Source organism: Pseudophryne corroboree, chromosome 11 (assembly GCF_028390025.1).
Source record: "Pseudophryne corroboree isolate aPseCor3 chromosome 11, aPseCor3.hap2, whole genome shotgun sequence".
Taxonomy (NCBI): Eukaryota; Metazoa; Chordata; class Amphibia; order Anura; family Myobatrachidae; genus Pseudophryne; species Pseudophryne corroboree.
In genome coordinates, this window is record NC_086454.1 from 350,003,042 (window position 1) to 350,147,220 (window position 144,179).

Here is a 144,179-nt window from a genome sequence, read left to right on the forward strand (position 1 = left end):
CCACAGGTAAAACAGCAATAGGCAGAATGGGAGGGAGGGGGGGGAAGCAGGGAAAAAATGCAGCCACAGCAGCCCGATCTGTCCTGCACGATACTGTGTGCAGTGACAGGCTGAAAGTAAGTTATATTTGTGCTGCAGTGCCCCCGAGTGCCCCCCTTCCCCACTGTAACAGCTCACTGTGCTCCGTGGCCTCCGGAAATGGTCCCGGGCGCGCAGAGCGGGACTAAGCCCCGCCCCCCTGCTCAAAGGCGCTAAATTCAAAGCTGCTATGCGCCCTTATGCCGGATCCCCGTAGCGGCTCTGTGAGCCACGCTGGCGGGGATCCGAGCAGGGAGGAGGGCAGGCGGGAGCGCTGCGCTTCCTCTCTTCTTCTTTTTTTTAAAAGAAATAAGTGATAAATTAACAATCCGCCAGGGGAGGGGGGGGGGGGGGGGTTGGGGGGGCGGGGCGGCGGGAATGATAAATGTCAATTGTTAAAATTGCTGAAGGCTGCTGGGTAGCGACCCTAACCACCATAGCCATTTAAGTTAAAAAAATTAAATCTATTCAAACCCCCCTGCCACCCCGTCATCCCAACACTCTGGGGGGAAGAGGGGGGAATGCACACACTCACCTTTCAGTGGTGGAGGGTGGCCCCGACACACGCCGCACGCAGCAGTGTCCGGCCGCTGATACTCACCGCTGCCGTGCTGCCGGAATCTTCTGCTGGTGGAGCGGCCCCGACACGCGCCGCACGCAGCGGTGTCCGCCAGCTCAGGAGAGCTTAGTGTCTCCCTCAGCCGGGGCCCATCCCGAGCCGCACGCAGCTGCGATGGGACCCCGCCGGCAGCTCCCGCGGTGCAGACTGGCAGTGGCAGAGCTGCCAGTCTGTGTGTGTGTGAAAGAAAAATAAAATAATAAAGAAAAAAGAAAAAAATTCTTCAGCTAAACCCAAGTGAACCAGCTCCCTTGGGCACTAAACTAAGACTGGCTTGGAGGGGAGATAGTAGGGGAGGAGCTAGCCACAGTGTTAGAGTTTTAAAGTGCCAGCTCCCAATTACTGCCTACTATTTCCCCATTGTAACTACGCTCCAGTGGTCCCTAGTGGATGAAGGAGAAATATGGGGGACAAAAAAAGTAGGGGTCCCCCGTATTTTTTAAACCAGCACCAGGCTCCACTAGCCAGGGAGGTGATGCCGCAGCCGGGGGACACTTTTATATAGGTCCCTGTGGCCAAAGCATAAGAAACCCCCCAACTAGTCACCCCTGGCCGGGGTTCCCTGGGGGAGTGGGGACCCGTAAAATAAAGGGCCAGGGATGAAGCCTGGGGCTGTCCCCTGCACCCCTGGGCAGTGGGTGCCAGGCTGGTAGCCGTGAAAGTGTTAAAAAATACTATTGTCTTTTGCTGTGGAACTACAAGTCCCAAAAAGCCTCCCCCGCATGCTGTTACTTGGACAACCACAAGTACCCGCATGTGGGGAATTAACGGGCCTGCTGGTACCTATAGTTCTACAACAAAAGACATATTAAAATAAACACACAGATACCGTGACAGAATTTTTTTTTTACAACATAATTGCACACTCACTCACACTCCCTTACATACACACACTTACACATACTTACCTACATCCAACGTAGCCATTCACTTCCACTTGTCCCGTAACATCCACAATCGCTGGAAATAAAATACTCACCGCTACATCCAACATAGCCATTGGGTGGGTGCCTGGAGGGGGGGATCCCTTTATTTTACGGGTCCCCACTACTCCAGGAAACCCCAGCCAGGGGTGACTAGTTGGGGATTTTGTGATGCTTTGGCCGCAAGGACCCATATAAAAGTGTCCCCCGGCTGCGGCATCACCTCCCTGGCTAGTGGAGCGTGGTGCTGGTTTCAAAATTACGGGGAACCCCTATTTCTTTTGTCCCCCATATTTTTGGAACCAGGACCAGTCCAAGAGCATGATGCTAGTTGCTTAAATACGGGGAACCACAGTCAATTTTTGTCCCAGTATTTTGGCAACCAGGACCGGCTCAAAGAGCCCGGCACTGGTTATGCTTTTGGGCGGGACCTGCACATCTTTTTTTAAATATTTTTTCACACTTTCTTTACTGTTCCATACAGAAGCATGCATGGATCTCACTGATCTGGGTATGCTTCTGACTAAGTAATAAAACATGACCAAAAACCGCATGTTTTTATTGCTAAAACTCGCATGTTTCTTTTACTAAAAATCACAAAAAATTGCACGCGAATTCCATTTTAACCTTAAAATTTGCACCCTATTACATTTGCGATTTTTTATATAAAATCGCAAGTTACAAACGTGCGATTTTTTAGACACCTAAAAAAAATCCCACCATATTACATCTAGCCTTTGGTGTTACGTCTATAGCACAGATGTCCTTTAGCGGAGGAGTGGAGTTGGTGAGGAAGCCGATGTTTTCCTAATTATATTCCTTTACGGGATTGTGTGTGGGGGGAGAGGTTACCAATGGCATGTAACATAAGGGGGGTGCACAGTGCACACATCTCCCCCCCCCATTCAGCGCACAGCGTGATGTGTGCCATGCGAGGGGGGGGGGGGCACTCACTTCACCCAGCGGTAAAGTAAGTGATCTTACTAGATTTGCCATGCATGCATACCAACTCTAGAGCCGGCGATAACGACACGCGGGATTGCGCATCGCTGTCGCCGGCAGCCTACACACGGAGCGATGTGTGCTTCATTTCTAAGCAATCTAGTCGGATTGCTTAGAAATTTAGTTAAAATCGCTATGTGTGCACCCCCCTTCAGGGGCAGATGTATTACCTGGAGAAGTGACAAATTAGTGATAAGTGCAAGGTGATAAAGCACCAGCCAATCAGCTCCAATATGTAAATTGCCAGTTAGGCGCTGATTGGCTGGTGCGTTATCACCTTGCACTTATCACTGCTTTATACCCTTGGAGGTATCATCTGAGGTTTAGAAAACAAATTCATGTGTATGAATCGTGCCCAATTTGCATGACCATACATACTGTCTGCACAATAAGGGGGATATTCAACTTCAGTGGGTAATTAGCAATTTGTCATACGGATGATTTCTGTCTGTCTGCACATGTGCCATGATCGCATATACATAGATTATAGCAGCAGCGTGTCACACTATATATACATAGTGTTCACTCTAGGAGTGAAAAGGGGCAGGGCGCCGGACTCCGGGGGCACACGAGCGCGCGCCCGAAATGGGGGCGCGACCACGCAAATTAGGGGGCGTGGCCACGCCTCCGTCATTTTAAGGGGCGGGGCGGCCCACAGACGCTACTATAGAGAGCGTCTGTGGCCGGCGACGTCACTGTTGGGGGCGTGCCCAGCACCTCCGTCGGTGCTGGGCTTCCCCCAGCCCTCTCCCAATGTGTGAATGGATGCCGCGCGCATGCGCACGGCATCTATACACGCCGGGAGAGCAGGGAGCCGGCAGCTGTTCTAGCAGGGCGCCGCAAAGGGGCAGGGCGGGTTTTGCCTGGTAAAAAACGGGCAGGGCGCGGCGCCCTGCTAAAACAGCCTAGAGTGAACACTATATACATCATAGCAGAAGCATGTCACACACTTTAGGCCAAAGGCTGCAGTGAACTAAGCGACAGAGCAGCGGCAGTTTATAGCACATCTAAGAAACATTGGGGGTCATTCCGACCTGATCGCTCGCTGCAGTTTATAGCAGCGCAGCGATCGGGTTGCATCTGCGCATGCACCGGTGCCGCAGTGCGCCGGCGCATGCTGGGCGGCCGAAGGCCGTTGTAGTGTAGCGATCGCCTCTGCCTGATTGACAGGCAGAGGCGGTCGCTGGGCAGAAGGGGGCTGGACGGCGGCGTTAAGCCGACATTTATGGGGCGCGGTCCGGCCAACACATGCGTGGCCGGACCATTTGGGGCTGGGCCGCGGTGGCTGTGTGACGTCACACACAGCCGCTGTGACCCGGGCAGCGAGGATGTTCTCCCAGCCAGCCCCAGGAGCTGCGCTGGCCGGGAGTTACTCCTGAAATGCAAAAGTATCGCCATTGTACGATGCTTTTGCATTTCTGCGGGGCGGGGGGGGGGCACTGACATGCGGGGCGGACTAGCCCTGTGCCGGGCGTCCCCCCACATGTCTGAGTGCCTGATCGTAGCTGTGCTAAATTTAGCACAGCTACGATCAACCCGTAATGGCCCCCATTGTCACACAGCACTGACAAAAATGAAAAGTGGAGCAAGATAGAACTGTCCTTGGGCCTTTTCTCTCTATGTTGGATATTAAAAAAAGACATGCACAGTTTAACAAACCAAGCCTTTTACATGGATAACATTTTATGTTGGATAGCTTTGGTCTCAGGCGGCTATGGTAATTATGGCACAGAGACTCTTGGTACCATTGATGGATTAACCTCGATGGTGTAAAACCATATGTAAGGGGACCATGTATGGTTTTACCTACCAATGGTCGCCTCTGCAATAGTGTTAAATTAGCTGCGGGCAAATGGGAGCCCAAAGGTGGGGCTTCATGGGTGTCTGGGGCAGAGCTAAGCTCTGTGTCCTGACACTTGGGAGTGGGGACAAAAACAATCGGTAGCTCTGTACCATCAGTGGTAAAAGTATTCACCATTCGTCATACACCATCGATGATTTCAAATCATTGATAGTCAATGGCCATCCCTAAGCTGAGCCTCCCTGCCGGTTATAGTGTCTTTGCCCTGCATAGAAGCTGACCCACCCATGTTCCTGCCCTCACTGCTGTGTCTCTAAGATTCCAGCTTGTGTTGTTACTTGTCAGTAGTTTCCTAATACTCCTCAGTACCCGCCAGCACCTATCTTATATATTACTGCTGCTATCTGCATTCCTTTGTCTACCACCAGGTATCCTGGTTCCTGTAGACATTCCCTGGTAGATGGCCACCGATGACCTGTGCTAGGTCCTGACTCCTACTACCATGAGTTGTCCTGGAGGTTACCTGAGTACCTGTTAGAATTTCTACTAAAGGTGGAGACTTCTGTAGCCGGGATCTAGGAGGTCATGCGGTTACCTGGGTGTGGTGTAACGGGTAATAGTGAATTGGTGATGAGCTGGGAATCTATTCTCTCTCAGCGTTATGGAGATTGGTCAGGTATACTGCACCAGATACTCTGTTCATGGAGCTGCTGTCCCTAGAAGGCATCCGGCCCTCTAATATAATTATCTATGGGTGGGTGAGGGACGCGCTATCACTGTGTGGTGGTGGGGATGGGGGAAGGGAAATTGTTGTGTTATACAAAATGGACCTGTAATTATACTGTGAGTACAATAAATGCAATTGAGGCAGAATGGGGCAAATGCTGTTTTTTTATTATTTATGATGCATTAGCTTATCTATAACACTGCTGATATCTAAACAATTTCAGGTGGAGTCCTTATGGAGCGGTATAATGGTAGGACACGATGCTTAGATCCGCCGACCCTTACTAAGCGGTAGTCTGACAAGGCTAAACACTTAGTACTGGACACCGGATCTAAGCATCGCTCTGCACATGCAGATAGATAGTGATTCCCACCATTATACTAATTTACAGGGTGCTCCATAAGGGTTCCACCTGGACTGGTCTAGATATCAGAGGTCAGCACTTCCTTCAGCGGGGGCGGCAACAGGATCTTCTCTTCTTTCTTTTAGGAACAGGCTTTAGTCTCTTGTTGGTATCAACCTCATAGATGCGAACCTGCTCTAGATTTTCCGCAAACCTTACTGTTTTCTTTCTTTTTCCTTCTTTCTTGTCTTGCCCTGCGTGATGTAAAGTAGAAATAGTTAGGAAGGGGTAATAAGCCACCCTCAGTGGTCCCCATGGGGGTAATTATAGCGAGTGCAATGGTGCCATTGCTATGGGGCCCAGGGGCTTAGGGGGCCCTGAACCCAGCTCATAAAGTTGTCTACCAAGTTCCTGAAATTGTCGGGTAAGAAATTGGGTTTGGCCAATTGCCTGGACATGAAAAGGAGGACTCATCAGTGGCTCTTCTATGGGGCATAACATGAACTAGATCACTACTAAGGGGCATACAATACAATAGGGCACTATTACTGTATATTGCATACATTGAACTAAGGCAATATTATGGGGCATAAAATGAACAACCACTGCGGAGAGAGGTGTCTCTCTAGAGGCCAAGGGGAGGGGCCCCTTCATAATGTAGCTGTGGGGCCCACAAAGTTCTGGTTACGCCCCTGGTGGTCACCGGTGATCGTGCAGATCTTATATCTTGTTACTCTTACCCGATGTTTCGGCCCCCGCGTTCTCTCTTGTGCGTTTCTTGTAACTGCAAAAAAAAGAAAAAAGGTCAGTTACAGATGATAAGTAGCAAGTAACGGGGACTGAAACTGCGGCACATCATCAGGGTGTGTGATGTCACAGAGCAGTATTCCATGGTACAGTACAGGGCAGGATATGGTAGTACAGTACAGAAGCAGAGGTAGCTCAGTATATTGCAGTGTAACACAGATGTACCTTAGTGTGTCTGTATGTGCACTTGTGTGTTAGGAAACTTAGAGTGTGAGCTCCAGTGGGACAGGGACAGACATTCTCTGTACAGCACCGTGTAAACCTGTGGTTCTATATACATAAACAGTAGTAATTACATATAGTGTATTATACAGAGGTGGTGGTAACACTGTCTGCCCTCCGCTGGGAATAGAGCCGGGAGAGATCCTATGGACACAGTCCTACTACACCTAATGATAAATCTGCTCCTGGTAAAGGCTGGGACACATACACCGAGCCTCCGACTAGATACTTCTGTCACCACTGGATAATAGTAATAATAATATTGTAATACAGTCTAGTAACCTGTAACACCATCTGTAGATAATCTTAGTAACTTACTAGGTAGATGCCCCGAGTTTCCCGTTGTTTCCTGTGTAAGAAAGAAACACATCTGGTTAGTACATCCTTATATTACATCCATGTTACACGTATCAAAAATGACAGAAAGCTATTTTTCCAGTAAAATAAGTGTTCTCATTAAATTTGGGGCACATAAAAATGGGTATAAGTATATATTTGGGTCATTTTAGCGGACTTTAAAAAAAAAAAAAGTGGAAACGGACCGATTACTCCCACCTGTGAGTCTAAAATCACTTGTCTCACTCATAAAACACCCCGATATCCCTGTCCCATACCTTGTACCCCAATTATCATCACTTCGCATTTTTTGACCCCAAAAATGAAATGTCATTATTGGCTAATTAAAAATAATTAAAACTTTAAGTGCTAATTAGTTATTACTTATACCCTGCTCAGAGATGGTGAAGAGAAATCCGTGATAAACCCTATGGAGACTTATCAGCGATAACTTATCACCGGTAATAGGATACCGAATTATCACATTTGGGATAATTTACCACGAAACTGCGATATTGCGGATAATAGGATCCCCCCTTTGTGATAACAGCGCAGAAGATAACGTAATGTGTCCTGTAAATACTACAGATCACCGGCTTAATAACAGTAACTGAAGTCTCCGTTTACCTTTCTCCATGGTGGTGATAAAGCTAAATATTTATCTTATATAAAACCCTTTATGAGGTCTAAGAACACTGTACGCTATTTACGTATGGAGTACCGTAAGGGTACGCTCGTTGCGTAACAATCGCTTAGCCGTGGTCGAGACGCTCAAGCGTCACGTTCGCTCACGGCCAAGAGATCACAGGCAGGCACGCTATTGGCTGCCGACTAACGTAATGATTCGCTATAGCGTAGCGGACGCTCGGGACCACGAGGAGATCACCAGCGGCGCTGACGCTCACAATGTTAAACCTTTATATCTAAACCATAAACAATGTAATATGCTGTAAAACCTTAGTGTAGAGATAGGGTGTAGATGCAACACAGTGTAACCTTATTAACTTAAAAGCTGTTTGAGCGTCACCGACGCTCTGAGAATACTTAACACTATAAGAAATACACAGATACCGTGCTTAGGGTCCAACGCCTAATATATATATTATGAATGTTATACTTGCAAAAGAATTAATACAATACAAGTCATACACTACAATATAACATAGACTACCTAACCAGATAACTACACAGGAAATACAATACAATACTATTACGTTTAAGAGAATACGAGAGAAAGAGGAGAAGAGAGAGAGAGAGATATGGCCCATAACAACAAGAAAGACAATATGATTGCGGAGAAAACTTACGCACAAAGGAAACGATCGCATGCGCCTCTGGACATCCAGCTCCCGATTTTCAGCAATGATAACCGTTGAAGAGTGAGCTGGATGTGATCGGCTTGTCTATTTATGCCCCACACACAATACAATTCAATGGTCCCTACAATCTCATTGTTCATTGGACACAGGAATTCCTCCTCGCATCATAACAAAAGGTCATAGGTTGATTCATACAGGTGGGCTGTGACGATTTCCAACTGCTCAGGTGGGTGGGAAACTGGGTTTCCCGCCGCATGAATAAGTAAGTGCAAATAATAGTAAATGGACATAAACTTCTTATGTCCATAACTATTCGCACGAGCGATTAATCCGCTTCAAACCAACACCGGAATATTGCTAATTAAATACTCTTCCGATGGATACTAAACACCACTGTATTACTCCTGTCTGACCCTTCGTATCAAACAAAGAGGGATTTCTCTGTCCATGAACATGCTACATTAACTAAACTTTCAGAATCTATCAAAGGGACCATGATCTACAAAATACATTATATAGTGGAAATATGTAACGAAAGAGTCGCCCGCTAGACGCATACAATCTCTACCGTAAATGCGCATACCGTGCGCCTGCGGGTGCCCGCAACAGCGAGTAAGCGCACGCACGGGAGAGCGCACGCATGCGCAGCAGGGACACATATGAGGTGCAAATATGGCAGTGTGCATAGAGATATTTTTCTGACTTTGACAGTGGTCTATCCGCTGTGTCACACAGATGTTATCACGTCAAGATGTTACCACTGGAATGGCAGTAACTGCTAAAGCCCCCGCTATTACCCCCAGCCAAAGCTCTATTATGATGCGTCTGTGATGTCATAATGCAGCTAGGACTGGGCTGTGACTATTGGGATCAGTAAACTATAATATAATGTATCAATGTAATTATAATGAAGAATTGCCATTGGAGAAATGTAATTAGTAACGGGTCACCCTTTCATTATATATTACCTAGATCAAGAGCTCTTACCCTGTGACCCAGGACCCACATCATGGAGGGGTCATGTCATCTAGGGGGGGTAATAAAAATGAGAGATGTGTGCCGACCCCAGTGTTTTGGTTTTGCATCTGTATTAATTTCATGATTTGGTTTTTCGAAAAACAGCCCTCGTGGGTTTTTGGTTTTGTATCTGTATTTAAAAAAAAAAATAATAATAATAATAATAATTATAAAACTGCTACAATCACATAATTTGGGCCTTTTTTTGTTCCCACCACATTATTAACCCCAATAACATTTATTTCCAGTCACTTTTGACCACCTCACAGCTCACAATATCCTTCACCAACATAGGCCAGAGGCCGGCTGTCTACAGTAAGCAGCAGAGCAGCGGCACAAACTCACGGCAGTTATTTCTGTGTAACAATGTATTGCAGATTAGTAATGTATTAGCAATAACCAATCAGACCAGCTCACAAGCGCTTCCAAAGTTCCACTAGAAAACAATAGAAATAGTATAGAGACCCCTTTTTTATGGCTTCTTATAAGTGTGGTTGAATGACGGTGAATGTGTCGTCTTCTAGGACAATCACTTCTGTACCGCTCCTCTGGAGAACAACATCCCGGTCATTCTGGCCATGCTGGGAGTCTGGTAGATCAACTTCTACGGGTGCGAGACTCACGCCATGCTGCCATATGACCAGTACATGCACCGATTTGCCGCTTACTTCCAGCAGGTCGGTAGCACAGCTGACCAATCACTTGCAGAGCCCAGTCTCCATCCGTGGTACATCATACAGTAACAATACTTCTCTCCCTGGCAGGGAGACATGGAGTCTAATGGGATATACATCACATACTTACCTACATTTTATTTCTCCTCTCCGGGAGAAGCCCGGAGAGGAGACGCTGCAGGACTTTTCGGGGGGCGGGGCCGGACTGTGACATCACTAAGCCCCGCCCCCACATCGGGAAATGCCGCGATTCGCGAGAAGGGGGCGGGGCTAAAATGAAGCGATTTGCGTCATTTTAACCCCTTCTCCACCCGACGGACCTGCGAATGCGGGAGGTTATCTCTCCATCCTGCTCGCATCACTAGGGTGCGAGCAGGATGCGGGAGACCTGCCCACTCTTCCGGGGGTGCGGGGGGCTACCCCAAAAAAACGGGAGCCTCCCGCAGCTTCCGGGAGAGTAGGTAAGTATGATACATCACAAAGTCTGGTGCGCGTGTGAATTACAGCACTGGGCCTATTGTGTGGGGAGAGCCTGGAACTAATGGCCAGCACGCGTTCTATCAGCTCATACACCAAGGTAAACCCCTCTCCCCCTAACGCTTTACTTATTGGGGCAAGACCTCAATACGCCTATCACACAATTGTGCAGCTTGTGCCTGTTCCTGCTGGGCCTGTGCAGACCAATGTGCTAGAACTAGGAAAGCAACAGTGCCACCTAGTGACAGAGCGCAATATTGCACTAAATGTAAATGCTGCACTTTATAATTAGGAGGTATACTACCCACCCACACAGTAGGTAAGTGGTTTCTTTAGCGTCGCTGCATTTACTCTTCTGAAGGATTACAAATTCCTGTAGCGTTTTCAATTAACCTGCCATCAGTCTGGCTATCTCGGTGTAGTCAGTAGCGGATCTTGCCATGGGCAAGCAGGACTTTTGCCCGGGGCGCCGCCTTCCGGAGGGCGCCAGCGCCATCTGGAAGGCGCCACACCATGGCAAGATCCGCTACTGCTGTGCCCCCTGCTGCCCGCTGTGTCCCCCGGCTGTGTCCCCCTGTGAAGGGAACTAGACGCTACGCGCCTAGTTTCCCTTCGTGGAGGGCTCAGCATTTCAGCGGCGCTACTCTACTGTACAGGGGGCGTAACTGACCACGCCCACTGTATGAAGCCACGCCCCTATTTTCCACCCGGGGCGCAAGATGGGCTAGAACCGGCCCTGGGTGTAGTATGGGTTTGGTAATTACTGCACTCACTTGGGGCTATAGGTATAGCTATGCTGTATCTAGAAGGTTCCTGACCGCCTTAATTATAGGGGGGCTGGGGGAAGGGTATCCGGACTCCAGGTCAACACCACTTAGGTCAACACCAAAAATAGGTTGACACAGACAAAATCTCGACATGAACTAGGTCGACATGGAAAAAAGGTCGACGTGAGTTTCTCACAGTTTAGTTTTCCATTTTTGTAACTTTTTCATACTTTACGATCCACGTGAACTACGTTTGGAATGGTAACCTTGCCCGAAGCATGGCGAGTGGACACGGTGCACTATTTGGAGTTACCCCACCCAAATCTAACTCTCTCTGCACATGTTACATCTGCCCCACCTGCAGTGCACATGGTTTTGCCCATTAGCGAACAAATTTGATACTTGCGATCAGATTTGAATTAGGGCCACAGTGCGTACGGTCCTCTGTCAGCAGAAGCTTCACTTTTATTTACCTACGCATTGACCAGACTTTATTCAGAGGTAGCCTGTGGCTTTCCTGCTGTTGAACTACATCTCTCAGAATGCCTTGCCCGCTGGGATATGTTGTGACTTGTAGGAAGACGGGTGAGGATACTGGTAATCTGATACATTATCTCCACCATAGGGACCCGCATAATCCCTTGTGATTTCCTCATCCCAATACAGACTCAGAATCTCATCCGGAACGGGCTGCATCACAAGGTGAGACGCAATGGTCTGCAAGTAAACGTTGCTTACACAGAGCAGGAGCACAATGTGCTGCGGGCTGAGCGACTATCCGGGTGCATGCCGCCTAGTCACTAGGAACCAGTCACATCGCAGAGACCTCAGTGGTCTGATATTTGAGGTGTTTCTCAGGGGATGGATTGGGTGTCAGTGAGGACTCGTTGCAGGGGACTGGTCCACTTTATATTTGTGGCTGGAAACGGCCTTTTGTAAACCAGCGCTGTATTCCACACCCTCTGATCATGTCTGTTCCTCCCACATCACAGAAGCAGCCGTGCTTTGTTCAGCTTCTCACAGTAACATAATTGGGTGTGGTAGGAGAACATGGACTCGGTGGTTTATGTATCTGACAATGTGGCTGCTATATAGCTGAATGTGAAACACTTCATCCAGCGCCAACTATTTTGTCATCCGTTCTATTATACAAACTTTGGAGTCTATGTACTAAGCCTTGGAGAGATAAAGTACCAACCAATCAGCTCCTGTTTTTTTTCAAACACAGCCTGTAACATGGCAGCAAGGAGCTGATTGGCTGGTACTTTATCTATCTACAAGGCTTAGTACATAGACCTCTTGGTGCCATCTGAGAGAGACCCTCCAGCAGTGCAGGAGATACTCTGCCCCAGAGGTGGATTTAGACCTCATGGGGCCCTAAGCGAAATACCGATTTGGGGCCCCCCTACCTCAAACAATCCATAGCACTATATTTTTGTTCTGACTTATGCCCCCTTACATTACAGATGGAGTTCCATCTGTGCCTGGGCCTAGCACCGCGTCTGGGGCGCGCACGTATCCATGACACACACGCGCCCCATTCACTGGAATGAGAGCGTCTGTGTGCACTCCCGGCGGGGCTAAGCGGCGACCAATCAGACAGAGAGTGCCACATAGAGGTACTGTGTGCGTGCGCACCAAAAAAATGGGATGTGATACACAGACATATGCCCCCAATAGTGCAGTGCCAGATCCACAACTTACCCCACAGTGCCAGGTATACAAATGCCCCCACAGTGCCCGATCCACAACTTACCCCACAGTGCCAGGTATACAAATGCCCCCACAGTGCCCGATCCACAAATGCCCCCACAGTGCCAGATACACAATTGCCCCCACAGTGCCAGGCATACAAATGCCCCCACAGTGCCAGATCCACAAATGCCCCCACAGTGCCAGGTATACAAATGTCCCCACAGTGCCAGATACACAAATGTCCCCACAGTACCAGATCCACAAATGCCCCCACAGTGCCAGGTATACAAATGCCCCCACACTGCCAGATCCACAAATGCCCCCACAGTGCCAGATCCACAAATGCCCCCACAGTGCCAGATCCACAAATGCCCCCACAGTGCCAGATACACAATTGCCCCCACAGTGCCAGGTATACAAATGCCCCCACAGTGCCAGATACACAAATGCACCCACAGTGCCAGGTATACAAATGCCCCCACACTGCCAGATCCACAAATGCCCCCACAGTGCCAGATACACAATTGCCCCCACAGTGCCAGGCATACAAATGCCCCCACAGTGCCAGATCCACAAATGCACCCACAGTGCCAGGTATACAAATGCCCCCACAGTGCCAGATACACAAATGCACCCACAGTGCCAGGTATACAAATGCCCCCACACTGCCAGATCCACAAATGCCCCCACAGTGCCAGATACACAATTGCCCCCACAGTGCCAGGCATACAAATGCCCCCACAGTGCCAGATCCACAAATGCACCCACAGTGCCAGGTATACAAATGCCCCCACACTGCCAGATCCACAAATGCCCCCACAGTGCCAGATCCACAAATGCCCCCACAGTGCCAGGTACACAAATGCCCCCACAGTGCCAGATCCACAAATGCCCCCACAGTGCCAGGTATACAAATGCCCCCACAGTGCCAGATCCACAAATGCCCCCACAGTGCCAGGTATACAAATGCCCCCACAGTGCCAAATCCACAAATGCCCCCACAGTGCCAGGTATACAAATGCCCCAACAGTGCCAGATCCACAATTGCCCCCACAGTGTCAGATCCACAACTGCCCCTCAGTGTCAGGTAATACCTGACACTGTGGGGGCAATTGTGGATTTGACACTGTGGGGGCAATTGTATACCTGACAGGTATACAAATGCCCACACAGTGCCAGGTATGCAAATGCCCCCACAGTGCCAGGTAAACAATTGCCCCCACAGTGCCTGGTATATAAATGCCCTACAGTGCCAGCCAATTGCCCCCACAGTGCCAGGTATACAATTGCCCCCACAGCAGCCAGTGCTGCAGCTGCTTACCGCTGCTGCTCCTCCGGGCTCCGGCTGTGAGGGATGGGTGAGGTGACGGTGTCAGGAGAGGAGAGCGTGCCAGCCGCAGCGCGGCTATGTCTGGACTCTGTCGGCGTGTAGCGGACTTCAAACCAGCCGCCGGTTCGTGAGCCAATCAGAGCTTGCGGACCAGCAGCTGCGGCTCCTTCGGGCCCCTTGGCACCCGTGGGGCCCTAGGCAACCGCTTAGGTTTCCTAGCGGCAAATCCGCCTCTGCAGTCTGCCCCCCTCATTCTATACCGGAAGGAGAATGTCCTGACAGTTGTTCCTTTTGTGTCAGATCCTCTTGGCCAACTTCCTGGCACAGACGGAGGCTCTCATGAAGGGCAAATCCACAGAAGAAGCCAAGGCAGAACTGCAGGCCTCTGATCTGAGTGGAGAGGCGCTGGATAAGTTGCTGCCACACAAGGTAAGTGCCGTATGTAGCGCAGGACAACCCACTTGCTGGGATGGGAAAATATCTCCATGTTTACTAACCTAGGATAAAATGTCACTCAGTGTAGAGGCCACATGGTGACAGCGCTTCACGTCGGCTTAATATGTAATGTGTAATAAGTTGCTTGGCTAGAGGTGGCTGCGTGGCCTGATTGCTGGAGCCACCTATCCTCCACGTACAAGGTTACTCTAGGCTGCAGCCTCCAGAGATTATTACTGTAAGGCACAACTGCTTGCTGCAGACTGGGGGTACATGCACGCCACGGGATAGGCCCAATGCACCTCTTACCATGGTGGGGGTCTTACACAGGTGACATGTGCCCTACATGTAAAAGCAGAGCCACCTCTATTCATCTAGCAGAACTTGGTGACTTACAGGAATTTCCTTCCCGATAAACTCCGGTCATTCTGGGTGATAAGTAATTCTCCATGACACTCTTTTATTCCTGGATCATTCACCATCACAAATACTGGGGTTCGGCAGAAGAGGGGGCGGAGGATGCTACATGTAAGAGCATCCGTGGTGGAACCCCAACCCAAGTTGAAATGTCAATGGGTGACGGGGAGAGGCAGTGTTACCAAGTAATGGAGAGGGAGGCAGTGGGTGACGGAGAGAGGCAGTGTTACCAAGTAATGGGTGGAGGAGGCAGGGGGTGACGGGGAGAGGCAATATTACTGCATAATAGAGGGGGCGGCCAAGGCTAACAGGCAGTGGGTGATAGGGCGAGGCAGAGTGGGGCCCATCATGCTTTCTGCACTGGGCCATTCATCTAACATTGCTCAAAATGGTCAGCGGGCGGGAAGCTAGGGGATAACTCATTGCTGGCCTGGGCAGCAGTGGGCCCATTATCCTCAGGGTGCCCGATGCAATGAACCTGCTGCACCACTGGTAGTTCCGCCTCTGTGCCGGGCACACCCATGAGAAACTTCTTGTGTGTGTTCGCAATTGTTGCCCATTTGCCACCTAGAAACACATGGGGAGAGAGGACTGAGATGCTTACGTCTCTGAATCAACCGTAAATTTACAATGATGCATACATTGTTATAGCATATCAGGCCCTGTAGTCATTGGGGGTGATTCAGACCTAGTATATATGACCCAGTGCCAGTCAGTAATTTAAATACCGGCCGCCTTTTGGTGGGTATACTCACCCCACCTGGACTAAAGTATATGCAAGAAAGAATTCCACTTTGTGGAAAAAAAGCGCTGTTATTTGAGCAATTTAATAATCAACATAATTAATTTAAATGTCCTAAATAAACAAGCGATTGCTATATATGAGCCGCTGATAGCTTATTACTTGTAGAAAGCAAACGCTGCTTTTCTATTAGCCAATAGGATATGCAGTAGATCACCTTGTGAGATTTAAAAAGGTGAAGTCCTCCCGACCGCTGGTGCTAAATCCTTTAAACGTGGTCTTGTCCAGAGGGAATAGAAATGAAGACAACCATGGTATAAAGTTCCATCTCCTTGGTCAGTAGGACGCATTTGTGTAAGACGTGTCAGGAATGCAGTGACACACTTACCGCTCCCTGCAGCGCACTACTGATGGGGACATGTACTAAGCAGTGATAAAAGTGGAGAAGTGAGCCAGTGGAGAAGTGGCCATTGGCAACCAATCAGCATTGGCGTAACATTTAGAATTTGCATACTATAAATGTACTGTATACAGAAGAGCAGCCGATTGGTTGCCATGGGCAACTTCTCCACTGGCTCACTTCTCCACTTTTATCACTGCTGTGCTTAGTACCATGTCCCCCTTAATTTACTATCGACACTGTGGACGGGTAAAGTGCCCCTGTACCTTTATAAATCTCACAAGGTGACCTATATCCTGTTGGCTAATAGAAGAGCAGCGTTTGCTTTCTACAACTAATAAGCTATCAGCGGCTCATATATAGATAGACCTGATCGCTGCTGTGCGTTTTCACACAGTGGGCGATTAGGTCCTAATTGTGCATGCATCACCAGTCAGCGTTGGGGTGGTGCGAAAAATCAGATCGCACGGGAGTTCGCAAGGTGATTGACAGGAGGAGGCTGTTTGTGGGTGGCAACTGACCCTTTACATGGAGTGTCCGGAAAAACGCTGGCGTGTCCAAGCGTTTTCAGGGAGGATGTGTGACGTCTGCTCCGGCCCCGATCCGCCTCTTCTCATCGCACTGGAGGAGTAAGTCCTGGACTGCGTAGAGACTGCACAAAGTGCATACACATGGGATCGCACACTTGCACGGCGAATTTAACCCCGCCCTGGAGGTGGCGACTATCTGAACGCAGAACAGAAAACTTTGCAGCCCAGCGATTTTGTCTGAATCAGCCCCATTGTACCTTATCATGTTGAAGCTATTGTTCTCTGGAATCAAGATTGATCAGCATTAGATGCTAAATCTATTAACTTTGTCTATTGTGGACAGGGCCGGTTCTAATGCTTCCAGCGCCCAGGGCGGGCAAAAGGGGCATGGCTTCATACAGGGGGCGTGGTCAGTTAAGCCCCCTGTACAGTAGTGAAAGGATGTGCGGTGCGCAATGACGTCATCGCGCACCGCACATCAAAGGTCCTCTCCACGAAGGGAAACCAGACGCTACGCGTCTAGTTCCCTTCACAGAGGGGAGCATTGGGACAGAGCGGGCAGCTGGGGGGCACAGCAGTAGCGGATCTTGCCATGGTGCGGCGCCCTCCGGATGGCGCCGGCGCCCTCTGGAAGGCAGCGCCCCGGGCAAAAGTCCTGCTTGCCCGTGGCAAGATCCGCTACTGTTTGTGGATTACACATACATGCATGCAGGGCTGTAGAGATCTGGGTGGGGCACAGGAAAACTTTGGGGTGGGTCTTAACCATGTGAGGCAGGGTAAAAAAAGGAATAGGGGGGCGGGGCATTCAGTGTGATTGTTGCCCTTCCCACTTCTGACACACATAAAGACACAGCAGCGGGTGTGGGGCCGAGGTGAGAGACTGCTGCTGCTCACAGGTAAGGGGGTGGGTCGGCGTAGTGTGTACACCGGAAATGGTATGTTCTCAGGATGGTTTCATCCATCAGAAAAAATAAAATAAAATTGGGGATTCTTTCTCTACGCTCTCAGGTGTGTCCCTAGCTGTACTCATTGCATCTGTGTACAGTTTGGCACCACATACTGTATAGGAATCTAAACAGGACAGATCTGATCATTTCTCCGTCATGCTGAAAATTTGGCCGCATCGGCACACCCACATCGGCACACCTGTTCCAGACGGTCCCAGCCCCCTACTTGTACCCAGTGCTGACTATGGTGGTCATTCCGAGTTGATCGCTCGCTAGCAGCTTTTAGCAGCCGTGCAAACGCTATGCCGCCTCCCACTGGGAGTGTATTTTAGCTTAGCAGAAGTGCGAACGAAAGGATCGCAGAGCGGCGGCAAAATTTTTTTTGTGCAGTTTTAGAGTAGCTCAAAACCTACTCAGCACTTGCGATGACTTCAAACTGTTCAGTTCCTGTTTAGACGTCACAAACACGCCCTGCATTCGCCCAGCCATGTCTGCGCTTTTTCTGGCACGCGTGCGTTTTTTCGAACACTCCCAGAAACCCCCACTTCATGTCAATCACTCTGCGGTCTGCAGTGCGACTGAAAAGCTTCGCTAGACCCTGTGTAAAACTACATCGGCCATTGTAATAGTACATTGCGCGTGTGCATTGTGCCGCATACGCATGCGCAGAAGTGACTTTTTTTGCCTCATCGCTGCACAGTGAACGAATGCAGCTAGCGATCAACTCGGAATGACCACCAATGTGAATACTATGAGGGTATGAGAACCTGCCTCTGAATCTTTGTTAAAATTGGGGACAAAGAGCAAAATTTTGTGCTCATTTTTAACAGGTGTTTTTTTTTTCCTCCCCCCACCCCTCCACGTTTGTGTGTGTGTGTGTACGAGCCTCTAATAATTTACAATAAGCGGTATCTTAAAAAAAATAGATTTTATTTGAAGGAAGTTTGAGCTGAGATATATTTTATTAAAACACTTTGAAAAGTTTGTTTGTGATTCAAGGCTTGGGTCATTAAATTGTGCTCTGGGGTAGAGGCAAAGAACCTTTCTTCATGGCTTGTCAGCCCAGAGCAATCCTAGATCCAGGACTGACAAGATGAGTAGCGCTGTTCTGATCTTTCAAGTGGAGCAATGTTCTAGGTAACTGTTATCCATGCACTAAAATCAAACTGCTCTTTTTATACAAGTACAAGTTTGGCAAAATCCCATTAATTGTATGTATTCTCTACCCCAGAGGCACACAGACCCGTAGCTCTCCAGCCTTTGGGGAACTACAAGCCCTAGCATGCCCTGACAACCTCAACATTGTCTAAATTTGTTGGCATTCTCAAAAATTTGCCAGCTATGGGGATTTAATCTAATTCCGCATGTGGCCCGTGCATCATTTGCACTTACCATAGGACAGGTGCCAAACACGATGATGATTTGTAGTGCCACACATATAGGGGCTAATTCAGACCTGAACACGCACAGCAGCGATCAGGTCTGAACTGCGCATGCGTCGGCGCCGCAGTGCGCCGGCGCGTGGCAGATAGCCGACGGCTGTCTTAGCCCTGTGATCGCCTCTGCTTGGTTGACAGATTGACAGGCAGAGGCGGTCGCTGGGCAGGAGGGGGCGGGCCGGCGGCGTTTGGCCGCCGTTTACGGGGCACGGTCCGGCCAACGCAGGCGTGCCCGGATCGTGCGGGGGGAGGGGGGGTGGGGCGGGCCACGGCGGCTGTGTCACACGCAGACGCTGCGACCTGGGCAGTGATGAGTAACTCCCTGCCAGCGCGCAGGAACTGCACTGGCTGGGAGCTACTCCTGAAGTACAAAAGCATCGCTGCTGTGTGATGCTGTTGTACTTGTGCAGTGGTGGGGGGTCAGGCCAGACATGTGGGGCGGCCTAGCCCTGTGCTGGGCGTCCACCCACATGTCTGTGTGACTGATCGTAGATATGCTAAATTTACCACATCTACAATTAGGCCCATAATGCGTATACCCCTGCATAGCATATGGGTGGAAATACGCTAGTTTTTCATGCACTTTTATTTTGAGCAGTGTGCGCCAATAGCTCGTCCCTGTGATGTGTAAAAGCAAACTGATTGGTTTAGATTTGGGGTCCGGCTGTGCTACAGCGCAAGTGCGGTCTGATGTCAGAAGAGAGTGCCCATAGGCTACAATGCCGAACGCCATCTAATGATGGCGTTACATTATGGGGCCACAGTTGTAAATTCAACAATTAAGCAGATCCCTTAGAAAGCGATAGTGTTCGCTTTTGCGATCAAAAACAGGGGATCACAGCAGATATCGCCAATATTTGCTGGCGTACCCCCTAAGTACATCCGGGCGGTGCTTAATATTTGCGGGTACCCCCAAGTGTTTTCGTGGGATATCTTAAAAATATTCTATGATGGAAAAAAAGGCATTTTGTTTCCCCCAGCACCCTGAGTGATAACAGTAGCCAGATGTAAATCCCACACAAGATTAGAATTCAGATATCTCGGTTACATATATTTGCGCAAATGTATGAATAAGCCACAAAGCCGCATCAAGGCGTCTCTGTATATTTGGGGTCCCTAGCGCTATATCTAGGTGCAGGCTGTGGCACCCCAAAACACCAGCATAAGCCAGAAAGCCCAGGGCAGCATTCCGGTGAAACAACTATAGTGTTAATAAATTAGTGTTAGGAAGCCGAAGCTATAAGGAAGGTGATACAAAAATGAGATGTAATTAAAATGGAGAAATAGTGTTAAAGAAATTAGTAAGTGATAAGTGTTAATAGAATGTAACGGTATGCCACACTAAAGCCATCCAGCTCAGCCAGTCCAGAGGCACCACACCTCACACCTCCATTACCCCAATCTGGGTCTATGATTAACCAGCAAGGAGCCACATGATAATGGCTCCTTACTTAAATATATCTAAGCTAAGAGCTACCTAACTTGGAGCAACCCCATAATGCTCCATGTGGCATGTCAGGGCCTGCACCTCGTCCTAATGCAGGAACCTCTCTGCCTCTCACAACAGACATATATAGTGGCAGGTGCTCAATTAGCTTAGTGATATCATTCAGGTGCTCGAAAGGGAGGGGTATTTCTAAGCAAGAAAAAAAGGCATTTTGTAAATCCCACACAATATTAGAATTCAGAGATCTCTGTTACATATATTTGCGCAATTGTATTAATAAGCCCCAAAGCCGCATCAAGGCGTCTCTGTATATTTTTCACTGGTATGCTACGCTGGGCTTTCTGGCTTATGCTTGTATTTTAGGGTGCCACACCCTGCACCTAGATATAGCGCTAGGGACCCCAAATATACAAAGACGCCTTGATGCGGCTTTGTGGCTTATTCATACATTTGCGCAAATATATGTAACCGAGATCTCTGAATTGTAATATTGTGTGGGATTTACATCTGGTTACTGTTATCATTCAGGGTGCTGGGGGAAACAAAATGCCTTTTTATCTTGCTTAGAAATACCCCTCCCTTTCAAGCACCTGAATGATATCACTAAGCTAATTGAGCATCTGCCACACTATAAATATTCTATGATAAATGGACCCCAAAAGCGTTCAGATTGATCCTCAGCTTTCATACCTGGGAGGGAGATCTGTTAACGACGACACTGACACATATTGTGGTTATAAAAAATCACTTGTCATTGCAATGTACTGGTAGCAAGTGTACTGGCTAGCATTACTGCGTCCCAGCACAGCGCTCTTAGGTTCAATTCCTACCGTGCTCCTAACAGTGTGGCGCTTGGGGTCCGGTATGTGTGATTGGTGGACGGGACTGATTCAGTGATGTTAAGTGTCGATTTTGTACGCAGATAGAGCACTTTTTTTTTGCCACTACGTCTGTATCTAAGCTGTGCTAAGCCACACGCATCAACTGAAATTCGATTTTGCACACACAGAGTATTTCTTTGCAAAGTGACTAACAGGTGGTCAGCGTGTGGGGGAGGTAACAGCGGGTGGCTAGAAGATCGCAGGCACGTTGGGACTGTTTTCTGAGCATTCCCTTGTCAGCATCTATGAATCCACTTGCAGCTTTAGAGCCCTCAGCATCTTATCAGAGACGCTCTGTCTGACACTGCACAGACTCACTCAGAAGTTCGATGGTCGACCGATGTGCATCCGATGTTTCTGGTTTTGCACATAAGTGGCGGATGTGAGACGCAGTCAGGGTCTCAAATCACAGCATGGCGTCTGAGCCATTAGCATGTTTTCGCAGTTGCGCAGGGAGTGAAGTCGCAACTGCAAATGCGCACATCTTAAAATCAGGGTCTATGTCCCCGTTTCACTGCTAAAAATAAAATATATTAATTAATGAATTTCGATGGTCGACCGATTTGCATCCGATGTGTCTGGTTTTGCACTTAAGTGGCGGATTTGAGACGCAGTCGGGGTCTCAAAGCACAAGCATGGCGTCTGAGCCATTAGCATGTTTTAGCAGTTGCGCAGGGAGCAAAGTCACAACTGCAAATGCACACATCTTAAAATCAGGGTCTATGTCCCCGTTTCACTGCTAAAAATAAAATACATTAATTAATGAAGTTCGATGGTTGACTGATGTGCATCCGATGTGTCTGGTTTTGCACTTAAGTGGCGGATGTGAGACGCAGTCGGGGTCTCAAAGCATAAGCATGGCATCTGAGCCATTAGCATGATTTTGCAGTTGCGCAGGGAGCGAAGTCGCAACTGCAAAGGCGCACATCTTAAAATCAGGGTCTATGTCCCCATTTCACTACTAAAAATAAAATACATTAATGAATTAATGAATTAATTAATTAATCAAAATAAAATCCTGTCCACATTGATTTTTTTATTTTTTTTTACAAATACTAAGGCCTTTTTTCAGTGGTTTACATCTGTTATTTGCATCCCGTGGCGGCGCGCTAATCTGGATACGTTCTCTGGAGCACAGCGGACCGCCCGTACTAGAGGTCACTAGTAACTTGATTAACTGTGTTAAACAGCAAGAAACAAATTGCACTTTGCAAAGAAAAAAACTCAGTATAATGTAGCAATGATTATGCAAATAATTAATCAGAAAACATTGACAAATCTGTTGTTTTAGATAAAAAAAAGCATTAATGAGATTTTCCTAATTACAAAAGCCCTGCGGCTGTATGGGCCTCTTTCACCGAAATGTGCGATTATGTCTGCGAGGCAGGCTCTAAATCTGTCTCCGCTGGTTTTATTGCCTCTTGTCAGAGCAGGACCACAGATTGTGAGGTGTCCTTACCTAGACCTGCGTCTGACTGGCGGGGATTGCGCACTTACAGCCATCGCACTTCTGCAGTCGATTTTATGCTTGATAAATTTTATTATGCTGGATTAAATCACATTTATGATGTGACATGAGTACCGTGGACTTAACGTTTTGTTTATCGAGTTCCCTGAACGACTTGGTGCCACTTCATGTTTCTAGAGCAAATTGCCTTCACAGTACACTAAACAGTGCTGTCCAACTGGCACTCCGCCCCCCTATTTTTTTTGTTATTATGCCCACCCCACTCTTGTAAGCCCTGATAAAATCCACAGACTGTTTCCTTTCCACCTGATCCAAACAATTCATCACACTTGTAATTCATCATGTAGCCATCAGTAGGGTGCCGGGCGGTGGCCATTTTCTTGTAGCACACACCCTACTTATGTCTCTCCCCAGTGTCTCCTCCATGGTAGACAGAGAGTGATGACGTCATTACTGTGTTGCGTTTGTTGGCAGAGTTTTGCAGTGTCGGATAGGGATGTTAGTCCACACAACGGCACTTAACCAGAATGATTGGTTTATTCAGATAACAGAGATAACAGAGATAACAGCTTGTAGTATATAGAAGATGTTCCGCAGCAGCAGGAACTCACAGTATACATGTGAAGCAGTACAGCAGTAACGCAGCGTCTTAGAACACACAGGACCCGGCTGTATATACACACAGGGTGCGGCTGCGGGGTAGACAAGGTCACACACTGAGGAGAGCAGAAGCTGCACGTCAGTGCAGTTTGTCTCTCCCAGGAAAAACTCTCTCAGATTGTGCACTAAGCTCCTCCTCCTGCACTGAGCTGACACTAGGAGGGAAAACACTAGCGCAGGGAAGCTGCCTTTAGTGCTGGGAACGGAGACAGACCGCGGAGTGATCCACTGTCTAACAGCGTTGACCTGTCCAGGCCTCAGGGAGAGTACTAGATTCTTCAAGGAATCAAGGAGATCACCGCTATTTCAGAGTCCCCCCGACATTGAGGAAGAGCTGGACAGTGTATTCTATACACAATACCACATACAAAGCATATTTTGCCCCTTGCAACAGTGTCAGACTGGGGCATGTTGGGCCCACTGGGAGAGTGTTGTGGTAACGGCCCATGTTTAAGGGTGTGGCCAGCCTCCAGAGGGGCGTGGCCAGCCACCGCAGAGGCTTGGCTAACCATTAGAGAGCGCATGGTCTGGGCCCCTTGATAAATATATATATATAGTAAATACTGCTAGTCCATGATAATGTACCAGATTAAATACAGGAATGCACTGTAGAGAATACACCATAGTCCTGTGCAGTGTAAGGTAACATACAGTATGTATTATTCAAATGCACAGTCTGGAACCTGATCCCTAGTGGAGGGGACTGGCCCTCAGGCAGTGGGGCCCCCCTGTACCGCTGTGGGCCGGTCCAACCCTGCCTTGTGATAATGACAAGGTAAAAAAAAAAATTGCCCTTATAACAGGGAGTATATAAAAGTAATAAAACAAACTACATTAAAAAAAACACAGAAGCATAAAAAGACGCATGCATTTTATTATATTAGGAGAGGGCTGCCTGGGCAAGATATCTATATAAGGGGCTTGAATTTTTTTGGTTGGTTGAATTAGTTGTCTGTTGCTAGGCAAGGTTTGTAGTGAGTTGTAATTGGTTAGGGCCAGCCTATCAAGAATATAGGGGCGGTGATGTTAGTGTATGTAGGAAGAAGCTTACCAGGATCATCCCTCTTGTCGGTTTGGAAGCCCCACCCACCCACCCTATTGGTTCTTTATTTTGTCTTTCTTTAATTTTAGCTTACTAACATTGTTTGTTTAAGAATTAGTGGGCGGGAAGGCGCTACTGGCCAGCGGTCACGTCTAGCATAAGTGGTGTTGTGAGGCACTTACCCCTTTTCAAAGGACGGTGGGTGTGTCCTGCTCTTGTGGTGGGACAGTGGGGGTCATTCTGACCCGATCGCTCGCTGCTTTTTGTCGCAGCCGAGCAAACGGGTCCCTACTGCGCATGCGCCATAGTGCTTGACAGGCAGAGGCGATCGCTGGGCGGAACGGCGGCGTTTGGCCGCCGTTTCGTGGGATCGGTCCGGCCAACGCAGGTGTGGCCGGACCAAACGGGGGGCGGGCCACTGCACTGCGGGCCGGGGAGCGATGAGTAGTTCCGGCCAGCACGCTAAAGCTGCGCTGGCCGGGAGCTACTCTTGAAGTGCAAAGGCATCGCCGCTGTGCGATGCCTTTGCACTTCTGCGGGGAAGGGCCGGCACTGACATGCGGGGCGGACTAGCCCTGTGCTGGGCGTCCCCCCGCATGTCAGTGTGAATGATCGTAGCTGTGCTAAATTTAGCACAGCTACGATCAACTCGGAATGACCCCCAATGGGCGCTTCCTTGGGGAGCGTCCTCACTGTGCTTTAGTAAGGGGTGGTGAGACCTTCACAACACAGGTTATGCTGATATATATATAGATGGAGCGTTTGTCGTCGCCATTTTAGTTGGGGCGTTTAGCCGCCGCCATTTTGTAAGATCTGTGACTAGAGCTGGTTAGTAGTAGCGTCTTCCTGGCCACCTGCTACGAATAAGGTCATTCCAATTAATAAATTCAATAACCATTTAATCCAACGCAGTTGTGTCCGTGTCTTTATTTTAGTTGATAAGCTAGCTTAAAGTGTATAGTTAATGTCAAGCACAATAAATTAATAGACGGCTTATAGTTCATACACTGACACAAAAACACTAACAAACATATTTCATATGCATACAAGTGTAAGGAGTCATATATTGCATAAAGGAGGGCATTTCTAGGATAACACTGATTCATACTTGCCTACCCTCCCGGAATGGCCGGGAGGCTCCCGAAAAACGGGTGACCCTCCCGGCCACCCGGAAGAGCAGGCAAGTCTCACGATTTCCGGGGGTCACCCCCTGCTCGCCACTTTACTCACTAAGTGGGCGGTCCGGGCAGGCGATGATGCGATTCTTGTTGAATCGCGTCATCATAACCACGCCCCCTGCTGTATAATGCCGGTAATAGCGGCAATACACAGCGGGGGGTGTGGCTAAAATGACGCGATCCAGAAGCCATGCCCCCGTTCCACCTCTGGCCCGCCCCCGTTCCGCCTCTGGTCCGCGCCCCCTGTCACGTCACCTCACTGCCCGCCCCCCCTGCTGAGCTGACCGGCTGCTCTCTCCCGGAGAGAGCAGCCCAGAAGTCGGCAACTATGCACTGATTGCATGAAGGGTGCAGTGGTATATTTATAAATTGTACACCCTCATTGGATTAGCAGACATGTTTGCCTGTTACGCTGTATGTGGATGAGAATTTAGCTGTATGCAGCTTTGGAAGCGGAGGGAGCTGGGATTCAGGAAAAAGGGTAAAAGAATAGTTACTATCGCAGCCATTCCCAGGAGGCGAGGAAACCCAGTACGCAGGCTCCGCCAATGTCAGCAGCAGCGACCTCAGCCACCCTGATGGGGCCGGTCGAGTTAACAGAGAGGGTTTGCCAGCAGTAACTGAGGGCACAGGTGAAGGAGGGGAATCCCGGACCAGTTTAATTCAAAATTCCCAGAAGCTGTCAGGGCTGGAGTGTCAGGGGCTCAGGGTGGGTGAGGAAGTGGCAATAAGTCAGCACAAAGCGGGAGGTCGGCATCTGATGAGGCTTCGGGATCTCAGACGTTGCAGAGGGACTCGTTATACCAGCTTGCGTGCTAGGTACTCCTGGAAGTTGCGATCAGAACAAGTAAAGCGGTGCAACTGAGAATTGTGAAATAAGTGATTTTACGGAGACACAACGGCAGAACCGTAACTAGACATATTGGTGCCCTGTGCCAAAAAGAGTGCTCATTCCTCCCTACCCCCCTATATTCTGATTAGGGACAGTACGCGCCTGTCCATAAGAGTGGGTATGGTCTTACAGGAAAGGGGCGTGGTCACACCACACATTTGTGCTACTTATTCATGTTATGCCACAGTAGTACCCCTTATACACAGTAGGCCACACAATAGTACACCTTATACACGTTATGCCACAATAGTACCCTTATACACAGGGCTGCAGCTGGTGGTGGTTGTGGTGCCCCACAAACATGAAGGTTGGGTCACTTCACTCTTAATAGCCCACCACCCTTCCGTTTTGTTTTGTTTTTGTTATTTTTTTTTTAGGTTACCTCAGGCAGCCCCAGGGAAATACATAGATGACCCCAGGTTCCAGGGTGTTTGTGAGCCTGTGCAGCCCTGGGTTAAATTCTCCCTGCTGACTAGCAAAAGCACAAGCCCAATAAAGGTGACTCCTACCTGATTGGTGGCTGGGGTCACAAGGCAAGCCTAAGCCTAACCTCTCCCATCCCTGCAGTATAACCTTAACCCTTCCCCACCCCCGCAGCCTAATCCTAACCTCTCCCATCCCTGCAGCATAACCCTAACCCCCCCCCCCCCCCCCCCCGCACCTACCAGCAGGATCCATGGGATTCTGACCGTAGGGATCCCACTTTTGGTATTCTGACTGTCGGAATCCCGACTGTTGTGATCCTGACAGTAGAACTACAAATGCCATCATGCCCCTGCTGACAGAGAATAATTGCAGGTCCTTTGCCTGTCATACAAATCAGAGTGACTACGCCTTGGTAGTTTTGTTATTTTTGAGCACTAGTCCTCAGGCATCTGCAGCAGATCCCCCTGCGAGCCTGCATCTGCCATATGGGCAAGAATCATTAGCGTGTCTATAACGGGTGCAGTGTGTGGGGTGCACACACCGTACACACTGCGCCCATACATTATACTTACCCCTCCAGAATCCCACGATGGTGGCACTGCTGTGCGGGCACGAGTCACTCTGAAAATGCCCACCGCGGCCACATCCGAGTGATTTGCGCATGCGCACTGAATGTTTCCCCGGGAACAAGGTGCAGCCGCCATGTTCCCGGAGACCTGCGCATGCGCAGTAGACATTGCAGCTCGCACCCCCCAGGGGAGACAAGCGGAAATGCGCGAAAAGTGACACGTTTGAGCGCACAAACTTTTGCGGTGAGCCCATTAGTTTGGTCGGGTTTAGCCGCTTTACGCAGCTACTGTAAACCCAACCTCTATGGGTGCGATCAGCCACTCTCTCCCTCAGAATGCACAGGGCAGAAATATATGCTACACAGGGTTCACTACGGCTGGCCGGCGGTCGGGCTCCAGGCGACCAGCATCCCGGCGCCGGGAGCCCGACCGCCGGCTTACCGACAGCTTGGCGAGCGCAAATGAGCCCCTTGCGGGCTCGCTGCGCTCGCCACGCTACGGGCACGGTGGCGCGCTACGCGCGCCACACTATTTTATTCTCCCTCTATGGGGGTCGTGGACCCCCACGAGGGAAAATAAGTGTCGGTATGCCGGCTGTCGGGCTCCCGGCGCCGGTATACTGAGCGCCGGGAGCCCGACCGCCGGCAAACAGAAGACCACCCGCTACACATACTGGTACAATTTAGCATGATATACAGTATATATACTGTTACTATATATATATATATATATATATATGCAGTGGTGCATGTAGAATTTTTTTTTACGGGTACTGTGTGCGCGCGCCTTCGGCGTGTGCGTCAAAAATGGGTGTGGCCAAATGTCACATGGGGCGTGGTCAATGAAAATGGGGGCGTGATACACATATGGGGGGAGGGGCAGATACACATATGACCCCAATAGTGCCAGATACACGTTGCCCCACAGTGCCAGATATACATTGCCCCACAGTGCCAGATACACATTGCCCCACAGTGCCAGATACACAAATGCCCCCACTGTGTCAGATATACATTGCCCCCCAGTGCCAGATACACAAATGCCCCCACTGTGTCAGATATACATTGCCCCCCAGTGCCAGATACACACATGCCCCCAGTGCCAGATACACATGTCCCCCCAGTGCCAGATACACATGTTCCCCCCAGTGCCAGATATGCCCCCAGTGCCAGATACACATGTCCCCCCCAGTGCCAGATACACATGTCCCCCCATTGCCAGATATGCCACCAGTGCCAGATATTCCCCAGTGCCAGATACACATATTCCCGCAGTGCCACATATGCCCCCAGTGCCAGATACACATGTCCCCGCAGTGCCACATATGGCCCCAGTGCCAGATACACATGTCCCCCCTTTGCCAGATATGCCCCCATTGCCAGATATGCCCCCAGTGCCAGGTATACATGCCCCCAGTGCCAGGTACACCCCATGAAGCTCCCCGCCCCTGCTACTCACCGCTGCTGCTGCCGTTGCTGTCTCCCGTGTGTGAGGGGAGGAGAGCGCAGCCTGCGCCTCTCCTTCCCCTCAGTGTCCGGCGGGTGCAGGTGGCTCAGTTCAATTCAGTGCCGATCCGTGAGCCAATCAAAGCTCGCGGTTCGGCAGCCTTGGCTGCCGGTCCGTGAGCTCTGATTGGCTCATGGGCGGCGCTGAATTAAACGAAGACACTGAGGGGCAGGAGAAGCGCAGGCTGCGCTCTCCTCCCCTCACATCAGCGGCGGTGAGCGTCGGCAAGCGGTGGGGAGGTGCAGAGGGAGGGAGGGACGGGGAGCGGCAAGGTGCGGTGGCCCGTCAGTGTGGGTACGGTGTACCCATGGCTAAATTCTTAAGGGTACCCCGTACCCACCCGTACCCGCACACTTGCACCACTGTATATATGTGACATCCCTAGTGGTGAGTGTTGTGTGTAGTGTGGGTCATACGTACCTGGTCTTGAAAGACTCTCCTTGGTCACCCTGTCACGGCACGGCAGAGGAACAGAGAACCCCCAAATACGGGGCGAAAACCAGTAAATAAAGTGATGTTTAGCTTTATTAGAATGCAACGTTTTGTCACTATAAACTGTTAAAGCGTTAACAACAGGCGTAATAATGTACAATCTTTCAATTGCGAAAAATAGTAAAGGCCAGGATTACCGTAATGCTGTAATACTTTAGTTCTCGGCTGTTGCTACGGGCAACCCTATTGGGCCTTGTTTAAATAAACTGCAATGTCAATAATGTAATATTCAAAATTGATACTTTGTAGGGGTAACTTTGATACTGTACGCCCAAAATACTTGTCATGTGACTGTAAAGCCCTACAGCAAAGCCGTAATACACTTATGTTATAAAGAGCATTCACTTTAAATGGGTAATAGAAGGCAAACAATTACTCACTCACTCTTTCAGTGCAATCAGTTCCATAAGGATACCTAATTCTAGCACAATGTGCCCTGGCGAGGAATGGGTTAATCTGTCAATCTTCACTGGCCGTCTCTTTCGTCGGTGTACACATAAACGTGGAAAATGGAAGCAACTGGATTTTTAAAGGGGGATCATTCAGACCTGATCATTCAGACCTGATCGCTCGCTAGCGGTTTTTGCAGCGCTGCGATCAGGCCAGAACTGCACATGCGTATGCACCACAATGCGCAGGTGCGTCGCACGGGTACAAAGCGGATTGTTGCTCTGCGATGGGTTTGTGCAAAGAATCCATTCGCACGGCCGATCGCAAGGAGATTGACAGGAAGGAACCTTTTGCACCGCAATGCGCAGGCGCGACGCACGGGAACAAAGTAGATGGCCGCTCAGCGAGGGGATTGTGCGAAGAATCCATTTGCACAGCCGATCGCAAGGAGATTGACAGGAAGAGGGCGTTTGTGGGTGGCATCTGACCGTTTTCAGGGAGTGTTTGGAAAAACGCACTCGTGCCTAAGTGTTTGCAGGGCGGGTGTCTGACGTCAATTCCGGTCCCGGACAGGCTGAAGTGATCGCAGCGGCTGAGTAAGTCCTGGGCTGCGCAGAGACTGCACAAGATCTGTTTGTACAGCTCGGCTACACATGCGATCGCACACTTGCAAAGAGAAAATACACTCCTCCTGTAGGCGGCGACTATCTGATCGCAGCAGTGCAAAAATCGCCTGCTAGCGATCAGGTCTGAATTCGTCCCATAGTCCTTCTTTATAGCCTGTACTCATGTATACAGGACCGTAACTAGGTGTGTGCGAAGGGGGCACCACACATAGCGCTGCAAGGTAGGGGGCGCTGTTGACAGCACGTGTCAATAATCTATTTTAATTACTTTCACTTCCACCCTTTTTGACACCCATCCTCTTCTGACCGCCCCTGTCTCCTACCCTGACCCCTTCTGTCGCTAATATAGCTATACAGCATTCATGAACTCATCTTGACATTCTTTGGTATTCAATCACACTGTCCTTTATCACATTTCAAGATGCTGACATACCCAGGATTCAAACCCATCACCTGTGGCATTGCAGTCAGACACTCTATTCATTGAGCTATCTTCCCTTGCAGTTCTCTCTCTGGCACAGGACACCAAAAAGTCTAGTTATGGCTCTGCATGTATACATTGATCCTTGTGCAAGCTACTACGCGGTATTGTACTACACAGTTACATATGGAAAAGAGGAATAATATGAAAAGATTGCGTCTCTGTGTAAAGCGTAAAGCCTTTAGTAAATGTGCAGCAGCAGCCGGCCTTCCTGACTGATTTAGAGACCGTTACATGCAGTTCCTGGACAGAGTGGCCTTTGATGCAAATTGCTAGAGACAGCATGTAATAACATGGCTTGGTGTTTTGCAGGCATAATAGGGGAGGCACCAACAATACAGAGAGAGAGAGACCTGGGGGCTTCCTCTGCAAATCACAGAATCAGTACAATGACCCCATAGGCGCTTCTACCAGGTAAATAACACAAAAACCCTGGATATTTATTTTTGAAGCAAGAGGACACCAGGGGGCACTGTTCTACCAACAGTGACAAGCTAGGGCTGAGTATTACACACTGTGGTGTCCTCACCTTGCATCTGAAGGCAGGTACTCAGGTACAGTGGGTGTCATCATCTAACATAAGCCTTCTTTTCCGTCGTGGGTTTTATATGTCACCAACGATCTCTTGTCTGCACTTGACGCTCGTAACTATATAGAAATATGCTCAGGAACTGAAGACAATAAGACTATGCCATGTTGTTAACATGCAACGTTATATTACATATATATAATGATTGTTTTGAGGGTTTGGGTTTTATTTGTGCATAAAACTTGTTAAACCTTTCCGTGGTGTGACTGTGTGAACAACTGTATGTGTTGGCGGAAAGATTCAGTGATGGATAACCAGGCTTGGACTGGCCCACAGGGGTACAGGGAAACCACCGGTGGGCCCTACTACCTGGGGGCCCTCCTCCTGCTCTAAGGATCAGGTTCCAGACTGTGCACTTGAATTATACATTATACATATGTTACCTTATACCATACTTACCTACTCTCCCGGAAGCTGCGGGAGGCTCTTGTTTTTTGGGGTAGCCCCCCGCACCCCCGGGAATGTGGGCAGGTCTCCCGCATCCTGCTCGCACCCTAGTGATGCGAGCAGGATGGAGAGAAAATCGCCACACCCCTAACATAGGCCCCTACCACTGCATTTCTCCCGGTGGGCCCTACACGCCCCAGTCCGACACTGTGGGTAACAGCAGTGACCCTAGGGCAGCATGTGATTGTCCCATCGCCCTACTGCCTGTGTGGCCCCTGAAGTGTATCAGGTTGATTATCAGTAGACTCCTTTTAAATATACTCTCCAGACTCAGGGGACAGATGTACCTTGGAGAGAGATAAAGTACCAGCCAATCAGCTCCTGTCATTTTTCAAACCAAGCCTGTGACATGGCAGTTAGGCAGAGGTGTAACTAGGGGATTAAGCGCCTAGGGCAAGATTACGTCGTCGTCCCCCTTCCCGCCACTGCTCCTCCTCCCTGGCTGGGGCGGCCTCTTTGTCCTCGCCTGCATTCCTCAAACAGGGCCCATACTACACCGCTCTACCGAGCATATATTGTCCCAGGACGGGACAGATGAGCAGTACCGTATGCGCGACTCCCGCCTCCGGTTCCCGGCTCCTTTCCCGGCTGGCTCTCCACCTTCCCCCAAGTGTGCGTGCGGTCAGCAACAGGCTCTCTCCGCACCACCGCACCCTCCAACTGTACCGGATTAGCCGTACAGTACCGTATTTTTATGGTCTGTTCTGGTAAAACGGGCTGTGCCGTTTGTACTGGGAGCAGGGTCCGGGCGTCAAGATTGCTATAGCAGCACTGTGAGGGGGTTGGTCTTCAGTATGCTGACTGTCGGGATCTCGGCGCACAGTATACCGGCGCCGGAATCCTGTCAGCCGACATACCGACACTTTATCTCCCTTGTGGGAGTCCACGACCCCCCTGTAGGGAGAATAAAATAGCGTAGCGCGCCAACGTGCCTGCAGCGTGGCGAGCACAGCGAGCCCGCAAGGGGCTTATTTGTGCTTGCCACGCTGTCGGTATGCCGGCGGTCGGTATGCCGGCGGTCGGTATGCCGGCGGTCGGTATGCTGGCGGTCGGGCTCCCGGCGCCGGTATGCTGGTCGCTGGGAGCCCGGCCGCCGGCATACCATACTACACCCCTGCGGGGATGCGGACCCCTGTGCTGCTCAGTGACAGGCGGCTCCCTCTGTCCTTCTGTGGTTCTCCTGCCAGCGCCGGCTGACCCTCCGCCTCCAGGAACAGCCGCCAGCGTCATAGAGAGAGCATCCCTGACCTGTCGCACGCCCCCTTTACCCATGGCCTTGCCCTTTACTCATGGTCACGCCCCCTCTACCTGTCGCCATACCCCGTCTACCAGTTTTTAACTGGGAAACGTTGGAGGTTATGCAACACCGTTCCCAGGCGCCAAATTGCTGATAAACACCTCTGCTCAATTGCCTGTGAAATTAAATACATCAGCCCCACATCTGCTCCGGCAAGCACCCCCTGGCACCAGCCCAAACGTCGGCTTGTTGTGATTTAGTGTGCAGTTGTACTGGCCCGGCATCTTAGTTCCGATGGTCCTTCAATGTTGCAACCAATACTGCGTCTCTTATACGTAAGCATTGGATTAGTGAAGCTGCCAGTGGGTGTCTCTGTACAAATTCCAGCGGCTGCAGCATTTGCGTATTTCTGCAGATCTGCTACGTACGGGTTCACAGTAGCGGCGGCATTTGTGCCCCTCTCTGAAGCAGGTCCACCAGCTGGATGTGTCACGTCACGTATTCAGGGCAGTTGAGAGCCGGGCTGGGCCCAGGTACTTTTCAAGGGGTGTGGCCTAATCACAGGAGGTGTGGTCATGTACCCTTAGAAGAAAATACTGAAAAAAATTGTATTTTAAGCACCTCCATGGCCAAACTGCAGCCCAATACACAGCGGCGTGTGCCAGGCTGAGGAGAAGAGCTGCAGCTGCTGCTGCCAGGTAAGGGGGAGGGCACCTACTGGACCCTCACTGGGCCCCTCCATCAGACCTGGGCCCGGGTAATTTGTACCCCCCCCCCCCCCCCCCCCTCTCGGCACCATTGCACGTATTATAGGAGTAATACATTTCATACCGAGTTTATGATTGGGAGTGTTACATAAACTACATTTTCATTGAATATTAAAAGCTTCAACCACGATGTGCCTAGGGTTTTTAAATGTACACATGTTTATTCATGATTACGTTTTTAGTTTATTAAAATATTATAATGGTGGCGTGTCTCAGGAAAAGGAATTAGGTATGAGTCGGGTCACAATAGCAAAAAGTTCGGAGCCAACGCTGTAAGTGGAATGGAATCACAGGCTGATTCTTTACATTTTTATCCTGTTGGTTCAAGAAATGACCGTTGTCAAGGGATAATCCTGCCGGAGGTTGAGGTCCAAATGAAAGTTTCCATAAACATGGGATTAAAGGGCAAATAAATCCAGTGTTCGATAGTACTGCATGTCAAAGGCTGTGCATTGTGGAGCTGAGTAATATACATATACTAAATGGAATGTTTTTATTTAAATAAGCCCAGCATGCTCCCTTAGGAGGCTGTAGCAGGCTGCCGTATTAGGAGGGACTTGCTGCTAGAACATCGCAGGCAGATAGTGACTGACAGTTTTGCCGACTTGCTTTGCTGTACTGCAATTTATAGCGGGAGATTCCATTTGGCGCAGGGTTTACCCCACAGCTTAACTGAGCCCGCTGCCCGATTTAATTAGCAGCGGGAACCCTGCGAACTAAGGTGGTCATTTCGAGTTGATCGCAGCCAGCAACTTTTTGCTGCTGCGATCAACTAGTCCCCGCCTATGGGGGAGTGTATTTTAGCTTAGCAGGGCTGCGATCGCTTGTGCAGCCCTGCTAAGCTAAAAAAAATGTAATTTAAAAGAAGACCAGCCCTGGACATACTTACCCTGTGTGACGATCTCTGCGATGCTGGGGCCGACTTTGACGTCAGACATCCGCCCTCCGTTCTGCTGTTCACGCCTGCGTTTTCTTCTCCACTCCCCCAAAACGGTCTTCAACGGTCCGGTGACGCCCAGGTACGCCTTCTTTCTGTCAATCTTCTTGCGGTCGGCTCTGCGACCGCTTTCTTCGTACTCTCCACCGTGCATGCGCATTCCGGACCTGTTCGCACCTCAGCGACAAACTGCTGCGTGCGAACGGGTCGGAATGACCCTACAAGCCCCAGAGGTAGAGGGTATATTTGTAGACAGCAGCTGCTGCGTCCAACGACACAGTGGCAGCGCCATATTCCCTGTTGGCAAGTTTTTGCCCCAATTTTTTCCCCATGGAATTCTGCTTCTCATTTCCTAATTAGTGTCCCAAATGTGGTGAAATTCTGAATGATCAAACTACAGACTCCTCTGAATAGTGGAAGTTTAATTATGGCCCTCTATGGGGGCGATTCAATTGCTTCTGATTTACCGTGAACGTGACGGGAGATCAGGAGTTGCAATTCAAACATTTTTTTATTGCGCTAATCGCACTCATATATATGCGTTTAAGCCGTGAATATTGGCCCATCTAAAGTACTGGATAGTTGCCAAAACCATGGACTTTGCACACAGTGGGAGTCATTCAATTGTGCCTCATGACCCCTGCTGGCCGTCTATAGTAATGGACAACTATCAGAGCTATTCAATTGTTGGTCTGATCAGGCACCCATTAGCCGCATCAGTCAGAATGTTTCTTGCAGCCTCCAGAGGTGCAAGAAAAAATGTGTGAAAAGCCCGTAGTTTTGGTGCCCAAACCTGGACTTTAGATGCCCAATGGAGATTTTGAGATGGGTTTAGATGCTTTGCGCGGCTAAACCCAGTGCTTTCAGCCGCGTTTATGTGGTAACTCACGCCTTGCAAACGCTTAGACACGCCTGCGTTTTTCCAGACACTCCCTGAAAACGGTCAGTTGCCACCCACAAACGTCTTCCTCCTGTCAATCACCTTGCGATCGCCTGTGCGATTGTTTTTTTCCCACCATCATGTTGCAGGGCGCCGATCCCCATAGCAGCGGCTCGTCGCGCCTGCGCAGTGTGGTGCATACACATGCGCAGTTCAGATCTGATCGCAGGCTGTGAGAAAATGCAGCCTAGCGATCAGGTCTGAATTACCCCCTAAATGCTAATGGATGCCTGATCAGAGCAACAATTGAATTGCTCTGATAGACATCCATTACTATAGACGGCCAGCAGGGGACGTGCGGCGCATTTTGATTCCCCCCATTGATTCTTGCACCACAGGAACCTGCATAAAGAAATATCACCCTCCGCTGCTAACAGGCATCTAAACAGCGCAACAATTGAATTGCTCCGTTTTGCACTCCCTAATGGTAGCAGCAGGGCAAAACAATTGAATTGCCCACTGTGTGTCTTTTACATAGAAGCATAGAATTTGATGGCAGATAAGAACCACTTGGCCCGTTTAGTGTGCCCTTTTTATTATAAACCTATAGGTTACCTTAATCCTATTTGATGTACGTCCCTGTATGCTCTTTGCATAAACAAACTGTGCTACTAAATGTATGTAATAATAACCAAGCATCGTCTTACTAAACATCTAATGGGCTCCGAGCTTCCGCCGCAACTTGGATTTTTATTATCATTATTATTATTATTATTATTATTATTATTATTTTGGGGTTTTTGTTTTTTTAATAATGCAGAAAGTTGCAGTTTTCATAAAGCACGGCGGTGTAGCTGGCGGGAAGCAGCAGGATGTGTGGGAGAGAACATCTCTCCGGTACCTGATCCCTGATAGGAGCCGTCCTGGCGTAACCAGGGGGGCTTGTTACATTCCTGCAGAGATAACTGCTTCAGAGGATCAGCCCATTATCACAGGCGTGTGATTCTTTCTTTCCCTGACTCGTTCATACACCCTTGAATCTTTGGTTTAAAATTCTGTAACATCTGCCTCAGTACATTGAGCCGGTATCATCTCCCACAAGGGTTCTGGATGTTGGGGGGGCGGGCGGGGGGGCAGTAATCCATTCTTGTGTTGTGGTTTTTTATTTTTGCTTTTTTGTTTTTAATTTCGAACCTCAACTTCTTTAAAGGTACATTTTCCCTTCTCTGAGATCTGTACATCGCTGCTGAGTATACACTTGTTTCTCTTTGTTGCAGTTTTGTTACAGTTTTGCTAGATGGATGAGAACCACCGTGAATTTGATCAGATAGTCCTGATTTAATAAAGTGAGTTTTTTTTAGGGTCTGTGCATCTTATCTGGGATGTCCCTGCTTCTGACGTGAGCGAGGAGAGAACATTTGGTAGCCAACTGAATCATCGCAATTTGCATGCTGGTGCAGAGTATTTCAGGGGACGCGTGTGCTAATGTCTTGGGTATTGGTAGTGACCAGCGCACTTTGGGGGTAATTCAGAGTTGATTGCAGCAGCCGCAAATTTGTTAGCAGTTGGGCAAAACCATGTGCACTGCAGGTGTGGCAGATGTAACATGTGCAGAGAGAGTTAGATTTGGGTGGGTTATATTGTTTCTGTGCAGGGTAAATACTAGCTGCTTTATTTTTACACTGCAATTTAAATTTCAGTTTGAACACATCACACCCAAATCTAACTCTCTCTGCACATGTTACATCTGCCCCACCTGCAGTGCACATGGTTTTACCCAACTGCTAACAAATTTGCTGCTGCGATCAAGTCTGAATTAAGCCCTTTGTGTGTCTGCTATGTAGGGAGGGGGCAGAATGTGACAGGGAGAAAGGTATAGGGAGTAAAGTGCGGAGTACAAGGTGTTGTAGCTCAGAAAATGAATTAAAGTTATCCATTGCTCAGTACAGATGGTTAAATCAAATTGATTGAGGTACTAATTAAGTCACATGTAGCCAAGCATGGATATCCTTAAAACCTGGACTGTAAAGCTGGGTACACACGGGACAATCTAGCCAACTATGGGCCTAATTCAGAGTTGATCGCAGCAGCAAATTTGTTAGCAGTTGGGCAAAACCATGTGCACTGCAGGGGGGAGGGCAGGTGTAACATGTGCAGAGAGAGTTAGATTTGGGTGGGGTGTGTTCAAACTGAAATCTAAATCGCAGTGTAAAAATAAAGCAGCCAGTATTTATCCTGCACAGAAACAAAATAACCCACCCAAATCTAACTCTCTCTGCACATGTTACATCTGCCCCCACCTGCAGTGCACATGGGCCCTCATTCCGAGTTGTTCGCTCGCTAGCTGCTTTTAGCAGCATTGCACACGCTAGGCCGCCGCCCTCTGGGAGTGTATCTTACCTTAGCAGAATAGCGAACGAAAAATTAGCGAAACTGCTACTAAATAATTCCTTGCAGTTTCTGAGTAGCTCCAGACCTACTCACAGATTGCGATCAGCTCAGCCGTTTAGTTCCTGGTTTGACGTCACAAACACGCCCTGCGTTCGGCCAGCCACTCCCCTGTTTCTTCAGACACTCCCACATTTTTCCCCTGACACGTCTGCGTTATTTTGCAAACGCCGGGAAAATGCTGAGTTGCCGCCCAGAAACGCCCCTTTCCTGTCAATCATTTACCAAACAGCAGTGCGACTGAAAAGCGCCACAGAAGCCACAGCAAAACTGCTAAGTTTTGTGTTAAATAACTAACCGCATGCGCCCTGCGTGCCTTGCGCATGCGCAATTTGCAACAAATCGCAGTATAGCGAAAATCAGCAATAAGCGAACAACTCGGAATGACCCCCATGGTTTTGGCCAACTGCTAACAAATTTACTGCTGTGATCAACTCTGAATTACCCCCTATTTTGACTAGATAAGTCGTTGAATGATAATATTGTTCCGTGTGTACAGGCTAGATCGTTCATGTGATGTTAGTGTATTAGAATGCTTAATATTTGTAGACACTCCCTTACTAATCTGTGTAAGTCTGAATATTCAGTGATGGTCCCTAGGACCAGGGGAATGCTGGGAAGTGGGTGGTCCAGTGTGCAGTGTGTCTGGAGCTGGTGAGGGAATAAACAGCACAGCAGTGAACTCACATGTCTCTGTGTCCTGATGACTGGATTTACAAACATATGAACAAAACATGGTGTCAGAAGAAGTTTAACTTGAACTGCTAGTGCTCTCAGAGTGTGAAAGAATCTTGCAGAAGTCTGTAAGGCTGTGATAGTGTCTGCAAAGCCTGCCGTGTGCTCCTATCTTCAAACAGTGAGTAACCATGGATAAACTAGCTCCTCCAACCGGCATGCTGATGTCTGGTAACTTGTCTGAAAACTGGAAAAGATTTAAGCAAAGGTTTAATATATATCTTGCTGCATGTGGAGCTGATACAGAGGCTGACAAAACGAAGGCATCCATTTTCCTCCATGTGATAGGAGAGGATGTGCTGGACATTTATAATAGTTTTCAGTTTGATGAGGGGCAGAATATGGTGCTATCTTCTATAATGCAAAAGTTTGAAGATTACTTTGTGCCAAGGAAAAATGTGACATATGAAAGATATAAGTTTTTCACATGTGATCAGAAGTCTGGAGATGGATTTGATCAGTATGTTACAGAGCTGCAATCACTCAGTAAAACCTTCTGATGAAACCGTGGTTTGATTTGAAACATGTTAAGGACATCTCACGCTGCTGTTTTTACCTGAGATCTACACAAGCACAGCACCACAGTCCGGACTCCAGCACACGGCAAACTGCCTGAATTCTGCAGCTACGAACGGCGCCCTCCCTCCCCGGTGAACTGAATAGAACACCGCCGCTCCCACCAACCACAATGGATTCCGCATGCTGACAGCCAGCCTCACATGAGACTCTAAGGAATAAGTGGTGAGCACAAAATTGTTTGGCAGTCGGGGGAGGTAGTAGCATAGCACCCATCGTTTATACAGCTGAACATTCACCATCTAGTGAACACCATTCACATTCCCTAAAACAAATTGGGACTTTATAATTTGCTTTGGAGCGAACCAGCCACACTGGTCTTTTGGATGTGGACATCTGTGCAATATACAATTGGGATACAGTATATGGCAGCGTGTAAATAATATCAGCAATGAGAATAATTCTTTTATGAAAATATGCATTGCATTTTTTATGCTTTTATTTTATGTGATTGAATAAAATGTTTATATAGTAATGATTGGTATCTAGCGCTCTCTTGTGATATTGCATGTTTCACAATTACTTTAAATTAAAAGTAAAACAACCAAAGTGCATGCTGTTAAACAAACAGATGAATTCTTTGTGGATTGCATTGAACTTTGCAGTGCAGATAAGAAAGAATGGATTGTCCCTTTAACTGTGAACGAGATTGTCATTCCCTTTAAGCTTGATACTGGTGCGCAGGTGAATTTAATATAACTTCAAGACTATAAGACTTTAAGAGTAAAACCTAAAATTCATCCAGCCAAAGTGAAAGTTACAGGGTACACTGGGGAGGAAATTCCTGTGAAAGGTACATGCTTAGTGACACTGAAATATAAGGGACAACAGTTTAAAACATCTCTACTGATTGTGGATAAAAATGTGCAACCGATTCTAGGATTAAGTTCCTGTGAGAAACTAAGCTTGCTAAAGAAAGTTTTTATGGTGACATCACAAGTAGAAGATGACTGCAAATCGATGTTTACAGAATACAGAGACTTGTTTGAAGGTCTAGGTTGTTTGCCTGGAGAGCATAAAATAAATATAGACACGCAAGTTTCTTCAGTGATACACCCCTGTAGAAAAGTGCCATTTGCGCTGAGAGAAAAACTGAAACAAGAGTTAAATCGCATGGAAGCCTTGGCTGTGATACAGAAAGTTGATGAGCCTACTGAATGGGTAAGCTCCTTAGTAATTGTTGAAAAGAAAAATGGACAACTCAGAATATGTCTAGACCCCAGAGATTTAAACAAAGCTATTAAATGAGAACATTTCAAACTACCAACCAGAGATGAAATCATGTCACAATTTGCGGGAGCAAAATTGTTCAGTAAATTGGACGCATCTTCAGGATTCTGGCAAATGAAGCTAGATGAGGCCAGCTCAAAGCTTTGTACATTTAATACACCAGAAGGTCGATACAGATTTCTTTGACTACCATATGGAATATTGTCTGCTCCAGAAGTATATCACAAAAAGATACACATTATTTTTGAACATATTCCAGGTGTCGAAACAATGATGGATGACATTATTGTCTGGGGATCTACAAAGGAAGAACATCATTCTAGATTGAGACAAGTAATGGAACTTGTCAAGAAAGTGAATCTAAAGCTAAACAAGGACAAATGTGAATTTGGCGTGAATACACTTACCTTTATGGGCGACGTGGTCTCGGATCAAGGTGTAAAACCAGACCCAAGGAAAATATCAGCCATAGTGAACATGGAACGTCCTAACAACAAAGACGACGTCAGAAGATTCCTAGGAATGATTACTTACTTAGGAAAGTTTTTTTCTCAACTCTCTGAACGAACAGCCTCTCTTAGATGGTTGTTGGACAAAGATAACGAGTGGATGTGGTCACATGAACAAGAAGAAAGTTGGCAAAACTTGAAACAGATCATTACAGAGCAACCAGTGCTAAAATTCTCTGATCCTGCGAAAAGAATAAGAATTTCAGCAGATGCTTCGCAATTTGGCCTAGGCTCAGTGCTGTTACAAGAACATGAGGATACATGACAACCAGTAATCTATGCATCAAGAGCACTGACAAGTGCTGAAACAAGGTATGCTCAGATAGAAAAAGAACTTCTAGCGATCACATATGCATGTGAACGATTTCATCAGTTTGTGTATGGTCAAACATTTACAGTGGAAACTGACCACAAGCCATTGATAGCTATCATGACTAAATCATTACATGACTGCCCCATGAGAATTCAACGAATGCTTATCAGACTAAAGAAATATGATGTACACTTGCTGTACTGTCCCGGCAAACATGTACATTGCTGATACACTTTCTCGTGCTGTGGACAAAAGTGAAGGTTCCAAAAGTCTGACGGATGAAGAGATAGAAGCCTATGTTAATTTGATCGTAGCTTCTCTACCAGTGTCTCTTGCAAGACAAGAACAGATTAGGAAAGAAACTGAGACAGATGACACAATGAAAGTGTTGAAATATATCATTCTGAAAGGTTGGCCAGCAGAAAAACATGCGTGCCCGCTGACTATCCATGATTATTGGATGTACCGCAGTGACCTTACAGTTGTCGATGGTATTATTTACAAAGGCAATAGGTTTGTCATACCTGCACGACTAAGAAAAACTATGCTGTGCAAGATACATGAAGGCCACTTAGGAGAAGAAAAATGTAAGCGGAGAGCGCGTGAAGTTATGTATTGGCCAAGAATGAACCAAGACATAGCACAGACTACAGCTACATGTAAATTATGTCTTACGTATAGACCGAAACAACAAGTCGAGCCACTGAGTCCTCACGCAGTGCCAGAGAGACCGTACGAGAAAGTTGGCGCAGATTTGTTTGATTGTAATGGGAAAACGTACATTGTCGTGACTGATTATTACTCTAACTACCCCGAGGTGAAGACACTACATACAACTACTAGTAAAGCCGTAATCAATTGCATGAAGTCAATCTTTGCAAGGCATGGTGTGCCTATGGAAGTGTTCACTGACAATGGTCCTCAGTTTTCCAGTGCTGAATTTAGACAATTTGCTTATGAGTGGGAATTTGTCCATACTACGTCAAGTCCCCACTATCCACGCTCAAATGGGTTGGTGGAAAGTTCAGTAAAAACTGTAAAGAGTCTCATGAAAAAAGCTCAAGAAGGTAAGAAGATTTCTACAAAAGTCTTTTAATCTACAGCAGTACACCTTTGCAGAATGGACTTTCTCCTGCACAAATGCTGATGGGAAGGAGGATTAGAGCAAATCTCCCGATACATGATGAACTGCTTAATACACATAACTCAGCCTTGGTCAGACTGAGTAAGGAACGTCAACAGGCGAAACAGAAACTGTTCCATGACAGGCGAGCAAAAAGCTTATCTGATCTAAAATCGGGTGACCAATTCCGTCTCAGAGATCACGAGAAAGGTATTTGGGTGCAGAAAGGTATTGTGCAAGCACAAGTAGCACCAAGATCTTATACTATACGTACAGAGCGTGGAACGGAAGTAAGAAGAAATCGGGTGGATTTAAGATCTCAACCTAACCATAATGAAGACAACATGACTGAAGAATACCCTTCATCTGACATGTATGATGATCCTGACAATGGTGAACAAACCACGATTCTAGAAAGGTCCAACATGGTCGATGAAACACAGACTGTGTATGAAAGACCCAAAAGGGAAATACGCAGACCTGAGAGACTCATTGAAACGTGTTAGATGATGTTCTTAATATGACGTTGTTAATTGTTGCATTGAAGCGTACAGGGCTTATCTTTAAAGAAAAGAGGATGTGATGTTTGTGTATTAGAATGCTTAATATTTGTAGACACTCCCTTACTAATCTGTGTAAGCCTGAAACTCAGTGATGGTCCCTGGGACCAGGGGGATGCTGGGAGGTGGGTGGTCCAGTGTGCAGTGTGCCTGGAGTTGGTGATGGAATAAAGCAGCACAGCAGTGAACTCACATGTCTCTGTGTCCTGATGACTGGATTTACAAACATAATTATGAACAAAACAGTTCACTAGGCGCGCTCCCGAGGGTAAACGACAAAATCGTTGATAGACTGTGAAGCAAGGTCAGTTTTGGCTATGAACGATGAACAATTTTGGCTAGATGATGTTATCTAGCCACTAAGAAAATATTTAAATTTGGAGCCAAAAACCATCTAGGCAAGATCTTTCCATGTGTACACTCTAGATCACTGTGTCAGGAGCAGGGAGCTGAAAGTGAAAGATTATTATCTTACGGTCTTTCAATCTTTCCGTGTGTACCCAGCTTTAGGGCCGAAACACACGAGGCGGCTGGCGCTGCCCGGCAAACACCCGGCAGGCTTTAAACCGCTGCCGTGATGTAAAGACACATGCAGCGCAATGTGTCCTTACACACGGCACGGTCCCGGCCCGGCTGCCGGGTTGCAGCCGGGTCTCACCACTGGAAGGTCCGGCTGCCGTGCCGTCTTTGCAGCCAGTAAACCGTGTGTGTGAAGGGGAGCTTTCACACACAATGGTTTTTTCTCAAGCCGTTTCTGATGCTGCGCATGCGCACAGCATCACACACGGCTCAAAGCCGTCCTGTGTGACAGACTCTGCCGGTTTCTCCCGGATGGCAAAAAGCCGGACAAAGTTTGTCCGGCTTTTTGCCATCCGGGGAAAACTGGAGTGTGTGTTACAGCCCTTAGGGTGCCCCGTGGACCGTGTTTCGGAACCTCAGAAATAATGACGAGTAAAATACCTCTGCTAAAATATTCTATTTTCTAAAAAGGGCACAACTCCATGATAAACCGTTCTCAGTATTAGACAAAGACAATCGTGTATCATAAGTACAGCAGCCTCCTTATTCCTCATCTGTAGAGACTTGTAGATAGGAGGAGCAGGTAACAGCTGAACAGAGGTGGAGATTGGTCATAGTGTCAGGAAGATGTGGATGATTGTGTCAGTAATACCCCTTTCACATCACCAAAATAACCCGGGTTCTTGCTGGGTCGACTTGGCTCAGGTGCAGTGTGAAAGCGCCAAAGTGAAAGGGTCGGACCCGTGTTTGCGATGTGAAAGCGGTATAATATAGAAACTACAGGAAGCTTTACAAATCAACTTTTATTAAATCGCCTTTAAATATCACTGCGCTACAATAAATACTAATAGGTAACAGTGAATGTATAAATTATATAACTATGACCGCTTCTTATAGAGCTATGGCACGAGGCTCAGGTTTAAAAATGAAAAGTATATTTATCAATAAAAACAAATCGGCATACGACAATACAATATATATATGTGCGTGTGTGTGTATGTATATATATATATATATATATATATATATAAAATCATTAAATCCCTTCCTAAGTGTTCTATTTAGCATAGATCGGTGATATTAAAGTCTTTCTATCGCTGCAGCAATAGCTAATCCTGTATTGCTGCAATGGGATACGGTCATTAGGTCGACAGCAGCGCTGCAAGTGTGTGGGTACGGGTGGGTACGGCGTACCCTTAAGAATTTAGCGGTGGGTACGCCGTACCCACGCCGCCGGGCCGTCCCTCCCTCCCCTGCTGCTGCTCACCTCGCCGCTGCTACCTTCAATTCGGCGCCGGCCCGTGATCATGGAACGGTGCCTAATTGAAGGTTGACACTGAGGGGCAGGAGAGGCGCAGGCTGCGCTCTCCTCCCATCACACACAGGAAGCAGCAGTGAGGTAAGCAGCAGGGAATGGGGGGGAGGGGGGGCATGTGTACCTGGCACTGGGGGCATCTTTGTATCTGGCACTGGGGGCATATCTGGCACTGGGGGCATCTCTGTATCTGGCACTGGGGGCATATTTGGCACTGGAGGCATATCTGGCACTGGGGGCATCTCTGTATCTGGCACTGGGGGGCATATTTGGCACTGGAGGCATATCTGGCACTGGGGGCATCTCTGTATCTGGCACTGGGGGCATATCTGGCACTGGGGGCATCTCTGTATCTGGCACTGCGGGCATATTTGGCACTGGAGGCATATCTGGCACTGGGGGCATCTCTGTATCTGGCACTGGGGGCATATATGGCACTGGGGGCATATCTGTATCTGGCACTGGGGGCATATCTGGCACTGGGGGCATTTCTGTATCTGGCACTGGGGGCATATCTGGCACTGTGGGGGCATTTCTGTATCTAGCACTGGGGGCCAATGTATATCTGGCACTGCCTGGCAATGTATATCTGACACAGTGGGGCAATGTGTATCTGGCGCTGTGGGACAATGTGTATCTGGCACTGTGGGGCAATGTGTACCTGGCACTGTGGGGCAATGTATATCTGACACAGTGGGGCAATGTGTATCTGGCACTGTGGGGCAATGTGTATCTGGCACTGTGAGGCAATGTGTATCTGGTACTGTGGGGCAATGTGTATCTGGTACTGTGGGGCAATGTGTATCTGGCACTGTGGGGCAATGTGTATCTGGCACTGTGAGGCAATGTGTATCTGGTACTGTGGGGCAATGTATATCTGGCACTGTGGGGCAATATGTATCTGGTACTGTGGGGCAATGTGTATCTGGCACTGTGAGGCAATGTATATCTGGCACTGAAGGGCAATGTATATCTGGCACTATTGGGTCATATGTGTATCTAGCACTGGGGGCAATGTATATCTGGCACTGTGGGGCAATGTATATCTGACACAGTGGGGCAATGTGTATCTGGCACTGTGGGGCAATGTGTATCTGGCACTGTGAGGCAATGTGTATCTGGTACTGTGGGGGCAATGTATATCTGGCACTGTGGGGCAATGTGTATCTGGTACTGTGGGGCAATGTGTATCTGGCACTGTGAGGCAATGTATATCTGGCACTGAAGGGCAATGTATATCTGGCACTATTGGGTCATATGTGTATCTAGCACTGGGGGCAATGTATATCTGGCACTGTGGGGCAATGTATATCTGACACAGTGGGGCAATGTGTATCTGGCACTGTGGGGCAACGTATATCTAGCACTGTGAGGCAATGTGTATCTGTCACTGTGGGTCAACGTATATCTGGCACTGTGGGGCAATGTGTACTTGGCACTGTGGGGCAATGTGTATCTGTCACTGTGGGGCAACGTATATCTGGCACTGTGGGGCAATGTATATCTGGCACTGTGGGGCAATGTGTATCTGGCACTGTGGGGCAATATGTACTTGGCACTGTGGGGCACTGTATATCTGTCACTGTGGGGCAACGTATATCTGGCACTGTGGGGCAATGTATATCTGGCACTGTGGGGCAATGTGTATCTGGCACTGTGGGGCAATGTGTACTTGGCACTGTGGGGCAACGTATATCTGGCACTGTGGGCCAATGTTTATCTGGCACTGTGGGGCAATGTGTACTTGGCACAGTGAGGCAATGTGTATCTGGCACTGTGAGGCAATGTGTATCTGGCACTGTGGGGCAATGTCTATCTGGCACTGTGAGGCAATGTGTACTTGGCACTGTGGGGCAATGTATATCTGGCACTGTGGGGCAATGTATATCTGACACAGTGAGGCAATGTGTATCTGGCGCTGTGGGACAATGTGTATCTGGCACTGTGGGGCAATGTGTATCTGGCACTGTGGGGCAATGTGTATCTGGCACTGTGAGGCTATGTGTATCTGGCACTGTGAGGCAATGTGTATCTGGCACTGTGGGGCAATGTGTATCTGGCACTGTGGAGCAATGTGTATCTGGCACTGTGAGGCAATGTGTATCTGGTACTGTGGGGCAATGTATATCTTGCACTGTGGAGCAATGTGTATCTGGTACTGTGGGGCAATGTGTATCTGGCACTGTGAGGCAATGTATATCTGGCACTGCAGGGCAATGTATATCTGGCATTATTGGGTCATATGTGTATCTAGCACTGGGGGGCAATGTATATCTGGCACTGTGGGGCAATGTATATCTGACACAGTGGGGCAATGTGTATCTGGCACTGTGGGGCAACCTATATCTAGCACTGTGAGGCAATGTGTATCTGTCACTGTGGGTCAAAGTATATCTGGCACTGTGGGGCAATGTGTACTTGGCACTGTGGGGCAATGTGTATCTGTCACTGTGGGGCAATGTATATCTGTCACTGTGGGGCAACGTATATCTGGCACTGTGGGGCAACGTATATCTGGCACTGTGGGGCAATGTGTATCTGGCACTGTGGGGCAATGTGTACTTGGCACTGTGGGGCACTGTATATCTGTCACTGTGGGGCAACATATATCTGGCACTGTGGGGCAATGTATATCTGGCACTGTGGGGCAATGTGTATCTGGCACTGTGGGGCAATGTGTACTTGGCACTGTGGGGCAACGTATATCTGGCACTGTGGGCCAATGTGTATCTGGCACTGTGGGGCAATGTGTACTTGGCACAGTGAGGCAATGTGTATCTGGCACTGTGAGGCAATGTGTATCTGGCACTGTGGGGCAATGTGTATCTGGCACAGTGAGGCAATGTGTACTTGGCACTGTGGGGCAATGTATATCTGGCACTGTGGGGCAATGTATATCTGACACAGTGAGGCAATGTGTATCTGTCACTGTGGGTCAACGTATATCTGGCACTGTGGGGCAATGTGTACTTGGCACTGTGGGGCAATGTGTATCTGTCACTGTGGGGCAATGTATATCTGTCACTGTGGGGCAACGTATATCTGGCACTGTGGGGCAACGTATATCTGGCACTGTGGGGCAATGTGTATCTGGCACTGTGGGGCAATATGTACTTGGCACTGTGGGGCACTGTATATCTGTCACTGTGGGGCAACGTATATCTGGCACTGTGGGGCAATGTATATCTGGCACTGTGGGGCAATGTGTATCTGGCACTGTGGGGCAATGTGTACTTGGCACTGTGGGGCAACGTATATCTGGCACTGTGGGCCAATGTTTATCTGGCACTGTGGGGCAATGTGTACTTGGCACTGTGGGGCAATGTGTATCTGGCACTGTGGGGCAATGTGTATCTGGCACTGTGAGGCAATGTGTATCTGGCACTGTGAGGCAATGTGTATCTGGCACTGTGGGGCAATGTGTATCTGGCACTGTGGAGCAATGTGTATCTGGCACTGTGAGGCAATGTGTATCTGGTACTGTGGGGCAATGTATATCTTGCACTGTGGAGCAATGTGTATCTAGTACTGTGGGGCAATGTGTATCTGGCACTGTGAGGCAATGTATATCTGGCACTGAAGGGCAATGTATATCTGGCATTATTGGGTCATATGTGTATCTAGCACTGGGGGGCAATGTATATCTGGCACTGTGGGGCAATGTATATCTGACACAGTGGGGCAATGTGTATCTGGCACTATGGGGCAACGTATATCTGGCACTGTGGGGCAATGTGTATCTGTCACTGTGGGGCAACGTATATCTGGCACTGTGGGGTAATGTGTACTTGGCACTGTGGGGCAATGTGTATCTGTCACTGTGGGGCAATGTATATCTGTCACTGTGGGGCAACGTATATCTGGCACTGTGGGGCAACGTATATCTGGCACTGTGGGGCAATGTGTATCTGGCACTGTGGGGCAATGTGTACTTGGCACTGTGGGGCACTGTATATCTGTCACTGTGGGGCAATGTATATCTGGCACTGTGGGGCAATGTATATCTGGCACTGTGGGGCAATGTGTATCTGGCACTGTGGGGCAATGTGTACTTGGCACTGTGGGGCAACGTATATCTGGCACTGTGGGCCAATGTGTATCTGGCACTGTGGGACAATGTGTACTTGGCACAGTGAGGCAATGTGTATCTGGCACTGTGAGGCAATGTGTATCTGGCACTGTGGGGCAATGTGTATCTGGCACAGTGAGGCAATGTGTACTTGGCACTGTGGGGCAATGTATATCTGGCACAATGAGGCAACGTATATCTGGCACTGTGGGACAACGTGTATCTGGCACTGTGGTGCAATGTGTATCTGGCACTGTGGTGCAATGTGTATCTGGCACTGTGAGGCAATGTGTATCTGGCACTGTGGGGCAACGTGTATCTGGCACTGTGGAGCAATGTATATCTGGCACTATTGGGGTCATATGTGTATCTGCCCCCCATATGTGTATCACGCCCCCATTTTCATTGGCCACGCCCCATGTGGCCTTTTGCCACACCCATTTTTTGGGCGTGCGCACACAGTACCTGTGAGACATTTTTCTACTTGCACTATTGGTCAACATGCATTAGGTCGACATGGTAACTAGGTCAACATTTACTAGGTTGACATGGAAAAAGGTCGACATGCATTTTTCACTTCTTTTTTTATTTATTTAACTTTTTCATAATTTACGATACACGTGGACTACGATTGGGACTAGTAACCTTGCCCGAAGCATGGCGAGCCAAGCGAGCGGTACACTAATTGGGGTTCTCCGGCACTTTACGATGAAAACGACACCCAAAAAAGTAAAAAAATAAGATTTTACTTACCGATAAATCTATTTCTCGTAGTCCGTAGTGGATGCTGGGACTCCGTAAGTACCATGGGGAATAGCGGCTCCGCAGGAGACAGGGCACAAGAATAAAAGCTTTAGGATCAGGTGGTGTGCACTGGCTCCTCCCCCTATGACCCTCCTCCAAGCCTCAGTTAGGATACTGTGCCCGGATGAGCGTACATAATAAGGAAGGATATTGAATCCCGGGTAAGACTCATACCAGCCACACCAATCACACCGTACAACTTGTGATCTGAACCCAGTTAACAGTATGATAAAACGAAAAGGAGCCTCTGAAAAGATGGCTCACAACAATAATAACCCGAATTTTTGTAACAATAACTATATACAAGTATTGCAGACAATCCGCACTTGGGATGGGCGCCCAGCATCCACTACGGACTACGAGAAATAGATTTATCGGTAAGTAAAATCTTATTTTCTCTGACGTCCTAGTGGATGCTGGGACTCCGTAAGGACCATGGGGATTATACCAAAGCTCCCAAACGGGCAGGAGAGTGCGGATGACTCTGCAGCACCGAATGAGAGAACTCCAGGTCCTCCTCAGCCAGGGTATCAAATTTGTAGAATTTCGCAAACGTGTTTGCCCCTGACCAAGTAGCTGCTCGGCAAAGTTGTAAAGCCGAGACCCCTCGGGCAGCCGCCCAAGATGAGCCCACTTTCCTTGTGGAATGGGCTTTTACTGATTTTGGCTGTGGCAGGCCTGCCACAGAATGTGCAAGCTGAATTGTACTACAAATCCAACGAGCAATCGTCTGCTTAGAAGCAGGAGCACCCAGCTTGTTGGGTGCATACAGGATAAACAGCGAGTCAGATTTTCTGACTCCAGCCGTCCTGGAAACATATATTTTCAGGGCCCTGACAACGTCAAGCAACTTGGAGTCCTCCAAGTCCCTAGTAGCCGCAGGTACCACAATAGGTTGGTTCATGTGAAATGCAGAAACCACCTTAGGTAGAAATTGAGGACGAGTCCTCAATTCTGCCCTGTCAGAATGAAAAATTAAGTAAGGACTTTTATATGATAAAGCCGCCAATTCTGACACACGCCTGGCAGAAGCCAGGGCTAACAGCATCGTCACCTTCCATGTGAGATATTTGAAGTCCACAGTGGTGAGTGGTTCAAACCAATGTGACTTTAGAAAACTCAACACAACATTGAGATCCCAAGGTGCCACTGGAGGCACAAAAGGAGGCTGTATATGCAGTACCCCTTTTACAAATGTCTGAACTTCAGGCATTGAAGCCAGTTCTTTCTGGAAGAAAATCGACAGGGCCGAAATTTGAACCTTAATGGACCCTAATTTTAGGCCCATAGATAGTCCTGTTTGCAGGAAATGGAAGAAACGACCCAGTTGAAATTCCTCTGTAGGGGCCTTCTTGGCCTCACACCACGCAACATATTTTCGCCAAATGCGGTGATAATGTTTTGCGGTTACGTCCTTCCTGGCCTTGACCAGGGTAGGGATGACTTCATCTGGAATGCCTTTTTCCCTCAGGATCCGGCGTTCAACCGCCATGCCGTCAAACGCAGCCGCGGTAAGTCTTGGAACAGACAAGGCCCCTGCTGGAGCAGGTCCTTTCTCAGAGGTAGAGGCCACGGTTCGTCCGTGAGCATCTCTTGAAGTTCCGGGTACCAAGTCCTTCTTGGCCAATCCTGAACCACGAGTATAGTTCTTACTCCTCTCCTTTTTATGATTCTCAGTACCTTTGGTATGAGAGGCAGAGGAGGGAACACATACACTGACTGGTACACCCACGGCGTTACCAGGGCGTCCACTGCTATTGCCTGAGGGTCCCTTGACCTGGCGCAATATCTGTCTAGTTTTTTGTTTAGACGGGACGCCATCATGTCCACCTTTGGTTCTTCCCAACGGTTTACTATCAGGTGGAAGACTTCTGGGTGAAGTCCCCACTCTCCCGGGTGGAGGTCGTGTCTGCTGAGGAAGTCTGCTTCCCAGTTGTCCACTCCCGGAATGAACACTGCTGACAGTGCTATCACATGATTTTCCGCCCAGCGAAGAATCCTTGCAGCTTCTGCCATTGCCCTCCTGCTTCTCGTGCCGCCCTGTCTGTTTACGTGGGCGACTGACGTGATGTTGTCCGATTGGATCAATACCGCCTGACCCTGAAGCAGGGGTTTCGCTTGACTTAGGGCATTGTAAATGGCCCTTAGTTCCAGAATGTTTATATGAAGAGATGCTTCCATGCTTGACCACAAGCCCTGGAAATTTCTTCCCTGTGTGACTGCTCCCCAGCCTCTCAGGCTTGCACCCGTGGTCACCAGGATCCAATCCTGAATGCCAAAACTGCGGCCCTCTAGTAGATGAGCACTCTGCAGCCACCACAGAAGAGACACCCTTGTCCTTGGCGACAGGGTTATCCGCTGATGCATCTGAAGATGCGATCCGGACCATTTGTCCAGTAGATCCCACTGAAAAGTTCTTGCATGGAATCTTCCGAATGGAATCGCTTCGTAAGAAGCCACCATTTTTCCCAGGACCCTCGTGCACTGATGCACTGACACCTGGCCTGGTTTTAGGAGGTTCCTGACTAGCTCGGATAACTCCCTGGCCTTCTCCTCCGGGAGAAACACCTTTTTCTGGACTGTGTCCAGAATCATTCCTAGGAACAGTAGACGTGTCGTTGGAATCAGCTGCGATTTTGGAATATTTAGGATCCACCCGTGCTGACGTAACACTACCTGAGATAGTGCTACTCCGACTTCTAACTGTTCCCTGGACCTTGCCCTTATCAGGAGATCGTCCAAGTAAGGGATAATTAAGATGCCTTTTCTTCGAAGAAGAATCATCATTTCGGCCATTACCTTGGTAAAGACCCGAGGTGCCGTGGACAACCCAAATGGCAGCGCCTGAAACTGATAATGACAGTCTTGTACTACAAACCTGAGGTACCCTTGGTGAGACGGGTAGATTGGGACGTGGAGATAAGCATCCTTGATGTCCAGAGACACCATATAGTCCCCTTCTTCCAGGTTTGCTATCACCGCTCTGAGTGATTCCATCTTGAATTTGAACCTCTTTATGTAAGTGTTCAAGGATTTCAGATTTAAAATTGGTCTCACCGAGCCGTCCGGCTTCGGTACCACAAACAGCGTGGAATAATACCCCTTTCCCTGTTGTAGGAGGGGTACCTTGATTATCACCTGCTGGGAATACAGCTTGTGAATGGCTTCCAAAACTGCCTCCCTGTCGGAGGGAGACTTTGGTAGAGCAGACTTCAGGAACCGGCGAGGGGGAAACGCCTCGAATTCCAGTTTGTACCCCTGCGATACTACCTGTAGAATCCAGGGGTCCACTTGCGAGTGAGCCCACTGCGCGTTGAAATTCTTGAGACGGGCCCCCACCATGTCTGAGTCTGCTTGTAAAGCCCCAGCGTCATGCTGAAGACTTGGCAGAAGCAGGGGAGGGCTTCTGCTCCTGGAAAGCGGCTGCATGGTGCAGTCTTTTTCCCCTTCCTCTGCCCCGGGGCAGGAAGGAATGGCCTTTAGCTCGCTTGTACTTATGGGAACGAAAGGACTGAGTTTGAAAAGACGGTGTCTTTTTCTGCTGATGTGAAGTGACCTGGGGTAAAAAGGTGGATTTTCCAGCCGTTGCCGTGGCCACCAGGTCCGATAGACCAGCCCCAAATAACTCCTCCCCTTTATACGGCAATACTTCCATATGTCGTTTGGAATCCGCATCGCCTGACCACTGTCGCGTCCATAACGCTCTTCTGGCAGAAATGGACATAGCACTTACTCTTGATGCCAGGGTGCAAATATCCCTCTGTGCATCACGCATATATAGTAATGCATCCTTCAAATGCTCTATAGTTAACAGAATATTGTCCCTATCCAGGGTATCAATATTTTCAGTCAGGGAATCCGACCACGCGACTCCAGCACTGCACATCCAGGCTGAGGCGATTGCTGGTCGCAGTATAACACCAGTATGTGTGTATATACTTTTAAGAATATTTTCCAGCCTTCTATCTGCTGGTTCTTTGAGGGTGGCCGTATCAGGAGACGGTAACGCTACTTGTTTAGATAAACGTGTGAGCGCCTTATCTACCCTAGGGGGTGTTTCCCAACGCGTCCTAACCTCTGACGGGAAAGGATATAGTGCCAATAATTTTTTAGAAATTAGCAGTTTTTTGTCGGGGGAAACCCACGCTTTTTCACACACCTCATTTAACTCATCTGACTCAGGGAAAACTATTGGTAGTTTTTTCACACCCCACATAATACCCTTCTTTGTGGTACTTGTAGTGTCAGAAATGTTCAATGCCTCCTTCATTGCCGTGATCATGTAACGTGTGGCCCTACTGGACATTACGTTTGTCTCCTCACCGTCGACACTAGACTCAGTATCTGTGTCTGGGTCTGTGTCGACCCACTGAGGTAACGGGCGTTTTAGGGCCCCTGACGGTGTCTGAGACGCCTGGACAGGCACTAATTGATTTGCCGGCTGTCTCATGTCATCAACCGTTCTTTGCAAAGTGCTGACATTATCACTTAATTCTTTAAATACGATCATCCAGTCAGGTGTCGACTCCCTAGGGGGTGACATCACTAACCCAGGCAATTGCTCCGCCTCCACATCATTTTCCTCCTCATACATGTCGACACACACGTACCGACACACAGCACACACACCGGGAATGCTCTGATAGAGGACAGGACCCCACAAGCCCTTTGGAGAGACAGAGGGAGAGTCTGCCAGCACACACCAAGCGCTAGTATATATAATATATATATACAGGAATAACCTTATATAAGTGTTATTCCCTTATAGCTGCTGTTTATATAATTTTGTAGCTGCCAATAGTGCCCCCCCTTCTCTTTTTTACCCTGATTCTGTAGCAAGTCTGCAGGGGAGAGTCAGGGAGCCGTCCTTCCAGCGGAGCTGTGAGGGAAAATGGCGCTTGTGTGCTGAGGAGATAGGCTCCGCCCCTTCACGACGTCCTTATCTCCCGCTCTTTGCTGTAAAAATGGCAGGGGTTAAAATACATCCATATAGCCCAAGAGCTATATGTGATGTATTCTTTTGCCAACCTAAGGTATCATCTGTTATATTGCGTCTCAGGGCGCTCCCCCCCAGCGCCCTGCACCCTCAGTGACCGGAGTGTGAAGTGTGCTGAAAGCAATGGCGCACAGCTGCGGTGCTGTGCGCTACCTTAGTCTGAAGACAGGATCGTCTTCTGCCGCCGATTTCACCGGACCTCTTCGCTCTTCTGGCTCTGTAAGGGGGCCGGCGGCGCGGCTCCGGGACCCATCCAGGCTGAACCTGTGATCGTCCCTCTGGAGCTAATGTCCAGTAGCCTGAGAAACCCAATCCACTCTGCACGCAGGTGAGTCCGTTTCTTCTCCCCTTAGTCCCACGATGCAGTGAGCCTGTTGCCAGCAGGACTCACTGAAAATAAAAAACCTAAAATACACTTTTATTCTAAGCAGCTCAGGAGAGCCACCTAGCCTGCACCCTTCTCGTTCGGGCACAAAAATCTAACTGAGGCTTGGAGGAGGGTCATAGGGGGAGGAGCCAGTGCACACCACCTGATCCTAAAGCTTTTATTCTTGTGCCCAGTCTCCTGCGGAGCCGCTATTCCCCATGGTCCTTACGGAGTCCCAGCATCCACTAGGACGTCAGAGAAAACATGTTGACCCTTTTCCATGTCGACCTAATGACTGCGTCGACCTATTCCAGGCGTCGACCTAGTCACTGTCGACCAATAGTGGTCGACCTAATGCATGTCGACCCTATGAGCCATACCCGCCACAATTTACCATTGCACCTGAGTGTTGCCAGCCTGGCAGAATTAAGGCTGAGCTTCCCACTTTGCCAGGCAGAGCGGCGGCGCATACGCAGTGGGCTGGCAGTCCGGCCTTTGGTCTCCGGTTCCTCTGTGGTTTCTGCGGGCAGCACTTGCTGGAGATCGCAATGGCGGTGTGTCCGGTGGAAAATGCATCTTTTCATCACATTCATAGACTTCCTATGACAGATAGATCCCTACTCCGTTACTCCGTAACGTTACCTGTACTGCTGCTTCAAATGCCATGTAAAAATGACTATATATCTTTTATTTATCTCAGATGTAATATGTGCGGCTGCCAGAACTGTGACTATCTGATCTGTCAAAGCGTCACGCTCAGGCGCTGCTATGACAATAGAGGGAAGGCATTGTTTGCGATGGGTCATCTTCGCCCCGAGGGACGCGTATTTGATGGAAACCAAACTCCTGCTCTGCCCCTGGGCACCGAGAATCAATGCAAACAAATGTACCCATAAGCTCTATCCTCTTTTTATACATTTCCACAGTCCCCTTTGTTGTAAAGTCTCTGTGAGCGGATTCTGCCAGAAGCCAATCGCTGTGTAATGTGCGCGTCTGTAGCGCAGGAGTGTTATCCTATCATTCCTGGGACAGTCTCCACACAGGGGATGGCTACGTGAGACAGGAATCATCCAGGAACCATTTCCATATTGCCGAAATATCATATATTATTATTTTTATTTTTTTTAAGAAACCAAAGTCAGATGGAATTTTATATTTTTTTATGGAATCCACAGGAAAACTACTAATACCCCCTATCAGATCTCCAATGCCAGATCCCACCCGGGAATTGGAGAAGGGTCCTTCCTGGGTGGGATCCGGCATTGGAGCCTCTGCGCTGGTAATTCAGACCTGATCACAGCAGCAAATTTGTTATCAGTTGGGCAAAACCATGTGCACTGCAGGGGGGGGGCAGATGTATCATGTACAGAGAAAATAAAGGGCCCCATACACTAGAACGATAATGCCCGATTTCATTCGATTTCGGGCATTCGGGACAATATATCGGGCGAAATCGGGCATTTTGAATGTGTTTCCGATCCGATCCGATGCGCGTTCCCGTGAGGGTTGGATCGGCTCCCCTCGATCGTTAGTGCTGCACTCGTGATATGTTGGTTCCCGCAGGCATGGCTGGGATCGCATACGATATAGCGCATGCAAAATGTACCAAATCGGATGGAATCGTATGGAGCCAGTCCCGGGAAGCTCCCGGGGGAGTTCAAGGGAAATTGCATTCAATTTCAGCCTCAGACATATCGTTGTAGTGTATGGGGTCCTTTAGATTTGGGTGGGTTATTTTGTTTCTGTGCAGGGTAAATACTGGCTGCTTTATTTTTACACTGCAATTTAGATTTCAGTTTGAACACCCCCCACCCAAATCTAAAGGGCCCCATACACTACAACGATATGTCTGAGGCTGAAATTGGAGGCAATTTCCCTTGCTCTCCCCCGGGAGCTTCCGCTGAGTGATTCCACATGATTTTGTACTTTTGTGCTATTTTTGCAGGAGATATATCTCATGAGATTTATTAAGCTGCAATAAATAGCATGAGATATATCCTATGGCATACAAATGTTCCATAAAGATATATCTGATGGGCTGGATCAGAGGGCTAGGGGGGCTGGCCCAAATAGGTCACACTGCTGCTTTGTGATTAGTGAGGCTGGTTTATTATACTAGGGATGGACATCGGAATCCCACCATCAAATGATGGCTGGACTTTCGCCATTCAATCTTTCGATGCGATGGTAGCTGACCATCGCATCAAAAGTATTCAATTTAAAAAAAAAATCATATGATTTGCGCATGCTTAAAAAAAAGCCCTGTTTGCGGCTTTGCGCATGAATTGGGGCCAGCCAGGGATGGCACTGGTGGCGGGACCATCGCAACACCATCACATGTTTACCATTCAATGGTGACAAACATCGGAACTATACCATCGAATGGTAAAAACACTACCTGAAGTTCGGGACCCTCATCTCCCCGCAGGCTTTGGGTCGGATCCAGGGACGTGCAGTCAGGGGAGGCAGGGGAGGCCAGCGGCAGCAGTGCTCACCTCCCTCTCGTCATTGTCCTTGTGAGCCTGACCCCAGCAGCAGCAGCGCGGCAACCTCCTTCGTGACCCCGGCAGGATATGAGGCAGCCGATCCCTGATCATCCCCACCTGCCGCATGTTTGGTGCCGTGTGTCACTGTGTCCCTGCGCCGCCCTATGATTACAAAAGCCGCTGGCATGCTCCCTCCGCCGAAGCAGCTGCAGGCCGGAAGCAGCACCTTCATCCGAGGTGTCCAGTGGTCAGTGGTGTCTCTCCCCCCTCTCTCTCTTCCCCTCTCTCTCCCTCCCCCTCTCTCCCCCTCTCTCTTTCTCCCCCCCCTCCCTCCCTCTCCCTTCATCTCTCTCCCTCCCTCTCCCTCTCTCTCTCCCCCCCCTCCCCCCCCTCTCTCCCTCCCTCTCCCTCCCTCTCCCTTCATCTCTCTCCCTCCCTCTCCCTCCCTCTCTCTCCCCCTCTCTCTCCCTCTCTCTCTCCCCCTCTCTCTCTCTCCCCCCTCCCCCCCTCTCCCTCCCTCTCCCTTCCTCTCCCTTCATCTCTCTCCCTCCCTCTCCCTCTCTCTCCCCCTCTCTCTCTCCCTCCCTCTCCCTTCCTCTCTCCCTCTCCCTTCCTCTCTCTCCCTCCTTCTTCCTTCCTCTCTCTCCCTCTCTCTCTCTCCCTCCCCCTCTCTCTCCCCCCTCTCACTCCCTCCCTCTACCTCTCTCTCCCTTCCTCTCTCTCCCTCCCTCTCCCTTCCTCTCTCTCCCTCTCTCTCTCCCTCCCCCTCACTCCCCCCTCTCTCCCTCCCTCTCCCTTCCTCTTTCTCCCTCTCTCTCCCTTCCTCTCTCCCCCCTCTCTCTCCCCCCTCTCTCTCCCTCCCTCTACCTCTTTCTCCCTTCCTCTCTCTCCCTCCCTCTCCCTTCCTCTCTCTCCCTCTCTCTCTCCCTCCCCCTCACTCCCCCCTCTCTCTCTCCCTCCCTCTCCCTTCCTCTTTCTCCCTCTCTCTCCCTTCCTCTCTCTCCCTCTCTCTCTCCCCCTCTCTCTCCCTCCCTCTCCCTTCCTCTCTCTCCCTCTCTCTCTCCCTCCCTCCCCCTCACTCCCCCCTCTCTCCCTCCCTCTCCCTTCCTCTTTCTCCCTCTCTCTCCCTTCCTCTCTCTCCCTCTCTCTCTCCCCCTCTCCCTCCCTCCCTCTACCTCCCTTCCTCTTTCTCCCTCTCTCTCTCCCTCTCTCTCTCCCTCTCTCTCTCTCCCCCCTCTCTCCCTCCCTCTCCCTCCCTCTCCCTTCCTCTCTCTCCCTTCCTCTCTCTCCCTCCCCCTTCCTCTCCCTTCCTCTCTCTCTCTCTCCCTCTCCCCCCCCCCCTCTCTCTCCCTCCCTCTCTCTCTCTCTCCTTTTCCCCTCCTGTGGATTACTGCAGGAATGAAGTTTGTAAGTATAAGTTTCATTTTTACAGGTACCCCTGTTGGATTCTACTGGACAAGTGGACGTTGGTATCTTAACCGAACCCTGTGAAAACCTTCTGATTCAGAATCAGACCCTAGAAGGAGGGACCCCGCCCCCTTTTACAGACCCCACCCCCTCAACAGACCCCACCCCCATTCAGGCTGCCTCTATCAATTTCCCGGGCTGGTTTTCCATCCCAATCCGCCCCTGGATACCGGGTTATTTTTGCGGTGTGAAAGGGATATAAAAGGAGTGTAAGGTGACAGCCTAAACACAAGGTATAAGTGGAGCCAAGTGGCTGATTCTAGTTGGCAAACTAAAGGGTCTATTTACTAAGCCTTGGATAGAGATAAAGTGCCAGCCAATCAGCTCCTAACTGCCATGTCACAGGCAAGGTTGGAAAAATGACAGTTAGGAGCTGATTGGCTGGTACTTTATTTCCATCCAAGGCTTAGTAAATAGACCCCTAAAGGACTTTGGGGTGTATGTGGGATCTATGCACTAAGCCTTGAGGAGAGATAACGTGGAACGGACCACGCCCCAACAACGCCGCCGAGACGCCCCACCAACGCCGCTGACACGCCCTCGACTGCCTCTGCCTGTAAATCAGGCAGAGGCGATCGCACCAGTGAGAAGCTGTCACATCTCACTGTGTGCGCACGTGCACACCACATAGGGCTTCAGCCTGTGATCGTTGCCGTTGCAGTGACCAGGGCTGAATCTGGTGACCAGAAATGTTAAATCTGGCAGGCGTGCCCAACCTATGTCTCTTCAGCTGTTGTAAGACCACAAGTCCCGGCATAACCTTTCGCCAATCAGGTGGTAAAGCATGCTGGAACTCGTAGATTCACCACAGCTGTAGAACCATAGGTTCGTCTGGCCTGGGCTACAAGAATTTATATAATATATATTATATTTATTAATATATAGACATTGATCTAAAGGCAAAAGGTGATCTGAAAGGGTTACAGCATTGGCCCACTGCTCCTTTGAAGTAATATACTGAGATAAGAAAGCAAGTGGAGATATGAAGGCTGCCAATCTTACCAACAGATGAGATGTAACTTAGCTGTGTAGTGTCCGACTACTGACGCAATGATTTTGACACCTTCCTGGATGTTAAAGCACTGTGAAAAATCTTAACATTACCTTATGTAAACTAGAATTTCACAGTTCCAAGTGGACCCCTCATTATATGTTAAATAAAGCTGTCTGTTATAGGCAAAAACTCTATAATGACTTTCATCAGTGTCTATCCATCAATGTTATCATTATGCTTCTGTGGGATATATGAGTAAGCGATTATGTAATATATAATACAGTCGGCAAGAATGGGAGTGCTCACAGGTTTTGTTTTTGGAATCCCAAAATTCGACTTGAACTCCTGTATATGCTTTTGGTTAAGAGAAGAGACGCCATCTCTGCTGACTTGGAGGCTATGGCTGTAGAGTGAGTATCCAGGTTTGGTTGTCATTCATGATCTTTTATTTCTCTGTCTGTTGTCCATCTGCTGGCTTTCCAAGATCTGGGTTCACATAAACACGGTTTAACCTTCTTTCACCTTTTTGGTGGTGAACCAAGACTGGACTCCATAATATGCTCAGAAGATGTATTTGTAGTCTGTTTAGTGTTGGGTTTCTCCTCTGTACCAAAGTCTAGTGAGGCCTTGCCTTAGTTCTTTAACGAGTCACCCTTGTTGATGATGGTCACCTTGTTTGTTCTGGTGTCCAAGATTCTGTACCCTTTGGAACGCTCATTGTATTCAATAAGAATCCCTTCCACTGCTAGTTTTTGGACACAAAAATGCCAGTGCTTTCTACGCTAGCTTTCTCACCATTGGTCTGGAGAATACTTCGTTTCACAAGGAACCAGCTGTCATTCTACCTCACCCCAGTATTTTTCAGATAACCCAGCGTCTCTTCGCGTGGGTCCAATCATTTCAGTGAGGGTTCTGTTCTACCTTTCAATTAACCCGTCGCGTACATAACATCCACCAATGAATCAAACTCACTGAGACTATACTGTACGTCACACAGGTGTACTGATTTTGTTTTCCCAACAGCTCTCGCACGCATAAAAGATCGTTTCCACGTTCACCGATGACCTTCCACGTTCACTGATGACCTTTCTATGTTCAACCATAGGTGTGCGCAGGGGGGGTGCCTGGTGCGCACAGGCACCCCCTAATGTCTGGCACCCCGATCTCACATGCCTGATGCAGCGATCGCCGAGCAGGCTGATTACTGTCCCCTCTGCGCTGCACCCTGTCAGGACCTCATTACCGACCGGACGCCTGGGTTAATCAAGGGTGCCACTGACACCGGCTTTCAAATTCCCAGCTCCACCTCCATGTACAAAGACAGTGTGATGTGACGTTATTACGTCATGCTGCTCGCACGCCCACCCGTCACACCCGCCATATACACACATCTCTCCTTCTATGCTATGCCAACGCCAGCCACTGATGAGGATCAGCATGCAGCCAGCGTTCCTCTTAGGAAGACAAATTCAATACTGGCAGGCAGTCGGCAGCAACATTGACACGTCACTCGTTTTTCCAGCAGCGGCAATACTAGTCTGTGACTGTCAGTGTCAGTGAGTGACTGACTTGTAAGTAAGCTATTGCAGCTTGCAGGGGAAAGAGAGGGGGAGCCAGACCAGGCTGAGGAGGAGCAGTGTAATTGCAGTGAGTGCCATCAGGGGTGTTTGTTTGGTGCACACCGCAACATCTGACAATGTATCTGCTTTATTAGGATTGGTACAAAGGTGGATATTTTATATGCGTTGACCATCAATAGATGGTGCTAGACACGCCCAAAAGGCGGTGCTAGACACACCCCTCCGACGGTGCACCCCCTGATAAAATGTGCTGCGCACGCCAGTGCGTTCAACCTTTACATGTGCTATGGTGACCTCTAATGATTTTTAAGGGTAGGAGAATATTATTCAGATGAATGCACCGACCATTCTAGACCGATCATACATTTCACATACTGGACTATAATCTGCCACTTTCATCTTCACACGTGTGCCGTTTTAGAGACAGAATCGTTCCTGCAAACATACTTCCGAGATGCAAAAAACGCAGCCGCTACATGTCTGAATAAGCCACAAACACATCTTCTGTCTGCACAGGCCCTAGCAGCATCCGTAGGATTACACAAACCCACTACAAAACAAAAAATAGAATTTGGCTTCGGCCGAGATCAAAAAGTTTTCTCTGGGTGTTGGGGGGGGGGACCTTTTTACAAATGAGCCCGTTGTTTGCATTTTTCTTCTTCAACCCCTAACCTCTCCTAAGGACAGATAGCTGTCTGAGTAGGGAGCCCTGGGGCAGGGAGCTGGGGATCTGTATTAATCCTCTCAATGCAGCCTTGCAGTTCCCAGCGTGTGTGAAGAATGTGTGAATAGCCCAAGGGAGAACTGGCATCTAAAGTCTGAGCAATAATATATTTTTTTATTTGTTCAGAATAACCCTTTATATATGGGTTTTGGTCTCTGAATCTGGCGTTTTGTTCTTGGTTTCTCAATAAATGTGGTTGCAGGTCACGTTGGGTGTTTTTGTTTTATTTCATTTTTTGGAAACGGAGGCATTCTAGCAGAGCCCTTAATCAGCGGTATAGCCGTACAGTTTTATATACAGTATATGAGGAAAATACTATACACTTAGATTTATGCTACGGTACTTCCCTGTGCTTTATTCTCTGCTCTACAGTATTCAACCTTCCGAAAACAACAGCTCGCAGCTTGCCTCCTGGCCTCTTCAAGGTTCAGTCAGGTGTTGACCTAAATTTTTTTCTTACATCATGTGATCGTTTTAGCAGCAAAGATTTTTATATATATATTTATTTATTTTTTTCTTGTTATTTATTGCTAAATGCAGCAGTGATAATGAAATAATTGTTGGCTAGGGCGCAGTTAGCAAGGAGATTTGTTCCAAGCCAAAAACTCCCAAATGAGCGGAGAGAATGCACATTCGGATGTCTACGGAGTTGGGAAACATTTTTACATGTAAATGGCTAAAACATTATGGAGGTCATTCCGAGTTGATCGCACGTAGCAACTTTTTGCTGCTCGTGCGATCTAGACGTCGCCTATGGGGGAGTGTATTTTAGCATAGCAGGGCTGCGTCGCTTGTGCAGCCCTGCTATGCTAAAAAAGTTTCCTGCAAAACAAGACCAGGGTCAGACTTACTTACCCTGTGCGACGGATCCAGCGGCGAAGGTCCCGGGATTGACGTCAGACATCCGCCCTCCAAACACCTGGACACGCCTGGGTTCGGATCTCCACGCCCGGAAAACGGTGAGTAGACGCCCCGGAACGCCTCCCCGCTGTCAATCTTTTTGCGATCGCGCTAGCGATCACTTTCTTCTCTCTTCTGGTCGTTGCCCGACGACGGCAGTCGCTGGGCAATGACACGTGTGCGCATTGCGGACGCCGCACATGCGCAGTTCCATCCCGTTCGCACCGCAGCGAAGAACCGCTGCGTGCGCACGGGTCGGAATGACCCCCTATATTAGATTTCGCTGTATATTCAGCACTCATTCTTGTATCTAGTCTTTTGGCTTCTTTGAGATGCACATAATTTGCTGCAGAGGCCTCCGGATGGCATCTCAGCGTCATGTAATGTATCTCTGTGACGATAATGTACCGCCTTCCCAGTGTCGGAACTAGCGAGTGGTGGGCCCAGGTGCGACAAAATGCTTTGGGCCCCCCCCCCCATCCCATCCAAGTCCACCCCCTCACCCCTGGAGAGGATCTGGTGAGGGGGACCTGCTCAGGGCCAGAGAAATGGATACCTGGCAACAGTGCCGTAACTAGACATTTTAGCACTATGTGCAAGAAACGTCATCGGAGCCCCACCCCTGCATGCAAAACAGGGGCAGTGCGCGCCGTAGGCGCGCACAAAAATGCATAGTGGCGTGGCTTCGTGGGGAAGGGGTGTGGCCACAAAATAATACCAATTCATAAAACGGTGCATATTAGTCTCCATTATTCAAATTACGCCGCACAGTAGCACCACTACACCAGGTAGAGACCCTTTTACACCTTACGGCGGACAGATTCCTCTTTTTACACATTACGGCAGACAGCGTCCCCTTTTTACACATTACGGCAGACAGCATCCCCCTTTTTACACATTACAGCAGACAGCGTGCACTTTTTAGACATAACGCCAGACAGCGTCCCCTTTTTACACATAACGGCAGACAGCGTGCCCTTGTTACACATAGTGTATCCCGACTATGAGTTCCTCTATTTTATTGGGTCTAGGTTGAACTCGATGGACATTCGTCATTTTTTCAACCTCAACAACTATGTAACTATGGGCCGAATTCAGACCTGATCGCTAGCAAAGATTTTTGCACTGCTGCGATCAGAATCAGATAGTCGCCGCCTACAGGGGGAGTGTATTTTAGCTGTGCAAGTGTGCGATCGCATGTGCTGCCGAGCGGTACAAACAGAATTTGTGCAGTCTCTGCGCAGCCCAGGACTTACTCAGCAGCTGCGGGACTGGAACTGACGTCAGGAACCCTCCCTGCAAACGCGTGGACACGCCGGCGTTTATCCAGACACTCCCAGAAAACAGTCAGTTGACACCCACAAACGCCTTCTTCCTGTCAATCTCCTTGCGATCGCCCGTGCAAACGGATTCGTCGCACAAACCAATCGCTGAGCGGCGATCCACTTTGTACCCGTGCGATGCGCTTGCGCAGTTTGGACCTGATCACCCACTGTGTGAAAACGCACAGCAGCGACAAGTTCTGAATTACCCCCAAAGTAACTATGTAAATCATGAATAACTGTTTTTAGCTTATTGATAAACTAAGCATATATTGTAATTATCTATTTATTAAGCTATTTTATTCCGAAAACCATGTTGAAATTGCTTTTATGCATGATTGTCTGAACTTTTAGGATCGAGGGCAGTCATTGGATCTTTTGCGCATCAGATACTGGCCGTACCTCCTGCGTTCAGGACAAAATCGGTTGCAGCTGTCGTCCCCGTAGAGTGATATGTTGTAATTTATAAGCTGAGCAAAGCTTTGCTTTCAGGATCTTGTTTCCTTTAGCGAACACCATCTGTAGATTACATTAGTGGAAGAGGTCACTGGGGCAAAGGTGCAAAGTGTAAATTCATACACCGAAATTTGAATATTGCCAGTATTTATAATATGAGATATTCCTTTTTTAAAAGAGCGAGTTATCCCACTATATAACACATGGGCGGCTTAAGAGAGGAGTGAGCCCTTTCTGCTGTCTCCATGCTGGCCCCCTCTCACTCATCGGTGCAGTTGCCCTGACATAACAGGAGCCAGGTCTACAGGAAAATGGTGGCCACGCCATGTTCCTAGTGATATTTCTACTATGCATGGACATATCTTCAGGAAAATGGTGGCCACACAATTTTTATTGTGATTTCTGCAGGATCGATGCCTGAGAGGTAAGTATAATGTATGTGAGGTAAGTATAATGCCCCCTTCCCCCGGACCCCTAGTGTCCTGTGTGCACCGCAGATTCTGCATCCACTGCAGATACACCTATGATAATTACTGGGCTATGTCTGGCTCAGATTATCACAGTGAGATCCTACACCCAGAGCCGGTGTTATTCGCTCTGCGAGGTCAGCCATGCAGGGAGGCGTTGGACTTCAGAGATGCTCTCCCCACTCTGCTGCTACAGTATACACTGCTGCTGTGCCTGTTAAACTGACAGGCAGCAACGTCAAGGCGCCTCAGCAACCCCCCCCCCACCCCACAGTGCTGCTGCTGAAGATAGGAAGTTTTTCCTGCTACCACAGCCCGTTAATAGCCAAGGCTCCACCCCCTCTGCAGCCCGTGGCTTCACCTGGATAGGGTTAGTTATGAAAAGTTTTCCATTCCTTATTAAATGCTTCTTCTCTTATCTCCTCTTCTCTGATCTCTGCACCTTTCTGTCCTTCCAGCACTTTCCTTAATCCCTGCATCTCCTGTTCCACCTCACTGTCTCCCTCCTGCACCGTTTCTTCTACTCTTTCCACCACTGTCTGCTACACGCTGCACCTTTCTGTGCCTGTCTACTTGATTCTCCTATTGTGGACATTATGTGGGTAAGAGGCACTACTATTGTCAGCGGGCATTATGTGTAAGGGGCACCACTACTGTGGACATTGTGTGTGTAAGCTGCAATACTACTGTGGGAATTGTGTGTATAAGTGGCACTACTAGTGCGGGCATTGTTTGTGTACTGCTAGTATGGGCGAAAAGGGGATACTCTGTAACAGTGGGCTTTATGTGTATAAGGGGCACTACTACTGTGGGCGTTTTGTGTATAAAGGACACTACTACTATGGGCATTATGTGTAAGGGCACTACTACTAAGGGCATTATGTGTATAAAGGGCACTACTACTGTGGGCATTATGTGTATAAGGGGCACTACTACTGAAGGCATGATGTGTATAAGGGGCACTAGTAGTGTGGGCATTATGTGTATAAGGGGCACTACTACTGTGGGCATTTTGTGTATAAAGGACACTACTACTGTGGGCATTATGTGTAAGGGGCACTACTACTGAGGGCATTATGTGTATAAAGGGCACTACTACTGTGGGCATTATGTGTATAAGGGGCACTAATACTGAGGGCATGATGTGTATAAGGGGCACTAGTAGTGTGGGCGTTATGTGTATAAGGGGCACTACTACTGTGGGCATTTTGTGTATAAAGGACACTACTACTGTGGGCATTATGTGTAAGGGGCACTTCTACTGAGGACATTATGTGTATAAAGGGCACTACTACTGTGGGCATTATGTGTATAAGGGCACTAATACTGAGGGCATGATGTGTATAAGGGGCACTAGTAGTGTGGGCATTATGTGTATAAGGGGCACTACTACTGTGGGCATTTTGTGTATAAAGGACACTACTACTGTGGGCATTATGTGTAAGGGGCACTACTACTGAGGGCATTATGTGTATAAAGGGCACTACTACTGTGGGCATTATGTGTATAAGGGGCACTAATATTGAGGGCATGATGTGTATAAGGGGCACTAGTAGTGTGGGCATTATGTGTATAAGGGGCACTACTACTGAGGGCATGATGTGTATAAGGGGCACTAGTAGTGTGGGCATTATGTGTATAAGGGGCACTACTACCATGGGCAATGTATGTAAGCAGCACTGCTACTGAGGGTATTATGTGTTTAATGGGCACTACTACTGTGGGCATTCTGTATGTAAGTGGTACTACTGCTGCAGCATTGTGTGTGTAAGTGGCACTACTACTGTGGGCATTATGTGTATAATCAGCACTACTACTGTGGACATTATGTGTATAAAGGCAATACTACTGTGGGCATTATGTGTGTAAGTTCCACTACTATGGTGGGCATTATGTGTATAAGCGGCACTACTACTGTGGGCATTGTGTGTGTAAGGGCACTACTATTGTGGGCATTATGTGTGTAAGCGGCACAACTACTGTGGAATTTAGTGTATAATGGGCACGACTACTGTGGGCATTGTGAGCCTAATTCAGATCTGATCTCTGCTGTGTGGTTTCGCACAGTGGCGATCAGATCCGAACTGCGCATGCACTGCAATGCATAGACGCATCGGACGGCTACAACGGGCAGCATCGGTCAGCGCCAGGATGGTGTGAAGGATCCATTTGCACGGGCGTTCGCAAGGTGATTGACAGGAAGAGGCCGTTTGTGGGTGGCAACTGACCATTTTCAGGGAGTGTCTGGAAAAACACAGGCGGGCTCAAGCGTTTTCAGGGAGGGTGTGTGACGTCAGCTCCGGCCCCCGATCAGCAGGAATCAATCGCACTGGAAGAGTAAGTCCTAGGCTGGGCAAATCTGCACAAACTGATTTTTGTGCAGCTCTGACACACATAGGAATGCACACTTGCACAGCGATTTTACCCTCCCCCTGTAGGCGGCGACTATCTGATTGCAGGACAGCAAAAAATGCAGCCTAGCGATCAGATCTGAATTAAGCCCTCTGTGTGTGAGCAGCACTACTACTGTGGGCATTATGTGTGTAAGCACCGACCCTGCCTACACATTATTTTTGCAGCTTCTGCAAGAGCAGACCCACACTGTTGCAAAACCCTATTGCCAAACTGTGTCCTCCCCCTGGTGCATAAAACTATCCTCCCTCTACTGACTAACCCTCCCCCTATTGCCTAACCATAACCCTCTGCTTAATGCCTAATCCTGACCCTCCCCCTAGTGTCTAACCCTCCCCCTAGTGCCAAACTCTCCCCCTAGTGCCTAACCCTATCCTTCCCCCTAGTGCTTAACTCTAACCTTCCGCCTAGTGCCAAACCCTCGCCTAGTGCCTAACCATAACCCTCCCCTTGTGCCTAACCATAACCCTCCCCCTAGGGAGCACAGATGAAGCTCTATTGCAGAGAGATTTCCCAACAATGTGACTAGTTGATCTGACAATGCATTGGTGAACTAGAAGGGATTAAATAGGCTGTCTTGGGAGCGGATAGGCTGCAGTGATCATGTGGAATAATACTGGATCCGAGAGTCAGGATGGCTGCGCCTATACCGGATTGGGCCTAGTCTCACTGTCAAACTGGAAACAGTGGCAATGCAGGGAATGCCAGAGGAGCGGAACATGACAGTCACCAAGCAGTAGGTGAAGGCCCAACCGCAATGCTGATTTGACCCCCTGATGCAAGGACCTGGTTCTCTGTTTGTGGCCATTTGTACTGCTCTTAAAGAGTAGAGTGGAAGGTTATCTGGCTGACGCACGAGCAGTGACTGCACATGATGGACCATACATGCTCATTTGAGCCCAGAAATGCCACTGTAGGGTCACAAGAATCAATCAAGATGCTGTTATGGGTCCTGGGATGCACTGTTGTGCCCCGGTCACTAAGGCATATTTCTAATCTCGGTGACCTCACTGATGCCTTGTGTAGTAAGACATTAATTTGGGCTGATCCACTAGGGTGGATTTCGCCCAGTCAGCTTTGTTATTGTCACTGAGAAATTTTTTGGGCGATGTTATAGGTGTGCGATAATGCATGCTTTTTACAGATGCGTTTATGTAGCCATGTATATTCTAATGAGTCATTTTTAAATGAGTCCTTCTAGTCGTCCAATCTGAGACTGTATCTGAGGCCAGGCAGGAGATGTAGGTGAGAATGGAGTGATGATGTGTGGGTCATCTGTCTTGCAGCAGAGAAGTCCCCAGGCAAAATCTCACGATCAATCCATTCATTGGACCTGACAATGTTTTCTGTGCGATCGCGATGCCGCGTCTATTGACAGCAGATGTTTCCGCACAAAGATCTTTCTCTTTACACAAACTTTGTGTCTCTGCCAGGCTGGCGTTCAGGGCGGAGAAGGAAGAGTTAATGAACTCTAGATCAGTTTCTTAGATCACATAAATCTTTGTCTGAACTGTTTAGTATTTATACATAAGATGATTCCTGTTACGTTTAACCCGTTCCAGCCGACAGAGTCACCATGTTTTGGAAACAGGTATTTGGTAAAAGTTGACCGTTCATTTACTCAACTGAGTTTGACATCGCTTTGTTTGAGGTCTTACTTTTGGTAGCATCCGTTAATAAATGGCTTTTACGTTTTTATTTTTATTACCCCCCAAACAACAAGGAGGTATGGTCATATGTAAGGGAAAACACATCTCACCAAACTTGTCTGCTTTTTGTACCTTTCTTCTGATAGGTGAAGGGGGGGGGGGAGAAAGAAAAGGAGGGCAACACTTGGCACTATTTGGGCAATGAAGTCGATGGGACAAGGTGTATGACCGCAATTCCCAAGCAGTCCAGGTTTGAGTGATATCTATGGCTCAGCACAGATGGTTAAATCAAATAACTGAGGGACTAATTAAGTCACCTGTGCTAGACTTAAAACCTGGACTGCTGATGTGTCACTGTTTGGGATCCGCTGGTGTAACAGAAGGCTAATTTTGCCATCCCTGCAATGCATCTCTCTCCATCTTGAGACAGGTAGATCCCCTGATTATTATCAGTCTAGAGCAGTGGTTCTCAAACTCGGTCCTCAGGACCCCACACAGTGCATGTTTTGCAGGTCACCCAGCAGGTGCACAGGTGTATTGATTACTCACTGACACATTTTAAAAGGTCCACAGGTGGAGCTAATTATGTCACTTGCGATTCTGTGAGGAGAACTGCAAAACATGCCCTGTGTGGGGCCCTGAGGACCGAGTTTGAGAACCTGTGGTCTAGAGCACAGGTTCTCAAACTCGGTCCTCAGGACCCCACACAGGGCATGTTTTGAAGATAACCCAGCAGGTGCACAGGTGTATTAATTACTCACAAACACATTTTAAAAGGTCCACAGGTGGAGCTAATTATTTCAATTGTGATTCTGTGAGGAGACCTGCAAAACATGCACTGTGTGGGGTCCGGAGGACCGAGTTTGAGAACCTATGCTCTAGAGGTGGAACAAAAAGGGCATTTGGAACTTTTCTTTTTTTTTTTATTCCAATTTCCTCCTTTTACCAATCCATATTTCAGGGTTTTCTAGGGCTCAGAAACTAACATTTAGCCTTTTAGCACTTCCCTGCATTTGTTTTTTTTTCACATTATGGGGTCTAGTCATGAAGCAGTGAAAAGAGTGGAGAAGTGAGCCAGTGGAAAAGTTGCCCATGGCAACCAATCAGCATTGACGTAGCATTTATCATTTACATACTATATAATTATACAGAGCAGCTGACTGGTTGCCACGGGCAATTTCTCCACTGGCTCTCTTCTCCTCTCTTATCACTGCTTCATGAATAGACTCCTAAGGAGCAGATCTAACATCAAGTGATATTTTTGACACTCCTTACTAACCTTAAATGGTGCCCCAGCTAATCAGCTCCTAACTGTCACGTGTTTGAAAAATGACAGGAGTTGATTCGTTCTAGCAGCATTTAAGATTAATTTAAAGTGACAACAAGAATGACAGTCGTTAGTAAATATGCCCCTAAATAACCAGTAAAACAGAGAGCAGAGAACAATTCCAAGGTCTGTCTCTATGCTAATTATCCAGGCACAGACGTCACTTACTGTAGTGCGGCGCCGCGAGATAGGGGCGAAGCTTCATAAGAAAGGGATGGGGCTTTGCGAGAAGGGATGGGGCTTCGTGTCCTGACCCCGTTTTTTGTCACTCCGGGGGTTTGGAAGATGCGAGCTACCCCTGAGGAGTGCAGTGCCCGCTCCTACGCAGTGACAGGAGCCGAGTGCTGCGCATAATGTTACGATGCAGCACCCGGCTCCTGTCACTGAGCAGGAGTCGGCATTTTGGTGTCGCCCCTAGGCGAGTGACACCCGGGTGCGGGCCGCACCCCCCTTGTGATGCCTCTGTATCCAGGATGTTCTGGAAATTTTCAGTGATGATTTTATACAGTCTTGTCTTATATAAGCAGGAATTGGGGCTTGGGGCTACTAACTCGTGAGCAAGCCACGTAAAGCTGCCCGTGGGAGAAGCAGCTGGTCCTGAGATCCACGACTGCAGCCCTGAGCGTTTGCCACTGCGACTTGTTGATCGTCATAGTGAAACGGGCACTTACAGGAAACTGCAAACGCTTGCATTGAAAAGGAAAATTGTTGGGGATAAGGGGTTTATGTGGTATTAACACAGCCTCACCGGCGCCACATCCCGTTGGGATAAATTAGGTTCCTCTGTGGAGCAGTTACTTTAAATCGGCTCCCGTTGCATAACTCCGTTGGACGGAGACGAGTTCCGCAGAAGCATGATCGGAACAGCAACTTTCAGTGCGCCGAGTGTCAAGCGTCTTTTTTTCCTTTATTGCTCCTCTCCCCGATGTCACATCGAGATCATACATACCTCAGTCTGACCCCTTACTATAATGGGCAGCTAGTCTGCATGCAAAGCCTCACTTAAAAGTCTCAGGGGCCCATTTATCATTTCATATTTGCGACTTAGTTGTTTTCGTGGTTTGTGGTCAGCATGGCCGCACATGCACAAGAGCCCCTGTCCCTGCCGATGCTCTATCATACATCCTGGCGTAAGAATAGCTTATTGCAATGAGATTCTGTATGATAATATTGCGCAGATCGCATTGTATATGCAATTCTTGATGAATGGGCCCTTCAGTCCTGTATCTGACAGGTAAGGCACCTCCATGCCTCTTGCAGGCTTAGACACGGCCTCCTCGCCTTCTCCGAGTCAAGACCCACTGACCTGGCTTCTTCTCTGTAGCATATATGGAGGGGCACTAGGTCTGCACACCCTAATTCAGATTGCAGATGCACACTCTATGAAATCAAGCACTGCTAATCAGAATAATTATAATAAATTCTGCAATCTAACACAAAGCAAAACTGAGGTGCTTGGCATAATTTTTGGCCAAAAAATATAAGCCCACCAACAAAGGTGCCTTGGGGCAGCTGGCCTGTGCTGACTTGGTGGGGTCCCATGCCCTGGACTTAAAACTTAGTGTCAGGGACCCACAAGATGAGGTCACCTGGACATTGGTTGTTGGGCCCGTATTTTGTGGCCAAAAATTATGCCAAGCACCTCAATTTTATTCTGTTAGATTGCAGAGTTTATTTTAATTATTCTGATTAGTGGTGCTTGGTTCTATGGAGTGTGCATGTGCATTTTCTTTCTTTCTGCACAATAACATAAGCTCAATCACAGAGATTTGTAGTCTTCCCTACCTATTGCAGATTTAGACACTGGCCTCCTGACCGCCACTGGCTTCCTGGTACACTGAGCTCTTGGACTGCCATCGCAGCCTGACTGGCTTTTACAACCACACCTGGGCTGGACACACAGGCAGGGGCCTCGTCTGGCTGCAACAGTCTCAACCAGACTGTCTGCCCTCTGCAGCCATTAGGTGTGGTCACACCGGCCTTTTATCCCCTGTGTGGGTGGATCACTCCTGCCCCACACGGCATCCATGGATCACTACTGCCGTCTTTGCTAATAGGGCCCAAGTCAGGTTGGGACGTAAAAGTGCAACATTTCTTGCATGCGCAAGGACTTAGATTGCAATCGCACACGATTCCAAACTAAGGGGGTCATTCCGACCTGATCGCATGCTGCCATTTTTTGCAACGCAGCGATCAGGTCACTACTGCGCATGCACCGCAATGCGCAGGCGCGTCGTACTGGTACAAAGCGGATCGTTGCTGGGCGATGGATTTAACGAAGAATCCATTCGCACAGCCGATCGCAAGAAGACTGACAGGAAGAGGGAATTTATGGGTGTCAACTGATCGTTTTCAGGGACTGGTTGGAAAAATGCAGGCGTGTCCAAGCGTTTGCAGGGCGGGTGTCTGACGTCAATTCTGGGACCGGACAGGCTGAAGTGATCGCAGCGGCTGAGTAAGTTCTGACCTACTCGGAAACTGCACAAAACTTTTTTGTACCGCTCGGCTGCACAGGCATTCGCACACTTGCAAAACAAAAATACACTCCTCCGTGGGCGGCGACTATCTGATCGCAGCGCTGCAAAAAATAGCTAGCGAGCGATCAACTCGGAATGACCCCCTAAGTCCGGGTGGAGGGGTGGCGATAAGGTGTTTTGGGGGCAGCATTGCGTGGGTTTCCTCCGGGTACTCCTGTTTCCTCCCACAATCCCCCAAAAAATATACTGGCAGGATAATTGGCTCCCAAAACAAATTAACCCTAGCGTGAATTTGTCTGTGTGTACATGTGATAGGGAATATAGATTGTAAGCTCCACTGGGGCAGGGACTGATGTGAATGGGCAAATATTCTCTGTAAAAGCGCTGCGGAATATGTGTGCGCTATATAAATAACTGGTAATTAATAAATAAATAATTGCACCATTGGGGGGGGGGCATGGTCTGGTCAACAGGGACATGTCTGGACCGATTACGGGGTGGGCCGTGCCAGCTGTGTGACATCACACGCAGCCACTGCGACCAAAACATGGCTGCCCGGCGACTGCCTTCTCAGCTGGGGGGGGGGGCTACCCTTAAGATTCGCTGTTTAGCAATGTGCTCGTATTGCAGTGGGAGGGGAGGACGCGGCATGCAGGAAAGCCTTGCCCTGTGCTGGGCGGCCTCCCGCCTACTAAAAAAATGAGTTGTAGTTATGCTGGATTATGCCCATAATTCCACACATCCAGCCCCCCAGCTTTTAGACAAGGCGTTCTCGTGGCGAAGTCCCTCTTCATTTTTCGCATGAGGGCCCACCATCGCATCCAAGATCATCCGGACATTGCTACAGTGCGAAGGAGATGACCCAAGTCCAGTGCGCGGTGAGAAAGGGCTCTGAGCAGCTGTGACGCAGCTTGAAAACATCTTCACTTAACTCTAATCATCCCCAGGATTTAGCTTTGAAAGGGGTATGAGTGAAACAGCCAAGATAAAATAATTTTATATCATGATCCGGTGGCCACGGAAGAACATGTGAACATGAGATGTGTAGAACATTCTGATTTTCGTGTATTTATTTTTTGCACTGTCCACGTTAAAGGTGACTGAGCCCTAAAACAGAAGCGGGGATATATGCGTAGCTGGATGTGCGATTATCGGCTATGAGCTGCGTGTAAGGATCTGCTTGCTCTACAATGAAAGCTAAATGCTCCTCTGAGATAAACAGCTGCATAAAATCTAGAAGCGTGAAATAGTCTGTCTGCTCGGTAATGTCTGTCTGCGCTGTGCATGGAGGAACGAGGGGAGCTCTCCTATTAGGGGTAACTACTAGGAGACATGTGTTTCCTCTGGCACAGTGCCGTGGGGTGTCTGGGGCTGTGTTCTACGTACCCACACTTACCCCACACAAATGGGACCGCACTCAGGAGGTCATTCCGAGTTGTTCGCTAGCTGTTTTCAGTCGCTGCGCAGCGATCAGGCAAAAAAATGGCACTTCTGCGCATGCGTACGGGGCGCAATGCGCATGTGCGACGTACTTTCACAACAGCCGAAGTAGTTTCACACAAGGTCCAGCTACGTTTTTCAGTCGCACTGCTCGCCGCAGAGTGATTGACATGAAGTGGGCGTTTCTGGGAGGTAACTGCCCGTTTTCGAGGAGTGTGTGGGAAAACGCAGGCGTGTCAGATACAAACGCAGGCGTGCCGGGGGAAACGTAGGCATGGCTGGCTGAACGCAGGGCGTGTTCGTGACGTCAAAACAGGAACTAAATAGTCTGAAGTGATCGCAAGATAGGAGTAGGTCTGGAGCTGCTCAGAAACGACACAATCTTTTTTTTGTAGCCGCGCTGTGATCCTTTCGGTCGCACTTCTGCTAAGCTAAGATACACTCCCAGAGGGCGGCGGCTTAGCGTTTGCACGGCTGCTAAAAGCAGCTAGCGAGCGAACAACTCGGAATGAGGACATCAGGGTCTTGTAGAAACAAGCTGATAAAAATGTTAAAAATACATGCCTACGTTTCGGTGTCCATCCATACCGCCTTCAGGACCACAATAAAAATACACATAACCTACAGCAAGAAAAAGAGAGCTACAGTACTTATCTCATTAAACGCCGCAGTGATCCTGCTGCAGCCAATCCCCAGCCACAACCGTAACAGCTAGTACAAGTTCTGGGTGTTATAAGTACAAATAAGACCTCGCTGTACACCTGCTCCCTGCCAAACTGGTTTTCTATTTGCAGTAAACACTTTTTTTTCCAATTGCGTATTTTATATTTTCAGTAGCGTTTAAAATTAGTGGCCCTGGTTGGCGCTCTGGCACGGCCACTCACTCTAAAGAGTAAGTAACTTTGTAACTGCCAGGTTAAACCATGCTGATACTGCAGGTGGGGCAGATGTAATATGTGCAGGTTTGGGAGGGGGTGTCTAAACTCATATCTCAATTCAGTGGCTTAAGTTCGCCCCAGTCGCCCGGAGGGATGATAAATGTTGGTGCCCCCCCTACACACACACACACACACACACACACACACACACACACACACACACACACACACACACACACACACACACACACACACACACACACACACACACACACACACTCTTCATATGTAGCTATCCGGCACTCATGGTGAACAGTAGCAGTGTGCTCAGGTGCCTTTCCCAATAGTAATATAGATACACAAGCAAAGTGGACGGCACTCCAAGTCAGTCATCACAATAAAATAGACACCAGCATACCTTTATAGAACACCTACAGTACTCCCTCACCTACCAGCGTGTCACAATGTAGATGCTTTGGCGCAGTGGTGTGCCGATATATATATCTATATATAAAAAACGCAGAAACGCCTTTTTCACTTAAAAACACACACACTCACAAATGCCTCTTTCACTTAAACACACACAAATACCTATTTTACTTAAAAACACACAAGAGCCTTTTTCACTTAAACACACACACAAATGCCTCTTTCACTTAAACACACACACACATGCCTCTTACTTACACTCACGCCTCTTATACATGACTCCTTAGCTTAAACACACACACACACACATGCCTCCTTTGCTTTAACACACATGCCTCCTTCGCTTAAACACACATGCCTCCTTTTGCTTAAACACATACACTCCTAACTTACACACACGCCTCTCACTTACACACACGCCTCTCACTTACACATGCCTCCTTCACTTAAACTCACACACACACGCCTCCTTTACTTAAACTCACACACACACCTCCTTCACTTAAACACACACATGCCTCTTTCACTTAAATATACACATGCCTCTCACTTTTACACACACACACACACACACACACACACACAAATGCCTCTTTCACTTAAACACACATATGCCTCTCACACACACACGTCCCCCTTACACGCACACACGCCTCTTTCACTTAAAAACACACACACACACACAAACAAAAACAAACAAACACATGCCTCCTTCACTCTCTCACACACACACACACACACACACACACACACACACACACACACACACACACACACACCTCACTTAAACATGCACACATAAAACACAGTGCTGCCAACATTTATTAAAGACCCCCCCAGCACCCCTCCCCCCTCCAACTACACCCCCCCCCACACACACAATGCAGCTTGAGGCAAGTGCTGCCAGTGCCTACCTGCTGCTATCAGCCTAATGGAGTAACAGAGAGCTTCACTCGGCCAGCTCAACTGGAAGGGCCCGGCAGGAGCTGCACTCTGGAGCTCCCCCTAGCTGCAGCCACAGCCAGCTCCCTGTATATATGAGGAGGCAGCTTCTATGTCGCTGACTCGAAAGCTCCTTGCAGCAAACGATCGCCAGGGTCAGTCAGCTGGAGACAATGGAGGAGATGTGCCCTCTTGAGGTCAAGAGCCCGGCGGCAGCCGACTCCACTGCCTCCCAGAGTTCTGCCCCTGTCTCAGTTGCAGAGTAAAAAGAAAGCTGTCCAGCATTTGTGGGCTGCATTTACCCCATAATTGCTGACTTTTTTTGTTTCTCCTCCCAGAGAAAGTCTTGGAGAAGAGACGCAGGTGATTACTCCTCGGAGGCGGGTCCGGGCTCTGCACTTCATTAGGCCCCACCCTTATCATGGCATATTGATGAAAATTGCAGGTCTGGGGGGGGGGGAAAGCTAAAATTATGCGATTATCCAAGAATCTTGCCATTTGGCCTCCCCCCCTTCACAAGGACCCGCAATTCCAGATATTCTTCTTCTCATCCTGCCCACTTTATTAGGAAGTGGGAGCAATATGGGAGATCTACCAACCCTTCTGGGAGGGTGTCCGGGGGACTATCTGAAAGTTTGTGTGTCTCCCCAGCATTCCAGGAGAGTAGGTAAGTATGATTTACCCTGCATACAAAAACATTCTAAATGTATTTGCACCCTTGTACTGCACTATGGTTTGTCCTGTTGCAAAACTTACTTGATGTTTTTTGCTCTGCCCCACCTCAGAATCAGGTCTATGTTTATATTGTCCTGCGCTGTGCAGGAGACCTCTATAAATGTCCTGGCATAGGTGACCAATAAAGGTTAGAAAACGGGTTATGTTATGATAATTGCCCCCAGAAAGGCAGGAGCTTCCTCTGCCACCGTATACTTGTTCGTGTGGTTTTTTTGCCGTGGGCACAAGAAGTTTTTGAAAATATTTTTTTTTTACCATTTTGGCTATCGTGGGCCATCACAGCCTGCTGTGTAAAGCCACATATAGTATCCACTGGTGGGAAAATCACACGGGTTTTTTATTTTTAAACTGCAGGGAATGCTTAATGTTCCATTTAAGAGTATTTAGTTTTAATACAATACATAACGTCTATCCGTCTCAGTGGAGAACATATTGTGACGTATGCACTTGTGGATAACAAGCGTTTATGTGTGCATTTAGCACATGCATGGTGCTCGACCATGAGAACCTCTTATTGTCAGACAAGGAAGCCCAGGGAGATAGAGAGAGCATGGACCTCAAGAGTTGTATCTGTGCCATAGTACAACCAAGCCCAAATGACCCGTCTTACCCACTTCAGGATCCCATTGTCAGTGATAAGAGCTCGGAAGCAGTTTGCCAAATTGAGTCCCAATTCAGCACCACAGTATAATTGGAAAGGTTATTTTTTTTCCTCGAAAGCAGTTTTGCTAATACACGTTCTTTTGCCATTTTTTCATACATTATTCATTTTTACTTTTGTAATATTCGCACACACATATGTTGCATGTTTTTCCCTGAGACTTTCAATCCCAAGAGCAGCAGGTTTGTATGGGGGAAGCTTAATTGTGAGTATTGCGAAGCAGCGTGGCCACGATAGCTAACGCCATCTTGTTTTTTTTATTTGTGTCTCTGTAGGCTCCACGGATTCATGCACTGCCTGTCAGCTGCACATGTACATTGGGCTGGCCGAGTGCAAACCCAGAAGCTAATTGATGGTGTAAGCTTATGCTACCACTCAGCTGGTTTGGATCTAGCAGTGCTATTGCGCATTATCTGACCTGTCTGTATTTTCTTATTCCATTACTGGTTATTAATCTCTAACCTGCCTGTAGTAATAACCTCCTACAAGTCACCTCTGCAAAGCAGCATCTCAGTGTTAGATTTCCACAGCTGACAATTGTCATTGTTCTCTTTTAACCACTGTAGTTTAAACTCTTAAATTGCCAACCACTTTCTTTACTCCCTTTGAAATACAGTGTCACTTACATACACTATGCAGATTTCACTGACAGATGCCTTGGATTCTTAACCGTACATATCCTTTAACTGTTGCTATAATCCAACAAATAGACATCTTCACTTTGTGGGCAAAATGATAAGAGTAACAGTTCCTCTTTGACTTTCTGGACGCCTGTAATAGAGTGAAACATAGATTACACATTAAGATTTTCTAAAGGTACAATAAGAAATGATTTTGCAGCTAACCGATACAAAAAGCTTAGACTGGGGTTCTCTGTAATTACCAAAGTAGGTGATAAATAAACCTTTGCAGCAGCAGCCACTTTCCAGGTAAACAAGGAAAAATAGTCTTTTATTCAGACATTTAGCTACTCACGAGGACCTTTGAATAAGGACATAACATATAATATAAGTTAATGTTGGGGGGTCGATCAACAATGTTTTGCTTAGAAGCCTGACACCTAAATCTGCACTTGAAGCTAATCATTGTGCCACTGGGCTACCTAATCATCTATTTATTTTTATTTTTTGGGGATTAAAATAACCAAGATGCTCTATTCTTATGCTATTGTCCAATTATTGTGTTCAGAGAAACAAATCGCCCTATTTATGAAAAAACAGTGCTTTCTTATAGAACTCTTTCAATACTAAATTAAATGATGTATTAAAATAAATACATTTTTCAGTTTTTTTGTCTGTTGCAGTCATTCAGAGATGGCGATAAGCAGTGGCGTAACTACTGCCCCCGCAGTCCCCGCGGTGGCTTGGAGGCGCAGGGTTGCGGGGGGCGCCGCCACTGATTTATCTGCGGTCTCCCTCCTTCCCTCCGCTGATGATGCTGCTGTTGTGTTACTGCTTCTTGAGGGGAGGAGAGCGCGCAGCGTGCGCCTCTCCTGCCCCTCTGTGTCTACTTTCAATTCGGCACTGGCCCGTGAGCCAACCAGAGCTCGCGGTCCGGCTGCCAAGGCTCCTGATTGCATGCTGCGCTCTCCTCCCCTAACACTAAAACACAGGGCAGCAGCAGCGCGGTAAGGAGGGGGGGGGGGACACAGGACATATGTAACTGGCACTGGGGGTATATCTGAATCTGGCATTGGGGGCATTTCTGTATCTGGCATTGGGGGCATTTATGTATCTGGCACTGGGGGCATATCTAGCACTGGGGGCATCTCTGTATCTGGCATTGGGGGGCATTTATGTATCTGGCACTGGGGGCATATCTGGCATTGGGGGGCATTTATGTATCTGGCACTGGGGGCATATCTGGCATTGGGGGGCATTTCTGTATCTGACACTGGGATCATCTCTGTATCTAACACTGGGGGCATATCTGGTACTGTGGGGGCATTTCTGTATCTGGCACTGGGGGCATAACTGACACTGGGGGGGACAGGTGTATCTGGCACTGGGGGCATTTCTGTATCTGGCACTGGGGGCATATCTGGCACTGGCGGGCAATATGTACCTGGCACTGTTGGGGAATATCTGGCACTGGGGGCATATGTGGCACTGGGAGCACAGCCATAGCAACAAGCATTACCCCCTGGTTACAAGCACAACACCCAGCTCATGAAACCCCTGGCAACGCGTATGACACCCTGAGCATGACAACCCCTGGCACTGTGCATGGAACCAAGAGTATGAAACCCCTGGCAACGAGCAGGTAATTTAAAAGTAATTAGAAGCCTTACTGTAGGTCTTAATGTGTAATGGGCATTGCGGTGTGTGGCATAGTGTATCACGGACATTGCGGTGTGTGGTATAATGTGTCACAGGCATTACGGTGTGTGGTATACTATATCATGGACATTATGGTATGTGGTATAATGTCTCGGGCATTGCAGTGTGTGGCATAATTTATAATGTGCATTGCGGTGTGTGGCATAATATGTCACAGGCATTATGGTGTGTGGTATAATGTGTCAGGGGCATTACGGTATGTGGCATATTGTGTAATGGGCATTATGGTGTGTGACATTATGTCCAAGGGCCATTGCAGTGTGTGACATAATGTGTAAGGGGCATTACTGTTAGGAGGAAAAATGACAAATAATGTAAGGGACATGAATCAGGATTATTTTTTTCCCCTGTAGTGGCCAACGTCTGGGCATGCAGGTTGCAAAATCCGGGGTATAAGGAAGACTTTGCCTGCATTGTCATGCACCTTTCAGTGAAGCCACACCCATTTTAGTGAGACCATGCCCCCTTTTCCGACACGCGCGCATCTTCACTTTTATAGTGCCGTTTATGGGAGGCAGGGGGGACGCCAGAGAATTTTTTGCTTTGGGGGAGAAAAATTCCTAGTTATGCCACTGGCGATAAGTGAACAATTATTACGGTAGTGCATGTAACTAAATATGCGAAGGCGTGGCAAAGATTGGGCCGTCGAAAGCAGGGAAATCTGCTGTGAATTTAATTGCTACTGCCGGCAGTAATCCTTTGATGTCCACTATAGGGGGAATCAGTATAAAGCCCATTCATAAACTGGCACCTGAGCCAGGCAGCTTTAGGACCATCTGAGCCAGCAGTAGAAACAACTAATGCATGACAAGACCAAAAATACTCAACTCTTCTGTCATTTTGTGAAAGTTGTGCTTTGTTTTTATAATGCCCTACCTGGCCACTAGATGGCGCCAAACCTTAGGCTTCTGTTTCTGGAAACCTTTTCCTTGTGTCAAGTATTATCACAGGGGATTGTTTAGCATTTTATTCCCGTCTCATATGTAGGGGGTCAGTGAGAAGCCAAACACAAGGCCGTAAGATTGTTCGACTAAGTAGAGTTAGCAATCTTTAGTTTACCTGCGTTTCATACTTAATGCTAACGTTTTCCATCCTATGTTATTGTGGATAGAAAGTTTTTAATATGTGTTCTACGTAACATTGAGGACATTTGTGAGAACGGATGCAGATGAAAAAAAAATAATAATTGTGTTGCCCATAGGCGTCAGTTATGCTGCATACTACAGAATAAAAGGTTGATGTGTGACATAGCATGTGACGGCAGATAAGAACCACTCGGCCCATCTAGTCTGTCCCGTGTACATATATTCACTTACACACTAGGGTTATTTTTTGTTGGGAGCCAATTAACCTACTACGTAGAATATTTTGGGATTCTGGGAGGAAACCGGAATACCCAGAGGAAACCAACGCAGGCACGGGGAGAACAGACAAACTCCACACAGTTAGGGCCGTGGCCGGAATGGAACTCATGCCCTCAGTGCTGTGAGACAGTAATACTAACCATTACGCCATCCGTACTGCCCAAACCCATTTGCAATTGGCCTATACGTTCCATGGCGTAATGAAAACTAATTTATGACTGTGATGAATGTAAGGAAATATTTTGCAACCCTAATTTGTTTGTCATTCAGAAACAATCTACTCATTTATGTTCTGCCACATAGGAACTTGTCAAACTGGATGAGTAGAGCTAAAAAAAGAAAGATAAAACTGTGATGACTTCACCTTGACTTTTTCTTAATGTTTCTCAATAAGAACATTTACTATACAAATGAAGATAGATATTTGGTCCCCTGGCTAATGCACTAAGGACCATCCTTTGTAATACGCATAGAATGTTGCTAGCCAAACCTGTTAGAGGAGCAGGGCCGTTTCTTGGGGCAGGCGAGCAGTGCAACCGCACTGGGCGCCCGCCGCGGCACTGACTGTGGCTCCCTGCTTCCCCCTCCTATTTCTCCCCGAGTAACCCACTCGGGGGGCGGAGTTTAACGGAATGACGCGGTTGCGTCATTACATCACGACGCAACCCCGTCACTCCGCGAAACTCCCCCCCCGAGCGGAGTACAGAGGGGGATCCAAGTTAGGAAGAGGGAAAGGTGGCGCGAGGAGCGACTGGTGAGGCGGGCCGAAGAGCGGTAATCGCCTCTGTAAGTATTTTCTCTCTCTCTCTCAATGTGTAAAATGGGGACACCTGCCGTAATGTGTGAAATGGGGACTCTTGCCTGCCGTAGTGTGGGGATTTAATGTATCAAGGGCATTGCGGTGTGTGGCATAATGTGGTGCAGGGGGCATTACTGTGTGGGGCTTAATATGGTAGAATTTTTTTTTCCTGTGGTGGTCGTGATCTGTTGGAGCAGGGTCAAAAACTGGATTGTGAGGTAGTCTTTTCAGATGAGGCCATGCCCATTTAAATGAGGCCACACCCATTTAGATGAGACCACGCCCCCTTTCCGGGTGCGCACACAATGTTTTTTTCTATCTAGATGTGTGTGTGTGTGTGTGTGTGTGGGGGGGGCACATTTTTTATGTCATGGGGGAGCGCATTTTTAAATCTCGCACTGGGAGCCAAATTGGCTAGAAACAGCCCTGTAGAGGGGATTTGACCTCTTGGTCCCCGAGACAGAGTGACTGCATCATCGAAGAATGAGGCAGCTGTGGGATCGGAAGTATGGATGGAAAATCATGATCTGAATCATAATCTGAGTTTGGCACGTGCAGATTGAATAAGGGCTATAATCAGGGAAACCATATGTAGATTTTGCGTTATCCATCTGCCGCTTCTCTGGTTCATGCTGCGTGGTGGTGCACATATTTTTGAGGTTAAGTTTAAACTCAACAAACCCATCTGGATAAAGGCCACTTGGGCCTGGGGCTGAAAATATCCATCTGTCATGATGATGGGCCTACTTTTATGTGGAGGCCTGGTGCTGTAGCTCCATCCTCCTCATTGTTAATCTAGCCCTGTCAGGGGCACCAGAATGTTATATAGTTGGGGGAGGGGGGCGTGGGAAAAAAAATGTGTCTCTTCCCCAACGATTACCCCCCTTCCCCATGCGAGAAGCGCTTATCGCCGGATCACAGCGGTGACGCCAGTCCTACTGTAGAAAGTCTCCGCTGCAACGTACTGCCCCATGTAATGCATCTGTGTGAAGAGGAGGCTAGGACAGGACATGGGGCAGACTTTCTACAGTAGGGCGTATATTTACTAAGATGGGAGTTCTATTTAAGATGGGATGTTGCCCATAGCAACCAATCAGATTCCAGGTATTATCTTCTAGAAGGTGCTAGATAAATGAGAAGTAAAATCTGATTGGTTGCTATGGGCAACTTCCCATCTTAAATAGAACTCCCATCTTAGTAAATTTACCCCTAGGACTTGAGTCTCCGTGGTGAACCGGGGGAAAGTGCTCCACCTCCCCAGAGCCTGCGCCTCTGTCATATTTGGGGGGGCATGCTGACCCCCCCCCCCTCATTTCCGACACTCCTGGGCCCTGTCCACAAACTTTTAAGCCATAGTTTTACTCCACACAAGTCAATATTGAGTGGCCAATTGAGGTAATTGTGTAATTCCCACAAAATAGTCCTGGCGCATGCAGTTATTGGGCTGGGAAAGCAATCATCATGGCAGATTTATGTGATATATTGTGTGGGCATTATTGCCAGAAAAAAATATAAATCTTTATTTGAGCAGTATATTAACAATTTAAATTAATTAATATTTGATGTACCACCACAGTTGGAAGATGACACACTCACAGGTCAAAAACTCATGTTCTGACTGCATCTACTAAATTGTCCAATAGTGGTCCAAGTCATGACTTGTAAAGCTAGTACTGTGTCTTTCTTAAACCTTCCTATAATGCCCCCTTTGGATCACATGGATGAGTCTACACCCCCTTGTGTTGGCAGGAGTGCATCACAAGTCTTGGGTTACTTGGGATGAGGTCTTGTGCCAGGGAAGGACCAAGGTGTTGCCATATGGGTGCATTTGTGAAACAATCTGCAATTCGGTGGCAGACTATGGATGATCAAGAGATAATAGAGGACTACCAGAAAGTGAGGAGCAACCAAGAGAGACCCTGAAGCCAATCAGAAAGTCCGAAGAGCAATTGTATGGTCACTGTTATGAGCCACCGCAGTGGCTCATTCCTGTTTGCATTTTGCTCATGTATTTTATGTTATATTTCTGTTTGCATGCCAGGATTTCTCATGTACTTGTTTAGAGTACTGTTGTTGGCCGTCTGTGGTGAGTCTGTGTAATGGCAGCCTGTTTCCTGTGTGTTCAGTCTCACCTGCCAGTAATTAGGTCATTACCTTGTGCCTGGCTTCCAGCTATCCTGATTGGGACGTGCTTCCTTTATTACTCAGCTGGCCCTGCATCCAGAGCTGGTGATAGAAGTAGAGATGAGCGGGTTCGGTTTCTCTGAATCCGAACCCGCACGAACTTCATGTTTTTTTCACGGGTCCGAGCAGACTCGGATCCTCCCGCCTTGCTCGGTTAACCCGAGCGCGCCCGAACGTCATCATGACGCTGTCGGATTCTCGCGAGACTCGGATTCTATATAAGGAGCCGCGCGTCGCCGCCATTTTCACACGTGCATTGAGATTGATAGGGAGAGGACGTGGCTGGCGTCCTCTCCATTTAGATTAGGGTTGAGAGAGAGAGAGAGAGATTGACCTGAGGCTGTGATACTGTAGAAGAGAGTGCAGAGTTTAGTGACTGACGACCACAGTGACCACCAGACAGTGCAGTTGTTTGTTTTATTTAATATATCCGTTCTCTGCCTGAAAAAAACGATACACACAGTGACTCAGTCACATACCATATCTGTGTGCACTGCTCAGCCCAGTGTGCTGCATCAATGTATATATATATCTGACTGTGCTCAGCTCACACAGCTTATAATTGTGGGGGAGACTGGGGAGCACTGCAGTGCCAGTTATAGGTTATAGCAGGAGCCAGGAGTACATAATATTATATTAAAATTAAACAGTGCACACTTTTGCTGCAGGAGTGCCACTGCCAGTGTGACTAGTGACCAGTGACCTGACCACCAGTATATATAATATTAGTAGTATACTATCTCTTTATCAACCAGTCTGTATTAGCAGCAGACACAGTACAGTGCGGTAGTTCACGGCTGTGGCTACCTCTGTGTCGGCACTCGGCAGCCCGTCCATAATTGTATATACCACCTAACCGTGGTTTTTTTTTCTTTCTTTATAGTCATACTAGTTACGAGTATACTATCTCTTTATCAACCAGTCTATATTAGCAGCAGACACAGTACAGTGCGGTAGTTCACGGCTGTGGCTACCTCTGTGTCGGCACTCGGCAGCCCGTCCATAATTGTATATACCACCTAACCGTGTTTTTTTTTTCTTTCTTTATACATACATACTAGTTACGAGTATACTATCTCTTTATCAACCAGTCTATATTAGCAGCAGACACAGTACAGTGTGGTAGTTCACGGCTGTGGCTACCTCTGTGTCGGCACTCGGCAGCCCGTCCATAATTGTATATACCACCTAACCGTGGTTTTTTTTTCTTTCTTTATACATACATACTAGTTACGAGTATACTATCTCTTTATCAACCAGTCTATATTAGCAGCATACACAGTACAGTGCGGTAGTTCACGGCTGTGGCTACCTCTGTGTCGGCACTCGGCAGCCCGTCCATAATTGTATATACCACCTAACCGTGGTTTTTCTTTCTTTCTTTATACATACATACTAGTTACGAGTATACTATCTCTTTATCAACCAGTCTATATATTAGCAGCAGACACAGTACAGTGCGGTAGTTCACGGCTGTGGCTACCTCTGTGTCGGCACTCGGCAGCCCGTCCATAATTGTATATACCACCTAACCGTGGTTTTTCTTTCTTTCTTTATACATACATACTAGTTACGAGTATACTATCTCTTTATCAACCAGTCTATATTAGCAGCAGACACAGTACAGTACGGTAGTTCACGGCTGTGGCTACCTCTGTGTCTGCACTCGGCAGGCAGTCCATAATTGTATACTAGTATCCATCTCCATTGTTTACCTGAGGTGCCTTTTAGTTGTGCCTATTAAAATATGGAGAACAAAAATGTTGAGGTTCCAAAATTAGGGAAAGATCAAGATCCACTTCCACCTCGTGCTGAAGCTGCTGCCACTAGTCATGGCCGAGACGATGAAATGCCAGCAACGTCGTCTGCCAAGGCCGATGCCCAATGTCATAGTACAGAGCATGTCAAATCCAAAACACCAAATATCAGAAAAAAAAGGACTCCAAAACCTAAAATAAAATTGTCGGAGGAGAAGCGTAAACTTGCCAATATGCCATTTACGACACGGAGTGGCAAGGAACGGCTGAGGCCCTGGCCTATGTTCATGGCTAGTGGTTCAGCTTCACATGAGGATGGAAGCACTCAGCCTCTCGCTAGAAAAATGAAAAGACTCAAGCTGGCAAAAGCAGCACAGCAAAGAACTGTGCATTCTTCGAAATCCCAAATCCACAAGGAGAGTCCAATTGTGTCGGTTGCGATGCCTGACCTTCCCAACACTGGACGTGAAGAGCATGCGCCTTCCACCATTTGCACGCCCCCTGCAAGTGCTGGAAGGAGCACCCGCAGTCCAGTTCCTGATAGTCAGATTGAAGATGTCAGTGTTGAAGTACACCAGGATGAGGAGGATATGGGTGTTGCTGGCGCTGGGGAGGAAATTGACCAGGAGGATTCTGATGGTGAGGTGGTTTGTTTAAGTCAGGCACCCGGGGAGACACCTGTTGTCCGTGGGAGGAATATGGCCGTTGACATGCCAGGTGAAAATACCAAAAAAATCAGCTCTTCGGTGTGGAGGTATTTCACCAGAAATGCGGACAACAGGTGTCAAGCCGTGTGTTCCCTTTGTCAAGCTGTAATAAGTAGAGGTAAGGACGTTAACCACCTCGGAACATCCTCCCTTATACGTCACCTGCAGCGCATTCATAATAAGTCAGTGACAAGTTCAAAAACTTTGGGTGACAGCGGAAGCAGTCCACTGACCAGTAAATCCCTTCCTCTTGTAACCAAGCTCACGCAAACCGCCCCACCAACTCCCTCAGTGTCAATTTCCTCCTTCCCCAGGAATGCCAATAGTCCTGCAGGCCATGTCACTGGCAATTCTGACGAGTCCTCTCCTGCCTGGGATTCCTCCGATGCATCCTTGCGTGTAACGCCTACTGCTGCTGGCGCTGCTGTTGTTGCCGCTGGGAGTCGATGGTCATCCCAGAGGGGAAGTCGTAAGCCCACTTGTACTACTTCCAGTAAGCAATTGACTGTTCAACAGTCCTTTGCGAGGAAGATGAAATATCACAGCAGTCATCCTACTGCAAAGCGGATAACTGAGGCCTTGACAACTATGTTGGTGTTAGACGTGCGTCCGGTATCCGCCGTTAGTTCACAGGGAACTAGACAATTTATTGAGGCAGTGTGCCCCCGTTACCAAATACCATCTAGGTTCCACTTCTCTAGGCAGGCGATACCGAGAATGTACACGGACGTCAGAAAAAGACTCACCAGTGTCCTAAAAAATGCAGTTGTACCCAATGTCCACTTAACCACGGACATGTGGACAAGTGGAGCAGGGCAGGGTCAGGACTATATGACTGTGACAGCCCACTGGGTAGATGTATGGACTCCCGCCGCAAGAACAGCAGCGGCGGCACCAGTAGCAGCATCTCGCAAACGCCAACTCTTTCCTAGGCAGGCTACGCTTTGTATCACCGCTTTCCAGAATACGCACACAGCTGAAAACCTCTTACGGCAACTGAGGAAGATCATCGCGGAATGGCTTACCCCAATTGGACTCTCCTGTGGATTTGTGGCATCGGACAACGCCAGCAATATTGTGTGTGCATTAAATATGGGCAAATTCCAGCACGTCCCATGTTTTGCACATACCTTGAATTTGGTGGTGCAGAATTTTTAAAAAAACGACAGGGGCGTGCAAGAGATGCTGTCGGTGGCCAGAAGAATTGCGGGACACTTTCGGCGTACAGGCACCACGTACAGAAGACTGGAGCACCACCAAAAACTACTGAACCTGCCCTGCCATCATCTGAAGCAAGAAGTGGTAACGAGGTGGAATTCAACCCTCTATATGCTTCAGAGGTTGGAGGAGCAGCAAAAGGCCATTCAAGCCTATACAATTGAGCACGATATAGTAGGTGGAATGCACCTGTCTCAAGCGCAGTGGAGAATGATTTCAACGTTGTGCAAGGTTCTGATGCCCTTTGAACTTGCCACACGTGAAGTCAGTTCAGACACTGCCAGCCTGAGTCAGGTCATTCCCCTCATCAGGCTTTTGCAGAAGAAGCTGGAGACATTGAAGGAGGAGCTAACACGGAGCGATTCCGCTAGGCATGTGGGACTTGTGGATGGAGCCCTTAATTCGCTTAACAAGGATTCACGGGTGGTCAATCTGTTGAAATCAGAGCACTACATTTTGGCCACCGTGCTCGATCCTAGATTTAAAGCCTACCTTGGATCTCTCTTTCCGGCAGACACAAGTCTGCTGGGGTTGAAAGACCTGCTGGTGACAAAATTGTCAAGTCAAGCGGAACGCGACCTGTCAACATCTCCTCCTTCACATTCTCCCGCAACTGGGGGTGCGAGGAAAAGGCTCAGAATTCCGAGCCCACCCGCTGGCGGTGATGCAGGGCAGTCTGGAGCGACTGCTGATGCTGACATCTGGTCCGGACTGAAGGACCTGACAACGATTACGGACATGTCGTCTACTGTCACTGCATATGATTCTCTCAACATTGATAGAATGGTGGAGGATTATATGAGTGACCGCATCCAAGTAGGCACGTCACACAGTCCGTACTTATACTGGCAGGAAAAAGAGGCAATTTGGAGGCCCTTGCACAAACTGGCTTTATTCTACCTAAGTTGCCCACCCACAAGTGTGTACTCCGAAAGAGTGTTTAGTGCCGCCGCTCACCTTGTCAGCAATCGGCGTACGAGGTTACATCCAGAAAATGTGGAGAAGATGATGTTCATTAAAATGAATTATAATCAATTCCTCCGCGGAGACATTGACCAGCAGCAATTGCCTCCACAAAGTACACAGGGAGCTGAGATGGTGGATTCCAGTGGGGACGAATTGATAATCTGTGAGGAGGGGGATGTACACGGTGATATATCGGAGGGTGATGATGAGGTGGACATCTTGCCTCTGTAGAGCCAGTTTGTGCAAGGAGAGATTAATTGCTTCTTTTTTGGGGGGGTCCAAACCAACCCGTCATATCAGTCACAGTCGTGTGGCAGACCCTGTCACTGAAATGATGGGTTGGTTAAAGTGTGCATGTCCTGTTTTGTTTATACAACATAAGGGTGGGTGGGAGGGCCCAAGGACAATTCCATCTTGCACCTCTTTTTTCTTTTCTTTTTCTTTGCATCATGTGCTGATTGGGGAGGGTTTTTTGGAAGGGACATCCTGCGTGACACTGCAGTGCCACTCCTAAATGGGCCCGGTGTTTGTGTCGGCCACTAGGGTCGCTAATCTTACTCACACAGCTACCTCATTGCGCCTCTTTTTTTCTTTGCGTCATGTGCTGTTTGGGGAGGGTTTTTTGGAAGGGACATCCTGCGTGACACTGCAGTGCCACTCCTAGATGGGCCCGGTGTTTGTGTCGGCCACTAGGGTCGCTAATCTTACTCACACAGTCAGCTACCTCATTGCGCCTCTTTTTTTCTTTGCGTCATGTGCTGTTTGGGGAGGGTTTTTTGGAAGGGACATCCTGCGTGACACTGCAGTGCCACTCCTAGATGGGCCCGGTGTTTGTGTCGGCCACTAGGGTCGCTAATCTTACTCACACAGCTACCTCATTGCGCCTCTTTTTTTCTTTGCGTCATGTGCTGTTTGGGGAGGGTTTTTTGGAAGGGACATCCTGCGTGACACTGCAGTGCCACTCCTAGATGGGCCCGGTGTTTGTGTCGGCCACTAGGGTCGCTAATCTTACTCACACAGCTACCTCATTGCGCCTCTTTTTTTCTTTGCGTCATGTGCTGTTTGGGGAGGGTTTTTTGGAAGGGCCATCCTGCGTGACACTGCAGTGCCACTCCTAGATGGGCCCGGTGTTTGTGTCGGCCACTAGGGTCGCTAATCTTACTCACACAGCTACCTCATTGCGCCTCTTTTTTTCTTTGCGTCATGTGCTGTTTGGGGAGGGTTTTTTGGAAGGGACATCCTGCGTGACACTGCAGTGCCACTCCTAGATGGGCCCGGTGTTTGTGTCGGCCACTAGGGTCGCTTATCTTACTCACACAGCGACCTCGGTGCAAATTTTAGGACTAAAAATAATATTGTGAGGTGTGAGGTATTCTGAATAGACTGAAAATGAGTGTAAATTATGGTTTTTGAGGTTAATAATACTTTGGGATCAAAATGACCCCCAAATTCTATGATTTAAGCTGTTTTTTAGTGTTTTTTTAAAAAAACACCCGAATCCAAAACACACCCGAATCCGACAAAAAAAATTCGGTGAGGTTTTGCCAAAACGCGTTCGAACCCAAAACACGGCCGCGGAACCGAACCCAAAACCAAAACACAAAACCCGAAAAATTTCAGGCGCTCATCTCTAGATAGAAGTAGGGTTTTGTACCTGTATGTTCCTGGTTAGCTGCCTGTAAACCTGTTCCTGGTCTCTGTCAGCTGTTCCTGGTCTCTGTCAGCTGTTCCTGGTCCCTGCCAGCTGTTCCTGGTCCCTGCCAGCTGTTACTGGTCCTTGTCTGTAATTCCTGGTTCCAGTCTGAACTCCTGGTGCCCTGGTCCTGGTTTCTGTTTGGATTGTGTCCAGTCAAGAGTCCTGTTCAGTTTCCAGCTCTGTCGGCTAGTCCTTGGAACCCCCCTGTGTCATTCCGTTGTGGTATCGTGAGTCTGCAGCTCTGCCGCATTCTGCGTCAGAGGCCGCATCGTTATTACGTTTCTGTTGTGCTGTGACCTGGAGACTTTGACTGATCGATTCTTGACCAGATCTTGCCAGCCAGTCTTCAGGTTTTTCGTGGAGTGTCCACGCTAACAGTTCTTTATTTATATTTATATCTTTAACATCCCTGAGCATTGTTGCTCTCACTGTTTATTTGCTTATAACATCTAAGAGCATTGTTGTTCTCATTATCACTCATGCATTGGCGTTACAGGGTTAGTTAGGGTTCCCCTTACCCACTCGCAGTCTCGGGTGGTGCCTTGTCACCTTAGAAGACCGGGTGGCATCAGAGTTTGGGCGGACCTAATTCACCCATTCAAACGCGGCTGCCGTGGACACAAGAAATTTAGCACCGCAGGCACCATCCGACCACTAAGAGGGGTAACGGAGTCAGGGGTAGAGCACGAGTTGCTGCGGTCATTCATACTGGCTGCAGCTTCACTCATGAGTACAGGAACTACCTAGTTGCTACATATTCAGCAGAGTTCCAAGTACTCCGTCTGTAATAGTCACGTAGAGAGCATGGATGCCCAGGGACGACACCTCAAATTTCAGGCTGTGGTACATTAGGTGGCAGTGTCAAAGCATGCGGGTGTGGACCCACCAATTTCTGAAGATTGGACTTATGTGGATTCCACTACGCTGCAATGGGGGTGTGGTCACTTCATGTTGGGGGGGAAGGGGGTGTGGGGTGTGGATGCACCTCTTTGCCAGGCCTGTGTAGCCGAACGCCATTGGGGGCTGGAGAGGAAGAGTGCCTATGAGACCAGGATTACAGAAAATCTCTATTCCACATATAAAACTAGAGAGATGGATATTACATTGAGGTGCTCAGCTCTGTAACGTGTTCTATATGCGTTTGTGCCACCCCCTGTTCCCTACGCCTGCACTTGCAGGGCCACTTGTCCCCAATCTTCCGCAGCACCAAGTTAGAGACTGTGATTTAGGGAAACCCATTACATACAACATGAGAGATCTGGGGCAAAGAGAGAAGAGAAAGAACAAAAAAGGACAAGTGCACCTTTTACTTCAAAGCACAAGGGTCACCGAAACGCAGATGCACATGTATCATCCGAGTCACCCAAATACCCTTTACTTTACAGTTTTATAAAACAAATGAAGTTGAAAGTAAATTATTAATTCTAATTAATTAACATAATACTCTCCGGATAGAAAAAGGATGAAATAAATGACCAATTGAATATTCTTTTCTCCCCCCCCCCCCCCAAACAATTACACCTTTCCCGTGCCTCCTACTGATATAGATGCAGGTGAGAATTGGGGGTGTAGAGAGGTGCTGATGAGATTATATACTGTTATCATACCCTTGTAGCAATTTTACATACTGTCTTTTTTTTTTCTCCTTCCCTTTTCTACATCAATTAATCAACTTCTTCTCAGCTTGTGATCATTTTACAAAGGACAGATGAAAAGGTTCTATAAAAACGCGCTGCATATCTGAGACATCTCATTTCGTGACAACACCGATTCCCTATAATGTCTATTATAACCCCCTCTTTCTCATGTTAAAAATTTGATGAAACAAAAAAAATAATTCCTTTATTGCCAAAGGAAGTCCCTGTTTCTTAAACACTTTAAAGTTTTCCAAATCGTGTTTTGCACCTTCTCTTGGCTAATTTACTTGGCCTTTTTTTTTTCTTTTTCTTGGCTAATAAACTGTTTTAATCAACTACTTTTCCTTTTTTGTGCCTTAAGAGCAAATCACTGCAGTGCCCCCTACTGGTGAGTGGCAGCTCGGCGCGGCGGTTGTGGCACTGATTGACTGAGACGAACCAATAGTTGACAGAAAGCCAAGGGTGATGCTGAGAAATGCCAGTTCATTTCACATCACATCATTAAAAAAAACAGAAAAGAAAAAAAAGAAAACAGAAGTAAATATCAATAGAAAACTAACGTCCACGGCGCGCTCTTCATTTTTCAGACACATGACGGTTTGCTGCTGTTGGATTTGGCTGGGATAATGTGATATCTGCACGGAAGGTAGAAAATAAATATATTTTGTTTTCTTGTGCTAATTGTACTAATTAAATTTGCAATCAGAAAGTGTGGAATGAGATAATTGTGCAAGTTGTCGTACATTTTTAAAATTCTGATTTTTCCCTTAAAGATCACCACCGACCACGTGGGTTTTTATGTATTTGATACGGCTCTGTATTCTGGGTGGGCCCCAGTGATCTTCTTTTTGTAAACTTTGTATGTTGCCAACTAACGCACTTAGGAGTATATTTATAAATTTTAATTAATTAATATTTATTAATTAATTAAAGGTCCCAGCATTTATCAAAAATCACATGCAGCGAAAGGTTCCGACGGGGGCTAATGCGATCGCATTACTTTATGTCTGGGTTTGGGACCCGGTCATCAAACTGCACATGTGCCAGCAGTCTTTACTGAGGAGGAATCCCAAGGATCCTTCTCCTGGTGGCATTTGCGAAATGTGGCCGAAAGGGTACAATAGCTGTCGCCATTATCAGATGGCGTTAGCGCTCGCGTTTCCCACACACTGTTGCTTTGTAGAATGATTAAGCAGATGGGCAGTGACGTGACGGAGGAGGACTATGTGTGGGCAACCATCAGTATCTTGCACAAACATTACCCTTCCTAACCTCAAGAAAGTGATACGTTCCCTCAGGGTTATATAGGGGCCCAAGAACTTGAGGTATCGGGGCCCGATCTTTCTCTGTGCAGCCTTACCTATATCTGATTCCCCTATAGATAGTTGACCAATACACATAGGACCTTATTCGGTAAGGACTGCAGATTCTGCTTTTTAGCAGAATTTGCAATACTTTGAATAGATGAGACTCAACCACCCAAAAAACCCGGACTACATGCTCCCCTTTGCGCCACCACACCCTGTTTATCATGCGCCGCCCCCGCAACAGACCGCCGCCCTCCCCCACCCGCCCCACTAGCCATTAGAGGTAACTGTGCACACATATGCGTAGGATGGGACCTGCTGCATGCGCAGTGGGGGCCATCAGAAAAACTGCGGTTGGACCGCGATTTCCGATCCAACCTGAATGAGGCCCATAGACTTTAAATAAGAGTTTCAGATTCTGCGTTTCGTTTGACGTCATTTTCAGTCTCGTCCTTGTTACCTGCAAGTGTTCGTTGCTATAATCCTTTGCGCAATGTTTATTACCTTCCTGACCTGGAGACCGTTTCGGGCTATGTAATTTAAAGGTGAAGCCATTTTTATTATTATGCAGCCAGGTGCCAATTGATAATAAGATCTCAAAACATATTTTGCTGCTGCCTTAGGATAATGTCACATGAGCGATTAAGATGCCGGCTTTTGCACTCGCCGGTTAATCGCTAAAGCACTGATACATAGAGGGAGATGTATCAAGGCTTGGAGAAAGATTCAGTGGTGAAGGAAATTATCAGCTTCTGACATTTATTGAGCCAAGTGTTTGAAGTGACTGTAGATTCGTTGCTTGGTGCGACTACCCCACTTTCATAGTGCCGGATAATAAACCGAAGGTGGAACTTAGATTTTATCGCTGGTACTTTGCACCGCAATGATAAAAAGTGCAGCTCACATTCCATAAAAAGAAGATGTAGTCCAGGTAGGCAGAGCCTCTCCTGTCGTACTGCAGTACACTCCAGAGTTTGGACTATAGAAATTATTAGAATAATTCAAAGAAGATGTTTATGACTTATGATTATCTCCGTGGGTAGGGATAATAAAGAATTCACTAGTGGTTTTAGATTTAGTGTTCATTGGCTTACACAGCAATGATGCTGATGCCCCATAAGTGTTTTTTTTCCTGTGATTAAGTGGTTAATATGTTTCCTTTATTGCAGTATATACTGTCAGTGTTGGAATATAAGTATCCCCCAGAGACCTGTTCATCACAGCAAATTAGTACATCTCTTCTCATAAATGATGTAAAGAGCAATACTACATAATAAAAGGCTAAAGGCTGCTCTTCACCTCTGTTATCTGCCACTAGAGGCCGCCACACAGACCAAATGGCTCGCAGGTGAAAGTGATACTGCAGAGAGATGTTTCAGCCTCCTAACCTGCTGCTGCTAATATTAATAAAACTGATTGGACTGTTTCACACTTGCTGTATACGGAGAAGGGGGGCTGAGGAGAGAGAGCGGGGACAGGGGCAGATAGGGACTCGGGAGAGAGAAGGGTGTAGGGGCAGATAAGGACTGGGGGAGAGAAAGGTGGGAGGAGTTGGGGTCGATAGGGACTGGGGAGAGAGTGGAGGGGTAGGGGCAGATAGGGATGGCGGAGAAAGAGATACAGATTTTTTTCAATATAGTCCTCCCTGTGGTGCCGCCACCGGACACTGGAGGGCGCCCGATGGAGCTTCGTTTGGGACATGCACCCCCCCCCCCCGTGTATACTGCACCCACACCATATACTGCCCCTATATACACTGCACCCCCATCCTCTTCTATATTCTTCTTCCGCACTATATACTGCTGAGAGGGAGAGAGCAAGTGGAGCCTTGTGGGAAGAAGAAGGAGGAGTTGGAGAAAAGCCATTATAGGAGTGGGACAAGCGGAGATTGAGCAAACCAGGTGGTCACACAGAAAAGTGGAGAGCAGTGCTGTAGAGCTGAAGCAGCGGAGTGCTTTTGGGAATACAGAGAACCGGGAAAGCAGGTGGGTACCGGACACCGCCTGGTCTATGGAAAGGCACGGACCCTACAGCCATTTTGTGAAGCTGAAAACTGGTGCGAGAGGTCCAGCCAGACAGCTGGAGAGGTTAGTACACAGAGATTGTTTGTGTTGGGAACTGCAAGAGGGCGAGTGCTAGGCCCAATAAGCCATTTGTCACACATACTGCTCACCAGCGCATGGAGAGAAGGGGTGTAACTAGGCCCTTAATAGAACATCCCACAGACTAGACCCTGCTTGAATACAGTGACCAGGACGGAGACATAATTTGTAAGAAGAGCTTGAGAGAGACATTGAGTTGCTTTAAGGAGTAAAGACTGAGTTGTTTGTCCAATGAATAATTACTGCAGAGGAAGCTGCGTTGTAAAGATCCTAAGATATCTTTGTTAATTACATCCTTTTTGCATGCTGAAACACAGTGACATTTCTACTGATAAAACTCAGGATTGACATTGTTTATAAGTGCCATTACCCCATTGCAACACTGTGATGTTTGTAGGATCTCCATCCCTTGAGCAACAAAAAAAAGTAACACCATTCCCCCTCATTGCAATACTGTGGCACTGTCGGATCTAAGAGCTCCAACGTAAACTTGCTTGTGAAGATTAAGACATTATTTTTAGGGATAGCTAGAAAAGTAGTAATTGCCATTGATCCATATTCTTAATCACTTTCTTCATTGTTCTCATTGTTATTTTCTTTTTCTTGGAATATGCACATATCTGTGATTAGATTGATCGACCCATTAAATTATTGAATGTTCCAGTGTATTGTGAGCTGTATCTGTAGCTGTTAATGCACCGTTATAATTGTGATTGTCCAAATTTACTAAATAAATGATCACCATCTTTAATCCAGAGTTCTTTGCAGCTCAATAAAGTAAACATCCTGTTAGAATTGCTGTTAGTACATTACTGTTGCATATCAATCTATCCTACCTCTCTGAGCAAGGTAAAAAGAACAAGGTACAGAGGGAAAACATCTTAGGGAAAGGGACTGTCACATAGCCACGGATCATCTGTGATACGTCTTCCAACCACTTAGCTATACCTGACCACCCTGTGGTGTTACAGAAATACTTTGGAATAAGGTGCCATAAACTGATAAAACAAAACTGTCTGGTCACAAGCGTGACCATTTCTGCCCCCTTTAGTTATGTCCCCAGTAGTTGTGCCCCCCAGTAGCTGGGCCACCTGTAGCTGTGCCCCCAGTAGCTATGCCCCCAGCAGTAGATTTGTCCCTGTCACTGTGCCCCTTGTCGCTGTGCCCCCTGTAGCTGTGCCCCCAATAGCTGTGCCCCCAATAGCTGTGCCCCCTAGTAGCCACTTACAAACACAAAAAATAAACAAGCAACAATACTTACCAGCCCCGCTCCTGCTCCCGACCGCTGCTGCTCTGTCTGGCCTCCTGCGACTCCTCTTTATGGGAGAGACGTCATGACATCTCTCCCATAGCAGCGCAGCACAGACACTAGAGGTCAATTATGACCTCTAGTGTCTGACGATGGAACCGGCTGCAGCGGGCGTCCACACAGCCCACGGCGCCTGCTGCAGTCGGGGAGCGGGGTGCGGGTAGGCGGCGGGCGCCTGCGGGGTGACTGCGGCTGCAGCGCCCCGGGCGCAGGCACTGCTTGCCCGCACCAAGAAACGCTTCTGCCTGTGGGTGTTATGAAAACTATGGTCTGCATGCAAAAAAATAATAGACAAGTCTTATTGCCATCCGAGGAGCAAGGATATCCTGCGCTGGATTATTCAACGCATTCCGGATGCGTTAGAGTATCCCCAAAGTACAGGTGATTAAGATTAAGATTGAGTCCACAGTGGACAGACTTAGCCACGAAAAACACATCATAAGAGCAAAGTACATACTATACGTGAAATATAATGTAAAATGGAGGAAAATGCGTACAAAGGTAAATGTCAGGTCCGATACGAGTGACCTGCACCACGCGTAGTAATGCTTAACCTGCGACTTTAAGTTTATACCATACTTACCTACTCTCCCGGAAGCTGCCGGAGGCTCCCGTTTTTTGGGGTAGCCCCCCCGCACCCCCGGAAGAGTGGGCAGGTCTCCCGCATCTTGCTCGCACCCTAGTGATGCGGGCAGGATGGAGAGATAACCTCCCACATTCGCGTGTCCGTCGGGTGGAGAAGAGGTTAAAATGATGCAAATCTCGTCATTTTAGCCCCGCCCCTTCCCGCGGACCCGCAAATCGCGGCATTTCCCGATGGGGGGGGCTTAGTGATGTCACAGTCCGGCCCCGCCCCCCGAAGACACCTGCAGCGTCTCCTCTCCGGGCTTCTCCTGGAGAGGAGAAATACAATGTAGGTAAGTATGCTTTATACCAGAGGTTCTCAAACTCGGTCCTCAGGACCCCACACAGTGCATGTTTTGCAGGTCTCCTCACAGAATCGCAAGTGAAATAATTAGCTCCACCTGTGGACCTTTTAAAATGTGTCAGTGAGTAATTAATACACCTGTGCACCTGCTGGGTTACCTGCAAAACATGCACTGTGTGGGCTCCCGAGGACCGAGTTTGAGAACCTCTGCTTTATACCAATTGCTTTGCAGCAAAAATACTAACATTAAGTCCCTAATACACTAGGGGGTAAATTTACTAAGGTGGGAGATTTTTAGAACTGGTGATGTTGCCCATGGCAACCAATCAGATTCTACTTACCATTTATCTAGCTGCTTCTAGCAGATAATACATATAATCTGATTGGTTGCTATGGGCAACATCACCAGTTCTAAAAATCTCCCACCTTAGTAAATTTACCCCTATGGGGGTAATTCTGAGTTGATCACAGCAGCAAATTTGTTAGCAGTTGGGCAAAATCATGTGCAGTGCAGGTGGGGCAGATATAACATATGCAGAGACTTAGATTTGGGTGGGTTATATTGTTTCTGTGCAGGGTAAATACTGGCTGCTTTATTTTTACACTGCAAATTAGATTTCAGTTTGAACACACCCCACCCAAATCTAACTCTCTCTGCACATGTTACATCTGCCCCACCTGCAGTGCACATGGTTTTGCCCAACTGCCAACAAATTTGCTGCTGCGATCAACTCTGAATTAGGCCCTATGAGCAGAATTTAATTAGCAGCTGTAAATTACCGCGGGCTACTTGATCCCATGTAGCGATCCAATTAGCCTGGAAGCCAGGAGTTATTGGGGATTTATTTTCACCTTCCTCAGGACGTGTCTCTGATAGCGCATGAATCGGTAACCCATTAACGCCGGTTAAAAAGTTAATTTAATGTGCGTTGACAAGGCTATCTGGGGAAATCAGGAGTGCAGTTGAAAAGAGGGGGAGGGGGGGCCTCAGGCTATAACAGCCGAGGCTACCTAGCGTTTTCACCCGTGGTACATTTTGCCACGGTAATTGAATTCCCCCTCTATGCGAGCTAAGATGCAAAGTTGGAAAAAAAGTGCACCGCATGGGAATCGTGCCGGACGGGTGTGACAACACATCTGTGTGTCTGCCAAATGGTACTGACGTGCATTATCACTACCATTAAAGCAGAATGACGCGCTTGCGGCAATGCCTCACGCCTGAAGTCCTCGTCTATCCAGACCCTCTCCCCAATCACCACACTGAGGGGCACAGCTATTAACCATCGGTCCTAGACCTGATCATTATAATTTCCATATCCCCGCTACTCACGCCAATAAATTATGATTCGCCCGAATATATTAAAAATACACCAGCAGGGACAGCGACTGCAGTGTGTAATAAGAGGTCCCCGGCTGCATGCATTCGGGGGATACTTATTTGCAGGTGCTGCCCAAAACACCAAGGGGGGGACGACCCGCAAATAATGGCCCCTTGTCATGGTCATTATCTCTAGCCACATTCATGAATCACTTTTCCTTTTTCCATCCTTCCTCTCACTCATCTGCTGTGTGTCACTGGGACTGCAGCTGAAAATATGATGACGTGTTCCTGATCGTATATGTAAGAGCAGGAAAGTATGCAATCTCAGAAGTGACAGAGGGGAATGGAGGCAGCAGGAAGCTACAGGCTGAGAGTTATATAGTGGGAGGAGCAGGGTCCCCAGCAGCACAGAGTATATCAGGAGATGAGTGATGTGTCAGTGAGGACAGGGCTGCATGTGACAGGGGCAGTGACATGATGTGAGGAGGGGAATGGAGGCAGCAGGAAGCCACAGACTGAGAGTTATATAGTGGGAGGAGCAGGGTCCCCAGCAGCACAGAGTATATCAGGAGATGAGTGATGTGTCAGTGAGGACAGGGCTGCATGTGATAGGGGCAGTGACATGATGTGAGGAGGGGAATGGAGACAGCAGGAAGCCGCAGACTGAGAGTTATATAGTGGGAGGAGCAGTGTCCCCAGCAGCACAAAGTATATCAGGAGATGAGTGATGTTCAAGTAAGGACAGGGCTGCATGTGACAGGGGCAGTGACATGATGTGAGGAGGGGAATGGACGCAGCAGGAAGCCACAGACTGAGAGTTATATAGTGGGAAGAGCAGGGTGCCCAGCAGTACAGAGTATATCAGGAGATGAGTGATGTGTCAGTGAGGACAGGGCTGCATGTGACAGGGGCAGTGACATGATGTGAGAAGGGGAATGGAGGCAGCAGGAAGCCACAGACTGAGAGTTATATAGTGGGAGGAGCAGTGTCTCCAGCAGCACAGAGTATATCAGGAGATGAGGGATGTGACAGTGAGGACAGGGCTGCATGTGACAGGGGCAGTGACATGATGTGAGAAGGGGAATGGAGGCAGCAGGAAGCCACAGACTGAGAGTTATATAGTGGGAGGAGCAGGGTCCCCAGCAGCACAGAGTATATCAGGAGATGAGTGATGTGTCAGTGAGGACAGGGATGCATGTGACAGGAGCAGTGACATGATGTGAGGAGGGGTATGGAGGCAGCAGGAAGCCACAGACTGAGAGTTATATAGTGGGAAGAGCAGGGTGCCCAGCAGTACAGAGTATATCAGGAGATGAGTGATGTGTCAGTGAGGACAGGGCTGCATGTGACAGGGGCAGTGACATGATGTGAGGAGGGGAATGGAAGCAGCAGGAAGCCACAGACTGAGAGTTATATAGTGGGAGGAGCAGGGTCCCCAGCAGCACAGAGTATATCAGGAGATGAGTGATGTGTCAGTGAGGACAGGGCTGCATGTGACAGGGGCAATGACATGATGTGAGGAGGAGAATGGAGGCAGCAGGAAGCCACAGACTGAGAGTTATATAGTGGGAGGAGCAGGGTCCACAGCAGCACAGAGTATATAAGGAGCAGGCCCGGCGACAGGGGGGGTCAAAGGGGACACCCGTCCCGGGCCCCGCCGTTGTTAGGGGCCCCAAGGTCCAGGCAGCGGGCAGCAGCAGCTGCAGTTCATCACAACTGTCAAAAAAAAACAGTTTGCTCCCGGCAACGCGGATTCGCGGTCCGGCCGCTGCGCTGTGATTTAAGTGTGTGTTTGTTTGCGTGCGCCCCCCCCCCCGAGTCCCGTGTGCTGTTCAACCCCTCAGTGCCCTGTGATTGATGTGTATTTGCGTGCGTGCGCCCCCCCCTCCTTCTCTCCCGAATCCTGTGTGCTGCTCACCCCTCAGTGCCCTGTTCACCCATCAGTGCCCCCAGGTCACCTGTTATCCTGCCAACCAGTCCCCAGCCAGGAAGCTCGGCCACACAGGTCACCTGTTATCCTGCCAGCCAGTCCCCAGCCAGGACCGCCCCTCCAGCGTCCTCACCGCACGCTGCCTCCCTGTCTCTCTCTGCTGTGTGAGTGAGGAGCCGGACTGAGGCACGGAGCGCACAGCAGGAGCTGCCAGGACAGGACAGACAGAGTACTGCGGCCTGTGGGAAATGGGGAGGCGAGCCTGGTGAATTAGTGCGGCTGTGTCAGTGTGTTGCTGCAGCAGCAAGCAGGGTAAGGCTTTTGCATTTCATAAATCATAATACATGTTTATGTATAGGAAATGGGATTTGGGTTTGGGTTAGGGCTTTAGGATTAGTTTGGGGCGGGATGCAGGCAGGCAGGCACATTATGCATGCATATGCATTCTGCACATGGATGCATCTGCATGCATGTGCGTGTCCTGTGGATAATATGGGTCCCTGTCCTGTTTCCTGGGGGTGCGGATGGTGGGGAGTGGGGGGGTGGGGGGCCCGCAGAGATATCAGTGTACAGGGCCCCAAAATTTCTGTTGCCGGCCCTGATAAGGAGATGAGTGATGTGTCAGTGAGGACAGGGCTGCATGTGACAGGGGCAGTGACATGATGTGAGGAGGGGTATGGAGGCAGCAGGAAGCCACAGACTGAGAGTTATATAGTGGGAGGAGCAGGGTCCCCAGCAGCACAGAGTATATCAGGAGATGAGTGATGTGTCAGTGAGTACAGGGCTGCATGTGACAGGGGCAGTGACATGATATGAGGAGGGGAATGGAGGCAGCAGGAAGCCACAGACTGAGAGTTATATAGTGGGAGGAGCAGGGTCCCCCAGCAGCACAGAGTATATCAGGAGATGAGTGATGTGTCAGTGAGGACAGGGCTGCACGTGACAGGGGCAGTGACATGATGTGAGGAGGGGAATGGAGGCAGGAAGCCACAGACTGAGAGTTATATAGTGGAAGGAGCAGGGCACCCAGCAGCACAGAGTATATCAGGAGATGAGTGATGTGTCAGTGAGGACAGGGCTGCATGTGATAGGGGCAGTGACATGATGTGAGGAGGGGAATGGAGGCAGCAGGAAGACACAGACTGAGAGTTATATAGTGGAAGGAGCAGGATCCCTGCAGCACAGAGTATATCAGGAGATGAGTGATGTGTCAGTGAGGACAGGGCTGCATGTGACAGGGGCAGTGACATGATGTGAGGAGGGGAATGGAGGCAGCAGGAAGCTACAGACTGAGAGTTATATAGTGGAAGGAGCAGGATCCCAGCAGCACAGAGTATATCAGGAGATGAGTGATGTGTCAGTGAGGACAGGGCTGCATGTGATAGGGGCAGTGACATGATGTGAGGAGGTTAATGGAGGCAGCAGGAAGCCACAGACTGAGAGTTATATAGTGGGAGGAGCAGGGTCCCCAGCAGCACAGAGTATAGCAGGAGATGAGTGATGTGTCAGTGAAGACAGGGCTGCATGTGACAGGAGCAGTGACATGATGTGAGGAGGGGAATGGAGGCAGCAGGAAGCCACAGACTGAGAGTTATATAGTGGGAGGAGCAGGGTCCCCAGCAGCACAGAATTTTTCAGGAGATGAGTGATGTGTCAGTGAGGACAGGGCTGCATGTGACAGGGGCAGTGACATGATGTGAGGAGGGGAATGGAGGCAGCAGGAAGCCACAGACTGAGAGTTATATAGTGGGAGGAGCAGGGTCCCCAGCAGCACAGAGTATATCAGGAGATGAGTGATGGGTCAGTGAGGACAGGGCTGCATGTGTCAGGGGCAGTGACATGATGTGAGGAGATGAATGGAGGCAGCAGGAAGCCACAGATTGAGAGTTATATAGTGGGAGGAGCAGGGTCCCCAGCAGCACAGAGTATATCAGGAGATGAGTGATGTGTCAGAGAGGACAGGGCTGCATGTGACAGGAGCAGTGACATGATGTGAGGAGGGGAATGGAGGCAGCAGGAAGCCACAGACTGAGAGTTATATAGTGGGAGGAGCAGGGTCCCCAGCAGCACAGAGTATATCAGGAGATGAGTGATGTGTCAGTGAGGACAGGGCTGCATGTGACAGGAGCAGTGACATGATGTGAGGATGGGAATGGAGGCAGCAGGAAGCTACAGACTGAGAGTTATATAGTGGAAGGAGCAGGGTCCCAGCAGCACAGAGTATATCAGGAGATGAGTGATGTGTCAGTGAGGACAGGGCTGCATGTGACAGGGGCAGTGACATGATGTGAGTAGGGGAATGGAGGCAGCAGGAAGTCACACACAGAGTTATATAGTGGGAGGAGCAGGGTCCCCAGCAGCACAGAGTATATCAGGAGATGAGTGATGTGTCAGTGAGTACAGGGCTGCATGTGACATGATTTGAGAAGGGGAATGGAGGCAGAAGGAAGACACAGACTGAGAGTTATATAGTGGGAGGAGCAGGGTCCCCAGCAGCACAGAGTATATCAGAAGATGAGTGATGTGTCAGTGAGGACAGGGCTGCATGTGACAGGGGCAGTGACATGATGTGAGGAGGGGAATGGAGGCAGCAGGAAGCCACAGACTGAGAGTTATATAGTGGGTGGAGCAGGGTCCCCAGCAGCACGGAGTATATCAGGAGATGAGTGATGTGTCAGTGAGGACAGGGCTGCATGTGACAGGGGCAGTGACATGATGTGAGGAGGGGAATGGAGGCAGCAGGAAGCCACAGACTGAGAGTTATATAGTGGGTGGAGCAGGGTCCCCAGCACAGACTTACCTACATTTTGGCTGCTCTCTGCGGGAGAGAGCAGCCAGGTCAGCTCAGAGGGCGGGCAGGGGAGGCTGTGACGTCGTGGAGGGGGTGGGCCGGAGGCGGAACGGGGTGGAGAAAGGGCGGAGCAAGGGTGGGGTCATGATGATGCCTCTTTTAAGCCACGCCCCCGCTCTGTAATGCCGCGATCACCGGCATTACACTGCAGGGGGCGTGGCTATGATGACGCAATTCAGCAAGAATCGCGTCATCAACTGCCCGGACCGCCCACTTTACACACTAAGTGGGCGGACGGGCAGGGGGGTCCCCACGAATCGGGAGACTTGCCTGCTCTTCCGGGGGGCCGGGAGGGTCACCCGATTTTCGGGAGCCTCCCGGCCATTCCGGGAGAGTAGGCAAGTATGCCCCAGCAGCACAGAGTATATCAGGAGATGAGTGATGTGTCAGTGAGGACAGGGCTGCATGTGACAGGGGCAGTGACATGATGTGAGGAGGGGAATGGAGGCAGCAGGAAGCTACAGACTGAGAGTTATATAGTGGAAGGAGCAGGATCCCAGCAGCACAGAGTATATCAGGAGATGAGTGATGTGTCAGTGAGGACAGGGCTGCATGTGACAGGGGCAGTGACATGATGTGAGGAGGGGAATGGAGGCAGCAGGAAGCCACAGACTGAGAGTTATATAGTGGGAGGAGCAGGGTCCCCAGCAGCACAGAGTATATCAGGAGATGAGTGACGTGTCAGTGAGGATAGAGCTGCATGTGACAGGGGCAGTGACATGATGTGAGGAGGGGAATGGAGGCAGCAGGAAGCCACAGACTGAGCGTTATATAGTGGGTGGAGCAGGGTCCCCAGCACAGACTTACCTACATTTTGGCTGCTCTCTGCGGGAGAGAGCAGCCAGGTCAGCTCAGAGGGCGGGCAGGGGAGGCTGCGACGTCGTGGAGGGGGTGGGCCGGAGGCGGGACGGGGCGGGGAAAGGGCGGAGCAAGGGTGGGGTCATGATGATGCCTCTTTTAAGCCACGCCCCCGCTCTGTAATGCCGCGATCACCGGCATTACACTGCAGGGGGCGTGGCTATGATGACGCAATTCAGCAAGAATCGCGTCATCAACTGCCCGGACCGCCCACTTTACACACTAAGTGGGCGGACGGGCAGGGGGGTCCCCACGAATCTGGAGACTTGCCTGCTCTTCTGGGGGGCCGGGAGGGTCACCCGATTTTCGGGAGCCTCTCAGCCATTCCGGGAGAGTAGGCAAGTATGCCCCAGCAGCACAGAGTATATCAGGAGATGAGTGATGTGTCAGTGAGGACAGGGCTGCATGTGACAGGGGCAGTGACATGATGTGAGGAGGGGAATGGAGGCAGCAGGAAGCTACAGACTGAGAGTTATATAGTGGAAGGAGCAGGATCCCAGCAGCACAGAGTATATCAGGAGATGAGTGATGTGTCAGTGAGGACAGGGCTGCATGTGACAGGGGCAGTGACATGATGTGAGGAGGGGAATGGAGGCAGCAGGAAGCCACAGACTGAGAGTTATAAAGTGGGAGGAGCAGGGTCCCCAGCAGCACAGAGTATATCAGGAGATGAGTGATGTGTCAGTGAGGACAGGGCTGCATGTGACAGGGGCAGTGACATGATGTGAGGAGGGGAATGGAGGCAGCAGGAAGCCACAGACTGAGCGTTATATAGTGGAAGGAAGCAGAACTGTTGAGAAACCTTGTGAAATATATATACGGTTAGATTATGATAATCAATGTCCCTTTATTTTAAAAATACAGTAGTTTTTATATTCACATTTTTATACTACCAGTAAATGTTTATGTTTGGCTATCACAACATACATGCAAGGGTGAGCTATAGCCATAGAGTAATCCATCGACTGCTCTGGGGCCCTGTCTTGTGATGGAAAACTGTGCCTAAAGTACGAACTTGATATGTATCCATACCATATTAATCCAGGTACAGGCTGAGTCTCCCATATCCAGCATGCTTGGGACCAGAAGTATTTTATATTTCACATTTTTCAGTCTTTTGGAATATTTGGATACCTTAATGAGATATCTCGGGGTGGGCCCAAATCTTAACGCAAAATTCATTTATGTTTCATATACACTTAATATACACACAGCCTGAAGGTTTTTTAATACAATATTTTGTGCATGAAATAAAGTTTGTGCGCACTGAACCATCAGAAAGGAAAGATATCGATGCACTCAAAAAAATTGTGATTTCATAATATTTTGGATATGGGAAACTCAACCTGTAATTATCTGGTTTGAAAAAAAAAGTACGAATAACAAACATGGGCTCAGATTTATCAAGCCTTGGAGAGTGATAAATTGCACAGTGATAAAATACCAGCCAATCAGCTCCTAACTGTCATGTAACAGGCTGTGTTTAAAAATGATAGGAACTGATTGGTTGGTATTTTATCACCATGTAATTTATCACTCTCCAAGGCTTGATAAATCTGGGCATTGATGTCTACAATTTCACTAATGTGTCCCATTGCTTCTAATACCATTAATAGCCTGTCTACTGATTGGGATGGAGCAGATATTTGGCCTAATTCAGACCTGATCGTAGCCGTACAAAATACGATCAGCCACCCTGACATGCGGGAGTAATCCGCGCCGCATGTTTGGCCCTCCCCCCACCGTACAGGTACAAAGCATCACACGGCGGCAATGCTTTTGTACCTGAAAAGTAGGTCCCTACCAGCGCAGCCCATGCGCGCTGGCTGGGAGCTACTCGTCGCTCTCCGGGACTCAGCGGCTGCTTGTGACGTCACGCAGCCGCCGTGGCCAGCCACCGCGCACGGTCCGTGCACACCTGCATTGCCCGGACCACGGCCCAATGGGGCCGGCCAGCCCCATTCCGGCCAGGGGACGCCTCTGTCATTCAGGCAGAGGCGATCGCTGGGCTGAGATGCTGATAGCAACTCTGGCATGCGCTGGCACACTGCGGCGCCAGCGCAGTTCAGACCTGATCGCCCGCTGTGCGAAAACACACAGCAGCGATCCGGTCTGAATTAGGCCCATTGTGATGGCTTTTTGGTGGTCCTGTCACCATTTTTGCTATGGGGCCGGAAAAATGTTAAGTTGATCTCTCGCATGTTTGTTTGCCATTGTGATTACTTTACCATTTGTATTCCCGACGGTGCGCGTTTCACTCAGTTCTCCGTCACGTCAGGCCTGTGACTAACAGTGAATAACATTGACAGCCGTTTTCGTAAAAAATACGATTTTATTTACAACTGAACAGCGTGTCCCAGTATTATTACTTCTGAACTGAATTTTTCTTCTAACACTTAATAAATCACGTTCTCCTTTCAGGTTCTAGATGTCTGCTTAAACGTACTCTGATCTGAATTTGATGTCTTGCCACTGGTTTGGTTGATGGCTATTCTTATCACACATCCATATAACATTTCTTACACCGTTCTGATGATATAGCAGCCTGTTATTAGATGCCTTACAGCACACATTTTCTGTCAGATTAGGTGTCCTTTTAGCGGAGACGTGACAAGTCCTCTTTAAATAATCTTTGCGTCGAAGGCTTTTCAATAGCTGCTGATAGATGCACTTTAATTAGCAGTGACTGAACCTTGTAGGGGAAGTGTTCATTAGGTGGCATTTTGATGTAGAAGAAACACTTTAAGTATAGGCAGAAGCATATGCAATGGTATTCTAGAGGTCTGCCATCTTTTAATTTTGGAACCACACATAAACTGACGTACAGTGCCTCCCAAGCCCATATCTGTGTAGTTTTATGAGTGCATTAGAGGTTGTACACCAAACAAGACTTAGGCACACACAAGATGGAGGCCATCTTTGTGATGTTAGTGTATTAGAATGCTTAATATTTGTAGACACTCCCTTACAAATATGTGTAAGCCTGAATCTTCAGTGATGGTCCCTAGGACCAGGGGGATGCTGGGAAGTGGGTGGTCCAGTGTGCAGCGTGCCTGTAGTTGGTGATGGAATAAACAGCACAGCAGTGAACTCACATGTCTCTGTGTCCTGATGACTGGATTTACAAACGTATGAACAAAACATGGTGTCAGAAGAAGTGTACCTTGGACTGCTAGTGCTCTCAGAGTGTGAAAGAATCCTGCAGCAGTCTGTGACTGTGATACTTAGTGTCTGCAAAGCCTGCCGTGTGCTCCTCTCTTCAAACAGTGAGTAACCATGGATAAACTGGCTCCTCCAACCGGCATGCTGATGTCTGGTAACTTGTCTGAAAACTGGAAAAGATTTAAGCAAAGGTTTAATATATATCTTGCTGCATGTGGAGCTGATTCAGAGGCTGACAAAACGAAGGCATCCATTTTCCTCCATGTGATAGGAGAGGATGTGCTGGACATTTATAATAGTTTTCAGTTTGATGAGGGGCATAATATGGTGCTATCTTCTATAATGCAAAAGTTTGAAGATTACTTTGTGCCAAGGAAAAATGTGACATATGAAAGATATAAGTTTTTCACATGTGATCAGAAGTCTGGAGATGGATTTGATCAGTATGTTACAGAGCTGCAATCACTCAGTAAAACCTGTGAGTTTGGTGATTTAAAGGATTCACTGATTAGAGATCGTATTGTCTGTGGAATACTTGATAATGGACTCAGAGAGAGATTGCTGAGAGAGCAAGACCTAAAACTAGAAAAGGCAGTGACTGTAGATCTGCAGAAATAACTAGATTTCAAGCCAAAATGTTACACAAGGACGCTGATGCTGCTGTATATGTAGTGCAGAAAACAGAGCCAAGCAAACCTCCATTCTCAAGAATGAAGCAGTCTAAGCCACAGTCTAATAAGGAAATGTGTAGTAGATGTGAAATGCTCACAATCCTAAAATGTGCCCTGCTTATGGTAAATGTGAAGAATGGTTACCCAAGGGTATTCGGGCGCTCAGGGGACAAGGTGTTTCACCAAGCTGCTGCCTAGATACGGGGAGTCACCCCCACAAATAGATATACAATAGAAAAGAAGAAAGGCTGGACTATTTTGATGAACTGACAATGTAATCCTCTGTATATAATTAATACAATTTATTATAAGATATATAATATCACTGTGCTTTTGTGATAATTAGATCATAAAATGCATGCAACATAAAACAAAATGGATAAAACCATACAATATAGATGATAATATTGAAAAAGGGTTACCCAAATGGTCAGAGCTGTAAGTGTAATTTAGTGGAAGAGTCCGTTCCAAATAATTCCCCCAAATAGTTCTGTATCCGGTATATATATTCAGTGGGAGGTAAGCAGTGTCCCGTGGAGTGACAGTGTCCGCTAGAGGAATTGGTGCTCCTAGATCTTGAATGGCGAGCTCCTCATGCAATGCGGAAGGTTGAATCAATCGGTCCAATCTGCTATTTATGTAAACCAAGGTTTACAAGGGACCCAGAGCTGAAGACTACCCACTGGAAGGCCGAACCATCCCCCACCTAAATTCCGGATTGCGACATAAAGTCGGAGTGTCACTCCACGGGACACTGCTTACCTCCCACTGAATATATATACCGGATACAGAACTATTTGGGGGAATTATTTGGAACGGACTCTTCCACTAAATTACACTTACAGCTCTGACCATTTGGGTAACCCTTTTTCAATATTATCATCTATATTGTATGGTTTTATACATTTTGTTTTATGTTGCATGCATTTTATGATCTAATTATCACAAAAGCACAGTGATATTATATATCTTATAATAAATTGTATTAATTATATACAGAGGATTACATTGTCAGTTCATCAAAATAGCGCAGCCTTTCTTCTTTTCTACTGCTTATGGTAAAACCTGCAGGAAATGTGGTAGACTTAATCACTTTGCCAAATGCTGTAAAATTAAAAGTAAAACAACCAAAGTGCATGCTGTTAAACCATACAGAGGAATTCTTTGTGGATTGCATTGAACTTTGCAGTGCAGATAAGAAAGAATGGATTGTCCCTTTAACTGTGAATGAGATTGTCATTCCCTTTAAGCTTGATACTGGCGCGCAGGTGAATTTAATATCATTTCAAGACTATAAGACTTTTAGAGTAAAACCTAAAATTCATCCAGCCAAAGTGAAAGTTACAGGGTACACTGGGGAGGAAATTTCTGTGAAAGGTACATGCTTAGTGACACTGAAATATAAGGGGCAACAGGTTAAAACATTTCTACTGATTGTGGATAAAAATGTGCAACCGATTCTAGGATTAAGTTCCTGTGAGAAACTAAGCTTGCTAAAGAAAGTTTTTATGGTGACATCACAAGTAGAAAATGACTGCAAATCGATGTTTACAGAATACAGAGACTTGTTTGAAGGTCTAGGTTGTTTGCCTGGAGAGCATAAAATAAATATAGACATGCAAGTTTCTTCACTGATACACCCCTGTAGAAAAGTGCCGTTTGCGCTGAGAGAAAAACTGAAACAAGAGTTAAATCGCATGGAAGCCTTGGTTGTGATACAGAAGGTTGATGAGCCTACTGAATGGGTAAGCTCCTTAGTAATTGTTGAAAAGAAAAATGGACAACTCAGAATATGTCTAGATCCCAGAGATTTAAACAAAGCTATTAAACGAGAACATTTCAAACTACCAACCAGAGATGAAATCATGTCGCAATTTGCGGGAGCAAAATGGTTTAGTAAATTGGACGCATCTTCAGGATTCTGGCAAATGAAGCTAGATGAGGCCAGCTCAAAGCTTTGTACATTTAATACACCAGAAGGTCGATACAGATTTCTTAGACTACCATATGGAATTTTGTCTGCTCCAGAAGTATATCACAAAAAGATACACATGATTTTTGAACATATTCCAGGTGTTGAAACAATGATGGATGACATTATTGTCTGGGGATCTACAAAGGAAGAACATGATTCTAGATTGAGACAAGTAATGAGACTTGTCAAGAAAGTGAATCTAAAGCTAAACAAGGACAAATGTGAATTTGGCGTGAATACACTTACCTTTATGGGCGACGTGGTCTCGGATCAAGGTGTAAAACCAGACCCAAGGAAAATATCAGCCATAGTGAACATGGAACGTCCTAACAACAAAGATGACGTCAGAAGATTCCTAGGAATGATTACTTACTTAGGAAAGTTTATTTCTCAACTCTCTGAACGAACAGCCTCTCTTAGATGGTTGTTGGACAAAGATAACGAGTGGATGTGGTCACATGAACAAGAAGAAAGTTGGCAAAACTTGAAACAGATCATTACAGAGCAACCAGTGCTAAAATTCTTTAATCCTGCGAAAAGAATAAGAATTTCAGCAGATGCTTCGCAATTTGGCCTAAGCTCAGTGCTGTTACAAGAACATGAGGATACATGGCAACCAGTAATCTATGCATCAAGAGCACTGACAAGTGCTGAAACAAGGTATGCTCAGATAGAAATAGAACTTCTAGCGATCACATATGCATGTGAGCGATTTCATCAGTTTGTGTATGGTCAAACATTTACAGTGGAAACTGACCACAAGCCATTGGTAGCTATCATGACTAAATCATTACATAACTGTCCCATGAGAATTCCACGAATGCTTATCAGACTACAGAAATATGATGTACACTTGCTGTACTGTCCCTGCAAATACATGTACATTGCTGATACACTTTCTCGTGCTGTGGACAAAAGTGAAGGTTCCAAAAGTCTGATGGATGAAGACATAGAAGCCTATGTTAATTTGATCGTAGCTTCTCTACCAGTGTCTCTTGCAAGACAAGAACAGATTAGGAAAGAAACAGATAGATGATGGCACAATGAAAGTGTTGAAAGAGATCATTCTGAAAGGTTGGCAAGCAGAAAAACATACGTTCCCGCTGTCTATCCATGATTATTGGATGTACCGCAGTGACCTTACAGTTGTCGATGGTATTATTTACAAAGGCAATAGGTTTGTCATACCTGCACGACTAAGAAAAACTATGCTGTGCAAGATACATGAAGGCCACTTAGGAGAAGAAAAATGTAAGCAGAGAGTGCGTGAAGTTATGTATTGGCCAAGAATGAACCAAGACATAGCACAGACTCCAGCTACATGTGAATTATGTCTTACGTATAGACCGAAACAACAAGTCGAGCCACTGAGTCCTCACGCAGTGCAAGAGAGACCGTACCAGAAAGTTGGCGCAGATTTGTTTGATTGTAATGGGAAAACATACATTGTCGTGACTGATTATTACTCTAACTACCCTGAAGTGAAGACACTACATACAACTACTAGTAAAGCCGTAATCAATTGCATGAAGTCAATCTTTGCAAGGCATGGTGTTCCTATGGAAGTGTTCACTGACAATGGTCCTCAGTTTTCCAGTGCTGAATTTAGACAATTTGCTGATGAGTTGGAATTTGTCCATACTACGTCAAGTCCCCACTATCCACGCTCAAATGGGTTGGTGGAAAGTTCAGTAAAAACTGTAAAGAGTCTCATGAAAAAAGCTCAGGAAGGTAAAGAAGATTTCTACAAAAGTCTTTTAATCTACCGCAGTACACCTTTGCAGAATGGACTTTCTCCTGCACAAATGCTGATGGGAAGGAGGATTAGAGCAAATCTCCCGATACATGATGAACTGCTTAATACACATAACTCAGCGTTGGTCAGACTGAGTAAGGAACGTCAACAGGCGAAACAGAAACTGTTCCATGACAGGCGAGCAAAAAAATTATCTGATCTAAAATCGGGTGACCAAGTCCGTCTCAGAGATCATGAGAAAGGTATTTGGGTGCAGAAAGGTATTGTGCAAGCACAAGTAGCACCAAGATCTTATACTATACGTACAGAGCGTGGAACAGAAGTAAGCAGAAATCGGGTGGATTTAAGATCTCAACCTAACCATAATGAAGACAACATGACCGAAGAATACCCTTCATCTGACATGTATGATGATCCTGATAATGGTGAACAAACCACGATTCTAGAAAGGTCCAACATGGTCGATGAAACACAGACTGTGTATGAAAGACCCAAAAGGGAAATACGCAGACCTGAGAGACTCATTGAAACGTGTTAGATGATGTTCTTAATATGATGTTGTTAATTGCTGCATTGAAGCGTACAGGGCTTATCTTTAAAGAAAAGAGGATGTGATGTTAGTGTATTAGAATGCTTAATATTTGTAGACACTCCCTTACAAATATGTGTAAGCCTGAATCTTCAGTGATGGTCCCTAGGACCAGGGGGATGCTGGGAAGTGGGTGGTCCAGTGTGCAGCGTGCCTGTAGTTGGTGATGGAATAAACAGCACAGCAGTGAACTCACATGTCTCTGTTTCCTGATGACTGGATTTATAAACGTATGAACAAAACAATCTTCAGATGGCGTTGCCCAGTAGAAGCTTCTATCGCACTGCCCCTTCGGAGAGGGATCCAACCGGATACCTCCCAGCACCCCCTGTAGCGCGCACGTCACTCAACGCATGCGCAAATAGGACGTCGCGCCACAAATCTGAACGTCCTATCATCGCAAAGCACAGCTTTTTTTTTTTTTAACTTGTGTAATTTTTATTAGAGTTTTTCACAGGGACAAGGTAAAAAAAAAAAAAAACAACAACATTAAATGCAGAACAAAACCAGAACAACAATCAAAACAGAGGGAGAAAGAAAGAGAAGAGAAAGAAAAAAAAAAAAAAAAAGGAACACACATTGCAGAAAAAATACAGTAATTAATACCATCTGTGTCACAGTGTCACATGGAATAAGCGTCACGGCAACATTGTAAATTCAAATACGAAGCCTCAATCAGTCAGAGAATATTGCTCCAGTTGTAGCCAGACGGGAGGTATTCCACCTGTCCCACTTGCTAAAGTAATGGGGTAGGGTCCCTCTAGATCTATGTGTAAACCCCTCATGTCCTGACACCTCATTTACTAGGGCTCGCCAGTTGTACACACTGGGGGAAGAGGTAGCAAACCAGTTACGCGCTATAATCACCTTAGCTAAGGTAGTCAGGCAAAGAACATATTTATATAGTGCCGGGCAGTAGGATTCCTCTAAGTCTAGCGCAAACATACATATAGTAGGAGAGAGGGGGGGCAGCGTAGGTTCAGTGAGCAGAGTATCTGCCCAAACTGCTGCCCAAAAGGCATACACAGTGGGGCACAGCCATAATAGGTGCCAAAAAGTAGATTCAGGGGCACCACATCTGGGGCAGGTACTATCAGGCCGTAGGCCTGCTTTATACATAGAAACTGGAGTTCTGTATGTCCTATGCAGAACAAAGAAATAAACCTGCTGATATTTGATACACTGAGTAGAGTATTTAAGTGAGCTCAACACCTGTAGCCACTGGTCGTCTGCAATTGGGCCAATGTCTTGTTCCCATTTGAGTTTAAGTTGGTCAAATATATTCGGACAGATGTGTGCATTCAGACTACTATATAGAATGGAAACTTGGTGTCTTGCACCTAAATTCCTAACCATATCTTTAATCGGGGAGTCAGAAATGGGCGGGGGTGAGGCCCCAAACTGTGCCTGCACCGCATGGCGGAGCTGTAGATAGCGATAAAAGGATCTATTGGATATTTCAAGCTCCTCCTTCAGTTGTGCGAAAGACTTGAGAACACCATTATCAAATAGTTGCAAGACTGTGGTAAGGCCTGCCCCAATCCATATGTTGTCCTGTGAGAGTTGCAACAACTCCCTATATCTTGGATTGAACCAGAGTGGCGTGTCAGAGTCTGTGCCTTGCCAGGAATAATAGGAGTGAGCCTGACGCCACACAAGTAGCGATTGTCGTAGCAAAGGAGGAAGACCAGCAGTAGAAGAGGCAGAAAGAAGAAACTGGAGAGGGGAGAAATGAGACCCCACACACTCGGCAAAGAATCTCTCAAATGTGAGACTATCCCTGTTGAGAATCCAATTAGACAGGTGTGCAAGCTGAGCAGCTATATAATAGGCCCGGAGATTGGGAAAGCCCAAACCTCCATCCGATTTAGCCTTAACCAGAGCTTTCAGGGCAACCCTAGGCATTTTGTCGCCCCAAACAAAGGAGGAAAGTACACTATCAATATTAGTGAATATTTTCTTGGGGATATAAGTAGGAGAGTGCTGCAATAAATAAAGATACTTCGGTTGCATCACCATCTTAATAAGGTTAATGCGACCCGTGACAGTAAGGGGAAGCTTCTTCCATACATGAACCCGTCGCTTCAGATCCATCGTGACCTGGTCAATGTTTTGTTGTACAAAAGACTTAACATTAGGAGTGATCCAGACACCAAGATACTGAAAGCGAAGGGTCCAGGTCAAGGAGGACACATCTGGCAACGGGTCAGGAAGAATACCAGAGATGGGAAAGACATTAGACTTATTCCAGTTGATAGTCAGGCCGGAGTAGAGACCAAATGTATCAACAATACCCAGAAGGGAGGTCAGGGAAGCATAAGGGTCTCTGAGGAACAAGAGCATGTCGTCGGCATATAATGCAATGACATCCTCATGTCCGTCAATGGTGATGCCCCTAACATCAGGGGACGCTCTGATGAAACATGCCAATGGCTCTACAGCCAGGGCAAAAAGGGCAGGGGAGAGTGGGCAGCCCTGTCTGGTACCACGGGACAAAGCAAACGGGGAGGTCACATAGCCATTGACAGATATCCGAGCCACGGGGGAGGAATAGAGTAATTGTACCCAGCGTATGAATTTGGGGCCAAAAGCAAACCGTCTAAGTACTTCCCACAAATACACCCACTCCACAGAGTCGAAGGCCTTGGCAGCATCCAAGGAAACCACCACAGCCTCCGACTCGGGGCGGTCCCCCATCTGCAGGTGACAGAACAGTCGCCTCAAATTTTGGAGGGTGGACTTGCCTGGCATAAATCCTGTCTGGTCATCATGTATGATCGAAGTGATAACACTATTGAGTCTAAGTGCCAGAATTTTGGCCAAAATTTTGACATCAGTAGGTAGCAATGAGATCGGGCGGTAGGATTCCGGGACCGTAGGGTCTTTACCCGGTTTAAGGATCACCACGATAATAGCTTCAGACATAGAGGGAGATAGACGAGCGCCCTCCAGCAATGTATTAAAGAGAGTCAAAAGATAGGGGACAAAGTATGCACGATATTGTTTATAAACTTCAACCGGTATACCGTCGCTGCCCGGGGCCTTTTTGTTAGGGAAGGAGGCAATAGCAGCCTCAACTTCCTCTGGGGTAACATTAGCATCCAGAATATCTACAGATTGTTGAGACAGTTGTGGCAGGGTAATGTCTGAAAGATATTGCTGTAGTTGAGTGGGGGTATAGGTGACTCTAGAGGCATACAGCGAGGAATAAAAGGACTGGAAGACCTTGGCTATTTCAGGAGTGGCATATACCATTTCGCCCTGAGTATCACAGACCTGCTGAATGGAACCCCCCGTTCTCTCTCCCCTAGCCAGAAATGCCAAGTAACTACCCCCCGTGTCCGATTGTGAATACAGGGCGTGCTGGGAGAAAAGTAATTTGCGCTTTGATTTATCAAGCAAGTGGTCAGACCAGGCTTTCCTGGCCAAATCCCAACTTGCCCGATCATCAAGGGTCCTAGTAGTGAGGTAAGTAGATTCGGATTGGGAACAGGCAAGCTCCAGGCGCATCTCCTCTTCTCTACTAGATTTCTTGACATTAGCTATTTGTCGTATGAAGGAGCCCCGTAGTGAAGCTTTAAATGCGTCATGTTTAACCAGTGGATCAGAACAGGACGCATTATGAACCCCAAAATCACTCCATTCGTTAAGCAAGGCCTCGTGGTCAGTTAACAAGGTCAACCAAAAGGGATTCAACTTCCAGAGCTTAGCCCAACGGGGAGGAACAGAATCCAGGACCACCAGCACAGGTGAGTGATCCGAGATTCCCCTCTGAGGTACTGGACATCCAGTATTCTAGCAGTGAGATCAGGGGAGACGAGGGCCAAGTCTATTCTCGAGAACGAGTGAAAGCTGGCCGAGTGGCAGGAGTATTGGAGTTGATTAGGGTGTCTCAACCTCCAAATATCCAGGAGTCCAAGCTCGGAAATCAACCTTGCGAACGGAGTGGGGGACGGGGAGGCAGAGGGTAGGGAAGGGGGAAGCTCAGTCCATCTATCTAAGACTTTATCCAAAACATTATTGAAGTCACCGATGCAAAGGACCGGAGCCGAGGGAGAAGTAGCAAGAAACGACATCGCCTGCCTGAGTACCTCATTATTGTAGGGGGGAGGGACGTAGACAGCAAGTATGTGTAAAAGTGTACGGTTAACATAGGCCCTAAGAAATACATATCTGCCATATTGGTCAGTTTGGCTATGAACCAAGTGGAAATTAACCGACTTCCGCACCAAAACTGAAACCCCCCTGGAGTTAGCAGAGAAGGTGGAGTGATAGGAGAGACCCACCCAGGGCTTCCTGAGAGCCAAGGTTTTAGTACCAACTAGATGCGTTTCGGAAAGGCATATGATATCTGCCCTATATTTTCTCACCTGAGACAAAACCAGAGCCCGCTTAATGCGGTCATTCAGGCCCCTCACATTCCAGCCGAGTATGCGGAGTCCATCAACCCCTGCAGCCATAGATACAAAAGAGAAAGGACAGGAGGAGAAAAAGGGCAAGGGGCAAATGCGGAGAGGGAGGAGAAGAAGAAAATCCAAGGCAAGCAAGGCGCGCAAAAGAGAGGAACCCATAACATAGAGGGGAAAGAAGCAAAGGGATCACTACGACCCCCCGCCAGCACACAGGCGGAGCATACGGAGAGCAGAAGGCATACATAAACGAAATCATGGACACATTACAGTTCGAGAAAAAAAAAAAATAGCACAGTGACACATAAGACAATACATGTATAAAAAAAAGAACAAACCCAGAACAACCCAAACCCCCCCCTCCCTGCATATCCATCCCAAACTAGACACGCCTGGATCCCAGAAAAACCGTTAACTGAACTAAGGCTGAGAACCTATAACAACCCTAGGGAGTAGAGACAACTAATGCCTCTACAAAAAGGCTATATCCTAGCATTCAGCTCCTAGAAATAAAGATCATTCCCGCTACAGGATTAGAAGGAGTACAGAACCCAGCAGTCAATGCGTCCTCTGAGGGAGAACCAGTCCCTAAATAGGGGGCCTGGGTCTGCGCTCAAGCCAGGCCTCCACCTCTTGAGGGGTATTGAAGAAGTGTGTGGAGCCATCATACACCACCCTCAACCGTGCCGGAAATAACATGGCATATTGAATTTGATGGTCACGAAGCTTTCTCTTGACCTGTAGGAACTGCGTACGCGACTTCTGGACTTCCACGGCAAAGTCTGGGTAGACAGCAATATCATGGTTGTCAAATTTCAAAGGACCCTGTGTACGGGCCAGCCGTAGGACTGCATCCCGGTCCCTGTAATGTAGAAAACGGGCTATGAAAGTGCGTGCAGGTGCGCCCGGGGGAGGAGCCCTGGCAGGCAATCGATGGGCCCTCTCCACAGAGAACTGAGGACCAAAGTCATCGCGTTGAAATAGACGGAGAAGCCATGTTTCAAGGAAGGATTCTGGGGAGGAGCCCTCCACTCTCTCCGGGAGGCCCACAAAGCGAACGTTATTACGACGCAGTCTTCCTTCAATATCGGAGAGCTTCGCCTTAACTGCCGACATCTGAGTTGTGAGGCTGGAAACTGTGTCTTTGAGAGGATTGGTGACGTCTTCTAGGTCGGAGATACGGTGTTCCGCCTCCCCCACCCGTTCACGAATCTTTTGCATGTCATGCCTGATTAAAGTGATATCCACCTGTACTTGGTCAATTTTATCCATGACTCTGTGCTCGGACGTGGATATGGCTAAGAGAATTTGCTGCGTCGACTGAGACGTGTCGTCTTCCCGAGGTGGTGATTCCGAAGGGGAAGAGGGGGATGGGGGAGCAGCAGCCCTGGTGGGTTGGGAGGAGGATTGAGAGCCTCTAGCATATTTCTCAAGTTTAGCAGCAGCGGTAGCAGCAGCATCACTGCCCCCACGCACCATGATGGGAGACGGGCGGATTCAATGATATAGAATAAACAATACGTGCTCACCACAGGTTGTAAAATCCCCAGGACTCCAGAGTCTCACGCAGGTGAATAAATCCAGGCAAGGAAAAGGAAATCTTTAATGTCAGCAGTCAGGCAGTATAATCAACAGCAGGCTTTTGAGTGGACCCTCTCAGAGAGTAGTGTAGATATGGAAACGTCACCCAGCAGTGTGGGTAGAGCAGGGTAGTTGTAGGTATCAAGGCAGCCCTGCAGGCAGAGTAATGCAGGCTGGGAGGCTCCGACCAGCAGCGCAGAGAGGCAGGGGATGTGAGGAGAGACGGCCCGTGTAGGCAGATGTACCCCCGCGCTGCCAGCAGCTATCACCGCCACAGAGGGGCCTGCAGTCCGCCAAACGCAAGGTGAAAGGAGACAGGGGCACACAGCGATCTCCGGTTCAGCCGAAAACAGCAGATGGTGCGAGTGGAGGGAGCCCCGTCCCAGCGCGGCTCCGGACTCCGCCGCTGATTCCCAAGATGGCGCCGGGCGGAAGGAGTGATGCCGAGCGGTGTAGGCCGCGATACGTCCAGCGGCCTCCCAGGGCAGAAACACCGTCCCACAGACCCCTCAATATGAGCAGGGTCAAAAGCCACAACGCCTGAGCCGGGTTATTGGTAGCCACTAGCGGGGAAAGCAGGATATAAAAGGCAGGATATACGGAGCTCTAACTCCTAGCTTCCTACTCCATGCTCGGCCAAGCCACGCCCCCGCAAAGCACAGCTTTTACCGCAAGAGCTGTCCTTTGTGATTTTCTTTATGCATACGGGGTTAGTCAATGCCAACATGCAAGTGCAGAGTGGCGGCTTGCATTGTAAGAAAAATGCGATTCTTGCTGCATCCCGCCCATGGGAAGATATGCTTCTCTGTACAAGCATCAACCATGCAGGGAAAGATTGTGGGGAAAACTTTACTGTGACCAGGGCAGATTAAAAAAAAACATGGAGGATAAAGAGGAAGAAGGTATGAGAGAGTTTTTTTTTAACAACAAAGGGATAACCTATGATGTGACTTCTGCTTTGCCTCAAGTATAGTTTTACAGTAACATTGAGCTTGCAGCTGTTGCTGTTCTCCGACCCCCTTTCTGAACAGCTGAGGATTATTCTGTTTAACCCATTTTCATTATCATCCTGTAATGTCTCTCCCCAGGTAGATGCCATGAACTGTTCTTCTTTGTGATGTATACCATTTTTTGGTCATTAATTGTAATAGTACTGACCCTCCACCCCCCACTAGTCATCCATGGATAGCGTCATCTATTGTTACATATCCACAGCTGATCTGAGCTACCAGACATTTTCTTTTGTCCCTTTGAAATACAGTGCTGAGTGTTCCTTTGAAATACTAGTGCTGAGTTACTTACATACCCTTTTCAAATTTTACAGGAAACTTGCTTGTTTTCTTCAACTGTGTTGTTGGGACCTATAATCTTTGCAGAACGTGCTTCTCAGTTCAAACATCAAACATGACAGGAAAGATTGTGAGATACAATTTGCTGTGAATAGTACTGGTACATGTCATAACCTAACATGGAGGATTACTAGAAAGCAGGTATGATAGAGTGTACTTTGTAAAACAGAGGGATTACACAGAGATTACTTATGACACAGTGCCACCTACTGTCCCTCCAGAATATCATGCAAGCAACACTCAGCCTGCAACTGTTGCTATAGTCCAACAATGGTAAGGTCTAGTGCACAGCATAGAGACCATTCTGGTGGCAAGTGTACAATGTGCATATTATTCTAGTTGCTAGTGTACAAAGTAGTTCTCCTTTCTCTTGGTAGGTTTATAAAATAGAAGCAGGATATGTTACAAAGAACCAGCTGACAGCCCTCGCATCACTGGTCAAATTATTGTCCTAGACTCAAAACTACTTCCTATTGACACTCACACAATCTTACAAAATATGACCATTTTGATTTCATTTGTCCAGTAGACAAAGTTTATTTTCTATAGTCTCCAATAGGCCACTGGCATTGACCAATGACTGCGTTCACAACGGCTACTTAAAACAAAAGACTTAATGATTGCCAGATTAAGCAGTTAGGGGTCTAGTAATCAACAGAGCTCTTAGATGAAGATGGATTATTGTGCGCTCATCGCAATAAACTTCATCAGAAAAGCATAGAGATGTTCAGCTCCGCTTGGTGCTACTGTCCTTTCCATCATCACTTGGCACATACGTGAGTTGCATTCCAAGTATCACATGTGAGCTGGAAACTGGAATTCCAAATTTGGGATTCCAGATTAAAAAAATAAAAATTAGTTTAAAAGAAAATTTTAAAAAATAAAAAAAATTAAAATTGGTAAAAAAATAATATGTTGATAAAAGCATTGCAGAAGGTCTTGGTGAAGTCTATTGCTTACAACAGTTATCACCAAGAAGGGGGCTTTGAGAAATAGGCAGAAGTTCTTAATCCTGCAAAAAAACTTGTTTTTGTTTGATAAATAATTTACGGGGACATGTACTAAGCAGTGATAAAAGTGGAGAAGTGAGCCAGTGGAGAAGTTGGCCATGGCAGCCAATCAGCTGCTCTGTATACTTTTATAGTATGCAAATTATAAATGTTATGTCAATGATGATTGGTTATCATGGGCAACTTCTCCACTGGCTCACTTCTCCACTTTTATCACTGCTTAGTACATTTCCCCCTTAAAGCTGGGACACTGCAACATGGAATAATAGTTGCTGGAATGGAAGTCATCGGAAGGTCTTCTACCCCATGACCCAAAGCCTTAACTATTTTACATTGTACAGGCAATGAATTCATGTTGTAAATTGTTTTGGCTAGTTTATACTGAGGCATACCTTATGCAATAACTGTGCTACTTTAATTCATACGCAACACAACTTCCCAACAAAAGCAATGTCCCTTCCAACAAATAACTCTAATCATGGGCGTATATACCTGCTAATTACCCCAGAGAGACACAGTTACAACTGCCGTGTTGCTATCTATGGTTGCGAAATCAAGTGTTTTGAGTTCTGCGTATATATAGTATATATCCTGTATCTTCTTATTCTACAGGCAGCATACTACAAGAACAAAACAATGTGCCCATCCAATAAATAAAACATGAATGTGTCTTGGGTGTAACCATATTTTTCACACACCCGAGGTGTGGGATGTTTGATAAAGCCCTTAAGCTTTCCTCTCAGCGTTTAATTAACAAAGGGAAAAAAAAACCTCGGGTGTGGATACATTTTCTGATAGCAACTTCTCACCACCCTTAAATTATGCATAATTGCACCTGTAATTCCTGCTTCCTCAACTGTAATTGCTACAAACATGCAACTACAATTATTGTTCTGTCTCTTTGCATTGTACCCTCAGCAGTTGGGACAATGTCTGCATGAAGCTGATGTACTATTGTCACTTTTCCACTAGTGTTTGAAGAAAGAGAACAATATCTCTACCAAAAGTCTATTTCGGTGGTTGGGAGGTGGGGTAGGGATACACAGTTAATACGTTTAAAAAAAAAATCCAGTGTCTATACATATGTTATGGGATAGGGGAAGACTTTTTAGGGTATGTACCAGTATGGTGGCCATCTTGAAGTCGGCCATCTTGGATGCAACTTTAATTTGTTTATTGGGGAGTTAGTCATGTGACATATCAAACGTATGCAGAATTTTATAAGAAAAACAGTGGCGTTCTTCATTTTAATGTATCTTTATTAATTCTTGAGTTTTAACTCAGTTTTCTTTTGCAGGTAGTGACAGTAATGACAACGGCACTAACACAAACAGAACGTGCTGAAATTGTCTTGATATTTGGAGAATGAAGCACACATGCTATTGCAAATTATTTCAACCAACGTCACCCAAATAGGCCACCCATTACTTGCAATGCAGTTGCCAAACTCCTTGCCAAATTGCCAAGCTGCACTGTGAGTAATGGGTGGACATTCAGTGCTTTATAAATAGCAGGGCCGGATTAAGGTCCACATGGGCCTGGGCCTGAAAATGATCATGGGCCTATTGTGAGAAGTTGAGGAGTGGCTAATGTTATGTGGGTGTGGCTAGTGACATATCGACAACGTACACTTCCTACACTATAAGCCCCAATGTCTCCCAAAATACATAAAAGTAGAAAAACAGCATCACTTTTTGAGGAAATTAGAAATATAATTGTAATTCTTATTATTAATTGCAGCTATGTAATCATTGTCATGCTGTCATGGTGATGGGCCTATTTATATCAGAGGCCTGGAGCTGTAGCGCCATCTGCAGCATTGTTAATCTGGCCCTGATAAATAGCACCAAATTAATGGCTATTTTTCCGTGCAATATAAGATTAGCAGAATATCGGGCAAAATGGTACCTTGTCACTCCCATTTTTCTGCTAATTTTATCTACACAGAGTAACTTGCCTTCACCCATCTAAAAGTGGCACTGAATTATAAATTTGGGTAAACATAATTGTAATGCTAATTATCCTTATTGTCACGCTTGGCGTAAATTGGGGTTTCGACAACCGAGTTTTGGCTGAAGGGACAGCTACCTGTGAGGAGAGTAAACGAGGTGGCTGAATGTAATTCCTCCTCATGGGGTGGAAGCCAAACTAAGTGTTAACGTTGGCCGGTGGGCGTAAAGAAAAGGAGGACTTCGTAGGAAGATAACTGTAGTTTTAATGAATAATCCACTTGTACACGAATATTGGAGAAATAGAAGAAACTGGAAGAATTAGAGTCTATGGTTAAATTACTTGAAGAGTGAAGCTGAAGAACTCCGGTAAAGAAGAATTGAAGACTGTGTTTTATGATTAAAAGACGAGGCTGAAGTACTTGGACATTGAAGAAATGAAGACTGTGGTTTGTGATTGAAAGATGAGGCTGAAGAACTTGGACTTTGAAGAAATGAAGACTGTGGTTTGTGATTGAAAGACAATCTGAAGAACTTGGACTTTGAATAAATGAAGACGTCTGCAGGAACCGCCGTTAGCACCTGGAGCTCCTCTACGACCCGGGACCCCGTGAGCGCTTCCACGAGTGGCAACGGACTTAGACAGCAGGACTGCAGCAGCGTTTAGGTAACTGATGGATGAGAGCAACCAGAACCAGGGAACCAGAAGTAACCTGGGAGCACATAGCTGGAGAACCTTTCACAAGGAGGTAACTTGAAGCACTGGCACTATCCCTCTGAGCCAGCCCCCTTTTGTAAGGGGAGAACACGCAGGATTGACTGGACACAGATTGGGAACTTCATTGGTAATACTCTGGTCTCCAACATGGCTGCCCCCAGCACAGGAGACATACTTAGCTGTTAGCACACAGCTTTAGCCAGCTTCTGTCTCTGACACACTGTACTGTGTCACCACTAGAGGACCTTACCGCAGCGATCCCCGCCGCAGCGCCCGGCTCTCCAGACCCTCGGACCCGGCCTTTGGCAGCCGCACATCCATCCAGGAGGACCCGCCGCCAGCAGCTCCCTGCCGGCGCATCCGCGCCAACCAGCGGGACGGTAACCCGCGGGAGCACCCGCCGGAGGTAAGGCTCCGGAGCCTGACAGTACCCCCCCTTTTTAGGGTGGGCTCTGAACACCCTTGTGCTTTCATCAGATTCTTGGTATGAAAGGCCCGGACTAATCTTGGAGCGTGGACGTCCTCTTCAGAAACCCAGGACCTTTCCTCCGGTCCATATCCCTTCCAATCAATAAGATATTGGAGACGACCATATCTTTTACGACAGTCAATGATCCTATGAACTTCAAATTCTTCTCCTTGAGCAGCTTGCACCTTGGGAGGTCTCGGGAGCGCAGCCCGAAAACGGTTAAGTATGAGAGGCTTCAGTAAGGAGATGTGAAATGCATTTGGGATCTTCAAGTATGGAGGCAACGTCACTTTGTATGCTACTGCAGTCAATACTTTTTCAATAGGCTATGGTCCAATGAATCTGGGGGCAAATTTCTTGGAAGGGACCTTGAGTCTTAAGTTTTGAGTAGAAATCCAGACTTGATCACCCACTTTTAGACTAGGGACAGCCTTCTGTTTCCGATCTGCAAAAAAATTGTATTTATTGGATGTTTTAAGCAGAGCCTTATAAACTTGTTTCCACATCTTAGTGAATTGCTGAAGGGCTAACTCTGCGGCAGGTACTTCGAGAGCTGGAAGAGATTGGAAAGCAGGAACACGTGGATGAAGTCCATAATTCACATTAAAGGGTGTGGAATGGGTAGCGGAATGGTAGAGATTATTGTGAGCAAATTCAGCAAATGGAAGATAGTCCAGCCAATCATCCTGAGAAGAAGACATGAAGAGTCGTAGGAAAGTCTATAAGTCTTGGTTCACTCTCTTAGTCTGGCCATCCGTTTGGGGATGGTATGCAGAGAAGAAACTTAATTCCATTCCAAGAGCTGAACTCAGTGCTCTCCAGAATTTAGCCACAAATTGAGGCCCTCGATCGGAAACTATCTCTTGTGGAAGTCCATGTAACCGGAAGATGTCTGATATGAACAATTTTGATAGTTGTGGAGCGGTTGGAAGACCTGTGAGTGGGACAACGTGCGTCATTTTGGAAAATCGGTCCACAATGACCCAAATGGTGTTTCGTCCTCTGGAGACAGGTAGGTCAGTTATAAAATCCATGGAGATGTGTGTCCAGGGTTTTTGTGGAACCGATAGCGGATGGAGAAGACCCGATGGTGATCCTCTTGGACTTTTATGTTGGGCGCACTTTGGGCAGGCAACTATAATTCCAAAACATCCGTCTTCAGATGAGGCCACCAATAGGAGCATTGGGTGAACTTAAGAGTCTTGAGGCTACCTGCGTGTCCCATACACGGTGAGGTATGAGCCCACGTGAGCAGTCTTTTTTGGAGTTCTGGTGCAACGAAGGTTTTTCCCGGTGGAGGAAGTGAAGTAGTATGAGTTGCAGCAAAGGAGGCAGGATCAAGGATGAATTGTCTGTCCGTAAGATCTGTGGACTCACCTGAACTCAATGAACGAGAGAACGCATCTGCTTTCCGATTAAGAGACCCTGGACGATAACTGAGCTTGAAAGAAAAACGGGAGAAGAACAGTGCCCACCTGGCTTGCCATGGCTTTAAACATCGGGCGGTCTGAAGATATAAAAGATTTTTGTGATCTGTGGTTACTGAGATTGGGTGCTGAGCTCCTTCCAGCAAGTACCTCCACTCTTCAAAAGCAAGTTTTATGGCAAGCAATTCTTGTTCTCCAATGGCGTAGTTTTGTTCTGCCGGAGAGAATCTTTGGGAAAAATAAGCACAAGGGTGAGCTTTCTGATCCTCGAAGTACTGGAATAAAACGGCCCCCACTCCTACTGAAGAAGCATCCACCTCCACCTGAAAAGGACGACTGAGATCAGGTTGCCGAAGGATAGGAGCAGACATGAAGGCCTCTTTTAGAAACGAAAAGGCTTTTAGTGCCTCAGGTGCCCAAGCTGCAGAATTAGACCCTTATCTTGTTAGTGCTGTAATCGGGGCAATGATGGAGGAATAATCTTTAATAAACTTCCTATAGAAATTGGCGTAGCCTAAAAAACGCTGGATTCCCTTCAGAGTGATAGGAAGGGTCCAATCTCTGATTGCTTGGTTTTTGGCAGGATCCATCTGCAATTCCCTCCAGGAAATGATGTAACCTAAGAAAGGGATGGAGGGAACCTCAAACGCGCACTTCTCCAGTTTAGATAAGAGTCGATTTTCCCTTAGAAGTCTCAAGACTTCTCTAACCTGTTCCCGATGGACTTTCAGATCTTTGGAAAATATTAGAATATCGTCCAGATACACAACCAAGCACTTATTGAGGAGATCTCGGAATAATTTGTTGACATAATTCTGGAAGACTGCTGGAGCATTGCATAAGCCAAAGGGCATCACCAGATATTCATAATGCCCGTCACGAGTATTGAACTCAATCTTCCACTCGTCTCCTGTGCGAATGCGTGTAAGGTTATAAGCTCCACGCAGGTCCAATTTGGTGAAAATGGTAGCCCCCTTTACTCGGTCAAATAGTTCGGGAATCTAGGGCAAGGGGTATCTGTTCTTAACTGTAATTTCGTTGAGGCCCTGGTAGTTGATGCAAGGCCGTAGGCCCCCGTCCTTCTTCTTAACAAAAAAACCCCCCTGCCCTGGCTGGAGAAGAGGAAGGGCGAAGGAACCCTTTGGCCAAATTCTCCTGTATATACTCAGACAACGCTTGGGTTTCCGGGAGAGATAAAGGGTACGTTCGGCCTCTGGGAGATGTTTTACCAGGCAGTAAATCGATAGGGCAGTCCCAACTTCAGTGGGGAGGCAAGGTATCCGCCCCTTGCTTACTGAAGACGTCCAGAAAGGGCTGATAGGCATCTGGGAGATCAGTGGAGTGTAGGGTAAGGAGTGGCTTGATGGTGGATAAACAGCTTTGAGAACACGACTCCCCCCAAGCGAGTACATCCATAGTTTGCCAATCCAACCGGAGTTTGTGCTCCTGTAACCACGGGAATCCTAGGATTATTTTTTGAGAGGCTTTGGGAATTACCAGGAAAGAGATAACTTCAGAATGGAGAATACCAACTTTCATCTTCAGAGGAACTGTACGGTGGGTGATGCAGAATCCAAAAGTGCTGTAACATGAAGGGAGGTAGAGGGAAGTTCCAGACATACAGCCAACAGTGTTTCCTTCCTGGTAAATTGGTTGGGGGAATGCTCCTAGCTTAACTTCTCCTACGTAAGCTAGGAGCGGGAGTTTTTCGGTCGTTGAATACAAGACTTAACAAAGTGGTCGGCCGCTCCACAATACATGCAGAGGTTACCCTGTCTGCGTCTTTGACGTTCCTCATTGGTGAGATGAGGGCGGTTGACCTGCATGGGTTATTCAGTAGACGGTGAGGATGATCTAGGAGTGGGACAGGCCCGAGGTTTGGGTGGCTCAAACCTTGTTCTCTCAAGACAGCGCTTCTTGTATCTTAGATCAATCTTGTTACATAAAGAAATAAGCTGATCGAGCTTAACTGGCACATACTGAGTGACCAGGTCATCTTTAATTTTGTTGGAGAGACTGTTCCAAAAGGCGGCAATGAGAGCCTCTTCACTCCTGCCCACTTCAGAAGACAGAGTATGGAATTGGATCCCGTACTGGGCGACGGAACGGGTTCCCTGACTCCAAAGAGGCAAAGGTGGTCCGGCCTGGCTTGTCAAAGATTTTACGAAAAGTTGCCACGAATTCTGGGTAATTCGAGAGTATGGGATCAGTTCTCTCCCATAAGGGTGAAGCCCAATCCAGAGCTGGTCCGGTCAGAAGTGAAATGATGTATGCGATTTTGGTGCGATCAGACGGAAAGTTAGCTGACTGAAGCTCAAACTGGATCTCGGCATTGCTTTGGACTACCGTCAAATTTACTAGGTGGCGGTAGTTGTAAACGAGGAACTGGAATCGACACTAGAGGATTAGGTGCTGACGGATTGGAAGCTGGAACCGGAGTCCGAGATGTAGAAATGGCTGCGTGAAGAGAATCCAAACGAGTGGACATATTCTGCATGAACTGTACAATCTGCGCCTGCATGGCCTCCTGTTTATTTAGACGTGACAGAATATCCACAGAGGCATCGCCCCCGGTAGCCTGCTCACTTGCAGGATCCATTGGGCCAGTGCTTACTGTCAAGCTCGGCGTAAGTTGGGGTTCCGACAACCGAGTTTTGGCTGAAGGGACCGCTACCTGTGAGGAGAGTAAACGAGGTGGCTGAATGTAATTCCTCCTCATATGGGTGGAAGCCAAACTAAGTGTTAACGTTGGCCGGAGGGCATAAAAAAAAGGAGGACTTCGTAGGAAGATAACTGTAGTTTTAATGAATAATCAGGCTGTACACGAATATTGGAGAAATAGAAGAAACTGGAAGAATTAGAGTCTATGGTTAAATGACTTGAAGAGTGAAGCTGAAGAACTCCGGTAAAGAAGAATTGAAGACTGTGTTTTATGATTAAAAGACAAGGCTGAAGTACTTGGACTTTGAAGAAATGAAGACTGTGGTTTGTGATTGAAAGATGAGGCTGAAGAACTTGGACTTTGAAGAAATGAAGACTGTGGTTTGTGATTGAAAGACGAGGCTGAAGAACTTGGACTTTGAAGAAATGAAGACGTCTGCGGGAACCGCCGTTAGCACCTGGAGTTCCTCTACGACCCGGGACTCCGTGAGCGCTTCCACGAGTGGCAGTGGCCTTAAACAGCAGGACTGCAGCAGCGTTTAGGTAACCGATGGATGAGAGCAACCAGGACCAGGGAACCAGAAGTAACCTGGGAGCACAGAGCTGGAGAACCTTACACAAGGAGGTAACATGAAGCACTGGCACTCTCCCTCTGAGCCAGCCCCCTTTTGTAAGGGGAGAACACGCAGGATTGGCTGGACACAGATTGGGAACTTCATTGGTAATACTCTGGTCTCCAACATGGCTGCCCCCAGCACAGGAGACATACTTAGCTGTTAGCACACAGCTTTAGCCAGCTTCTGTCTCTGACACACTATACTGTATCACCACTAGAGGACCTTACCGCAGCGATCCCCACCGCAGCGCCCGGCTCTCCAGACCCTCGGCCCCCGGCCCTTGCAGCCGCACATCCGTCCAGGAGGACCTGCCGCCGCAGCCACGTCAACTAGCGGGACGGTAACTCACGGGTGCACCCGACGGAGGTAAGGCTGCGGAGCCTGACACTGATAAATGCATTATGCATTATTCCGGTGGATCTGGACATAGTGAATGTTGAATGTATTGGGATTACTGAATGTATTGGGAATTGTGGCCTAAATTGCCTAAATTTTACAATCTAGAACATTGACAAATATATGTATATGTGTAAACATCACCGTTTGTTAGAGCAGTGGTTTTCAACCTCAGTCCTCAAGTACCCCCAACAGTTCATGTTTTCCAGGTCACCCAGCAGTTGAACAGGTGTATTAATTACTCACTTGACACATTATAAAAGACCCACAGGTGGAGCAAATTATTTCACTTGCAATCCTGTGAGGAGACCTGGAAAACATGAACTGTTGGGGGTACTTGAGGACCGAGGTTGAGAACCGCTGTGTTAGAAGAGTATAGCAACAGCTACAGGCAAAGTATTTGTGTGAAAATATAATGGAGGGGTCAGTAGGTGGCGCTGTACCGTCTGTGTTTGCTATAATATTGTGCACTCTTATGGAATCTTGTTTGTTTTAAACTTTATGTGTACAGTTTAAACTTCACTGCATGTTGTTTGCTTGAACAAACACACATTCTGCACACGCTAGGAACTACAGCATTGTGCCGGCAGTGATGTCATCACAAATCCGTAGTGTGAAAGGTGTTCTAGAAAACTGATAACAGTGCCTCTCTTATTTGTCAACTTCCCATCCCCAGCAATTTATATCCTGTTTTTCGGTACTATGCTATGTTTTTCCAACTTGCTGCTACAGACGAGGGTCTTCATCCATCTGTTAACCTGTTTTTTTTTTCTCTCTCTCCATTTTTTATTTTTTTCCCCATCTCAAGCAGATCGTCTTCGGGCTAAGAGTGCTCAAAGCAAGCTGAGGAAAAAGCAGGTAAGCATATCTGGAGATCATTACAATTGACATATCAAGGCTTTTCCCCGATTAATGTTTCATAAAGCGCTCCTTGCATACCATTAATAGCAAATCTGGCTAAAAACTTTTTAGGATGTATTTGTTGCTTTTTACGTTTTGATCTTAATGTTGGCAAACTAATACATTAATATAGAGGGAGCCCCCGAGGGGAAAATATTTGCATACGTTACACTTTCATTTCGTTGCAGGTAGCTCGGCTTCCTCCCGGGCTGTTGATGTCAACTGACGTTTTTATTTTGAAATAGGGAAGAGGGAACGCATACGTAATGCGATGCTAATGGGGAATTTCTCCAAACAGAAACACTAATCAGTTCGTGCTTTATAAGTATGTTAGGTAACATCTAGCCCAATGAGTTACTGATCTGTAGCCGGCATTCCCACTATCGCCCTAAGTGGTTCTTGCATTCTTACCCCCTCCTGGTATATGGTACTTGGTTTGTAGCGACCTATTATTTAAGACTCTGTTTCCCTTCCCTCAAAGTTACTTAACTTTAAGGGCACATCGTCTTTGAGTTCTTGAAACTCAGCACAGTCCACATCCATTCATGGTCGCGAAAGCTGGTGTGTTTGGGCATATATGGCAGCTATGGTACCAGACAGCGTTCAAAACCCAGAATAATTTTTAATTAATTAATTAAAGGAGAAATACTGTATATAAAACCCCTCAAATTTCCTAAGACTAGGGGAAAACTTGCATGGTAGCTTGCACTTGGACTTCTTTGTTTCTCCATGTGGACTGTCTACTCATGGTGGACAGTGGTGCCGAGAGGCAGGGGGAGAGGGTACAAATTACCCGGGCCCGGGCTGTTGGAGGGGCCCCGGGTCACAAACCCCCACCCCCCGGATACCTGTACTGCGGTGTCATCTTCCCGTTGATATCTTCGGGAAGATGGTGCTGCACATAGAAATCAAAGACTCTGACACATCTTTGCTCTCTAGTGGCCAACGTCATCTTTCCTCCACCTACCTCCCTATGTTGAAACGGTGCCACCCTTGTAAGCGGCCCTGCAATTATTTTATTATTCTCAAATTTTTAAACGTGGCTTATTAAGTGGACATAACCACGCCCACTTAATAAGCCACCCCCCCAAGCCTTAACCGGGGCCCGGCATGGCTCTCAACGGCCCTGATGGTGGACTTTACATGAGAAATGAAAGCAGTGTGTTGGTTGGAAGAAGATTCCCTGCCCGATCGGCAGACAGGATCTTTAGGTGTGGCAAATGGGGCAGTGACTCTTTTTGCCTTCTGCCTACCTAGGGGCTGGCAATGCTCGCTCAGTGGCGCGATGTCGCACACACTCTTTCAAGAGCTCTTAACAGTGTATTTTCACGGTGGTATTTTTAGGCCTCAGTCCAAGACTGCTGGGATCTACAGGTATACTGTATTGATCATAATTTGTTTTGTTTTTGTTACTTGGACACCTATTCACTTTTGATTTTGACTTTTTGGTTATGGCATACGTTCTGCCATATGGACTTGTACACACAGGCCCTCATTCCGAGTTGTTCGCTCGCTAGCTGCTTTTAGCAGCATTGCACACGCTAGGCCGCCGCCCCCTGGGAGTGTATCTTAGCATAGCAGAATTGCGAACGAAAGATTAGCAGAACTGCTACTAAATAATTCTTTGCAGTTTCTGAGTAGCTCCAGACCTACTCACAGATTGCGATCAGCTCGGTCCGTTTAGTTCCTGGTTTGACATCACAAACACGCCCTGCGTTTGGCCAGCCACTCCCTCATTTCTCCAGACACTCCTGCGTTTTTCCCTGACACGCCCGCTTTTTTTAGCCAACGCCGTAAAAACGCTGAGTTGCCGCCCCTTTCCTGTCAATCATTTACCGAACAGCAGTGCGACTGAAAAGCGTCGTACGAACACCAGCAAATCTACTAAGTTTTGTGTTAAATAACTTAGCGCATGCGTGCTGCGTACCATACGCATTTAGCAACAAATCGCAGCATAGCGAAAATCGTCAATGAGCGAACAACTCGGAATGACCACCACAGAGCGGATCACAACCTGAAGACTTTTTACAAGGCAATAAAATTTTTTATACTGTATGTCACCTATATTCTTTGATTAATGTATGCTCAATGAGTAGTGGCCTAAAGTCTCCATTTTCCTAGATCTTCAAATAGAGTTAAGCAGTTATCTGCTGTGTCTTCCTGGTCTGTGACCCACTGAATTTCCTGGAACTCCAAAGAGAGTATCTGGTCTGATTTGTTAGAGGTCTTAACCAAACAATGAATGCTAGGATGTCAGGCTGTCATTGACCGAACATGATTGAGCCACCTTATTCCACCCGAGGAACTTCCCATGAGAGAGGGCAGAAGGACCTAATTGGCAAAGGCTATTTAGATTGTGTTGGCCACCTTGAAGGGTAGTCTTTCTAAGGCGGTTCAAACATTTGGTACTTTTCGGATGCATGCCCATTGGCTCAGTCTGTATTGCCCACAGCCGTATGCGGATACTGGGTCAGAGTGACAGTACTGGGGCAACCATATGTCAGGAAGTGCACTGATTGGGCAGGCAGATGCCTTTGGAATTCCTGTATAGGCCCAGTTCTACTTAGCTAAGCACATGCCTGGTGACCAGCAGTTGCTAGTGATGGGTTATGTTTTGAGTATCTAGGTGCACGGATTTCTGTGACCTTTGCTGCTCTGCCCCTGACTTCCTAACTTTGACCCTGGATGATTGTCAGCTTCCCTGACCTTTGTCTGGCATTTAACTACTCTTTTGGATTTTAATTTAATACCTAACTACAGTCTAACCTGATGCCAACCTAGCCTGACCTTAACCTTGCACTTGTCTGCTAGTTTCTGTTCCCCAATTTCCTAGTGTATGATTCGCTCTAACTCCTGTTACTTACGATTTCATCTAGCAGTTTATTTCTGATACAGTGCCTCCCCGGTGCCCCCGCAAACCACATACACACTCTGACTCGCAAGCGATACTTGGGGGCAACTGAGCATTGTAAAGCACTTAGGGGTTGTTGTACAGTGTAGAAGTGGACCGGTGGAACAATTGCCCATACCAACCAATCAGCTTCGAGCTAGCATTTATGACGCAGAAATATTCTCAGAGCCCCATCGTGCAAAAGTTTCCGTGTCTCCTCTAACCCAACCTTTACCACTTAGAGCCACCAAACCTTTCATGAGACGAGAGCTCGTGCAAAATTCAAGTTCTCTTATGGAAAAAATGGGCCATGCAACTCTTCACACAAAAAGGGACCGCATCTACAAATGTGCCCTCTGCTCCCTTTTTATCTTTTTTTTTTTAACGCTACAAAATTGAATATTGGTTTTATCACCGCCCCACAAAATAAGCAAGAGAACACTCCCTGCCTAACTCCCAATGGACCTGTGGTGTCTTCTGATCCTCTGAAAATGCCACCACCTTCCTCTGAAATCTTATGCCTTGGCGCAAATCTAGGAGCATATGCCCAAATCGAAGTGAACGGAACCAACGCTGGGTTTACTTTACATCTGATTAGCATCTGTCTATAAATGACCTCCAACGTGTTTCTTACAGATGTTTTTTTTAACACTGTACCATATATTCTATAGAGTGTAAACCTACGAGCAGGGCCCTCTTACCTCTTTGTCTAGCTGTTATTACCCAATCGTGTTTTATTACTGTTAGACATGATTCATTTTAATATTGCAGCCAATTTGTTTATGGTGTTTGTTATAGAGTTCCTGTTTGATTATACTATCTGCTGCTCCTGTATATATACGGGTTGTGTGTGATATACTGATAGTGACCCTCCCAGCAGGTGCAACACCGGCGGTGGTATCCCAACGGTCAAAATCCCAACAAATTATTGTAAGCATTCTACTCCTAATCCTAACCCTCTCCTCCCACAGCCTAATCCTAACCGTCCTCTTCGGCAGCCATAATTTGAACCATCCCCCTAGTCCCTAACCTTAATACTCACTGTCAGGATTTAGAGCATAAGGATTCCAGAGCTTGTATTGTGACCGTTAGGATGGTCACTGTCGTTGGGAAGGGGTATCCAGGTCGGCGCAACGGACAGTGGTGCGGGGGCATGTATTAATATAAGGGGTTTGGAGCGACACTCGATTTTCAGGAGCCTTCCGGCCGATCTGGGAAAGAAGCTATGTGTGATGTGCTAAAGGTTCCCGATTGTAAAGCACAATGGAATATGTTGGCGCTTTATAAGTAATAAGTATATGTTAATAAAATACTGTTTGATAGGTCTGCATCTGTCTGAGACTACTAAGTTTTACCAAAGATTTTTACTGCAGTCATGGCTCGGACTAAGGGCCTAATTCAGACCTGATCGGTGCTGTGCGTTTTCGCACAGCAGCCGATCTGGCGCATGCCAGACAGCCGCCGGCCGTCTCAGCCCTGCGATCGCCTCTGCCTGATTGACAGGCAGAGGCGGTCGCTGGGGTGTTTGGCCGCCGTTTTAGGGGTACGGGCCGGGCAACGCAGGCGTGCCTGGACCGTGCGGGGGGCGGGCCGCCATGGCTGCGTGATGTCACACGCAGCTGCTGCAACCCTCACAGCGACGGGTAGCTCCCTGCCAGCTGCAGGAGCTGCACTGGCTGGGAGCTACTCTTCAAGTACAAAAGAATCGCCGTTGTGCGATGCTTTTGTTACTGTGCGGGGGATTCGGGCCTGACATGCGGGGCGGACTAACCCTGTGCTGGGCGTCCCCCCGCATGTCTGTGTGACTGATCATTGCTGTGCTAAATTTAGCACATCTACGATCAGGTCAGAATTAGTCCCTGACGCCGTTACACTGCTGCAAAAAATGTTAAAAGTAATCTCGTGTTTTGCCAGAAGTATAACTTTTCCTTTTCAAATGAACAAAATTTATAAAAAAAAAACACACACTTTATAAAGTTTGTTTACTCGTCTTTTGAGCGTACGATACAGAGGACAGATATCTAAACTGGAAGATGTTGGTTACATAAAATAGATCTCTTCAGTTAGGTGACCGTGAGAAATTGATGAGAAAACGTAACAAAGACCAAGACCAAATCAATTTATAGAGTATGGGCGGATACACATTGGAACGATCGGCCGTCGTGATTTCCCTTTGCATCACAGATTGTTGGTACACATTATACATTTTAATGAACGATCTTGTATGCCGTCTGCGGGAGGGGACACAATAGACGATGTAGACAATTTGTCATTCCAATATGACGAATCGTCCTAATATCGTCCTAGTGTGTACCCGGCCTAAAGTATATGTTACGGACATGCAACCTAAAGTATTGGTGCACAAAGTGGATTAAAAGGGTGCACTCTGGCACTGTGCTACTGTCCAGGGGCATTAGATGGGGTAGGCAGAAGACGTAGCTGGCTTGGGCGCAAAAAGCTTATAGGTGCCCGTGCCGCCATCTTTTTATTGCAGTTTGTATTCAGTGACCGTTCTGCATCTCACCGCAGTCGTCAGAGGTGGCCTGCAATTGGTTGGTACATGCATGTCAAGCCATCAGAAAACACGGATGGAGAATATGTAATACATCACTGTTAAGCCGTGACCGTCTGGTAACAGCATGTGATTCTCTGGGACCCTAGGGGGATGGGCGCACTTTTGTATTTCTGCCTGGCGTTTCAAATCACCTTGCGCTCCAAGTCACCTTGCGCTCTTGTCCTGTTGTCCTGGGCCGTGGTTCCTGATAAAGCTAAATATTTATCGTATATAAAACCCTTTATGAGGTCTAAGAACACTGTACGCTATTTATGTATGGAGTACCGTAAGGGTACGCTAGTTGCGTAGCAATCGCTTAGCCGTGGTCGAGACGCTCAAGCGTCACGTTCGCTCACGGCCAAGAGATCACAGGCAGGCACGCTATTGGCTGCCGTCTAACGTAATGATTCGCTATAGCGTAACGGACGCTGTATCGGGAGCGGGCTGCTCGAGCGATACAGACGCTCACGAGAATACGCTGTTGGTATCGGGCACACTTATAGGTGAGCGACTACCGTAATGCTACGCTATCAGCGTAGCGGACGCTCGAGACCACGAGGAGATCACGAGCGGCGCAGACGCTCACACTGTTAACCCTTTGTATCTAAACCATAAACAATGTAATATGCTGTAAAACCTTTGTGTAGAGATAGGGTGTAGATGCAACCTAGTGTAACCTTATTAACTTAAAAGCTGTTTGAGCGTCACCGACGCTCTGTGAATACTTAACACTACAAGAAATACACAGATACCTGGGCTTAGGGTCCAATGCCTAATATATATATATTATGAATGATATACTTGCAAAAGAATTAACACAATACAAGTCATACACTACAATATAACATAGACTACCTAACCAGATAACTACACAGGAAATACAATACAATACAATTACGTTTTAAGGGAAAAATAAGAGAGAAAGTGGAGAAGAGAGAGAGAGAGAGAGAGAGATGAGAGAGAGAGAGAGATGGCCCACAATAACAGTAAGAACAATATGGTTGCGGAGAAAACTTACGCACAAAGGAAACGATCGCATGCGCCTCTGGACATCCAGCTCCCGATTTTCAGCAATGATAACCGTTGAAGAGTGAGCTGGATGTGATCGGCTTGTCTATTTATGCCCCACACACAATACAATTCAATGGTCCCTACAATCTCATTGTTCATTGGACACAGGGATTTGGCTTCGCATTATAACAAAAGGTCATAGGTTGATTCATACAGGTGGGCTGTGACGATTTCCAACAGCTCAGGTGGGAGGGAAACTGGGTTTCCCGCCGCATGACTAAGTAAGAGCAAATAATAGTAAATGGACATAAACTTCTTATGTCCATAACTATTCGCACGAGCGATTAATCCGCTCCAAACCAACACCGGAATATTGCTATTTAAATACTCTTCCGATGGGTACCAAACACCACTGCATGACCCCTGTTAGACCCTTCGTACAATACAAAGAGGGATCCCTCTGTCCAGGAACATGCTATATTAACTAAACTTTCAGAATCTATCAAAGGGACCATGATCTACAAAATACATTATATAGTGAAAATATGTAACGATTGAGTCGCACGCTACGATCACATAAACTCTACCGTAAATACGCATACCGTGCGCCTGCGGGTGCCCGCGACTGTGAGTATGCGCACGCACGGGAGAGCGTACGCATGCGCAGCGCAGACCTGTGTGAGGTGCAAATATGGTAGTGTGTATAGAGATATTTTTCTGACTTTGACAGTCCACCCTTTGGCAGTCAATAATAACTGCCTCCTTCTAAAACATTTCAAAAAGAGAAAAATATATGTCAGGGGTTGATACATTTACATGGTTGGGTAGGGGAGGAGAGGAGAAGGTAGGAAAAGGGTATGACCTAGTGAGATAGCAGAAGCATGTGTGTATGAATCCATGTTTGGGGGTCATGTATCATCGTGCCATACGTGTTTTAAATCAAGCTTCGAGGCATTGCGAAGTATACATTTGAATTCCTTCTTATCCCGTGGTACGGGTCTGTGGATGGGCTGTCAAACTTTACCGAGCTCTTTTCGGCTGTGGTTGTAACAAAATGGGGGAGCACATTTTAGTTGATGATACGTGAATGGGGGAGATATGTGATTGCTGATATCTGTGCCTGTATTCCCTATACTATGTGTGTAATTACCTGAAGGTTGTAGAGATGAAGAAAAGACATAATTACGGTAAATGCGGTGGTATTCTATGTCAGGTAAAAGTACATTCGTCGATTGAGGTCTTGTTTGGTGTCTGTTGAATGCAGTCTTCTTTGTGCTTTTGCCCATAAGGTGCGAGCAAAAGCTTTGTCAATGTCCATAGATTTACAAAAGTGTTGGGCTAGCGTAATTTTAAAATTTCTAGGGAAACTGGGGATCTATGGCAAAGTTCATCAAAAATCTGTGTATCAGGTTGTCAAAACTTCTTCTTTAATCCATCTGTTGTCTGTATATCGGCTCATCAAATTCCTCGTCCAAGTGGGTCTTTTTACCTTGGAGGAAACGGAAAAACAGGTGAAAGAAACGGACCATAGAAATCGCATTTTCATCACATCATTGTTTCTACATTTGGGTCATAAATCAAATCCATTGGAATTACAATTTCCCCACTCCTTAGACTCATTACCTCAGGTAGTACTTTTCCAATATAACACAATCCTTCTGAGTTTGGGGCAAGCCGCTCATACGCCTTTCTCCCGCATGTGAAATATGCATCATCGGGGAGAACATATGGGACTGAATATGTCATTACCATGTTACACATTTTCCATGTGAACTCTCCTAACCCTAATTCTCTCATCTGTCTAGTACACGTATCTGTTTGTATGATATGTGCACAGTATCCTGGTGATACCTCTCCAACTCTCGTAATCCTATTTCCTAAGGTATACCTATACCGGAAAGATTTTCCTCTACTGGCTATGTGGCGTATAAGCTCTGTATCTGTAGGCATTCTATCTGCTCTATGCGAAAAGGTCATGGTTTGGTTACTCCATGACACTTCCCAATTTCCCGGCTTTCGGGGATTGGAGATGTTAAAACATAATAGGGACCTATCCACATGGTATTGGTGGAGCTTCAAACTAGGAGGGCTGGAGATATTAAACCTCCTGTCCACCGGTCTCCCACCACTTAACTCAAGTACCTCCCCTAACGTTAAAGGAAATGGTACTAGCCCTGATTTGCTGTGACCTTGAGGTACTTGAGGCATACCCAACAATCTGTCTGATTTAACACACTACCCACTAAGGAGTGATAGTCACTCAATGGATGCCGGTCCATGTGGATATTAAAACTGGATTGGCATTTCTTGATGCACCCATCCTCAACTACATTGTCACAGAGCCTACAGATACAGTTTTCTTCAACTAACAATCCTTCACAATGTTTACAAATAACATGGCTGCTAGATTGTTTCCGGTACTCGCCTTTGCTTGTTGGTTAAGTTGTTCTTGGAAAACTACGCCTCTGTCTCAGTCATCGGAACCTTTCTAGATCCTTTCTCGACCTCACTGGTACTCTCGCCGGAACAGACTGCTCTGGTCAACATCATGGTCAACAGGAAAATCCATATCACAGTCTCTTTGGGCAAGTCCATCTTACAGGAGGAGAAAAGAAGAAATTTGTAATGGGGGTACAGGAAAACAGTTTGAGGGGGGGGGGGGAGAGAAGCTTGTCACGATAATTAAGTTCTCTAGTCTTGTTGTTCTTCTTGTTCTGCTGTCATCTCAAAGGTGCTGTCTCTCAGTCTTCCAAACGAACATTCCGATGATGCAATATTCCTTCCAAATCAGCGATCTCTCTGTAAGGAGCAAAAATCTTGCATTACCATTTGTCTAACTGATGTGTGACATACCATCTTTTAAACATGAAAACATGAGTGAGAAGAGAGAGGAAACAAAAAAAAAAACAAAAGAGAGAGAGAACAATTCATATATGTGTATATAACATAACACATCAATAAACAACAGAAAAAAAAAGAAACATTTTTTTTTTTCAAACATAAACATTTTCTAAAACATTGTCAGATCATCAGGCTGTCATATCTACATGTCCCATGGTTTCCTTGCGCAGTCCCTCCCCCCAGCACTTCCATATTCCATTGTCTGTATCTGGCCAGAATACATTGGTGCGGATAGGTCATGCTGGGGTTTGGTAGACTTCTGCAAAGACCAAGTATATATGCAATGTTTGAATCCTACCAATAATCGTCAGAGGTGGGGAGAGAGAAAAAGAAAACATTTCACAGATACATTTACAACGTTTCACCCGGTCATTCCTGTGTCTTCAGGGAATGACCTCCCAATTTATTAACTATAACCTCAGGCTTACCATCAGTCCTAATGATCACCTTTCCTGATTGCACATTATGGGTGTGGCTCAAAATTCTTCCTATATGATCCCTGATTATAATTTGGTGTGTTATGATTTTGCTCATTTCTTGGTCTAGGGGGTCTAACTTTATGTGGGTTATTACAGTTGCTGGCATAATGCCCTTCTCTTCTACAAAGATAACAAATCTTTGGCTTCCTCCATGTGCTAGGGGCCTGGGGTTTTGGTCGACTTGATGCCTCCTCTAGTGCTTGGATGCTCATTGCCATCAACCGTTTTCCATGTGCTTCCCTGATTCCTTGGATACCATGGTTATGTTGTTGTCTAGGGGATTGATATGACTTTTGTATTTCTCTTGATCTACAATCTCTCGCAAAGTGTCCCTTTTTATGACAATTGTAACAGACTTCCACATTTAAATTTCTCGCAGGGGTTTGGGGCTTATGCTGGAGTGGTCTTGTGGTTAGGGCCTGTATACTTGCGGCCATTAATCTATCACTTTGTGACTCTCTGTGTCTGATGATATTTCGATCAATATCAATAGCGGCCTCTCTTAATGCGGCCACTGAGATATTTCTCCAGTTTGGGTTGGTGGTCTGTACCCTTGTTCTCAATACCTCCTTTAAACCATTCATTAAAACCTTAACCGCTATTTCTCTATGCTGTGCGCATGTTTTGATGTCTGTGATCCCAGTGTTCCTAGCCATTACTTGCAGTGCTCGATTGAAATAATTGGAAATACTTTCCCTTTCGTTTTGTCTTATGGAGAAGATTTCATTCCACTTGACAACGGCAGGGAAATATACTTCCAACTGTTGGTTGATCTGCTTAATACATTCCTGATTGTGTTCCTCCGTTTGAGGTACTTCTGTGTCTAATTGACAATCAGTAATAAATGTCGCAGAGTCAACACCGGAGGGCAAACATGCCCTCAGCACTGTCCGCCAATCTTTGTTGGTGGGTTCTGTTGAGTTTCCTAGTTCTTTAATGAACCTTTGACATGCGACTAGATTTTTCCTTGGATCAGGAAATTCGGACATAATTGATCTCAATTCGGTCCGGGACCAGGGACAGCGCATTGCACTGTCCTGGACGGGAATGGTTCCCTGATCGTCAGTCTTCCCATTGGGGACTGTGATCACCCTGACAGGACTAAACTCAATTACATCACCTTGTTTTGGTCTTACAATATGGGGTACATTTGTTTGTGCGTGATATAAAACATTGTACGTACCTGTGGACACGACCTCACCTGACCCTCCGTTAGGGGGTTTGATTATTGCCTTTACCGATTTGGTCGCGTCCACCTGGATGTCCTGTGTGATGGCTGCTGGAAGAGGTGCCGACATCGTGTTGGGTTCACTTTCTTGCTCGTATTCCTGAGGGAAGTTTGACATGGGTGCAACTTGCACGGGTTAATAGTTGTACATTTAACAGCATTACAATTATCATTGTTATGTTTATTACACTTATTCTTATCATCTATACTACAGTTGCTAAGTGCGTTTTTATTGTTCAACATTGTGCCTTTTTCCGCAACCATAATCCTCTCCATTGCCACATCTCTCCTCCCAAGATGAGAGTCAGATATGTCAGTTAGCTCTCTTTGCATTTCACTTTCCTGTTGCCATAACTTTAAACAATCATAATGTTTGATCCGTCTCTTTGCTGGTTCAATAAGACCTATCCTTCTCCTTAGATTTAGTAACACTTCTGGGCTAAAGCTACATATTCTTGGGAATTTCTCCCCGTCATGTACAGTCATTCTTTCCCATTCATCACATAAAACCTCTGTGTGTGAACCGTATTTTTCACACATTACATACCTGGCCGACCCGATTAGTCGGTTTACTAAATCAACCCGAACCGAGGTTGATCGCCCCCTACCTGAACAACTGGCCCCCATAACTTGCAGGTGTTGCTTTTCTTCAGCGAACCCTTACAAAAACCAAGATGTCCGGGGCAGGCTGGCGGTGAAGTTTACCGAGTACTCCACTCACTTCTCGCCCACGTTGGCCAGTAACACAATCACTGTATCCAGAGCTGTTGTACCCAACCTAGGGCCCCTGTGAACCTTTATTTACTGGGGCGCGTTCCCCAGCAAGTATCGGTTGTTGGATAGTTCCTGAGTGACCAGCGAACTTCCCTTAAAATAAAAAAATTTCACAAATCACGTTAAAATGTACAAATAGCGTTTATGACCTTCGTACACAAATAGTACCGGTCAGGTTTACTAATGCACACAATTACGTGCGGTACAATCGTTCAGCACATAAGCAACTAATCTTATGTGCGGAGCGACCAGTGGAATCGAAAATTTCGGCTGCAAATTCCTTCAGCAAGAGCTTGTATGGCCTATATGGGTTCCGCACCAACCCTTCTTGGTGTTGTGCTACTTGTCTCTATAGCGGACTTCCTTGTCTGCTGTACCTGGACCTCCTGGTCTGTTATGCGACCTCCTGGTCTGACCTCCTGGTCTGTTACAGTATGACCTCCTGGTCTGCTACACTCTAATGCTCAAATTTTATGTTTAACCAAGGATGCCTCCCTAGCCACCGTGCATGTCACTTACACGTATGTACCTCACGAGAACTCGATGATTTCTTTTGGT

The 144,179-nt window shown here is 47.4% G+C and overlaps 1 protein-coding gene and 1 long non-coding RNA gene across 2 annotated transcripts; one reads left to right on the forward strand and one right to left on the reverse strand.

Annotated features, from left to right (window-relative positions):
- Positions 1-5,296: 5,296 nt before the first annotated feature.
- Positions 5,297-6,874, reverse strand: LOC134970261 (uncharacterized). The gene is made up of 3 exons (XR_010189746.1): positions 6,841-6,874; positions 6,234-6,277; positions 5,297-5,747 (listed from the first exon to the last, which is right to left on the reverse strand). It is a non-coding gene; the product is annotated as an uncharacterized LOC134970261 (long non-coding RNA).
- A 3,465-nt stretch (positions 6,875-10,339) lies between these two features.
- LOC134968791 (glucose-6-phosphate isomerase-like) lies at positions 10,340-108,596 on the forward strand (the record flags this gene model as incomplete). Its single annotated transcript, XM_063944274.1, has 4 exons — positions 10,340-10,445; positions 11,738-11,814; positions 14,438-14,566; positions 108,567-108,596. Coding segments are annotated over 4 exons (342 nt in total), but the record flags the coding sequence as incomplete, so codon positions are not given.
- Positions 108,597-144,179: the final 35,583 nt, after the last annotated feature.